Source organism: Mercurialis annua, linkage group LG1-X (assembly GCF_937616625.2).
Source record: "Mercurialis annua linkage group LG1-X, ddMerAnnu1.2, whole genome shotgun sequence".
Taxonomy (NCBI): domain Eukaryota; kingdom Viridiplantae; phylum Streptophyta; class Magnoliopsida; order Malpighiales; family Euphorbiaceae; genus Mercurialis; species Mercurialis annua.
This window is the reverse complement of record NC_065570.1, coordinates 13,586,479-13,730,657: the sequence shown is the minus strand read 5'-3', so window position 1 is coordinate 13,730,657 and position 144,179 is coordinate 13,586,479. Positions and strand designations below refer to the sequence as shown.

General features: G+C 35.7%; 10 protein-coding genes and 1 long non-coding RNA gene across 13 annotated transcripts; 5 read left to right on the top strand and 6 right to left on the bottom strand.

Moving 5' to 3' along the window:
* The first annotated feature begins 1,364 nt into the window (after window positions 1-1,364).
* On the top strand, window positions 1,365-1,863 carry LOC126665290 (uncharacterized). The gene is made up of 2 exons (XR_008790614.1): window positions 1,365-1,557; window positions 1,671-1,863. It is a non-coding gene; the product is annotated as an uncharacterized LOC126665290 (long non-coding RNA).
* Window positions 1,864-8,222: 6,359 nt separating this feature from the next.
* Window positions 8,223-13,449, top strand: LOC126664668 (inositol-phosphate phosphatase). The gene is made up of 12 exons (XM_050357175.2): window positions 8,223-8,478; window positions 8,555-8,610; window positions 8,691-8,741; window positions 9,012-9,092; window positions 9,220-9,323; window positions 9,420-9,504; window positions 9,888-9,942; window positions 10,032-10,075; window positions 12,239-12,307; window positions 12,396-12,496; window positions 12,565-12,621; window positions 13,114-13,449. The coding sequence occupies exons 1-12, from the start codon at window positions 8,454-8,456 to the stop codon at window positions 13,208-13,210; spliced, it is 825 nt and encodes a 274-aa protein (XP_050213132.1). The 5' UTR covers window positions 8,223-8,453; the 3' UTR covers window positions 13,211-13,449.
* Window positions 13,450-13,692: 243 nt separating this feature from the next.
* LOC126664667 (cytochrome b561 and DOMON domain-containing protein At4g17280) lies at window positions 13,693-15,418 on the bottom strand. The gene is made up of 2 exons (XM_050357174.2): window positions 14,715-15,418; window positions 13,693-14,507 (listed from the first exon to the last, which is right to left on the bottom strand). Exons 1-2 carry the CDS (start codon window positions 15,327-15,329, stop codon window positions 13,962-13,964), a joined length of 1,161 nt encoding a protein of 386 aa, XP_050213131.1. The 5' UTR covers window positions 15,330-15,418; the 3' UTR covers window positions 13,693-13,961.
* Window positions 15,419-27,109: 11,691 nt separating this feature from the next.
* On the bottom strand, window positions 27,110-29,536 carry LOC126668557 (mitochondrial import inner membrane translocase subunit PAM16 like 2-like). The gene is made up of 4 exons (XM_050361749.2): window positions 29,347-29,536; window positions 29,183-29,270; window positions 27,597-27,730; window positions 27,110-27,506 (listed from the first exon to the last, which is right to left on the bottom strand). Exons 1-4 carry the CDS (start codon window positions 29,347-29,349, stop codon window positions 27,384-27,386), a joined length of 348 nt encoding a protein of 115 aa, XP_050217706.1. The 5' UTR covers window positions 29,350-29,536; the 3' UTR covers window positions 27,110-27,383.
* A 5,270-nt stretch (window positions 29,537-34,806) lies between these two features.
* On the bottom strand, window positions 34,807-37,216 carry LOC126664373 (U-box domain-containing protein 4). The gene is made up of 2 exons (XM_050356736.2): window positions 35,618-37,216; window positions 34,807-35,097 (listed from the first exon to the last, which is right to left on the bottom strand). The coding sequence occupies exons 1-2, from the start codon at window positions 36,992-36,994 to the stop codon at window positions 35,035-35,037; spliced, it is 1,440 nt and encodes a 479-aa protein (XP_050212693.1). The 5' UTR covers window positions 36,995-37,216; the 3' UTR covers window positions 34,807-35,034.
* Window positions 37,217-68,873: 31,657 nt separating this feature from the next.
* LOC126678741 (inositol transporter 4) lies at window positions 68,874-71,311 on the top strand. The gene is made up of 6 exons (XM_050373642.2): window positions 68,874-69,185; window positions 69,278-69,348; window positions 69,441-69,776; window positions 69,855-69,962; window positions 70,050-70,655; window positions 70,734-71,311. Exons 1-6 carry the CDS (start codon window positions 69,050-69,052, stop codon window positions 71,208-71,210), a joined length of 1,734 nt encoding a protein of 577 aa, XP_050229599.1. The 5' UTR covers window positions 68,874-69,049; the 3' UTR covers window positions 71,211-71,311.
* A 3,418-nt stretch (window positions 71,312-74,729) lies between these two features.
* Window positions 74,730-76,953, bottom strand: LOC126665412 (inositol transporter 4-like). The gene is made up of 3 exons (XM_050358219.1): window positions 76,815-76,953; window positions 75,421-76,547; window positions 74,730-75,206 (listed from the first exon to the last, which is right to left on the bottom strand). The coding sequence occupies exons 1-3, from the start codon at window positions 76,951-76,953 to the stop codon at window positions 74,730-74,732; spliced, it is 1,743 nt and encodes a 580-aa protein (XP_050214176.1).
* A 5,763-nt stretch (window positions 76,954-82,716) lies between these two features.
* On the top strand, window positions 82,717-87,123 carry LOC126665409 (uncharacterized). Its single transcript, XM_050358205.1, has one exon. It carries the CDS (start codon window positions 82,717-82,719, stop codon window positions 87,121-87,123), a length of 4,407 nt encoding a protein of 1,468 aa, XP_050214162.1.
* Window positions 87,124-99,394: 12,271 nt separating this feature from the next.
* On the top strand, window positions 99,395-103,152 carry LOC126664859 (ras-related protein RABA5a). 3 transcript variants are annotated; one of them, XM_050357447.2, is made up of 5 exons: window positions 99,395-99,685; window positions 100,836-100,927; window positions 101,282-101,436; window positions 101,632-101,994; window positions 102,490-103,152. In XM_050357447.2, exons 4-5 carry the CDS (start codon window positions 101,658-101,660, stop codon window positions 102,819-102,821), a joined length of 669 nt encoding a protein of 222 aa, XP_050213404.1. In that variant the 5' UTR covers window positions 99,395-99,685; window positions 100,836-100,927; window positions 101,282-101,436; window positions 101,632-101,657; the 3' UTR covers window positions 102,822-103,152. The 3 variants fall into 3 exon arrangements, with proteins under 3 accessions (XP_050213404.1, XP_050213402.1, XP_050213403.1); XM_050357445.2 differs by having other exon boundaries at window positions 99,396-99,685; window positions 101,282-101,994; XM_050357446.2 differs by lacking the exon at window positions 99,395-99,685 and adding an exon at window positions 99,692-99,780 and having other exon boundaries at window positions 101,282-101,994.
* Window positions 103,153-125,963: 22,811 nt separating this feature from the next.
* LOC126664427 (heterogeneous nuclear ribonucleoprotein 1-like) lies at window positions 125,964-130,137 on the bottom strand. Its single transcript, XM_050356809.2, has 4 exons — window positions 129,698-130,137; window positions 129,304-129,527; window positions 127,145-128,348; window positions 125,964-126,309 (listed from the first exon to the last, which is right to left on the bottom strand). Exons 2-4 carry the CDS (start codon window positions 129,523-129,525, stop codon window positions 126,296-126,298), a joined length of 1,440 nt encoding a protein of 479 aa, XP_050212766.1. The 5' UTR covers window positions 129,526-129,527; window positions 129,698-130,137; the 3' UTR covers window positions 125,964-126,295.
* A 5,031-nt stretch (window positions 130,138-135,168) lies between these two features.
* Window positions 135,169-136,361, bottom strand: LOC130015027 (uncharacterized). Its single transcript, XM_056104417.1, has 2 exons — window positions 135,862-136,361; window positions 135,169-135,787 (listed from the first exon to the last, which is right to left on the bottom strand). Exons 1-2 carry the CDS (start codon window positions 136,348-136,350, stop codon window positions 135,293-135,295), a joined length of 984 nt encoding a protein of 327 aa, XP_055960392.1. The 5' UTR covers window positions 136,351-136,361; the 3' UTR covers window positions 135,169-135,292.
* Between the last annotated feature and the right edge of the window lie 7,818 nt (window positions 136,362-144,179).

Sequence of the window (144,179 nt, the reverse complement as noted above, 5' to 3'; positions counted from 1 at the left end):
TTAAAAGAGAAGTGTGATTAAGAGATTATCAAAGTTAAGAATCGTATTTGAAGTACGATTATGTTAACCTAAGTTTATAACTTAGGGTTTTGATACTAAGTCAACGCTTATGGATTAAACGTATAGGTAACTCGATTAAGTAGCTGACGTACCGACAAGCTATCAAGCCAGTTAACGGGAATGGATACGTGATTGGACAACGCATGGAGCTTACGCTTGCGGGATTATAATAATGCAGTTTTGGATAGCGGTCACTGTGAGTGGCAATTTACTTTCGCGTATTACTAGTATAAAAGTTATTTTTATATATATACGTATATTGTTTATACGCATCGCATTATATACAATTGATTGGATGTTATATGTTTATTTAATTTCTATATGCGAGAACTAGTATGCGATCCGAAGAAACTAGCTACCTATTGGGTGTCAATAGGCTGTGTGATCACCAGTATCGAGTCAGTCTAGTATGTTTGCATTGAGAAATGACTTGACACAGCTGGGAGCTGTTGATAAATATGAAATTTACGATTGAGTTATGATTTAGATACGCAGAGTGAACTCGGCTACGGTGTAGCCTGGAAGTCCCCGTATCTAGTGGCTGGGCCACCAGCGAGTTGGACTCGCAATTGATATTTACGATTGGGTTGAACGATATATGATTATTCGAGAGATGTGTCGCATGCTAGATTATTAGTTTCGTACGGATCAAATACCTGTTTATATGTTTTATACTATTGTTTTCTTAAGATGCGATGTTATATTTTTATATTAATACTGTTAGTAACTTGCAAGCTCACTCAGTATTTCCCAAAATACTGACCCCCCTCACAGTGTTTCCTTTCAGGTGACCGGAGTCGGATCAGACAGACCATCTCCTTTGTGTCGGCAGCCTTTTGGCTTACACAAAGTACGAGTTTTATAGAGCTGCAGTAGTCAGTAGGTGTCAGTATTAGGTTTATGATTCAATTTCAAACGATATTTGAAAAGTAAACTCTGATATAATTTTATAAATGAATTGTTTAGAAAGATAGCATTTATCCGTTTGAATTTGATACCAATTACCGTGAATGAGATTGGTGATGTTTGTGATCAGAAACAGGGCGGTGCTGGATATGAGATATCGCTCGGTAAGACCCTGGTTTCTAGGAATTGTTTCGCGAATGTTTTCAGAAAAGGAATACAATATTTTTATGATTGAGCTATATTACTTAAGAAAGATTTCTGATAATGTATTATATATAATAAAACGTTTTAATCGCGAAAAATTTATATTGATTTTAGGCTTGCTACGGGTTCCGGAGCTACCACTCCCGTTCCCTAGCGCCGGTCGCGGCTCAATAATTTGGTTCGTGACATAGAGGTTTAGGATACATAGCACGTAAAAAGGGTGTGGCTATAAGTACTGCAAATAATGATCAAGTTGCAGAACTTAGGCGTCAAGTAGCAGAAATGACTGATCGGATACAAATGCAAGAACGACTCCATAAAGAATTCTTGGAAAGACTCGATAGTATGCATAATGGATTTCAGTTTACAAATAGTCAAGTTGATTCGGTAAGTTATAAATATCATTATTGTCTATATATAATTATATTTTTGGTATTTATACATTTAATATTAGTTTTCATTAAACTTGTTTTAACTTTAAAAATAATTTTTTTTGGCAGGATAACATGTGATTAGGCGGAGCAGTGGCATAATTTTCATGAAGATTATGAAATCAAGTTAATGTTATTTTTATTTTTTTATACATTTTTATCTTACTGCATTTTTTTAGATAGTTTTTGGTAGATTTGTTTTTAACATTTATTTTTTATGTTAGACATAATTTTTAGTTTCAGTGGATTATTGTTTGTTCGATTTTAAATGATATAATAGAATTATTTTGAATGATATAATAGAATTAAAGATTCAGATCATTTATTTATTTATCTTTTTAATATAAGTAAATTTATTTATTAAATATTTAATTAAAAAATAAAAATAATAATGGGAACCAAAGTTGTTCCTATTAAATGATTCATATTAAAATTTAAACTGAAACTCATCCTCTTAAATGGGGACGAAAGTCGTCATCTTAAATGAGGACGAAATTCGTCCTATTAAATAGGGACGAAAGTCGTCCGCGTACAATGGGGACGAAAGTCGTCCGCGTACAATGGGGACGAAAGTCGTCCGCGTACAATTGGGACGAAAGTCGTCCGCGTACAATTGGGACAAAAGTCGTCCTTATATAAGGGGATGACTTTCGTCCCCCCAGTTAGGGACAACAACCATCCCTAAAATATGGACAACTTTTCTATTTTCGTCCCCTATAGAATTGGGGATGGAGGCAATAGGGACGAAGCATGAGGACCAACTTAGTTGTCCCCAAAACATTAGAGGACCATTTTCTTAGGAATAGGAGACCATTTTTATGGTCCCCTTATCTCCCTTATTTTGTAGTGCGACTCGTTTTTAAATTTGTGTAATTTTTTAGGTTTTTTGTATGATTTAAATATTTTGTAAATAAATTATTGTAGATCTATAATTTTTTTGTTTATAAAATTGTTATATTATTTATATAATTATTTATTTTGTCTTCTCTTATTCATAGATTTGTTTATTGCTACTGATTTTGTAAAAAAAAAAAATTGATTTATAGTGCATTTGTAGTAATTTTATAATATATTTACGTTTTAGTGTATTTTTGGTGTATATATAGTGTATTTCTGCCATTTTTAGTATATTTATGGTGTATTTGCAGTGTTTATGGTGTATTTACAGTGTTTCATGGTGTAAACCACAAAAACACTACAAAATGCCATAAATACACTAAAAATACACTATATATACACTACGTATACACTATATATACACTGCTTATACACTATATAAACACTAATCTTACACTATATAAACACCATAAAAACACTATATATACACTACTGTTACACTATAAAAAAAATTCAGAACAAAAATCTATAAAAAAATAAAAAGTAACACTATATATACACTAATCTTACACTACTTAAAAAAACTGTTGCTCGGTTCGGTCGGTTCGGTTGTCCTAACCAAAAAAATCAAAAACTAAAATTGAAAACCGAAAAAAGTTATTTTTAAAATAAAAAAATATTTTTCGTAAATAAAAAAAGTAAAAAAAATCAAAACTTGACAGGTGAAAGTATAAATAAGTTAATAAAACATGTATTTCAGAAAGTTACCACTAGAAAAGAATGACTATCACCACGTGAAAGAACTGATTGTAGTCAAGTCAAAGACCAACTAAGAAAGTAACAATTGCAAATTTAAATGTGAAAAAAGAGTATAAATGTAAACAATTTATTCCAGGCGTACATATATTAAGCGGGCTATTTATTCAAGCATCTTTGTAAAAAAAACCCATAAATTAAAGGTACAACTCTCTATTTTCTAAATTGAGAGCATTTTCAATGATTTTTTTTATTTATTTTGAAGAAATTTTTTAATAAAATAAAGAATTTTTTTAAAATCAAAAGCGATATTTCTATTTTTATTCCAATAATTTTTCTAAATTTAATTTTAAATTTTTATAGATAATAATAAAAGTATTAGATATTAATAACATTAATTTAATGGATTTTCTAACATAAAGTTTTTTATTTAATTTATTTTTTTATAAAAAATAATATTAATAATATATTAATATTAATAATCTTAATTTATTTTTATGTTTAAAATATTTATTTATTCAGTTTTTGTATTAAAAACTACTAAAATTATGTTTTAAAATAAAACTAACCAACTTATTTTTTATTCTTTAAAATTTTATTCTTTAAAATTTGAAGCAGACAATGAAAATAGCTCTCTAAATGTGGAGAGTCATTTTCGGTCTCTGCTCTAAATTTAAAAAATGAAGAGTCCAATGAACCTTTAATATATTGTCAAACTATCTAAATTAAATTTTTTTGATAATTTTAAAGAGTGCTTTGGAGATACTCTTATAGTAAAGAGTAAAAATAGCTCTGCACATATAGAGAGTCATTTTCACTCTGTACTTTAAATTTTAAAGGATAATATTTTAAATTTTAAAAATAGATTAGTTAGTTTTATTTTAAAATATAATATTAATTATTTTTAATATAAAAACCTAATAAATAATTAATTTAATATTTTATTAATATTATTTTTTTATAAAAATTAAATTAGATAAAAAACTTTATTTTAAAAAATCCATTAAATCAATGTTACTAATATTTAATATTTTTATTATTATCTATTAAAATTTAAACTTAAATTTAGAAAGTTAATTAGAGTAAAAATAAAATATCACTTTTTATTTATAAAAATGCTCTCTATTTTACTAAAGATACTCTTTAAAATAAAAAGCACCATTGGACAATGCTCTAAATTCATAAAATAAAACGGGCCTAATAATTTAAAAACCACCTAAGTTGATTTTTTTCGTTTACACCCCGACGTTAAATAAACCGTTTGCACACTTTCTTGGGAGTTTAAGTTCCACCTTTCCGAATAAAGATACAATTGACGATTTAATTATCTAAAGATAAAAACATCAAAAACAACTAAAGAAAGAGATTATATCATATTTTTTTCTATTTGGAAAAATACAAAAAAGTCCTTCAATTTTAAAAATGATCAAATAAAATCTAATAATTAATTAATTTTTTAAATTTTATTAAAAAATTATATTAATAAAAACAATTTCCAACCTACCCGCGCCTCCCGAAGGAGTTGCCGTTGTTGCTTCTCCGATGAGAAGGAGGAACGGCTCCTTCTCGCCGTGCTCTATTTTTCATCAACTTTGGTCGGCTAGCCTTTCTGGCCTCCTGTTGGAGCGGTATACGTTTCTCTATGATCTGGTTGTTTTCATCTTGGTGCACCCGGGTAGTAAACGTGGGTTTAGCTCTGGTTTGATAAAATTCTAGGGGGTGTGACGGTAATGGAATATACTGAGGCAAGAGAGGTGGTGTTTGGGGTATCGTTTGTGTGGCGGGTCGTGTAGATGTGTCTTGCATTTATTGAAGAGTGGACATTTGGCGAGCATGGTATTCGATGTATTTTTATATCTGTTGGTATGTGGGGTTCTGATCGATGGGGAGTTCCGATGTGATGACAACGGTGGTGTTGGTTTAGAATTGTAGTTAAGTTGAGGTTGTTGGATTAACAAAACATTTTGTGGGATTTAGGGTGTAAGGGTGATGAAGGCGCTAGTATTTTGGGAGTTTCTTGCTACATCTCTCAGGGTTATAAGCTCGATGGGACTATTCCGGAAAAGGGCATTTCCCCACGAGTATCGGTTGGTATGACCAGCTATGTTGGGTGTGGTCTGAGTGAAAGTTACTAAACAAGAGGTGTTGTCCCCAGTACTTTTTATTGTAGGAATCGTACCTTCTCTTCCTACGATTCTTGTGGTGTTTCCAGTGAGGTCTTCGTCTACCATCTCTCTGATTCTCAAAAGTATGTGAGTTAGAAAGGGGGAAACTTTCTTGTTTATCTTTCCCTGCGCCAAATGATAACTTGAATTCATGCCAGGTCGGGTCTGGTCCACCAGTGCCTGAAATGGTCATAGAAAACACCATTAGAAGGATGTCGGAAGATGATTCCGGAAAATTCCTCCGACCGTCAAGTAAATATGAGTGAGACAAAGAAAAGAGAAGTGAAATAGTATAAGAGTTGAGAGAAAAAGAAAATTAACCTTTACCTATTTTGTGTTTCGTTTTTTAATTGTTGAAAATTGCCATAATTAATGGTTGGTAGGAGACCGGGATGACTAAGTCTAACATATGTTCTCTCTGTCTTTGTCTTCTACAGGTTTTGTTAGCATCTGGTCTATGTACTATTGTACTTTCTTCTTGGATTGTGTTTTTTGGCGTGTTTAGATATTTTCTCGGTGAGATCCTGTTCAGTCTTTACTTGTGTTGTTAGATTTATACGAGGATGACTTGCTCGGTTCTTATTTCGTCGTGTTATTTCTGTGAGATTGGCCTTGCTCGGCTTGGTTAGTCGGGCAGTTATGGACCTGATCGGTCTTTGACCGAAGAGGGTTTGCTCAGCTAACCGATTGATAGGTTTAGTTTGCGGTTTTTTTGTATATCTTGTGATCACATGCAAAAAAAAATTCGACCTGCATAAAAATGATATTCTCAATATGTTTTACATTTTTAGTAAAACCTTTATGAAATCAAAGTGCTACTTTTAAAGAGATTTACATTTTTATCCTTTAAATTATAAAATATAAATTAATTAAAAACTATTAAACTAGCTATAAGTATTGGAATATTAACTAAACTATTTTTTTATAATATTATATTAATATAATTGCTTAGAGTATTAATTAAAATATACTATTTTTATTATTATTTACTTATCTGAAATTATGATTAAGGTAAACTATTTTAAAAAAGTTACTGTTTAATTTAATTTTGATGTTTTCTATTTATATTATTAATTTAAAAAGTTAAGCCATTGAGATAATCATCTAAAATGTTAATTAAAATAAATTATTTATAATTAACTATTATTTTAATTATTATACAAATTATGTAACAAATGTGCAAAACATGTATAACGATAGCAATTGTAAAAAAAATTATAACGGTAGCACTCTTTTTTTATTGGATGGAGGTTTCTATCTTATATATTTATACAATATAAATAAAAAATTAAAGATTAGAATCTTTTCAAGTTAATTGAAAATGACCTATCATATTAAATCAATCAATATCATTTATTACCAAATGAATAGTGTAGACGATAAAAATTTAAAATCTGTGAAGCTAATCTACAATATTCATCTTGTATGAATAGTTTAGATCAATTGAATATGATTTATCATGTTCAATCAACTTGAGATGATCCTCATCTAAAGATTAAACGATTTAACGGATTTTATTTTATTTTTCTGTGTAAAGTCGTTTAATTTTGAGAATTTGGAAAAGAAAGGAGCCGAAGTGATTGATTTAGGCAGTATTTTAAAAAAATCAAACCGGTGATCAAACCAGTAAAGCCACCGGTTTTCAGTTAATTGGTTTAATAGTCAGTTTAACCGGTTTAGTAAATTTTTTAAGGAATTAAAAGAATATGGAATTAGCGACGGAACGTTGCCGGTTTAACGAGCTGTTTTTTGGTTCAACCACCGATTTTATCGTCTGTTCAATCTGATCCAATTCAATTCAACCGAAAATCCGGTGTTTTGTAGTTTTTGGAACGGATCATTGACCGAATCCCAGTTCAACTGGATGGTCCAGCCCAATTTAGGAAACACTGGATTTGGGAACAAAGTGGTCTATCCGGCTTGATTATTAGAGGGCTAATTACTTAAAAACCCCACACCTGAACTCTTTTACTTTTATACCCTGACCTAAGAATTTTTTAATAATACCATATTTCGGGTTTTCAGGTTTCAACTCTACTCTAAAGCACTAAATTGATATCTTTTCATCTGAAAAAAGTTTAAAATAGTTTTTTTAGCCTATATTCTAATCAGACGTTAATGTTATTAATTATATAAAAATGCCTTCTTCTTTAAAAAAATTCAACTAATAATTATTATTTAATTTATATTAATTATTAGTAATTTTTTTAAATCAAAAACCGGAAAAAAATTAAAATTTACGTAAAAAAAAATCCATTTATATTTTTTATATTTTTTATTTTTCTTCTCTAAGGAGGAGCCCGAGCTGCTCCTCCTTCAGATGTGCTTCTACTTCCACGTAAAGAGAAGCAGATATGCTCTTTCCTTCCATGGAAGTAAGAGCACAAAATCGGAAATAAAAATATATATTTTTTAATTTAGTGGCGGGTTCTTAAATTGGAGAAGTATTGTGGTAAATCGGATTTTTTAAAATAATTTAATTTTTTAATAAATAGTTTAAAAACAATTAATTATTAGGACTTATTTAAATATTTTTAAAGTTGAAGGGTTTGTTTGTATTCTTTTAAATAAAAAAAAAACATGATATAACCCTTATATTTGTTGTTATAACGCTTTTATCCTTATGTTATTTAAATCGCCAATTGTACCCTTAGTAGGGGTAGAGTTGAAACCTAAAAACACGAAATGAGTATAATTGAAAATTTCCTAAATCGGAGTATAAATGCAAAAAAAGTTCAAGGTAAGGAGTTTTTAAGTAATCAGGCCATTATTAAAAGAGGATGATAAGCATATTCAATGGCATATGCTTAATGCTTGTGTAGGAGTACCCGATTCTGTGCCATAACCACGATTTTTTTGGCAAACGTAACATTTGTATTAATAGGAAAAATACCTCTCAGCTTTTGGTTTGCATTCTCTTTTAAATTAATCCAACACATTAAAATTGCATGTAAAATTTAGTGGGAGGAATATTATTTTATCACTAGGACTTAAAAAATAGTTAAAATTTATAGCGAACAGTAGTATATATAAGAGAAACACAGAGTCCAGTTCGACACTGTGAACTACTACAACTAAGTAAAAAGGAGACTCCATGGCCATTAATATGTCAGAAACTGGTATGTCCCTTAATTAAATCTTTGTTTTGTGATGTGGGCTTTTCTTAGATTTGCATGCATTTGTCTCTTGTTGTAGATTCACTGTCTGAATTCCTGCAAACTGCTGTTGATGCAGCCAAGAGAGCTGGCCAGGTTATTCTATTTTTTGTTTTTCTCATTTCGTTTTCGTTTTTGTTTTCGTTCTAAATTGTAAATCTTTTTTGTGGGTTCAGATTATCAGTAAGGGATTTTACCTGACCAAGCATGTGGAGCACAAGGGCCAGGTAAATAGCTATTTGCAACCGCAATTTTCATTAAGTCACTGCAATTATGTGCTTGATTAGTGTTGTTGATTGCTTGACAGACTGCTTTTGTGATTTGGGTATATTCCATCTCATTATTTATGTCAATTGTATAGCATTAGACAGAATGTTGTTGTTTCGAATGGCGTGGTGGGGGAGAGAAGAAGAACGATTAGCATAAGCGTAGTTAATGAGATTACATGAGGACGTTATTACTGCGCCATGACATTTCTTCTGTTTTTGGATTTACAGGTGGATTTAGTGACGGAAACTGATAAATCTTGTGAAGATCTCATCTTTAATCATCTCAAACAACATTTTCCCACACATAAGGTTCGCTCTTAATGTTTCCTTTACGTTCCTGTGGCCTATGAAGTTCAGGATTGGTACCTAAGTTGGAGCATGTTGTCTCTCCAAAATGCTCTTGTTAACCTCTTATTTTCACTGGTTTTAATTTTAGTTCATAGGGGAAGAAACTACTGCTGCCTGCGGTATTACAGAGCTGACAGATGAACCTACATGGATAGTTGATCCTCTTGATGGAACAACCAACTTTGTCCATGGGTAATTGGCATTTTCTGCTGTTTGCTAAAGGTGGTTTTTTTAAGTCTATTTGAAACATCATTTTTATTGCTGATGTATCAAAACATGTGGTTTTAGGTTCCCCTTTGTGTGCGTATCTATTGGCCTTACCATTGGGAAAGTTCCGACTGTAGGTGTTGTTTACAACCCAATAATGGACGAGGTAAGAGTTCTTATTCTTTCCTTTTGTTTAAGATATGGATACAAGTTTTTGTTTCGTTCTACCATAAACAGCCAAACCAGCTACTGAAACTGAGATTTTGTAAAACAAGTAGAAGTTTCCAGTTAATTTGTATTCCCCGGTAGATCTCCATTTAGCGTACAACTATGGAAACAAGGATTACGTACATTTTGCAAAGGAGCTGTTTTACCACTGCCAGCCAAGGCTAAAATTTGGGAATGTTTTTGTACTAATTCTTATCCATGCGTTGGACATGGTCATAAGTTAATTAACCCATTGACACATCAAATTATTCGAGTTTAGAATTGCGAAGAAAAGTTGGCTTCTTGCAGAAAAAGTTAACATTTTGAACTTATGTGATGTAGTTGTTCACGGGCATCCAAGGAAAAGGTGCATTTTTTAATGGAAAGCCCATAAAAGGTAATTAAGTTGATATAGTCATTCTTCAAGTTTGATTAACTAGTTTACTCAATGTTTAATTAATTTCATTTTTCTTCTCAAATTTACAGTATCATCTAAATCAGAGCTTGTGAGTGCTCTTCTTGCAACAGAGGTTTGTTCTTCATTCTTACTTTATATGCATATTCTGTTGAGGTGACTTTGGTTTTGTTACGGCACATAAAACACTAGAATTAAATTTGACAGAGTTGATGTTCAACTGATTGTGTTGAAGGTTTGTTGTTCAATGTTAGTAGTCAAGAGCTCCTTCTGTGTTTACTGTTTTTCTGAGAGAAATTGCTAAAACAATAGTCAAATGTAACATGGTAAAACATATCAATTAATAATTGTATGACTAAAAGGTAAGTGTCTTGAATATTGTGTATAAATCCGAAATGGGTGCGAAGAGGAGCAGGGGAAATGGAGACTAAAAGGGGTGAGGTGAAAGATACATGAAGATTATTCTTCTATGCCCTTGTTGGGTAAGGAAGGGTAAGTGAGGTGAGGGGAAAAAAGGTAGAAAACAGAACACGAGCCCACAATCTTTTCACCTCGACTGTTGGAAACTTAACGAGGAGTTATATATGTTCAATTACGTGTATTAAATAGTTTTCAAGGGTAACATTTAATAGGAAAAACATTTGTCTTGCTTTTTAATATCTTAAATCCTCATATTCATGCCCTTTTCTCCTTCTATCCAACCAACATGATAGAAAGCATTTTTCACTTCCTAAATCATTACTCCCCCTTTTTTCCCCTCATTGTCCTTTACCAATGTATAATTTTTTTCCCAGAACCTAGGTTCTTCCTATGTCTATCCCCAAATTTGAAGCTACCAAAAGAGGTACATGAATAATCCTGATATGTACTCTATATTTCATGGGATATTAAACACCTTGAACTTGTTGTTACAGAAAGGGTACTGAATTCCATTTTGTTACATCAGTTATACCTTTTGTTACAACGGGAGGTCACTTTTGCCGGTTTAGTTAAATTTTGTTACAAAAATGATACTGAACTATTGTGAATTACAAAATTAAGTTATACCCGTTGTTTAAAAAAGGATACTGAGTTTTACCCTTTTTTGTCATTCCGCCTTGCCATGTAAGTAAAAACGCTGCGTTTTAGTGTGAAAACGGTGGGTTTTATATGGTGACCTCCCATTGTAACAAAATGCAAAGAGGAACTACCTTCTTCTAACAAAATGAAGCTCAGTACCAGTAAGTTCAGTGACCCAGGATGTTTGATATCCATTTTTCATGATATGGTATAGTATGTCATGTGAAGTCTTAGATCATTTTATACACTACTGTATCTTAAATGCCCAGTGCAGTTTGGCTTCATTAGTTACTTTGATAACATTCTAAATACCAAGAGTCGGCAGTTGTCTTACATATGTCAACACCTTTCACCTGCTTAATTTTTTTTTTTTAGTTATTTGCTCCTTATTTATATGATAAGTTGAGCAATAATGCTGAATTGCCTTTTATAAATGAAAAGTGAAGATCTGTGAGTTCAATGTATTTTAACTTTTAGTCATTTTGTTTATCTGCTACTACTTTATAAAAGGTGCTTTAGTTGTGTCCTTCCATGTTTCCTAAAGTATCTAAGTAGCATAAGTCACGAAACAAGAACCATTGCTTACAGACATGGGGAGATAATTTTTATAAGAAACAGTACGACACTAATGCTGCAGATTCATTGTCTATGTACTTATATTCATGTGTTGATATTGATATATTAGTGTCAAATTTATGATAAATTTATTCATTTCAATGAACGAGTTAGCAGACAACCCCGTCATTCCTAGGCCTATTGATTTCCAATTATAAAGAGTATTAATTTTGAAAACATGGTACCATAACAAGCTGTCATTGATGATATAAAATATTGAACTAGTCTGGAAAAGAGAGGTTGGTTTCGTTGTTTTTCTGTAGAATAATGAAGTTTTGTCTCTATTCATATTCCAACAATGGTGTAGTATAATTTTTTTATACTCAAAGTAGAATTTAACACTTAAATTTTATTTCGAGTTTAACCACTTAAATGTGCCTGAAGTATGTCGAGTATTTCCTGGACTAACTAAAATAGAGATAATAATCATAATTGATGCTTCAAAAAGTTTTAAGCATCGAAGAAGTTCAGAAATTGGCTACATTCGGGGTTTTGTTCTGTATACTGTAATATTTCATCATGTACAATATTTGAAATGCTGCAAATTTGCGCTTAATATGAAACCATGGTAACAACTAATCAAATTGATTCCTGCTAAGAGCAGGTTGGAACAAAGCGTGATAAGGCTACCGTGGATGCCACGACAAATAGAATCAATAGCATGCTTTTCAAGGTGAGACTAGAACTTGCTATGTAATGCTGCCAGGCTTTGATACATGCATTGGTTCCACAAGTTGCTCATCAGATCTTCTTACTATCAGGTGCGATCCCTTAGGATGAGTGGCTCCTGTGCATTAAATCTTTGTGGAGTGGCATGTGGAAGACTTGATTTATTCTATGAAACTGGGTTTGGGGGTCCATGGTATAAACTTCTCTTTATTTATAACAAATTAAGTGCTATAGAAAACTTATGACATTTCTCGTGCTCAGGGATGTAGCAGCTGGCGTGTTAATTGTAAAAGAAGCCGGCGGACTTGTTTTTGACCCGTAAGTGATAGACTTGCTAATCAAATCCTGTAGTTATACTTTCTTTCATAATCTATGTTGGATGGAAACTTCTCGATTCTTATGTTTCAATGTTCTTTTCAAAACGCTTCTTAAACCCCTAAAAGTTTACATATATGATGTTAGTCTTGTAAAAATTATCATTTTGTTGTTTTCTGTTCCAACTTTTTCATATCGATGCAACATAGTTCACAACTAACCAGGGTGATGCAAGTAGTTTGTTCCCAATTCTGCAGTGCCAAATTGCACTGCAATTAAAAGTCGATTTCTATCAGTCATTGTCTAATAACAGTCGCAAATTTGATTTGTTTGTTGAGTATGAAATTTGTCGATGCTGTATGGTAAACAACTTGCAGGCTTGAATATCCACATCTGTCATGGCATTGTCATGACAGTAAGAGCGCAAACACGCTTACATTTTGTTGAGAATAAAATATTTCAATTGACGTTTTCTTGGTGGTTGTTTCACATCAGGTCTGGTAAAGATTTTGACATCACCTCCCAGAGAGTTGCAGTTTCAAACCCTCTCTTGAAGGATGCATTTGTCGAGATTTTGCAGCAAATAGAATGACGAAGCAACCATCACTTTTCATGAAATTTACAGATTAGTTGCTGTGTAAGAATTAAATTGTTGTTGTTGGTTGAAACAGCTTAAATAAGCGAAGGTACGTAGCTGCAATAGCTGACATCAGTAACCATTCTTCCCAACTTGTTGGTGCTTTTAAGCAATGATAATGTGATCTGTAGAATCAAATATTGTACCAAATAATTGCATTAAAATGCAAGTTTATCGAAGTTTTTTCTCAGTCATTTGTGATTGCTCGAAAAATGGATATACTAATAGGTATTCCTATTTTTGGCAATAGTACCTTCGGAAGGACTCCCAGGTGTACGTCGGAAGCTTGGAGCTATAAATTCAATTTGGTTTGATTGGAATTGAATGCTCGTAACCTTGGAACTATAAATTCAATTTTGGTTTGATTGGAATCAAATGCAGTGTTAATTCCACCGGATGAACAATCAAAAAAGAATGAACAACCGTTGTGTATAAATAGGTATAAAGAAACAGATGCATAAGGTCTCAAATCACTTCTAACCCTACTCTCCCTTTTTACCATTGCTCTCCTGAAATTAGATCAAAATTAATATTTTCTTCATGAATTTTAAAATTTCATTGTTTTGCCTTTGATACAAGGAGATTTAAGTTAAATGTAATACCTAAAAATTAGAGAAAAACAGTGAATTTTTAGAGTTAAGAGAAGACAATAATTTCGGCCTAAGTTGAGTAATAATCCTAAATATTGAACAACATAAATCTGAAATTACACCCTTTGGTGTTGGCCATGCTGCATCTTTGCATCATTCTCTGATCTTCTCCTCTTGATGACTATATACCAAGTATAACCTTCCAACCACACAGCAATTATGGCCAAAACTACAATGATTCCGATGTACGCATTTTTCCACGTCTTTGCAGGGTTCAATATGTTGAATCCTTTGAATATGTTTATGATGCTCAGTAAAATTACTACGTATCCGACTGTGTGGTGGTAGATCTTCCAGTAGAATCTGTATTTGTGTTCCGGTTTTGGCCTTAGAAGCAACGCGAATACCTGAAGGGTTCCAAGGATGAAAAGAATGATTCCGATGGTTCGATGAGGATTATATTGAACACTAGAAGACTCGCTGCCAAGTTTGAGTCCGGTACCCCATCCAGCTACACCAACAGTGTAGGCTATGAATTGGCAACCAACATGTATGTAAAACCATGCTGGGTGTGCAGATTTGAACACCTTCAAGTACCTTGCCACCAAAGCACCCACCGGCATCAGTATTCCCCAGCTGATCGCGTTTAGCACTCCATGAACCTGACATTTTTATTCATCAGAATTCATATGCACAACCAGAGGTGGAACTACAAAAATAACGTTTATGTAGCAATTGGTGACGGCATAATCTACGAAAATATAATTATATGAGGCGCCAATTGACATGACAGAAACGCTGACCGAATATAGTTTCAACTCATCATAGCAATTAGGCCTAAAACAAAATCAAAATTTTCGAATACTTACATTTCTTTTATTGGTTCTGCCATTTCCACCAGTTGAAGCAACCGTACCCGAAAGAAGATTAACAGTTCCCATGGATTGAACATTAGGGCCGGAAGTGGGATGAATCTGAGGAGAGTCACTAGAAACAGGACCCTCTTGCCAAACCTGATTAATAGTAGTTGAACCAATGCTTGAGAGATCCAACGTACCGAATATGGTAATTTCATTACCAGAAAATGTGGCTGACAGATCAGAAACACCAAAGCTAAGTTTCCCTTGTGATAGAGACGTCCGGTAGGAAGAAACAGGAGAAGTATAGACTCTCATTCCTCCATCAGATTGTTGGTACGCAACGATTGCTTGCGAGCCAAGCATTCCCGTTGAAGTCGGATTTATAGCCCAAGCAACCCATCTATTAGGGTTTAATACTCCTGCATGCCTGTATGCAATCTGAAGCTGTCGCGACGACGAGTTATAATTCCAATGCAGATATGCATTCAAGAATGGCAGATCATTACATGCACTGAATAGTTGGTTGCTAGAGAATTTATAGCTTGAACATGTCTGACCACATGTGTACATAATCATGGACATTAAAATTGTGAGACATAACATAGGATTAAGGTATTTTTCCATGGTGAATTTGATTTATGTTGTGCTCTAATCTTGTGGGAGAAGGGAGAAATATGAGGGTGTTATATAAGAGAGAAAATGGTGGGTTGGTTGTTCAGTTGTCTCTGAGATGGCTCCATCTAAAACCCAAGTGACATTTTTCAGGGTTTTCCTATAAAAAGAAAATTAGGATACATTTAGTAATGTATCAACAAACATAAATTCTATTTATTGAAATCTATTTATAGTTTTCAACTCCATTATTCCATGTTTTAACAGCTGTAAATTGTTATTAAAATTGAGTGTGGTGTCAATAATGAATTTAGAATTTGGACTTCAATGAGAGCCAAATAAATATAAGATTTTTTTTTCAATAAAAATGGTGTTATAAATATGATTTCAATTTAAGATTGTAAAATTGAAATTGTGTGGTAACTTAATTTCATTTAACAGGAGAAATAATGCGAGTGATCTTAATTATCACTTAATGTTAAGGATTGAGATTAAGAGGTGTCAAAATAGGTTGGCGGGTTGCAAACGTGTCGTGTCAACCCACTCTGTTGACACGATTAGGGTTAACACGAACACGACCCATTTAACTAATCGTGTCATAATCATCAACACTAACACGCCACAGATATTAAACGTGTGACACGACACGACACTATGAACACGTTAAGATAAACAAGTAACACGATTAACATAATTACACAACTAACACTACACGACTAACATGACACACTTAACATTTAAAAATATTTAAACCATACAAATATAATTTTAACCTCAAATTTAACAAGTGATACATTAATTATAAAAATTTAATATCAAAAATTTCATTAATAAAATAATATAATTATTTTTAATTAATTTAATATTTTATTTTATGAAATTATAACTATTTTATTTCTATATATTATAAATAATATAATTTATAAACGGGTTATGCGGGTTAGATGGGTTCGCGAGTCAACCCGTGACACGATTCATTTATTTCGTGTTATAAACGGGTTGACACGTTTATAACACGAATCCACTAAGCCTCAATACAGATTCGCCAAATTTACATGTTAGACGAATCGTGTTATCATGTCATGATCTATTATGACACTCCTACTGAGATTGATAGTGTAACTGATGATCAGATTGAAGTGTTTGGTAGATTGTACTCTTGAACCATGCCAAATGTCATATTATATAAAAAAAGGAAATTATTTATTTTATTCAATTTATTTTATTTTTGAAACATTTCTTAAAAAATTATATATCATTATAATTTTGATGTAAACACAACAAATAAATGATAAATCTCATAGCTGCTATTTGGATTCTAACTGAAAGTCAAAACTAGTTTCCCTTAAAAACTAATAGAAATATACACAAATAAGTTATGGTCAAAGTGGAGAAACAAAATAGGGTATGAATGAGTGGAAAATTAGAAGAAAATTTATGAAAATGTAAGCAAATATAGTTTAGATTTTTTTTTTTGAGAATCAATATAGTTTAGAGTTAGGTACAATGGTTAAAGAAAGTTAATGGTGTTTTGTTGGTTCAAACCAAATCTTAACTGTATACTAGAGTTTCTCTTCATTCTCTATAAATTGGTGGCATTACGTTTTCTTTACCTGTAAATAGTACTTAATGACTATATAAATTATGTCACTTCACTGAAAAGAATGAAAATAGAAATAGATGATTTTTTTTATTTGTATTAGGTTTAATCATTCAAAAACCCCTCACTTTTAATTTTTTTTTCAATTGCACCCTGACGTAGGAAAATTCTCTAAGAACCCCCCACCTTTACATTCTTTTTTAATTGTACCCCAAAGTATTAAATTGACCTATTTTCACATGAATTTTTTTAAGTAATCTTTCCTTTTTAATGTATATTCTAATTAAACACTAATATTATTAATAATGTAAAAAATCATTCTTCCTAAAATTATATCCAATAACTTTTTAAAATTAAAACTATAAAAAATTTCAATTTAGGGTACAATTGAAAAAAAATCTAAAGGTGAGGGGATTTTGAGAGGATTTTCCTATGTCAGGGTGCAATTGGAATGGAATTTAAAGGTGAGAGGGTTTTGAGAGAGTTTTCCAATGTCAGAGTGCAATTGAAAAAACGTTTAAAGGTAGAGGACTTTTGAGTGATTAGGCCTTTGTTTTAAAATTCAGAAATAATAATTTCACATAATAATATAGTAAGCCGAATCATATAGGATTTTTTTATTGAAGTGGACTTTTAGAGCTCGCCAAATATTAATAAGTCAAGATAAGAGATCCACCCACGGATGGATTTCTCGATAATTGCAATAAAAAGGACCGAGTCCCATATGACTCGCCCATTAAGAGCCGAGTCCTTATGGGTTTGCTCAGTAAGTAGACCGAGTCCCGAAGAACTCGTTAAACGTAGATATTTTGAAATATCAGTACGAGATTTTATCCAAAAATTTGGAATCTTAATCCAAATATAATATCTACATTCTATGAGGTTTTAAACTCGTCTAAAAGACTTGGACTTTCTAAAAGACGACAAAGAAATATACTCTTATTTAGAATCATATTTTTATGGGTTAATTTTATAAAAAGTCATGACCTTTACACGAATTTTCATTTTAATCACGACTTTTAAAAATTGCCATATAAAACCATGACCTTTCATTTTTTTCAAATCTATCACCGACTATTTTTCCGGTGAATTTTATCTTTCATTTTTTTTCAAATATGCCGGATTATGGCGGCCACGTCATCAAAAATACATCAAAAATTGATTTGGTGATAGATTTGAAAAAAAATGAAAGGTCGTGGTTTTATATGGCAACTTTTAAAAGTCGTGATTAAAATAAAAATTCGTGTAAAGGTCGTGACTTTTATGGAATTAATCCTATTTTTTTAGGACGACCACACTCCTAGTTAGGAATCATATTCCTATTAGGAGTTTTTCTCCTATTCAAAATTATATTCATATTAGGAATAACTTTCTTATTTATAAGGCTGGCTTTAGACGAGATGAGCTCTTAGGCGACTATTTTGGACTACTTATAAAAATATCTATTTTCTTAAAAGATTTATAAAAAAAAGCTTGTTTTATTTTTTCATAAAAATACGTTCATTTTTTTACTTTTTATTTTTATAAAATTACATTTTTAATAGATCATTGAATTTCTTTTAAGAGTACGTTTAAAACAAATAGAAAAAATGTATTTTTATACAGAGTTAAAACAAAGCACATACGTATTTTTTTTTTATTAAATATGTAAATTAGACCCGAGATGATGAAGATATAAAAACAAATACTCCCTCCGTCCCAATAGAGTTGTCCACTTTGCCTTTATCACACAGTTTAAGAAAAGCAATCATTGTTTATAGTTTTTGTAAACTTTTCCTTACTTTTCTTGTCATACCCCTATTTAATGTAGGGTCCACATATAATTTTCTTTTATTAGTGGCCTTTAAATAGGGGTAATATAGAAAAATTAAGTGTAAAGTTAGTTATTCTTTGAAAGTGGACAAGTGTTTTGGGACAAAAAAAATTCTCAAAGTGGACAACTCTATTGGAACGGAGGGAGTATTATTTTAGCAGATATTAGTTAGAAACTACATACGTATTATTAAGGAGTCTATTTAATTTTTTGAAATTAAACTTACCACACCTATAATTAAAAGACCTAATAGATATATATATATTAAAGTAAACAAATATGCAACTAAAAAAACACAATGGTTTCCTCTCAAAACCACGACAAAAACCCTAACCCTAACCATGTTCAAGGTCTGATCTTGGGTAATTTCCACGTTATGTTTTACATGCATAATTTAAATTTATTAAAGAAAAATTATTAATGATATATTAAAAATTAAATAACTATAAAGTTATTAGCGGTTTATTCATGGTTCACCAACGGTATTCGAAAAATAAAATTATAATTTTTTTTAAAATATATAGTTTGTTTAAAATACACAATTCAAATTTGCCAACGGTTTATAAACGATTTATTAACGATATATTCAAAGTAAGATCTATTACAAGTTTACCAACGGTTAACCCAAAATTTACTAACAGTGTACTAAAGATAAAATTATTGGTGTACCATTAGTAAACTACTGGTTAACCAACAAACCATTACAGATATACAAGTGAAAAAAATTACATTAGATTATCAAGAGTATCATTGTAGGACAGCCAACGGTTTACCCAAAGTTAATCACCGGTTAACCAACATGCAAAACTTTACAAATACAAAAGTGAAAAAATAACAGGTCTGATGCCATACAATAAAAAAACACTCATATCTATCTCATTAAAGCTCAAGAAAACACTACCAAATAAACAGAAAATAAAATATGATTGAACACCATTGAAATAACAAAGATCCAATTGAAATTGAATCAGCAAACAGGTAAAGAATTAAACAGCAACAAGGCAAGGAAATTTGCAGCAGAGTCGTCGTTCGTCATCTTGTCCAGAAACAACAACATCAATGGTGGTACTTCATTCAGCGGATCAACAATGGTGGATCTTTGTTCATCGGAGCAGTTCGCCGTTTGTTAACCTCAAAGAAGCCGTTGTTTGTCTAGTTCGTCGATGGTGATGGTAGCGGCGGCAAACTGTTAAGAATGGTGGAGATCGGAAAGGAGAAAGAAATTGGAACGGATGGTTTGTTGATATGGAGGCAAAATGTATTTAATGAAATGAAGAACAGATCCTATCTTTAGTTAGGAAACCCTAACTGATCAATACTCCCTTTTTTGTAAAGGGAAAAGGTTAAAAATGAAAAAGAAAAAGCTCACATTGTAGTTGTCAAGAATATAACCTCGCACTAGATTTTTAAAATTAAAAATGCTTATCACCGTATTCTGTGTAATTAACTCTTTAGTTAGTCTAGCGGTAGCTTTAGAGTTTCACTAGCTTAATTATGTATACTTTTATTAATTAAATACTATTCTTCAAAGTCCTTAACTAGCTTAATCATGTATATTTTATTAATTAAATGCAGAATACATTAACAAAGACACTTTTTATGGGACAGCTTTACGCACGTGACTAATAACGTGACTCGTCGATTTATATATTATAAAATTTAGATGTTTAAATTTGTCTTAAAAAAAGTGTGTGGATTTGTGAATCATATATTTATATGCATATTATATATTGTTATAAAGCAATATAAATTTTGAAATTATTGTTTTACAGTATTGTATTAGTCCCATATTTTAATTATCCTTTCAATGTTTATTTTGTAATAAGTGGTTGTAATAAATACTAAATTTTATAATCAATTAATAAACATAAACTTATTCTGTCAAAAAAAAACATCAACTTAAATCAATGTTCATTTTTTTTATTCAAGTAAAATTAATTTATATTAATTTAGATCAAATTCGCTACTTTCTCAATAGTATTATTATAAGTGATTATAATATATATTTTAATTTTATAATTAATTAATAAACTTAAACATATTTAAATTCTTAGTTTTATTATTATGTATTTAGATCAAATCAATTCAAAACTTCCTCATCTCAATAATATTGTACATTTAGTAGTTAATAGGTAATTTAATTTATAGTTAATTTGTAAATTATCATAAAACTTTAATTTAAAAAGGAAGAGATGCTGCTCCTCGCAGGAAAAACGAGGAGTTGCTGCTCCTCAGTTTCCAGCGAGGAATAGGGTGGAAAAAGGGATAAAAAAAAGTCCTTCAATTTTAGTTTAAAAACATAAATTGATTTTTAAAGTTTTAAAATAAAAGGGGAAAATTGAAATTTAAAATACATTAAGTATTAAATCAGAAAATGAAAAACATATTGGATACTATTTTGAACTTTTTGTTCTTCAAAATCAGAGAGTGTGTTACACTCTTTGAAGGAGAGTGCGATTTGTTCGATTTTGCAAAGTTGCGGGTTTGTTTGATCTAAAATCGTACAAAATGACTCATTTGATATCTCGTGCCAAGTTGAGGGGGTGAATTGATCCTTTGATCAATTTTAATGATAAGAGGAAGAATTAAGGAGATAAGAAGAGAGATTCATAGAAAAAAATAGCAGAGAAGGAGAGATTAAGAAAGAAATCAATATCTATTCATATTCAGCATAGCCATTTACGGTGATAAGATCTGCAATTTATAGGATCACAATGTTCTTCTCTCACCATTGCCAGCTGATACAATAAGGACAAAAAGTTGTAACAGAATTAAAAACATTATTGAAAAGAAACTCATCAACACCAAATATGTATATGATCAAACAATTTAGCTAATGATCTCTAGTGGCCTAATTTTCCATGCATCAATCCATTCCCCTTTGAACAACCTTGTCCTCAAGGTTAAGATTTGGAAAGCTGTTGTAAATTAGAAAAACTTGCATATAATAAAGACAAACAACTACTAGGTAATCAAAAAAGAACTTTCAGACGGTTCCTTCTACTTGGATGTGTCACCATTGTCATTTGCATAATCTTCATGCCAGTGAGAATCATCCGCCATTCCCTCTTCTGGAAAATCTTGTACTACAATCATATGCAATTTCTTCTTTTTACATGTGTGATCAGGTGAGAATTTTCATCACACCAAAAGCATAGATTCTTGGCTCTTTTCTGATTGATTTCAGCATCGGATAATCTTCGAGTTCTCATTGGAAAAGGTTTGGAAGCATTGCTCATTGTTCATTGGTTGTTGAAAGCTTGTTTGGGTAGTGACAGGGGTAGGGAGCAAAGGGGGTTTAGTAGAGTTGGTAGTCTGAGTATTGAAGTTAGTCATGTCAGTTGTTGAGGAGTTGGTTGGTTTATTATAATAACTTTTGTTGGACTTGGTGGCTGTAAGTAGGATTCCTTCATTCTAGCTAATCCATATGCTTGTGGTAATATTTTTGAACTAAACATTCGTAGAGGTATTCAAATTTCATCACGCAAACCACTCAAGAAACAACTAAGGGAATATTCCTCTGATAATGTTACCTTATGAGATAATATATCAAATTCTTCAAGGTAATCTTGTAGAGTTCCAGTTTGAACCAATCCCTTCAAGTCAGCCATAGAGTCTTCATAGATTCTTTCTCCAAAACGCCCCTTTAAAACTTCCACATATTCTTCCTAAGGAGGCTTGTCGATCTGATCCCAATTTTCCAGAAAAGATTGATGCCATTGTAGAGCTCGACTGTCCGTGTGGATCGCTGCTAGTTTCACTTTGGTGTTAGGAGGAGTGTAATCAATGTGAAAAAATCAGTCACATCTGAACAACCAGCCCTCTAAATCAGTGCCATCAAATTTTGAAAACTCAATTTTTGTAATACGAGTAGCTAACTGGTAGTTATTAATTTGGGTTTCTGTATTTCCTTGATTAAGACCAATGAATGGGTGAGCTCTGAATGATTAAGTTCGTTGTTGGGTATTTTGGTTAAAGTTAGGTTGAGTTTGTGGTGGATTTTGGTTGTGATTGGCAATGAGAGGAGGAAACTGATTTTGTGTTTGGGTTTGGTGTTTTTGTAATATCCCGTAAATTTTTAGCGTTTTTCCGGCAACTTTTCCGATCGTTTTGAAGTAAAATCGGTGTCATGGTCTGAGTATTTTGGGTTGGGTTGATTTGATTTTTATCGGTTCAACCATTCAATATTTAATTAATAAAAAAAATAAAATAAAAATAAAATAAAAAGAAATAGGTTGATTCCCGTTCGAGAAACAGGATTCTCGAACGGGAATCCTGTTGCAGGCCTGATCTCGTTCGAGACCAGGTGGTTCTCGAACGAGAACCAAGCCCGAAAGGGTTGTTCTCGTTCGAGAACAAAGTTCGCCCATAGGACCCTTTTGCCAAGCCCTTTTCGGACTCAATTACGGCTCGTTTCCCCTCGTTATTTTAAGTCGATTTATAAATGAAAAACCTAGATCACGCTGCAAACAAACCCTAGCCGTCTTTCCCTTTCAATTTCGCTGAGAAATCGCTAGCCGTAATCCCTTCCGAAGTTGACTGAAAATTTCGGTAAGCTTTCTTTCAAAATTTCAGTTTTTGGTTTTGAACGGCATTCCGTATTTTTGATCGTTCTATCACGTTTCTAGATCGATATTGATTCCGTTTGATCCCGGAGATTCTTGACTCGTATACCTACGTTTCCCTATCTCAGTTTTGCAAAACGGTACGTAATCAATCCCGTTTCAATCGCCGCAAGTTTATCGTTTTGAGTTTGTGTATAAACTGCTCTTGCATTAAACATGTTTCTGCCGATTTCTTTCTTTTACTTAGGCCATGATTTTATTGATTCTTGTTTATGAAACTCTTAGTAGGTTAAGTTGTATATCGTTTTAGCTTTCGGTTTGTGTTTGTTTCATTGACAATGGATGCCCCGATTGAATAATCCAGAATTGTTCTTGTTGTGAGTTCTTTGAATTAATCACCACGGTTTTGCCTTTGATATGTTGGGTTATTGAATTTGATGAATGATGTGTTTATTTTATGAAGTTTTAAGGGTTTAGAGATTTCAAAATCAAGTTCAGTAGCATGGTTATGGTGTTTGATTTTGTTACTGAGTTGGCGGGGAGGAGTCCTTTTGTTTTAAGGAAGATGATGGCTTATTAGCCACTTGAATCACTAAATTGTTTTGTTTGAAATAATTTGATCCTTTAAGTTAGTTTCTTTTTGTTTCGATAATAACATTGATTTTAATTGGACAATTTGTATACGTAATTGTTATAACTTAAACTAATATAATTACTCGGGTAATTATAGGTAATTTTAATTGAAATGTCTATATTGGCTAATTGGCGAATTAGTCCCTAAAAGTTTCTAAAGCTATTTTTTTTAGCTAAGTTATAACTCTTGGACTTCTAATTGATTTTCTAATTAGTAAATTAAGAGTGGGAAATTAATTTGATTTTATATTTGACTAAAGTACCATTTAGTCCTTAGTTGGCTAAAGTATAGTTTAGTCCCTATTTGGCTAAAGTACAGTTTAGTCCCTAAACTTTTATAGACTTAAAATAATTAAGTTTTGGTTGTAACTTGGGTTACTTGAATTATAAGATTTTAAATTCTATTTTAATATAGATGATTATTTTTATCAAGTATTTTAAATTATAAACTCGGGTTTATAAATTTAATAAAGTTTTGGTTTGGGTTAGACTGTGGTCGCCCAACAAGTGGGAAGAAGCTTGGTAGTTTTTAATAACTCGGCTGACTCACTAATATGGATTTTAACTCGGATTTATTTAATTATTTTATGTACCATTTTAAATGTGTTTATATGATCTGTATTTTATAACTTGGGTTATATTTTGGAATGCATTTAATATAAGTGTTTATTAAATGTGACTTGGTTTTGCATTGTGCTAGTCCTATGTGGTGTCTAGTACTCTTTAGAGTTAGGGTCTGATTTTAATTACGATTTTAATATTTTATTTAGACCCGTCGACTGTTCGTACTTTAGAGGCGAACCAGAGTTAGATTGCTTGTCAGGATCACATGGATTTAGTAAGCAGTGAGTTTATATCTCTATTTACCTCTTTATTAAGCAAATATTATATTTTGTATATGTATACGTATAAGCAGCTTTTGAACTGTTTTCGGCATTGTGGATTTGATTTGGAACGTGCTACTCGATGGGCATCATCGGGACTGCGTGCGCACCGGTAATGATTATGGTATTGAGGTAGGTTTGAGATACGTCTCACCTTAGTGAGGGCACCGGTGGAAGATACGTCTCCTGGGCTCACTATTTATTAAGTGATAGTCGGGGATCGGTTATTGAGATACGTCTCACCGACACGACAATGGATTTAGAATTGTGGTTTAGGGTTTCATTGAAAATCCATAATGAAAATGTTTTATTAAACGTTTTAAAGGTTTTTAACTTAATAAATGTAAATGGTTATATAAACTCTACTCAGTAAATATGACCCCGTTGTTTTCCCAAATTTTCCAGGTTTATGATTTGAGCTTTGGTCGATCTCCGTTTCTTCACTCCCGGAGGTTTTTATTTTATTTTCAGAATAAAAAGAGTCGAACTGTTTTAAACTCTTAGACCGCAGTAGTAGTATCAGATATTCATGTCTTAGTCTCTTATTTATATTTTTTGACTTAGGTTTGTTGGAATGGTCCAACTGTTACTTTATCGCTTTTGGCATGATTACAATATTTATGGTACCTTTATATTATATTGGCATGTTGGAGATTATTTTGAGATAAGCGTACTTTAAATATATGTTGTTTATCTGTACTGCTAGACTAGGCTGAAGTCTCGGTTGCCCCGAGCATGTGGTTTTCTGCAGGTACTTTGTTTTTAATGTAATTGAGTTGTTATCTGCAAGGCTTGCTACGGGTTTTGGTACAACCATACCCATACCCTAACGCCTGTCACGATTCATGAAATTGGGTCGTGACAGTTGTGCAGCTGGGTTTACTGGGTTTTGTCAAGTTGGGTTTTGAAAAATGGCTCTAGAGCAGCTGGGTTTTGGTTGTTGATGATTGTGGAAGATGAAGTGGAGGGTACTTGGGATGAAGGGGTTATTGCAGATGAGACGTTTGAGCTCTGAAAACATACTAGTAAACTTTTTTTCTTGTTTCTTAATAATCACCTCTTGTTTTTTTGTTATTTTCCTGAATCATTCCCCTCACCATATTCTTGATGGTGTCTTTCATTTTTTTTTCTGTTCTTGCAGTCTAGTATTCTCAGAGATTGACATTTCTTTTTGGACTTTTAAGAAGCAATCAGGCACAAGAAAGAATGCTCTGATACCAAATGTTATGTGTAAAATTATAAGAAGAAGAATCAAGGAGATAAGGAAAGAAATTCATAGAAGAAAATGGCAGAGAAGGAAAGATCAAGAAAGAAATCAATTTTATTCATATTCAGCGTATGCCATTTACGGTGATAAGAGCTGCAATTTATAGGATTGTAATTCTCTTCTCTCACTAATGCCAGCTCATACAATAAGAATAAAAAACCATAACAAAATTAAAAACAGAATTGAAAAGATACTCATCAACACCAAATATGTGTGATCTAACAATTTAGCTAATGACCTTTAATGATCTAATTTTCCATGCGTCAACTCGTATAAGGATAAAGGAGCTGAGCATTTATTTATATTTTAAATTGAATTATATTATCATTTTTGCTTATGCAAAGAGTCCTAAGAGTCCTACTTAATTTACTAAACTTCTTAATTATTTTTAAACAACAGTTTTTAATATTAATTACTATTTTTGTTAGGATTAGATTTGTGCTTATCTATTATTGGCTATCAGTTATTAGAGATTATTGTTGTAATTTTGCATGTCCACCCCATATAAGATAGTTATAGATAGATGAACATAATTGAAATAGAAAAATGCAATTTAGAATGAGTGACTGTAAAACCGCACCCTTATCTAATGGATTGGGACAAGAGAAGGGGAGGCGCCAAAAAAATGATTATAAAGACGTTTTAAAATTCGAGACATTTTAAACATTGCAATATAATGACTTTCGTCAAACATCTGGTTTTTTCTACTTATTTGGCTTTATAATTCTAAATTTAAATTACAAAATCTAACAGGGAACTCGAATCATCTCCCGAAATATCAAATTTCTAATTATAGCTGCCGTATTAAAGTAATGCAGTGATTCAATGCAAATGAAAATCTATCTGAGTTTAGATCTTAACATGTGAAATGGAGAAAAGATTGCAAAAAGAATAAAATTTTCACTATTACACCTACTGAACCTCCAAGATTTAACACTAACTTTAAATTTTCAACATTTTCATGAAAGGTCAACTTAAGTATATGAACTTTAACTAATGGCTAAGGAATTCATTACATGACAATCTTACATAAGAAACTGGCTAGCCTATTAATGGCTTTTCTTTTCAAAATTTGATCAATGTAATGTTTGATCATATCAATGCAGATACTCGCGACTTTTGCAACAATCGCCAATTGACTCTTGCAATCACCGGATTATACTTCTGTAACTAGAAACAAGTTTCAACTAGTAATTAAGCTTATAAGGTAAAAAAAAAAATCATTCTTCTCTATGCAATTTAAATCTCATCTGATCATGAATAAATAGTAATACATGTGGCAGTATGTAGAGATCATCGGATTCTTAACTAGGGGTCTCGCCTTTGCCTTCATATACAGTCTCTAAACGTTCCTTGGCTCTGTGAACCTTTGATTGAATATAAAAGTTACCATTCTTGGCATTTCTCTCAAATAAATTGTCATATTTCTGCAATAATATAAGAAGATAGATGTTTCATGACATCCGAACAAAACAAACATATAAATTTTGAAAACGAAAAAAAACTAACAAACCAACATTCAGAATCTCCTCCCAAGCAGTTTCCTCTGTTACACCGAGAATTTGACGGGCCTCTTGCTCTGTCATGACTTTGCTCCCTCGTCGGATTGTGTTTTGAATAGTCTCTTGGGCAACACCAGATTTTGAGGCGTCTACATTACAAGTATACGTGATCTAAATTATAGCATTGCATTGGAGTGAAATTTTAGGGAAAAATGCTAAATTATAGAATTGTCATTCTTTTATAGCATGCCATTGGAGATGCTCTAATCATGATAAGTAAAGATATGTATAATGACTGATATAGTTTATTCAATCGACTGCTACCCTTTTCATCCCTTCACCCCAGAGAATTCAGACTTCAAACCATCCAAGCAAAATCGAATGTAGCTTATTGAATAAGCAATCAAACTAAAGCTAGACTGCAAAATAAATGCCTTATAAAGTGGGTACTCCTTACACCAGAATAAACAAAAATAGAAAATAAAGGAAAATGTTATCTAATAAGTTCGTACTTACTCTAAGACACATAAAAAAACCATAGCTCTAGGAAGACAAGCTAATGAAGGGACTAAACTTGTGTTATATTTGAACTGCTTTCAAGATAAATGACCCTCCAACAAATATTTAAGAAGTTTATATATCAAAATTCTGCAATTTACTTTAAACTATACTATTCTCGTAATCTTCGATTATGTATTTCTAAGTACATGTTCTGAGATAGATCATCAAGAATGTTTCTATGAAATTATTTAAGCAATGACCATTTCAAGTAAAAAGCCCGGTATACACACACGCATATGTAAAGAATGCCAGACCGGAAGATGAGGATGATTTTATGTTTAGATCAATCAAAGGTACTTGATGTAGATAAAGTGAATGGCAGTGACTGGAATGACATTGCTAATTTGAGTAGAGACCAAAAGAAAAGCTATTCTAATGATGACGGTTGGAAGAATTCCGCTCAAGTCGCACTCAGGAAGTCAGACCCATTTGCAGATGTGTTTTGCCTCGTGCTGAGCATTAATTGGTACCAATCACAGATGGATTTTGCCTCAGGCAGAGCACTTATCGGCGCTGTTAACCAAGCCGAACCAAAATGTTCGGTTAAGATCGGTTTCATTTCCTACAAGTATGGTTTTACATGTTATGAACTTTGGTTTATACAGTTCGGTTTGGTTTGACATAAAAAAAAAAGCAAAATTATTGAATTGACCGAATAATAAAATTATGTCGTTTTAAAATCAGTAATATTACCTCATCTCTATGTGTATATACACCCTAAACCTAAAACTAAACCTAATGCCTCATTTTATTCTCATCCTTCTCTTTCATTTCCGCTGCTACCCTTTCCTTTTCTTGTACCAATTTTACGTGTTTGGCGAATCGGGTTACCTTACGATTGACCCCTTTTGACAGTCCTATGAATGACAAAGCTAATGCTGTGTATGAAACATAATAATTCTTCTTGGAGTAGAAGTCTCAAGACAACAAGTAACCTAGTTTTCCATACCAGGCAATCTTAAAATTAAAAACAATTACAATATAAATTAAAAACACTTAATAATGGCCATAGTTCAACAAAAGAAAAGAAATGAACTGACTTGTGAGAGCTTGACGGTAGGCTTGAACAAAGGCGCGAGCTAAAATACTAGAACCCATCACAACTAATTGTGCGACAACCTTAGCTGCCTGAATCAAACATTAAAATTTTGTAAAATAACACAAATTTACAATTATAATAAACTCATATATGATGAGGCCGTACCATAGCTGGAAAAGTTGATGGTGATAAAAAGAAAGATTCTGCCTTCTCTAAAACGGGGCTGCCCGGAATACTTTATTGCTAAAACGTGAGCTCGCCGTCGCCGACTTCCCCAGAATTTAGGTTTCGTTTTCTATCATATCCTATGACGGCGGCGTTTATTTTTGCCACAACAACCGAAATTTTAACAAATGTAAATGACAAAATGAACAAAGGATCACTTTACCCCCTCAACTTGGCACAAAGTATCAAAAACGTTTTAATTAGCGAAACCGGATCACTTTTACCCTATATTTGTCAAAACCAGTACAAAAACACCCCTATACTGATGTGGCACCTTAATTAAAAAGTGGGTTTCTAATTAATCATAATTTACTCTAATAAATTATATTTAAATACTAATCAATTATAATTTAACCCTAATTAACCTAAAAACCCTTTTAAACTTTTTTCCAAAAACAATTTTCTATTTTCTGGCGAGGAGAAGCTACTCCTCGCCGGAAATCTGTTCTTGAGAGAACTTCCATCTGTTAGCTATTTTTGAAAGAATAACGGCTGTTCTCTCAAGAACACGGCGGCGCCATTGTTCTTTGAGAGAACAGATGGCTGATCTCTCAAGAACACGGCGGCGACGGTGTTCTTGAATAACAGACACAGGTCTGCTCTTGAAGAACAGACCCGAAAAGACCTAGATCTGTTCTTGAGGAGAAGAGCAAATCCGCGGGTCAGGCCCACGAGCCTGTTCAATTTTTAAAAAAATATAAAAAAATTTAATTTTTTTTATTAAAAATATAAATTTTTGGGGTTAATTTGTTATATATATAAAATTTGGGAGTTAATTTGTTGTATTTATGAAATTTAGGGGTTAATTTGTTATATAAAATTTTAAATCAAAGGGATTAATTTTTATTTTTTAAAATTATTAGATATTAATTTACAATGTTTAAAAATATTAGGACCGTTTTAATTCTTTTTCCATCAAAAACCATCTTGAAAAAAATAAACCACCATTAAAACCGGAGAGTGTATCTCACTCTCTTGGGTGAGAATGGAGAGGGGTGGTTTTGTACAATTTTTGACAAGTTCAGGGTAAAAGTGATTCTGTTTTGCTAATTTGGACGTTTTTGATATTTTGTGGCAAGTTGAGGGGGTAAAGTGATCCTTCGTTCATGACAAAATCATGCATCATTTTTTCTAAATTATTTTAAGTGATTTACTCTCGACTGTCCGTATATATCATAATTTACACTTTCGTTTATACTGTTTTTTTTAAAGACGTGTCTACTATTTGTAAATTAAATAATATAATGTTTTATTTTTTATTAACGATTTAATTCTTTTATTTATTTTTAACGTTAGTCAATTGATTCAAAAAAAACTTAAGTAAAAAAATCAAATTATAATTTATTTTTTAATTTACTTTTAACAAAAATTTAAATAAAAAATTTAAATTTATAAAATTAAATGATTTGATAAATTCAATTTATTTAATTTTTAATTGTTTTGCTTTTGATAATTCTCTTTTCTAATGAGTCATCAAATTAAGTGAATCTTTATAGTCTTAAATTACTCTTAAAATATTTCATTATATGGTTAAATTACAAATTGCAATTTATAATTATTTAATTATAGACTTAAGTATAAATAAAAATTATTTATTTGTTATATTATAAAATAATGAGCAAATTACTAAGAGGCGCTTCATATATATCATAATTCACAATTTAAGCTCTATTGTTTGAAACTTAAATGATATGGCCCCTCATTTTTATTTCTGTCAACGATTTAGCCTCTATATTCATTTCAAATTAAAAAAAATCACTTTAGTTCTTAAACTTATATTTTTAATATGTTAAATAAATATTATATTACTATAAGATTTAGTGAGTTAATGGTCTCAATTCAATTTTTGATATTTTAATTTTGAATTTTTTAAATATTTTTTAGTTTTAAAAGAAAAATGAATTAAAAAAATTACAAACAATTTTAAATTTTTTAAAAAATTTAAAAGTAAAAGAAGTGAAAATTAAAATAAATTAAATTTATTAAACCATTGAATTTCATCAATTTATAATTTTTAGTTATATTTGTGTCAAAAATAAATTTAAAGACTAAATTGAAATTTAAGTTTTTTTCTAATTATATCCATTGATTCATTTGAGTTACACTAAAAATGGACAAAAGGGTAAACCGTTTGACAAAAATAAAAATGAAGATCATACCATTTGATTTTCAAATAAGAGGGATTAAAATATGAATTATAACATATATGGGAGACTTTCTGTTAATTTTTTCTAAAATAACATTAAACAATAATAATATTAAAAAAATTTATTTTTTATTTTTTATTTTTTATAATAAAATATTAAAATTAACATAAAAATGTTATATAAATAAGATACTAATTATCAAAAAATAATAATTTCATGAGACTGTTGGACTTTGTCACTTTAAATCTTCTTAACTTTGACTTTAACAATCAACAAAAAATGTTCTAATCATTTTTATTAGTATATAGAAACATTGAGAAATACTCAAAGTATCATCATACTCTTCTAGTGAAAATTCAAATTTTCAAATTTAAGAGAAGTAATAGCTTTTCGCGGGGGCGAAGTCCTTCACTCCGCCCACAACCCACTGTTTGCAACGACATACTCCTTATATCACGGCAATTTATTGGCAGATAAAAACCATAAAGGCCAAGGATTGTTTGCGGATGCGAACCCAGGGTTCACAGGCACGAACTATATGATCGCAGAATGTCGTAACAGATACATTTGAATGCCCTAATAAAACCTTGACACATCTCAATAGCGTTTGAAGATTTCATACATAAGAGCTAGGCTGCGAGCAAAACCTGTTTGATTATTTGTGTCATCAACAAAAAATTTGTTTTCTCAAGAAAAAAATTTAACGATCTAGATCTGAATACAAATAGATACTCATTTCAGAACTATTTACACCTTGATAGCATTCAAAACTCTTAACTACTTAAATCAAAAACATTGATTGTGCATCAAGTTGTATTGATTGCTTTTGTTTTCTGTTTATTAAATCATTTATTGATTTCATCATTTGTAGATTTTTGATTAACCCCGTAATTTCAGTCTTATAAGTTAGGAATTTAGTTTTGTGAAAACTCTATATTGTTTAAGGAAAATTCTTACCTAGTCCCGGTCCATGAATTTTCCATGCACCTACCCAATGAGGTGTTAGAAAATCTAACACAATTTTCTCTTTCTTCCTATTATTTAAGGCTTAATTCTTTAAAAAACCCCCACCTTGTATTTTTGTTTCGTTTATACCCTGACCTTGTAAAAACACCATTTGTACCCAATTTTGAGTTTTTATGTTTCATCTCTACCCAAAAGCATTAAATTGTACTCTTTTCATTTGAAAAAGAGTTTAAAACAATCCTTCATTTTTAACTTATATACTAATTAGATATTAATGTTATTAATAGTACAAAAATACCATCTTATTCAAAAAATTAAAAATAATAATATTTTTTTAATTTTTTTAAAAATACCATCTATTTCCGAATTTTTTTAATTTTTTTGAAAAAAATTTCCGACAAAAAAATTAAAAATAATAATAATTTTTTTTAATTTTTTTATTATTTTATAAAATTAAAAAAATAATTAATTATTTGGATGTATTTGATTATTTTTTAAGTTTAAGGATTTATTTGTATATTTTAAAATAGAAAAAAGTATGTTTTAAACTCTTTTTCAAATGAAAAGAATACAATTTAATGCTTTTGGGTAGGGATGAAACATAAAAACCCAAAATTGGGTACAAATGGTGTTTTTACAAGGTCAGGGTATAAACGAAGAAAAAGTGCAAGGTGGGGTTTTTTTAAGGAATTAGGCCATTATTTAATTAGGTGATTCATCAGTTGTGTATATTGTTTCACAGATAAGATAGTCAAAGATTTACTTGAACATAACAACTCAAGTTCGGTAAATTTTCATAATAAATTATAAATGAAATGTATTAATTAATTTAAGTTACTTTTTTGATCGACATCTTATATATAATGAATGATATAAACTTACCGAATTTTAGTTTTCATGATATCATACCACCTATAAAATGTTAATCTTACGATCCAAAATAGAACCAAATTGAAACTTGATTTGATTAATTTGGTTCAATCCGATTTGATTAATCAGTTTGAACCGATTATCACACGCCCCTAAATAGGAGGGTTAAACGTTAATGTTTGAACAAGAAGATGGATGAAACTCCAAGTAATAATAAAGAGTTGATTAGTTGTTTGTATCGAACCACTTGGTTTGTGAGACCAAAGTTTGTGAGACCAAACTTTGGTTTACCGACACTAAGGTGAGATGTAATGTGATAGAAACATCAGGACAAAACATACTTGCTGTGCCAGCTATTTCATGACGAACAATGACAAGAAAAAAACAAATCATACGAAAAAAAAAGTAAAATCCATTGGTGGGGTTTTAGCGGTTGTTAAGCTATGCATGTAGCTCATGAAATGACTTTGCACCAAACACAACCACATCACTCACAAATCTTAGGTTTTTTTGACTAATATAGTCCACAACCCTCTCAGCATTTCCCAGCCAAGAAAGTGAGCAAGACCACAGCACAAAGAAACATATACAATCTAGTTAAAAAACCATCTTTAATGGAGAAATATAATAATGTTAACCTGAATTCAAGGAGGGGATAGTAATTTTCTCCGAAAATATAATCGCTGATTGGCCAACCGGAAACAAACCGGAAACAAATATCAATCTCGGCTCTTTGGAGAACACACAGGTTGCAAGAGCTAGCAGATAAGGGGACAGCAAGATTGTGAAGAATTCATTTCTCAGATTTGCTTTCATTTTCAACTTTGTCCAGACATATGTACAAAGGTATATAGTCCAATTCTAGCTTAACTGCAGTGGATCCCACAGATATCAAATAGTTCACCTCCCTTCAAACATTGCACACGCTAAATACAGCATTAATATGAATTCCTTTAGCATTATAAAAATGATGCACTAATTAAAAGATAATAAGTGCTGCAAGTATTAGCATACACTCTATCTTCGATGGTTTTAACATTGATACCGGTTATCCAAGATATTTCCAAGTGTACTCTCACTTAACCACGTAAGATTATAAACACACGTATTGTGATTGAACTAAAATCTCCATTTTCCAATCAATATATCGCACCACAATTTGTGGGTTTTTAGTTAGAATGAAGAGTTCTTTATGGATTGGAGATTTTGATTCAATTATACCATGCATCGTACATCGACGAAAGTTCATAATACTACATGGTGAACTAGATGCACTTAAGGTTTTTTTGAGTCTTTCAGACAAAACATTAGAAAAAAATAACCAAAATTTTCATCATATCACCCAAAAAGCCTCCCATATATAAAGGTGAACAAAATATTCCTCCTCTAGAGAAATAAAAGGAAAAGAAAGCACTGATACAGACCCAAAAACCTAGTTAATCATAAACTCATCATACATCTAATAAGTCAGTTTCTTTCTCACTAGCATACCCTAATTGCAATAGATTCGACATTCTCCATAAATTTATGAGCCACACTGTACAAATGAACAACAAACACTCCCTATATACATATCAAGAACAACCAAACACTCGGTCTAATCAGTAATTACCTTTTTTTTCTTGTTCTTTTGGAGAAGAGAACTTTATGGAGTGGAAGATGAAGCCTCCTGCCTTGGTTCTCTCAAATATCCAAGAAGCGTCTCAGCCTGCCGTAACGACATAACTTAAATAAGAAACCAAAAGAAGAAGAAACTTCAAGGTCTTTAACTGCATTGTGCAATCTCTTAATTAAACTATGCTTCCAGTTATAACAGGAATGCTTAATAGCCTAAATTAGAAGATTTCTCTATAGACTTGATGTTCTATTAAAATCAAGATATTTTAAGAAAATAGCAGAAAAGTAACGTTGAGAGTTTAAGAATCTACTTCCCTAGTATTCAATTTAGTCAACTTAGATGTTCGAAAAATGTTACATCTTTTAACTTGACATTTTAGAAATATGAAACTCATGCCAAAAAGAGATCATTTTGCAAGGATTAAATTCAGTTTAGTGCATTTGGCACAAATAACTTTTTTAAAATTTTGTGGAATCCATTTGTACATGAATCTAGTTGTGTTTGGTTACTCAATTATTGATTTAGTAACTTGATTCATTTGCAAATGAAATGAATTATATAGTAGAATTGAATCCTATAAAGGGTAACTCTTGCGAATAAACGAATTCACCTTATGCTTAGCACGAACAGTCCCAGTCTGTGAAAGCGCAACAAGAGGAGGAATTCCACCTTCTCTAACAAGCAACCCGCGATTGCGAACACTATCAGCACACAACTGCAACAACGTAAGCACAGCAAATTCCTTCCCTTTAACAGACCCATCTTCAATGGCCTCAACAAGCCCTACAAGTCCCCCTTCTTCAATAATTGCTTCTCTCCCTTCTTCTATAGCCGCCAAACTACTCAAAACCACCATGGCTTTCTCTGCCATCCCATTCCCCTGCTCCGCCACCATACCCACAAGCGGCTTCACAGCTCCAGCGCTCACCGCTCTCTCTTTATTCTGCTTAATCGAACAAAGCTTGTACAGAGTCGTTAAGGCATCCTTTTTCCCCCTACTCGATCCGCTAATTAGTAAAGAAACTAAGGGAGGTATAGCTCCACACACACCAATTGAGCTTTTATTCTCCTCTACTAATGCTAAACTTAACAAAGCACAAGCTGCGTTTTGCTTGGAGGTTTCAGTACCCGATTTCAACACATAAACCAAAGCTTTAATGGCCCCATTATTCGTAATCAAACCTTTATTTCCTTCATGTAGCGAAAGATTCAACAACGCTGTTACCGCATGTTCTTGCGTCCACGGATCACTGCATCGAAGAAGCGGAATTAAAGCCGGAATAGCCCCCGACTCGCCAATTAACGCGCGATTATCTGACCGGTTCTTCGCAAGAAGCCGAAGCTTCGCCGCTGCCGACCTCTTAACAGCAACAGACGGCGACTGGAGACTGTCTACGCAGATCTTGACTGTCGGTTGGAGATCCTCCGGTGAAATACTCTCAATAATCTCAGTAGAAAAACTCTCTCTCTGTAGAAACCCTATACAAGGTTCGGGTTCCGGTTCATCCGGTTCGGAGTTTTCAGTTCTGGGTTCATTTTCAGGGGACGGTAAACAAGCAAGACGGTGTAATTCACCAGAGATATCGCTACTACAAGCCGAAAAATCGCTGAAAGCATGAGAAATATCAAGAAAATCCTCATCGGAAGACGATTTACCTGATTTCTCCATCATACTATGGTTGATGGTGTTGATGTTCCGGGAAGCGAGCTCACCGAGGCGCATATCCATGACCGAGTCGGTCAAGTTCTCGGAGACGTACGGCGAGTGGTTGTTGTTGTCGGTGGCAGTAGTGAAAGAGCAACAACTGTTACCACTGCTGTAGTTTTGGTACATGTTGGAGCGGACCGTACGCATTGAACGGCCGACATGGCGGTTGTTCTTTAAGTTGGTGGTGACTGAAGATAGGTTAAAGAAGGTGGTGGTGGCGGTGGTTCGGGGTAACGGAAACCGATTTGAATTTGAATGTGAATCTTCTAAAGAAACCATCTTTTTAATCAAAAATTGAATTCAGAAACTGATTTGATTTAGGGTTTTTGATGTTTTAGGAGAATTTCATAATTTGTTACTGTGAATTTGGGTAGCTCTGAATTGAAAAAAGAGAAGAGAAGATAGGGACAGTGACGATTTTATGATTTTAAGACAAGAAAGAAAAGGAAAGCTGGCTTTGCTGGTGTTGTCTAGCCTAGTGGTTTTGGTATCCCAGGGAATGATACAGTCACAGCATAGGTTGGTTTTGCTCTGTGAAAATCGGTGACTGTCTAGTAGATAGGAAGACACATGTAATGCTGATCTTATCAGGCTTTCGTCAAGTATGGATAGAGCTGGCCATGGGCCGGATCAGCCCGTGATACGGCTCGACAAATTTTGCCCGAAACTGGTCAAATTCGACATCAGACTAAAACCGGCTCAGAACAGTAGAAAGATCGATTGCTGGTCGGTTTTAAATTTTTTGAACCGTGAACCGGCGGTTTCGTGTCGGAACCGGCAATTTAAGGATTGAATCGTCGATAAAAAATTAATTAATTTTATGATATATATTATTTTTGTTTTAGTTAATTTTTTTACTTAATTATATTTTATAATTTATTTTATTTAATTACTTTTTTACAGTATTATCTTCACATATTACTTTATTTTTAAAATTAATTTTAATTTTACTTTTAGTTTTATGAATCGCCTAACTGTCTGGTTTCGAAGTGGCATGGAACTGTCACTCGGCAGTTTCAGGCTGGTTTCATTTGTTGTTAAATCGTGATTCCGTGGTTTTGAATTAGAACCGTCGGGTTATGAACCATGGCCATATCTAAATATGGGTGCCTTTACTTTTTCTTAGATCAAATCCAACGGTTGTAAATTGCTTCTCATATGATTTTTGGTGACGGTACTTTGTGCTTTTGCAATTTTGGACAATTTTTTGAGCTTTAATCTTTATTTACTTTTTTAAATAGTCAAAAGAAATGCATGGTTGCGAGTTGCGACACTTGATGTAGCCTATTCTCATTTTTCAACTTTTATTCTGTTTCTGAAACGTTTCTATTATTTGTAATGAAAAAGTTAAAATTAGAGTTAATTAAAAATAGCAAAAGAATAATTAAAAAAACTCCCGCCGTCAGATAGACCACATCTGCCTGTCTTTTTCTCCCAACTACTAAATAAATAAATAATATTCTCTCTAAATCTACTATTATCTTGCTAGATATGTAGTTTTTCTTTCTCATTGTGTTTATAATTCGTATTGTACCTTTATAGTACATTTTATATGTTGAATGTTATAGTAAAATCTGGTTTCGAGTCTCCATGTCCAGCCGGCGAGAATTTAAGTATAAATTATAAATCGAGTAGAATCATAAATTTTTAAAAAAAGAGACTAGATTTTAATTAAGAATTTATAACTTTTAAATAAAGAAATTTTTACATGTTTATCTTATTTTTTTAAAAAAAATTATAAAAATATTTGGAAGGCGACTGATTAAAATTTTATCCAAAAAACAATATTTACAAAACTAACGGTGTAGATGTCTAGTGGTAGGGTATTCGAATTTAGAAGATTATTGTCCGATAAATTTAGTTAATGATTTATATAAATTTGTTAGGAGTTTTACAATTTTACCACGAAACTGTAATAAGTGTGAGTTGAATTACGGGCGTGCCACTTGCAAATTTGTATAAACTTGACTTCATAACAAGCAATTGGGACTTGATCTAGCTTATAACAAGTACTCCAAAAGTTTATTAAGTAAACTATAATGAAAATAAAAAAAATAGGTTTAAAGGTGTTTACAAAATTGAAAAAAATAAAAAATAAAAGTGTTAGTCTGTGTGTTTCTCCGGTGTTTTTTGGATGTTTGATTGGGGTTTGCAATGAGCAAGTGCTCTTCTATTTACATTGAATGTGGCAGTTGAAGCCTCTTCTAACTTCTTGCGGGTGCCGTAGAACCTTTTGATGAAGCTTCCAGCCTCTTGAAACTTCCATACCCACATTCTGCAGTTTACTCTTCAGTTATGGACTTGTTTCGCGTTGCATGTGCCATGTCTTACGTTCATAATCTCACAAATACTATTATGAACGTACGTGTCCATGTCTTGTTCAGTTTCTAACTTCAAGGGGTTGAATTTTCTCTTGATAGAGTTCTAAACTTCAATTTGGCTTATCTCCTTTCTCTTTCAATTTGTCCAAACCACTACTAAAAACAGCGATTTAGCGACAAAAATTAGCAACAGATTCAATTTCAATCGCTAATCTTTTTTGTCGACGGATTTAAAATCCGTCGCTAAATCGTCATTTAAATTGGCGAGGGTGCATCTGCCAATTATTTTGATGGATTTAGCGACAAATTTTAAATCCATTGCTAACTTCATCAATTAGCGAAACACAATAGCGACAAATTTAAAATCTGTCGCTAAAGTCGATCTTTGACGACGGAAATCTGATGCCAAAAAAATTAATTATAAAAAATTTATTTAAGAAAATAATTATTAAAAAAATATAATTATTAAAATTTTTAATTAAATATATATTTTTAAAATATAACATAATTATTTATGAAATATTGAAAATATTTATTATTTATTTATTTCAAAAATAATTATAAAAAAAATAATAATTAATTATATAAAAATAATTATCTTAGAATGCGGGAATAAATTGCGGGAGCAAATATTTGTTGTTTTCAGTTACATTTAAATATAATATACGTATATATATAATAAAAATCAGAGTTGGTCAAGATTGAGTTACACGCGGAGTTAAAGAACCTTAAGTGGGAGTAATGAGAAGGATGACTGACCTATTAGGAAGTTTGTGCTAGTGGGTGACAGAGGGCGACGGGTGGCTGACAGATTAAATAATAATTTATTTACGATTTAATTAAAAATATTGAGTTAGTTTTTTTTAATTAGCGACGAATTTAAATATGTCGTTTAATCCCTCCGTAATTTTTTAATCAACCAGTAATCACATTCCCGACGGATTTGAGCCTTTTAGCGACGGAAAAATCTGTCATTAAAAGGCTATTTTTTAGTAGTGACCTCTTATGTATTTGTAAAACCTAGAGTATGATAACACCATAAGACATGTACTTGATGAGCAGGTCCTCAATTAGTGTGGAGGATAGTTGTGCAAGGCCTTCCATCTCTAGAAACAACTTCTTAGCATCTTGAAATGTAACTCCCAACTTCTTCTTATTTGCCCATAATCTGCTGCACTATTTTGGTTCATCCTAAAACTGTTTTTCACGTTACATGTCTCATGTCTCATGTCCATAACTTCCCTCTTACGATTGTAGAAATATTTTTCCCATGTTTGCCTCTTCTTTTGACCTTAGGAAGTTGTACATCTATGCCTTTATGATTATCCTCTAGTTTTGATCTCTATCTTCTTGTGTATTTTTAGAACCTCTTGTATATTTTCATGGTTACAAGATTAATGACTTATGTAAAACTACAGGGAAGCAAGATAAGATGGTTTGAGTGAGCAGTTCATCATTCCATACTCATAAAGCATAAATTATAATCCCATGCTTACAAAAACACATTCTTGCTTCAGTTATTCAGTTTGCATGGTAACTTGCCATGCATATACTTTTACTTTTTTTAGGAAACCATGTAACCCTATGTTGCATATGTTTATATACTTCAAACTTTCTTGCTTTAATAATTTTATAAGTAGTGGCTTATGTAAAGCAAGAAGAATTCAGGATTTTACCAAAAATCTAAATATGGGTATGGCAATTGCCTCCCGCATAATTTTGGTTTGAACTAACAATAATTATGTGCTAAGGGTTAAAATTCAATAACTTAAGAAGTCAAAACTTTTTGTTTATGTTCAACCCCGAGAGGTCACTGATGGAAAAACTAAAAATCCCACAAAACACGCAAATCCATAGAGCCTAAAAGAAACAATGAGCACACGCTTGCCTATAAGAAGGCCAGTCCCAAGCTACAAAAAGGGGGATCCGGATTCGATGAGGTCATCTAGACATACCATATAATGACTGGATTTGAAGCTCATACCTTCAATCCAAACTTGTACTGGAAACCCCACAATAGCCCTTTGTAAAATCCCCACATCTATCATTTGGCACTGTCTGTAGGAACTTAGTTCTCGAAATAAAATTCTATTGGCAGAAGCGGGGATAAAACGGTGAGAGCCCAACAAACCCACAAACACAGCCCGAAGCATAGCCAAGATGGATGCGCCAAAGAAACGCCAAGCTAGTAAGAGGAAGAGAGCAACGAGTATGGATGATCGAAGACAAGGTTACAAGCGGGGCAGAACAGCCTTACCAACGATTGAATGCAGTATAACTCCGGAGCCGCAATAGGAGGAACGGGAAGGATCCCTCGTAGTGACGGCCGAAGTTGGAGGACGTGAGATCCGGAGGATATAGGTAGATCCAGGAGCGTACTCCAATATAATCACTGAAAAAGCTTACCAGACCATAGGAGGGAGCTTGATCCGGATAAGAAAGCAACCTAAAGATCTCGGAGGAATAGGAGGTGTATGGCTACCGGCGATAGGGACGACGGAATGTCTTCAAAGATTCAAAGGGACGGGAAAGGATGATCGATTCCCCGTTTTGGATAGTGAAGAGGAGACTCCCGCACGACCTGATATTGAGACGACCATTTCTCTATGAGTAAGGAGCGGCCATCGACATCAAAAACAAGAGAATAATGATTCTTACGAAAGAGGGAACCATGGTGGTCACAGGAAGTCAAAAGGAGGAAGAAGCGTGCCACCTTTTGGCACTAGCAGAGTTGCTACCCATAGACAAAATACTCGAACTCCCATGTGAAGAATCGATGTCGGAACCGTTCGGAGAAACGATGTTTAGGGAAATCCACCCGGGAAAGAATGTAAAAATCGGCAGCAACGTGAGAGGTTCGACGGAAAGTGAAATAAAAAAGGTGCTCAGAGAGTTCCGAGGAACCTTCGCCACCAAGGCTTCGGAGATCAGGGGAGTGGACCCATGAGTAGCATGTCACGAATTAAATGTCAGCTTAACTATGAAGCCGGTTCGACAGAAGAAGCGGAGACATTCGGAGGAACTTCAAAAGCAATAGTAGAGGCAGTAGGGAAGCTGCTCGAGGCAGGTTTTTTTTGAGGAGGTCAAATACTAGAATGTTTAAGTAACGTGGTCTTGGTGAAAAAGGCGAAGGGCAAATTCTGCATGTGCGTCGACTTCACAAACCTAAACAAAGCGTGCTCAAAAGGTTGCTTCCCCCTTCCCAATATTGACCAACTGGTCGACTCTACCACATGCTATAAGTTGTACAGCCTAGTAGACATGACGCAAGGATACAATGAGATCGCGATGAAGAAAGAATATCATACCAAAACAAGCTTTATCACTAATGAAGGTACTTACTATTACACAATAATGCCGCTTGGGTTAAAAAATGCAGGTGCGACTTACCAATAGTTGATGAAGTACATGTTCAAGGATTATATTGGTACGACAATAGAAGTATACGTCGCCGACGTAATTGTGAAAAGCAAAAGCGAGGAAGACCACCTGAAAGACCTACAGGCATGATGGAAGTGCTCGACAAGTTCAACATGAAGATGAACCCGGAGAAATGCACATTCGGAGTGGAAGGAGGAAAATTTATCGGATACATGGTGTCACAAAGAGGAGTAGAAGCAAACCTGGAGAAAATCAAAGCCATCCTGGAAATGAGCCCGCCGAAGAGACAACGGGAAGTGTAAATCCTCAATGGCAGAGTAATGGCATTGGGAAGGTTCATTTCGTCGTCAGCAAAAAGATGCATCCCGTTCTACAATACGTTGAAAACAAAAACATTCAAGTGGGGCGAAAAAATGTGACCAAGCCTTCGATGACTTGAAGAAATTCCTACTCAAACAACCACTAATAAGCCGGCCTATAGACATAGAAATCCTTTACCTATACATTTCGGTATGCAGAGACAGAATAGCAATGATTTTAGTAAGCGAAGAGGAGGGCTAGCAACTCCATGTGTACTACGTAAGTCAGACCCTGAAGGACGCAGAATGTAGATACCCAGAAATGGAAAAGATGGTGCTAGCCATAACAACGACAGCGAAGAAGCTAAAACCATATTACCAAGCACATCCAATAGTCGTACGAACCGACCAACCGCTAAGTCAAGAGCTCCAAAGGCCTGAACTCTCAGGGAAGACTAGTCAAATGGTCGATACAATTGGGAGAGCACGAAATCATATGTGAGCCAGGACAAGCGATAAAAGCTCAGGCCCTAGCTGATTTCGTGGCGGAACTCACTGTCTATTCCAAACCAGAAACGGAAGTAAAAGAGCAACTGGAACTGTATGTCGAGGGGACAAAAAATGAAAAGGGAGCAGGAGCAAGGGTCATCCTTAAAGGCCCTCACAAGGTGCGAATTGAGTACGCCGTCCACTTGAACTTCACAGCAATGAACAATGTAGTCGAGTATGAAGCGCTAATAAACGGGTTAGCGCTAGCGGGCGAGGTAAGGACTGAGAACTTGAAGATCTACTGTGATTCACAGTTGGTGGTTGGACAAATCGAGGGAATATTCGCCACAAAGGAAGAAAACCTGGTAAAATATCATAAAAAAGTAAAGGAATTGTTCCATGAAATTGAAAAAAGAGGAGAATAGTGGCAAATAAAGGAAATCGGGAGAGAATAAAACACATAAGCGAACTTGATAGCAAAAGGTGTCTTAGAGAAAAATGAAAAATCCAACATACTGGCACCAACAACTGACACACCAACAAGCTACCACATACATGAGATAGACAAATGGATGGAACATATCTGGAAATAACTTGAGAAGGAAGAAGCTCTAGAAGATAAAGGAGAAGCTGAGAAGGTTAAAAGGACAGCCAGCCGGTATGCAATCCACCATATGTATCGAACATCAACAAGCCACGCACGGTCCAGGTGCGTATCGAAAAGAGAAGTGCATTATATCCTAGGCGAAGTACACGATGAAATTTACGGAGTTCTTGAAGGACCAACCGCCATGGTCACAAAAGCATCCTTGCAAGGATACTACTGGCTAACCATGGAGTTAAACGCAATGGAGCTGGTCAGAAAATGCGACAAATGCCAAAAGCACGGATATAGATCACACATACCTGCCCAAGAGACAAAGCCAGCATACAGTCCTTGGCCGTTTGCGAAATGGGGAATAGACATCCAGGGATCGTTCCCAACGGCGAAGAACCAAAAGAAATTCATCTTTGTAGCAGTCGACCATTCTACCAAATAGGTGGAAGTAGAGACCGTTTCTACGGTAATTGCAGCCAGAGCTGAGGAGTTCTTCTAGAGAGAAATGGTATGCCGGTTTGGCATACCTAATCCACTGGTAAAAAATAATAGGAAGCAGTTCGATAACGCTACATTTAGAGGCTTCTATGAGAACTTGAGGATAAACCTACAATTCACATCAGTAGCTCCCATAAATCAATGGAATGACGGAGGTTACAAACAGAACAATCTGGAAAAGGCTGAAGAAAAGGTTAGACAAAGCAAAAGGCAACTGCGCGGAGGAGCTAGACAATGTAGTTTGGGCATACAGAACGACACCAAGGAAAGGAACAGGAGAAACGTCCTTCCGGCTGACATACGGGGCATAAGCGATCATCCTAGTAGAAATCGGAATGTCCACGATGAGAACAAAACACTACAAGAAAGAAACAAATGAAGAAGAACTACGGCTATCAAAGGACCACTTGGAAGAAAGAAGACATTCAGAAAACATTCATGCAGAAGCATACCAAAGTCAAGCGAAAAGATATCACAACAAGTGGGTACAAGCACGGGAATTCAAGGTGGGAGACCTGGTTCATAGAGATGCCAAAATAGGTTAGGGCAATGCTGGAGTAGGTAAGCTGAAAAGCAACTGAAAAGGACCATACCAAGTAACCAAGACAATCGGAAAGGGAGCCTACCGCCTAAAACCAATAGAGGTAAAAGAAGTACCCAGATTCTGAAATGTAGAACATCTCGAAATGTATTATGAATGAATAAAAGCTCAAAAATAAATGTGTACTAGAAGCAACATAATTTGTAAACAAACCAAACAGATGGGAAACAAATTCCAAAAGGCAACGTCCATGACATTTGAAAAACATTTCTCAAATGGCAACAACCAACATTTGAGAGGCATCTCTCAAAAGGCAACAGCTAAAACATATGAGGAACATTCCTCAAGAGAAAAAAAATAAAACAACAGCCAAAATATCTAGGGAACAGTCCCACCATAAAAATGACGAGGCAACGACCGACAAAATAAAATGGTTTGGAAACGTTACACCAAGAAAGTACAAACGAAACACATAAACAATAACAAGAAGCAAGCAAAGAAACAAAAACAGAATAAAGATAAAAGAAAACACGAAAATTCATTAAGATAATGTAATACCCCGTAATTTTTAATGGTCAGAAAAGGCCACGTGTCAAGATTTTATTAACCGGGAGTACGCAAATTAAATTTAAAGGTAAATTTAATTTATAAGTGTTCCGAGAAGTATGTGGTAATTGTAGGATTTTACGAATAAAATTGTGATTTATAAAATAAGAGAAGATAAAAGATTATATTATCCTGTGTCCTATGGAAAAATATATTACTAATTAATATATCAATATACATTTATAAACGGAGAGTTAAAAGTTTCGGACAAAACCTCAAAATGTAAATGTCAAAATTTGGAAGTCTCGACGTATATTTAAAGGTTATAAGTTAATATATATATATTATTCATTTATATATATATATATATATATATATATATATATATATATATATATATATATATATATTATTCATTCAATGGAAGCTATTGTTGGTAATTCTTCAGATAAAAGGCAAAACTGTTTTTTTAGGAACGGTTTTCTAAGGAAACAAAGAAAACGTGGCAAGCAAGATTTGGAAAAAAATAAAATAAAATGGACAAGCGGTGGGCAGTGGATGGCCTCCTATAAATAGGCCATTCATTTATCCAAAACTCACGTTGGACTTCTCCAATTTCTTATGAAATGAAAAATGTAAGCTTTTATTCCTTGACTTTTTCTTTGTTTAATTTTTAGTTTTAAACAATTGAATATTATTAGTTAGTACAAATTTAATTAGAAATTATACATGCAATTTACGAATTTAATAGCTGTTCGAAATGCCGTAAGAATAATTTTATATTACGATTAGGATATTTATGTTTCGACGTGTTATGTCGAGGTCGCGATAGTCGTGAAATTTTAGTAATCGATGATTTCGACGGAAACGTCGCCGAGTAGCCGATTTCAACGATACACGAGTAAATATTTAAATAAGATACGATTAAAATTAGGAATTCGATACTTGAATATATTTTGACGTTTGAATCCCAATTAGATCCAAGGAATAGTCGATCAGTCAAGTCAAGAAATCGAGGTGTTTGACTAATGTGCTATCCGGAGCATACGCATTGGGAGATATTAGTTCAGTGAGTTCATAGTTTACTTTTGCATATAATATTAAATTTTTTTTATTATATTATTATAATTAATGCATCGCATATTATATGATGTTATATATGATGTTATGTATGCTGATTATTACACTGTGATTTCGTATAGTATTATGAAAACTAATATAGAGATCCGAGGAAGCGAGCTACCTATTAGGTGTCTATAGGACTGCGTGATCACCAGTATTTGTCTAAGTCTTATGTGTTTGTCTTTAGTGATTGTGAGTAGGAATAAGTTGGACTTCGTTTGTTAGATACGAGGTAACTCAGTGAAGCCTCTCGGAAATGGGATCTCAGTGGAAAATATTCTAGGGACCTGTACCTAGTGAGTAAATCGGTGGTATTCTCGGGACTCACAATTTTTGATTAAGTAGTGGTATTAGTAACTTGGTGGAATTTTTCGGGACTGTGCTACATGGTTCGGTAACTCGGTTGATATTCTCGGGATCGTGCCACTTGGATTATGTTTGATTTGATTTGATTCGGTATGATCTGGTATGAGTATAGAGTGTGTACTTTGGATTAGGATTTCGATCAAATTGAATATTTAGCTATGGTTATAACGATTTTGATATATGCGATCCTATTTTATTTATTATGCATTTGTAAAGTGAACTCACTCAGAAATATTTATATTTTGACCCCCCACTGTTTTCCCTTTCATGTTATAGAGCTACGAGGTCAGGCTTCTACAATAATTCTAGAAGTCGTCGTCTATATCTGTAGAGCTGCAAGTAGTTGAGTATCAGGAAGTCTGTCTTTCTGTTTTCAGTAGTTCAACCATATTTTGATAAACTCTGATTTGAACTACTGTATATGATATATGTTTGAGAAGATACGCGTTTGTCTAAAATGCTTTGACCAATCGTTTAAAGTGTTACACTGGTCTTATGTTTTAGCATTTTGGCATTGTATTGGGAACAGAGCAGGTGCATCATATGAGATTGATGTTTGTGTTCTGGTTTTCAAATACAATAATGGTTTTGCAATCGCGTTTTCAATAAAGGTTTTAAAGTATTTCCGCAACAAGGTTGCAAACCTTTTTATATTTTAAAATGCGAATACTTTATAAAGATTTTATGCTTGCTACGGGTTTTGGAGCAACCACTCTCATTCCCTAGCGCCGGTCTCGGCTCGAGATTTCGGGTGAAATTCGGGTCGTGACAGATAATAGCAATGGCTAGTAAGAGCCTATAAAAAAAACCATTCTACAAAGCTATCCCCCATTGGAGAGTATCTAAGAAGCAAAAACCCTCTGAAAGAAAAGGCATGCCGGAGTCCGGCAAGGCCAAAGGTTGAGAAGAAAACAGAGATGGAAAACCCAAAGACAGCGGAGGAAGGCTCAGATGGCTAATGGGAACCGAAGGAGCGGGAGGAGCCGACAAAGGCACACTGGCAGGAGGGGGCACGACTTTCCCCTGCTTATACTCCCCAACAAACGTTGAGCCTCCTCTTTCAACGCACGAGCGTCGACGACCAAGAAAGAGTTATCCTAACCAGGACGAAGAGCCAAATAGTTATCGCGAATAGCCTTTCGGTGCAACCTCAACATCCGGGAGACGAGGAAACAAGAATCCTCTAAACTCTCCTCCACCGCAACATGGTCAGCCTTAACTTGACTTAGTTCATCTCGCAAAGATGTTGTCTTTTCGCTGAAGGTCTTGTTCGATAAAAGCTTCCTTTACTTAAACAGTAGTGAACTTGAGGTCTGCCTGCTTAGCCACCATTCACACTCCTTAGCAACGTACCTCTGTTGAGAAATGCGCACACCATCGGTAACGTTAAGGAAACCTTGGCAAATGGAGTCATAAAGGTTGTTATCCTCTAAGCGATGATAAATAGAGGGAGGCTCCATCATCCCAATAAAAGCACAAACTTGGTGAAGAACGCCCAAATCATTGCGACTGCAACCATATGGGAAGATCAGGTAAGAACTAGGGTGAATAACAACGTCAGGAAAGGCGACTACATCCTCCTCAACAGCCTGGGAAGAAGAAGAAGGTGAAACAGCCAAAGGATCCAAAGAAGCCCTAGAAACACCGGTACGGGAACGAGGACAAGATGACGATACCAAAGGAACCAACGCTACCTCAGCATGAGAAGCCAGTGAGGGTATAATGACAGGCGGACCTCCGGAAGAAGCGGGAAGAGCAACGCAGGTTACCCTCAACGGGGTGGAAGAAGGAACCGAAATAGGTGGAGGAGGCAGTTGCGGACTTCTTTCTAGGAGGAAGCTCCGAATCATCATTACGGACACGCTTCCGAGGAACGACGACAAACTTAGTAAGAAGTGCGGCGGAAGGAGCAGTGGAACGACCTACCGAAGCCAACATAAAAAATTAGTAACACAATAACACAAAAATAATGAAAGAAGAACTACAACACAACACAAAACGTACTAGCAGAAGGAACAACAAACAGTAGAATGTTGGTCACTAGAGTGGCACACCTCCATAGATACTCGCTGATAAAATCAGTATAGAACCAAGACCCCTCGGCATAATTGTTACCAATACTTTCCATCAACGCCTGTTCTTCCTCCAATATCGACAGTGGATCTCGGGGGTTGATATGCGAACGCCAGGGCGTAGGCCCAAAGGAGCGGGAAGGGTGAGAGATAATAAAAAACTTGCCCTTCCACTTCTTCAAAGAATCCGAAATGTCACTGAACATCTTTAATCTGGAACGGAAGCCCAAGGTAATGAACGTCCAGTCCTTACAGCGGTAAGGAGAGTTCATCCAGTAATGGATGCGGGCAAGGGAGAACCGCTCACCATGGAGATGATAGAGCGACTTGATGCATATGAAGTGACGGGTAGCGTTGGGGTGCAATAGAGACAAACCAATACCCCGGTTGTCAAAAAAACGGAGCAGTATTGCATCCAAAGGAACATGAAAACCAGCCAGCAATTATTCTTAAAAAAACAAATGATTGACCAAGAGGAAGGCGAGAGTTTGCAAATTAACCATCGCTTGGAAGATCCAGAAGATAATCGTTGGGGATGCCATAAGTCTCCCGCGGAGAAACCAGTGACTCTTGAGTCAACGTGCAAGGCCACTTCTTTTAAGAAGCGACAGCCTTCGAGTAACCTTCAGCCATGATCAAGGAAGAAAAAAAAGAAAATTTAACAAAAGAATAGTGAAGGAGAAGAAGACGACGAAAGCAGAAAGACTATGAGAATAAAAAGAGGAAAAGAGACAATTTAGTCAAATTTTGCAAATAAAAAGGAAACGAAACGGCGGAAGAACACGAAAGGGTGCAAGATGCATTAATTGCAACATAGCAGACTGTCAGAAAGACACAAAAAAAGAGAAGAGGAAAAAGCCAAACCGACGACCCGGCCTATTAAAACCCGCTTCACAATATAGACATAAATACCTATACGAAACTGGAATGGAGGGGAGGTTAATGATGGAATAAGATTAAAGATTCCACAAAGCATACAAATCTCACATCGCCCAAAAGAAACAATGAGCACACGTTTGCCTATAAGAAGGCCAGTTCCAAGCCACCAAAATGGGGATCCGTATTCGATGAGGACATAATATACCATATAGTGAGTAGATCTGAAGCTCATAACTTCAATTCGAACCTGTACTAAACTCCACAATAACACTTTATAAAAGCCCCACATCTATCAATCACCACTTCTTATTTCTTTTTCATGGCTCCTTACTGCCCAAAAGTCCTTAATTCAGACTTGGACGATGGTTTTGGGAAGTCTTTCACAAAGAAGAATTAATCAAGATCTCAAGGAAGCTCGAGCCGTAGCCAAGAAGTTTTAAGACTAGAAGAAGAAAAAAGGCTGAGACAAATTGATATCAGAAGCTTGTAGGCTTGAAGAATCAAGGTTAGAGAAGGAAGCTGGGGCTTTTAAGATTTATAGTGATGTTAAAGAAAAGTTCCCAATCATCAATTTGGGATAGATTCCATAATAACTTCATATAATAACATTTCTCTCTCTTCTTTTTATACGCCTACCGATCCAGGTTTCCTAACTTTATCCTAATCTTTTTGAAGTTGTTGTTCAAGCAACAAACTTTTAATTTTCAATAATCTATCCACATTTTACCGTTGTCTAAAGCAATAAATATATATTCCATTGCCATTTATCTAAAACAATAATGTAAAAACCATTATAGTCAAACCCGAACTGGACCGGCCGGTTCACCCGAAAAAAACCAAAAACCGGTCAGGTCACCGGTTTGGGTTGTTTAATAACCCTTACATATAGAAAACCGTTGTTTTCTAATCGGACCGACCGAATAACCGTTGATTTTCAACGGTTAAATCGGTAAACTGATAGGTGCATTTTACACTTATGTTTAGGAGTTGTTTTCGCTTGCTTTTAGTATAATTTGAAGCGCTTTTTCCCCGTTATGCTGTACTTATTTTGTGTATTAGCGTTTCAGGTAAAATGAAGCAATGCGAAGTGTTTTGGGCTTAAAGAATGAAGAAATCAAGTATTGGAATAGGAGCGAGTTGAAAGAGCGAAGAAACGAGCAAGATATGGGCATTTAAAGGAAGGGCTCGATCGAGCCCTTCACTTATGAAGGAAGGCTCGATCGAGCCCTATGTACAAATGGGTCCAGAAGTTTCTTGAAGGCATAAGGCTCGATGGAGCCCTCACTCTTAAGTGGATGGCTCGATCGAGCCCCTTAGAAAGAAACTCAGAATTTGAATTTCGAGACAAGACAAAACTCAAGGGCTCAATTTCTATTTTAGGCCCAACACTCCTTAAAAGGGTGTCCTTTGTTTACCTCATTTGTAACCCATATAAATAGCACCTTATCTTTTTTAGGGTAGACAACAAGTTGTAGACATTTTGATTATTCTCTAGTTTTTACCTCTTTTAGATTAGCCATCATCTCCTTGGAGAATCCTCCATTGTTGGAGCTTGATTAAAAGTATTTTTGCTTTGTGAGAACAAGATCTTCACTTTTATTACAAGCTACTTATTGTGAATCTTCATTATCTTTATGGTTGTTTGTTCTACTTATTTACTCAAGGTAATTCTTCGTACTTTAATGTTCTACATTCCTTATTCCTCAATTGCTTGTGTTACTTTAAATATGAGTAGCTAAATCCCCCTTGTGAGGGGGTTAGTATGATAACTTAGGGGTTTGATTGATTGGTTGGTTCTTAGTGTTGTATGCTTATGTTTCTTCCCTATTACTCATTGCTTGATTAGGATTAGCTACCTTAATCAATGTTTATAGTTTGATTGATACACCGAGAGGTGGTTGATTAGATCGACTTTTAGGTTAGAAAACCTAGATTTTAGAGCACCACGAGAGTGGGCTTGAACCTAGGTGACCTTGGAGCGGATTGATTAATCGTTTGATAATGATTTAGTTTGCCTTGTAACACGAGAGTGAGCTTGGTGTGATTGAATGATTGGATAGCGGTTTTGGCATTCCTTGAGGCTCGAGAGAGCGGGAATGACGTTTTAGGCCTCGCTCGGTCCTTAGTAGCTTACACTTTGACCAATCATGATTGCATAACCTAGGTTGGATTACTAACTCCTTGACTTTCCCCTTTTATTGAATTAGATTCTTGATATTTAATTCTCTTTACTTCTTAATTGCAAATTCACGTTTAGTTTAATTCTAAATTAGTAATCGGATACTTGAAACTTCAATTATTTGTGTTTCGCTAAACAAATTGAATTATAACTAAAATTCATTCTCATCAATTTCTCCTAATTCACTCCTTGTGGGTTCGATCTCGTATTGACCGAGTATTACGAGTTGGGTTTTTGCTCAACAAGTTTTTGGCCCCGTTGTCGGGGAGTGACGAGTGTTTATTGATTGATTGAAATTAGTTGTAGTTCGGTCGAGTTAGCTTTATTTTCTGTTTTTTTTGTTACTATTGTTGTTGCGCTTCTTTCCGGGTTTACGAGTGGTTTGTTTGTTATTGTTGTGTAGGAGATCGACTATAGTGTATGCACAATACACGAAGGGCAAATCTTCCACGAGAACCGTTCCAAGATATCCTCGGTAGCTACGAAAGAGGTGTAAGAAGAAGAGCCCGTATACCCGAAGTTATGAATAACGAGGGAATCAATTATGATGAAGAAGAAAGGTTCAATCCTCTAATGGATGGAGGGGAACAACAAATTCCACCCGCTCCTCCACTAGGGAATGTGAACCGACAAAGGCAACAAGACCGCCCAAGGGATGCTCGACCCCAAGTGCACGCACAAGTGCAAAACCAACAAAGACAAACTTTAGGCGAGTTTTTCTTGCCGGATGTGGATAATGCCACTTTTGGATGCTTCGCAATGCCGGTTCAAGCGACAACCTTTGAAATCAAGCCAAGTACCATTCAACTTTTGGAAAATCATTGTGCCTTCTTTGGGTTGAGTCACGAGGATCCTAATGAGCGTATCGCCAAGTTTTTGGGTGTTCTAAACACATTCAAGCTTCATGGGATAACGGCAGATCAAATTAAGCTTCAGATGTTCCCCTTCTCCTTGAGGGACAAAGCTAGCATTTGGTTGCATTCTCTACCTAATGAGTCCATTCACAATTGGAGAGAGTTGGCTCAAGCCTTTCTTAATAAAAATTTCCCTCATGGCAAGACTACAAAGTTGACTAAAGACATACTTGAGTTTGTCCAATTTGAAGGAGAATCACTTCATGAGGCATGGGAGCGGTTCAAGGATTTACAACGGAGTGTGCCCCATCATCGGCTTAATAGGGAGAATGTTATACAAATTTTCTATGATGGGACCAATGTCACTACCCGAGCTACTATCGATGCGGCTTCGGGCGGTTCGCTTATGCAAAAGACTTATGAAGAAGCTCTTGAATTGGTGGAGAAATTGGCCGTGGTTAGTAGTACTTGGGGTCCTATGGATAGAAGAGCGCCACCCACTCAAAAGTCACCCATGACTCTTGATCAAGTGAGGGAGATGGAGTCCATAAAAGCTGCAAATGCTTTGCTCCAAGCTCAAGTGGATGCTCTCAAGAAACAAGTCGCTCCTATGCACAGAAACGCTCCGGTGGCTTATGTTCAAGTAGGTTGTGAATTTTGTGGTGACTTTGGCCATTCGGGAGGAGAGTGCCTAGTTACGGGTCAAGCCTTGAGTGAGCAAGTAAACTACATTGGGGGACAAAGACAAGCTAATGACCCCTACTCTAACACCTACAACCCCGGATGGAGGAATCATCCAAACTTCGGGTGGAGAAATCAAGAAGGGCAAGGCAATGCTCAAGGGTCTAATCAAGCGGGTCCAAGCTTCCAAGGTGGAAATAGACCTCCCCAACAACAAGGAAATTACCATCACAATCAAGGTCATGGCAACAATGCGGGTGCTAGACCGCAACATCCCCCCGGTTTTCAACCTCAAAGAAATATGGATGAAGGGAATATGCTTGCTAAGTTGATGGATGAGCTTAGAGAGATGAAGCAACTTCAAAAGAATCAAGCCGCCACTAATCAAATGCTTGAAACTCAAATCTCTCAACTTGCTATCAATCTTCAAGATAGACCACAAGGGGGATTGTCATCTACTATGGAGAACAACCCTAGAGAGCATGTTAAGGCGGTAGAGCTCCGAAGCGGGAGAAACCTTGAGAAAGCCAATGGAAAGGGACAAGTTGTTGAGCAGGATGAGCCTCAAGTGGTAATTGACATAGCAAGTTCAAGTCAAGAGTTGCCAAAGGAATGTGAGGAAGTGGTTATCGAGGTTGAAGAGCCCTATGTGAGGCCACCACCGCCGCCACCGTTTGTACCACCGGTTCCATTCCCAAGCCGGTTAAGGAAAGCTCAAGGGAAAGAAAAATTTCACAAGTTCCTTGAGATTTTCAAGAAATTGCAAATCAATCTAAGCTTGGCGGATGCACTTCGGGAGATGCCCCAATATGCAAAATTCTTGAAAGACATAATTATGAACAAGCGTAGTTGGGAGCAAGGTGGGACAATACCGCTCACGGAGCATTGTAGTTCCATAATCCAAAGCAACTTACCGATAAAGCTTAAGGATCCAGGGAGTTTTTCTATACCTTGCACCATAGGAAATATGAATGCTATAAATTGCTTGTGTGATCTTGGGGCAAGTATTAATTTGATGCCACTGTTTCTTTTTAGGTCTTTGTTTGGTGATCAACCGGTAAAACACACCTCGATGGTATTGCAACTTGCCGATCACTCTCTCAAAAAGCCGTATGGGATAGTGGAAGACGTACTCGTTAAAGTGGATAAATTCATCTTTCCGGTGGATTTTGTGATCTTAGACTATGCGGTAGATAAAGAATGTCCTATGATCCTTGGTCGCCCTTTTATGAACACCGGACGTGCTCTCATCGATGTTCATGCCGGCAAGCTCACCTTGAGAATTGATGAGGAAAGTGTGGAGTTTGATATGAAGAGAGTGATGCGGAATGCCATCGAGGAGGAGGATTGCATGTGGATAGACTTGATTGATGAGATTGTGCAAGAACAACTTCAAGAGAATGTGCAAGTGTTGAATCAAGCAAGGGGAAAATTTCTGAAAATTTTGAGTTGTCAAGCTTCTCAAAGAAAAAAATCCCTGCTTTCTTTAACACTAAGGGCTCGATCGAGCCCTCCCTTTTAATGAAACGTTCGATCGAGCCCTATGAGTTAAAGGGGGCATAAATTTTTTCTCAACACATTTCTCAAGTCTCGTTTCATTCCGGGTCGGGGGATGATGAATATACTAGAGAGGATGAACCGAAGCCGGAAAGTTTAAACAAGAGCAATGATGAGACTCCACCATCTTCGGAGTTGCCCCCGAAGGTTGAAATGAAGCCGCTTCCGCCACACCTCCGGTATACTTTTGTTGGGGAAAATGAGACCTTGCCGATAATCATCTCAAATAAGCTTTCTAAGGATCAAGAAAGGAAGGTTGTGCAAGTAGTGAAAGAGAACATGTTAGCAATGGGGTGGCAAATATCCGACATTCGAGGAATAAGTCCTCAAATTGTGATGCATAAGATTAATCTCGAAGACGAGTCAAAGAAGTCAACTCAAAGGCAACGAAGATTAAATTCGAATATGAAGGAGGTAGTGCACAAAGAGATCGTCAAGCTCCTCGACGCCGGAATAATCTATCTGATTTCGGATAGTGAGTGGGTTAGTCCCATTCAATGTGTGACTAAAAAGGGAGGTATGACAATGGTGGAGAATGAAAAGGGAGAGTAAATCTCCACAAGGACGGTAACCGGTTGGCGAGTATGCATCGATTATCGGAAGCTCAACGAGGTAACCCAAAAAGTTCACTTTCCGCTACCATTTATCGATCAAATGTTAGAAAGGGTAGCGGGACACAAGTTTTATTATTTCCTTGATGGGTACTCCGGTTACAATCAAATATTAATTCTCCCGGAAGATCAAGAGAAGACGACCTTCACATGCCCCTACGGTACCTTTGCTTACCGGCGAATGCCCTTCGGACTATGCAACGCACCCGCCACATTTCAAAGATGTATGACCTCAATTTTCAACGACATGATTGAGGATGTAATGGAGGTGTTCATGGATGATTTCTCCGTGTTTGGCGATTCGTTCGATGGTTGCTTAGCGAACCTAAGGCGGGTTTTAGCACGATGTGTGGAGACAAACTTGGTGCTAAATTGGAAAAAATGCCATTTCATGGTGGATGAAGGCATTGTACTCGGGCATAGGATATCGGAGGCGGGAATTGAAGTTAGGGCAAAGACGGCGGTTATTGAAAAATTAGTCGCTCCGGCTACGGTCAAAGGAGTTCTGGCATTTTTGGGCCATGCGGGTTTTTACCGGCGATTCATTAAGGATTTTTCATCTATTGCACGGCCTTTGACAAGTTTGCTAGTAAAAGATGCGCCGTTTGATTTCACAAATCGTCAAGGTGCTTTTGAGAAGCTAAAGGAGGCACTTGTGACCGCTCCCATTATCTCATCTCCGGATTGGAGTTTGCCTTTTGAGCTAATGTGTGACGCTAGTGACCAAGCATTGGGTTGCGTGTTGGGGCAAAGAAAGGACAAGCGGGTGCATGTGATCTACTATGCTAGTCGAACTATGGTGGGAGCACAACTCAACTATACCACTACCGAAAAGGAGATGCTGGCGGTTGTCTTTGCCCTCGACAAGTTTAGACAATATTTGCTTGGGTCGAAATGCATCATATACACCGACCATGCCGCTTTATGGTATCTCTTCACTAAGCAAGATGCGAAGCCAAGGCTCATTCGGTGGATTCTTCTCATGCAAGAATTTGATGTAGAAATCCGAGACAAGAAAGGTACGGAGAATGTGGTACCGGACAACCTTTCGAGATTTTAAATTCCGGAACCAATTCCAATCGGTGAGGATATCAAGGAGTGTTTTCCGGATGAAACACTTATGATGATTCGGGAAGTGGAGACACCATGGTATGCCGATTTTGCAAATTACCTCTCATGGGGAGTCATGCCTCCGGACTTGACATCTCACAAAAAGAAGAAGTTCTTATCCGATGTTAAAAGGTACTTGTGGGATGAACCTTTCTTGTTTAAAATATGTGGGAATGGGATGTTGAGACGATGTGTGGCTTTGGGGGAAATGATGCCCATTTTGAGTTCATGTCATGAGACCGGACATTATGGTTCGGCAAGAACCGCCGCTAGAGTGCTTGAGAGCGGGTTCTTTTAGCCAACCTTATTTCGTGATGCCAAAGAGTTTGTTGACCATTGTGATCGGTGTCAACGTGTAGGCAACATCTCAAAAAGAGACGAGATGCCTTTGACTTCGGTTCAAGAAGTGGAGATATTTGATGTATGGGGTATAGATTTCATGGGGCCTTTCCGGTATCATTCAAAAACCAATACATTTTGGTATGTGTGGATTATGTTTCAAAATGGGTAGAAGCGGAGGCTTTGCCCACTAACGATGTTAAATTGGTGTTGAGTTTTCTTAAGCGACTAGTGAATCGGCTTGGGACCCCTAGAGTGGTCATTAGTGATGGCGGTTCGCATTTTTGCAATCGGCAATTTCAAGCTCTTATGAGGAAGTACAATGTGCATCACCGGGTCGCCACAACCGTATCATCCCCAAACAAGTGGCCAAGTGGAAGTTTCCAACCGCGAGTTGAAAAGAATTTTGGAGAAAACGGTAAACGGATCCCGAAAAGATTGGTCCTTGAAGTTGGATGACGCATTGTGGGCATATCGGACGGCCTACAAGACTCCACTCGGTATGTCACCGTTCCGTATTGTTTATGGGAAGGCGTGTCATCTTCCTCTAGAGCTTGAGCATAGAGCGTATTGGGCTATTAAGAAGTTGAACTTTAACTTCAAGAAGATGGGGGAAAAGAGATTGCTTCAATTGAATGAGTTGGATGAATTCCGATTCATGGCATATGAAAATGCCAAGCTTTACAAAGAGAAAACGAAGCAATGGCATGACGCCCATATTGCCCCCAAGGTGCTAGAGGTTGGTTCATTTGTCCTTCTCTATAACTCTCGTTTGAGGTTGTTTCCGGGAAAGCTTAAGTCTCGTTGGATTGGCCCGTTTAAAATTCGAAACGTGGCAAATCACGGTGCGGTGGAATTGGAGAATTCTAAGGGTGAGACCTTCAAGGTCAATGGACAAAGATGCAAGCCATATCTTGGGCCATTGACCAATCGGGTGGAAGATGAAGTTTCTTTCACCACTCCTACTTGAGTTCACCGCGAGATAGTCGAGTTTTCGACTTTAAACAAGCGTGCTCGGGAGGCATTCCCGAGAGGTTCAATTTTCTACCTTTTATTTTATGTTCTTAGCTTTTAATTTTGTGTTTTTGTGTTCTTTCTGTTATTTATGTTCGATTTGATGCCGGGTATGTTTCGTTTTTGGTGTGTAGGAATCAAGTGGAAAGAAAAAAATTGCCGCCCCCTTTTACACATAGGGCTCGATCGAGCCCTCCTTCTTAAGTGAAGGGCTCGATCGAGCCCCCTTTGTAAATGGAAGCAGGGAATTTTTCCCACATAGGGCTCGATCGAGCCCTCCACTAAAATTCAAGGGCTCGATTGAGCCAAGCCATTAAAGGAAGACATGGATTGTTTTAATTTGATTGGTCCAAAGGTGGAGGTTTGGATTGATGATGTGGCATGATCTCAAGCCATTAAAAGAAAACACATTTCACATGGATAGATGAGGTGGCTTCATCTTGAGTTTACAAATTCAAAATTCAAAATCAAAGGTGTTTCCCCTTCATTTTTGCCATAAATGTCCACATTCATTCATCTTCTTCCTCATTCTTTTTACCCCTTTTAGAAAACTCCATAGCTCTCCTCCTCTTCTTCAAAAATTCGGCCACCACCTTACCCCCACCATTCTCCGGCGAAACTCAAATTTAACCACACTTTCAAACACCCTTTTCCTTACTCTTCTAATGGGGAAATCCGGGCAATCATCCAAGTCCGCTAAAAATCCACCACCTCAAGAACAAGCTCCACGCACCACCACCATCCGTTCTCGCCGGAAAACTACCGCCTCCGGAGCAAGAGAAGTAGGAGTTAACACTCCGGCCTCTCTCACAATACGTTTCAAGGCACCTTTTCAAATCCGCTCCGAAGAGGAAGGATTGTTCTATGAGAAACTCAAAGCAAGAGGTATCACAAAGCCATTCCAAATTGATTGGGAAACCATGAAGAAATTGGGGATTGAAGCTATGGTGAAGAAGCTTCTTTGGCGTTTAGACTTGCTCGAATTGGCCCAACTCCTTCATGACTATTGTGAAGCTCTCATTTATGAGTTTTTCACAATTTTGAAAACAAGTGGAGAATCGCTCACCGAGTTTGAGTTTCGATTGGGTGGAAGGCAAGCTCATTATGAATTGGATGAGTTGACATGGGATTTCAAAATGAGCGATGAAGGTTTGAAATGCATTCCGCGGGTCGGTTTTGATGAGCACGCAATTTGGAAAGAACTCTCCGGGTTGGATCATTACAACTCAAACACCTCCAAGACCAATGAAGTGATGGATACCGCACATGTGGTAGTCCTCAAATGGTACGGTCACACTTTTTGTGGTCGAAATGAATATAGCAAGCTGGCTAAGGAGGATCTTTTGGCTTTCAACGCCATGTTACACCCGGAGGTGGAAGCATACCGAGTTAATTCGGCGTATAGGCTCATGCGCAATATTGGTGAAATTCCGGAGCTAAGTACGAAGAAGATTGGTTTTGGGTGTTTTGTCACAATGCTAGCAAAGAGAGAGACGTTGGAATTCGATGAATACAAGTGGGAAAAGCCGAAAATGATCAACATGGAGCACTTGCGGGCATCATCATATGTCAAAAAAGGAGAAATTGTGCCTTACTATCGAAGAGCCGCTTATGTGAGTCGACATGGTGCCCGACCTCCATCACCGAGTGATGAAGAAGAAGACGCCGAGCAAGAACAAGAGCAAGAAGTTGAGGCGCCGAGGCAAAGGCCTCAAAAAGAACAAGTGCGGAGGAGAGACAAGGGTGTAGCGGAGACTAGCGTTCAAGGAGAAGAGCAAGGTGCCGAATGGGAAAATTGGCCCGAAACCGAGTTCCAAGGGGCCCAAGCTAGTCAGCAACAAGCCCCGAGTGACTTTGAGGCGGAACAACGCCAATTCATGAAGGAACAAAGGTATATGATGAAATACCTTCGGGCTAGGCAAAGGAGGCAAGAGGAGAAATTGAGGGATTATCTCAACGCCCAAGGCGGGCCACGCTACCCATCGCCTACACCATCTCCGGAACCCCCGGCATTCGATTAGCAAGATTTGATTTCTCCAACTCTTTCTTATTCAATTTCACGCTTTATTTTTCTCTATTTCATGCTTCGGGACTAAGCTAGAAATAGTGTGAGGAGGGTTGGTTGTGAAATTGTATCTTGCTTTTATGTTTTTCGTATGTTTTATGCTTTCGTTTATTTTAAGTATGTTTTTAGTGTTTGTGCTAGTTATTTTGGGTTATTTTGAGTCACCTTAAGCACGAAATCATTGGCTTTAGTTTGTTGAAAGCATGATTAGTGGCCTTGGTGTACTTTTGAAATTTGTCAACTAATGTATTTCCCAATCAATGAAGTCATCAAGTGTGTTTTCTAGTTTAATCAATCAAATGTTGATGCTTGCTTAATGAAATGCAATTTGTATGACTTGTTTCAATGTGATTAGGGTGAATTCAATTAGTTGGTTGTTGTGATTTTGGCAATTTTCGGAGTTACTTAATGCGGATGCATGATATGTGCTTTAAATTGTAAAAATTGGTGCCATTTTGAAATTTTGGGCATGATTGGCATGTGTTCATAGGAATTAAGTATTTGACATGACACCACCTTTATTTGAGCGTTTGATTGAGCCTAATTGTTTTTGATGAGTGTCGTTTGCATGCTAATTTCCTAGAACTTGCTTGGTGTCCGTTCGAGACTATATGGTTGAGTGCCAATAGCTAAATGAGTATGGCATTAGGACTACCCCAATTTTGAATTAGACCACTTTAAAAGCCTACCCTTCACCCTTAGAATTCACCATTTGAGCCTAAACCCTTCCTTGATACACACCAATTATACACCATTATCCTTCAACAATTTACCTCTTAAACACCCAAATTTGACTTGAATAACTTAATATTGAAAAAATTGTGACACTAGCTTGATGATTAGGAAGAAAATGTGAAAGTGCTCTAAAAAGAAAATTTGCCTTAAGAAAAAGAAAATCAAAAGAAAGAATAAAGAAAAGAAAGAAGAAAAAGAAAAAAAAAGTGTGAATAAAGGCAATTAAAAAAGAAAATGAATGAAAAGTTCACAAGTGTGGAAAAATCCGAGCTAGGTCAAAAGTGCATTATAAGTTAGTTGTTCAAGTCAAGTTTTAACCAATTATCCAAATTTACCTACCCCTAACCCCTAGCCAAGTTACAACCCTTATACAAGTCCATATGATAGTTGTTGATTACCGAATCAAGTAGTGGAGTTCGGGACTAAAAGCAAGCTTATGGTGAATTTTGCATGTAGTGAGCCTAATTGTTTACCCGAAACACTTGTGTGTTGGAGTGCAATCTTGTGAGAATTAAATTGCTTTTGCTTGATGTCTATGAACAATATGACATGAATTGCCATTTCTTTTTGGACCAATGTGTGCATGTCCCGTAGATGATTGTGACTTCGAATTTGCTTGACATAATGTCATATCAATAGTATCCTTGATGTCATTGGACTATATCATAATAATTGCATTCATCATTTGTTTGCATCGCTTGTGGTTGATAATGCTAGATGATTGTATTTGTGTCTTCATTGATTGGGAGTTCGGTTGTTGACATGTGTTCATAATCACCAAGGTTGTTAATGTTGTTTTGATAGTGAGATTCATTTCTTGCTTGGGGACAAGCAAAGGGTAAGTGCGAGGAGGTTTGATAGGTGCATTTTACACCTATGTTTAGGAGTTGTTTTCGTTTGCTTTTAGTATACTTTGAAGCGCTTTTTCCCTGTTATGGTGTACTTATTTTGTGTATTAGCGTTTCAGGTAAAATGAAGCAATGCGAAGTGTTTTGGGCTTAAAGAATGAAGAAATCAAGTATCGGAATAGGAGCGAGTTGAAAGAGCGAAGAAACGAGCAAGATATGGGCATTTAAAGGAAGGGCTCGATCGAGCCCTTCACTTATGAAGGAAGGCTCGATCGAGCCCTATGTACAAATGGGTCCAGAAGTTTCTTGAAGGCATAAGGCTCGATCGAGCCCTCACTCTTAAGTGGATGGCTCGATCGAGCCCCTTAGAAAGAAACCCAACATTTGAATTTCGAGACAAGACAAAACTCAAGGGCTCAATTTCTATTTTAGGCCCAACACTCCTTAGAAGGGTGTCCTTTGTTTACCTCATTTGTAACCCATATAAATAACACCTTATCTTTTTTAGGGTAGACAACAAGTTGTAGACATTTTGATTATTCTCTAGTTTTTACCTCTTTTAGATTAGCCATCATCTCCTTGGAGAATCCTCCATTGTTGGAGCTTGATTAAAAGTATTTTTGCTTTGTGAGAACAAGATCTTCACTTTTATTACAAGCTACTTATTGTGAATCTTCATTATCTTTATGGTTGTTTGTTCTACTTATTTACTCAAGGTAATTCTTCTTACTTTAATGTTCTACATTCCTTATTCCTCAATTGCTTGTGTTAATTTAAGTATGAGTAGCTAAATCCCCCTAGGGGGTTAGTATGATAACTTAGGGGTTTGATTGATTGGTTGGTTCTTAGTGTTGTATGCTTATGTTTCTTCCCTATTACTCATTGCTTGATTAGGATTAGCTACCTTAATCAATGTTTATAGTTTGATTGATACACCGAGAGGTGGTTGATTAGATCGACTTTTAGGTTAGAAAACCTAGATTTTAGAGCACCACGAGAGTGGGCTTGAACCTAGGTGACCTTGGAGCGGATTGATTAATCGTTTGATAATGATTTAGTTTGCCTTGTAACACGAGAGTGAGCTTAGTGTGATTGAATGATTAGATAGCGGTTTTGGCATTCCTTGAGGCTCGAGAGAGCGGGAATGACGTTTTGGACCTCGCTCGGTCCTTAGTAGCTTACACTTTGACCAATCATGATTGCATAATCTAGGTTGGATTACTAACTCCTTGACTTTCCCCTTTTATTGAATTAGATTCTTGATATTTAATTCTCTTTACTTGTTAATTGCAAATTCACGTTTAGTTTAATTCTAAATAAGTAATCGGATACTTGAAACTTCAATTTCGCTAAACGAATTGAATCATAACTAAAATTCATTCTCATCAATTGCTCCTAATTCACTCATTGTGGGTTCGATCTCGTATTTACCGAGTATTACGAGTTGGGTTTTTGCTCAACATAAACCCGGACAATACCCGACCGGTTTCACTAGATAATCAGTGTTCTATACATGTGTTTAATAAAAAAAATAGTAGCAAGGTTGAGGTTCAAACCCAGCTCTATTAGAATGGAATACAACATGTAGTACCAATAAGCTAGCAGCTTGTATATGTGTAGATTTTATTTGTATTGTATATTATTAAAACTAGTTGTTTTTTTTTATATTTTTTATTATATAAAATAACGGTTAAATCGGTAAACCCAGACCATACCCGGCCGATTCGACTAAATAATTAGTGTGCTACATATGTGTTTATTAAAAAAATAGTAGCAAGGCAGGGGTTCAAAAACAACATGTAGTACCAATAAGCTAACAACTTGTATATGTGTAGATTTTATTTGTATTGTATATATTTAAAACTAGTTGGTTTTTTTTATACTTTTTATGATATAAAATATTTATATTTCATAAAATTATATAAATAATTATTAGAGATATTATTATTTTTTACCCCTGGCTAGACCCCTGTTCAACTCCGGTTGAATCTCTAATCCTTCACTCTCTGTCCTCACCGGTTCAATATCCGGGTCGATTTTGACAATATTGATAAAAATACTTCATATTTCATAGCTTACTATAACTCTTCAACTTTTATAATCACAAAACATAAGAAACTATATAAATTTTAATTTTAATTTTAATTAATAATTTATAAAATATTAAAAATATGGCAAAAATATTCAATTTCTCTAGCTTAAAAACATCAATAAAAACTCTTCAAATTTCAAAACTATAAAAAATTAAATTGAATGAATAAATTTTAAATATTTGTATTATTCATAACTTTAAAAAAAATTAATGTAGTAGAACCTTTCAAATATCACGTTATAAATTAAATATTAATTAGCATTATAAAAATATTTGATTGACAAAATATGAAATCAACTTTAAAAAAAGAAACTATAGTACGTAAATTTAAAGATCAGAAGGGAATGAAACTTATTGAAAATGAACAAAATTGATGGTTCCAATTTTTGTTGGTAAAATACATATTAGTAGCTTTTTGCTGAGTGCTCTCAAATTCTTGCTGATTGCATTCATTGGCTTAACATTTTAGTGATTACTTTCAATAGAATTCTGGAATGACATCTTTATAATTTTCTAATTGTAACACTAAATCTTCTATGTTTAATTGTCTCAAAAAATTAAATGATAATCAACTTTTAATTTATGTTGAAGTCTAGTATAAAGCCTTTATCTGAAGATGAAGATCTTCATAACAAATTAAACAAAACATACATTAATAGTACTAGAGAAATAAAATGATGAATAGAAGATGGGGCTTTATGCCAACAGCTCCTGTTAAAGAAACCATTTAGCAAATTAGTCTGTATAGTCAAGAAATAATAGTGATTGAATAGATATAGAAAATCAACATATATGAAGCAAAAATATTGAGAGTAGTGGAGAAAAAACAGTTAATTAATCAGCAGACATATGAATATATATGTTTATTGCTTAATCCATGCAAAAAATATAAACAATAATATAATATTCCAAATATCAAAAGTGTTGAAGTGGGGAATCCCACATTATTTGTGTGTATGAATGAACATGTATTTATATATTAGTTAGGCACCTCCACTTAATACCAATTGGTTTTAAGATGGAATCTAACATGGTATCAGAGACTTGTCCATTCACACAATTTGAATTTGGCCCGACCAATGTACGATGCGTGAGGTTGGTTACTTGGCCCGGACACGCTACGCGTGAGGGGGAGTGTTGAAGTGGGAAATCTCATATTGGTTGCGTGTGTGGATGTACATGTGTTTATATATTAGTTGGGCACCTCCACTTAATACCAATTGATTTTAAGATGAAATGTAACAAAACGTAGAATAAAATGCTAAACATGAAACACAATTGCATAAGAATAAAAAATCTATTGTTGGAAAAAAGCCGAACCTTGTTTATAAGAACTCATTATTTAAGAGCTTTACTGCAATATATGCCATAAAGAGAGCTGAAATGCTATACTCTGCCGGTAATGGTTGTGAGAAGATGATTGCTTTTTCAGTGAAATGGATGTTGAGTATTTATGTGAGAGCGGATGAAATGGTAATGAATATGTGTGTTTAAGATTATCTGTAAAGAGTTTTAATTGTGGTAACGTTAAAAGATATGGTATCGATTGTTGTAAGTTGTAACAGTATTTGAATTAATAAATGATGTTTTGAGAAGGGAAAATGAGAAGTTTTAAAATAACCGATGATGTTTATGAAAGGAGGAAATGAAAAATTGTGAAGAAAATACTACACTTTCTATATGTTTATAATAAATATTGACAAAATTACATCATTTATCAAAAAATGAAAATAATTATAAAAATATATGTTGAATTTTTTCATTTATAAAAATATCTAGTTGATTTAAAAATATATACAAAAATACCAAAAAATAAAAAATAATTACAAAACATACGATGTATACTGTTAGTATAATGTTAGTATACTAATAAACTAAAAGTATACTAACATTATACTAACATTATACCACGAGTATACATATCAGAACATACTGAAATTTTATTAATATTAAATAAAAATTATACCAAAATTACAACACATCGTATATTAAAAATTAAACTAACAATATTCTAAAACTATATCAACAATATACCAAGAGTATACACATCAGAACATACTAAATGTTTTTAATATTAAATAAAAAGTATACCAATATTACACCACATCGTATACTAAAAACTAAACTAACAATATACTAAAATTATACCAACATTATACAAATTCTCTAGTTCACTACCAACTATAATGGAATTACATATAAAAAAAATGTATATGTTATCAACTAGAAAATACATAGAAAAAATTATTATCGATATACCGAAAGTATACTTAAATTATACCAATATTAAATCAAATATTGTTTTCAAATTCTCTGATTTATAGTTTTAATATACCGACATTATACCAACATTATACACACCGTATTTTTGTAAATAATTTTTATTTTTTTGTATTTTTGTAAATATTTTTAAGTCAACTCAGTATTTTTATAAATGAAAAAAGTAAATGGATATTTTTGTAAATATTTTTAAAATTTTAGATATTTTTATAAGAATCCCATAAATATAAGTACACATGGTTGAAGCATAGGAGCTCATAAGTCAAAATTGTGTTGACAGTATTTTTTAAAACTCAAAATTATAGTATAGTATAAATTATATCACAATAAATTTGTATTACATTCAATTCTTAAATTTTTGTGATTCTTTTTCTGTCTTGTACATTTTATTTCTTACAAATTCTAAGAGTATTATAAATCAATAAATATTTTATATTATTTATCTTAGATTTAAAATATAAATTTATATATTTTATCTAAATAATTATACCTTCTTAGAACTAGTTAGTTTTCTTTGCGTCAAAAAAACGTTAATTTTTTTGTTAATAAAACATCAATCTTGGGTCAATAAAAAATAGAAAATAATGAAGCTCGCAATTTAGTACGAAAGTTTTCTAAAATACTTTATGGAAAATATATTTTAATTTTTGGGAATTTTCTAATTTTTTATATGAAACGTCAGATTATATTCAATAATAATAAGACTACATCCACCTAAAATATATTTTCGATAAGAGATATTTAAAATATCATTTCTTATATTTTAGTTTGCCTATTGAAAGTATATTTTTTGATAATTAGGGGTGGGGGCGTTTGTAGAAACAATTAAACCCACGACCAATGAAATATCTAAGAGAGGTGGGAGGGGGATGAATTAGGTTTAATGGCTAATTAAAATTGATTAGAAAAGAAAGTGATGGAGTTAGGGTTTAGAAGAAGGCATAAACAGATTTTAGAGTGGTTCAGATTAAACACCAATCCTACATCCACTACTCAATTAAAGATTGAGATTTTTTGGTAGAAATAAACTTGATTATAAATTACAAAAGTGGTGCTTTAAAGCTAAACACCCAACTTGGAGTTTTTCCAAAGTTAAACACCTAACTTTCAACTAATTAATTTTTACAAGGGTTAATCAATAACCCACAAACTAAAACAATAAATACTCCAACTAACTAGAACAACAAGCAATCAATATGAAGAATTGATGCATAATAAATTTAAGAGAGTTTTTCGTGAGAGTTTTTAAGATTTGCAATAATTGTTCTAACTAAGCTCAAGGAGTTAGAACAAGTCCACAAAGGCTTCTTGCTGAAGTGGCCAAGTCCCATTCGTCAAATGATGAATATTCCCGTTATTTTGACTTCAAGAAACTCAGAATCCATTTTGCAAAATCCGATAGATGATCGTCTAAAGCAAGCAGACGATCGTCCATTTCCAACGGCTAGAGCATCATTCAAAATCTTCGAGGTAGACGATCGTCTTACTCTTATAGACGGTCGTCTATGAGATAGACGATCGTCTACCGGCTCGTCTACCCTTCGCATTTTTCTGAATTGTTGCAGTTTAAAATGGTGAGTTTTGAAGTGACAGACGATTGTCTAAAAGGACAGACGATCGTCTGTTACTTAAAAACAGCATAAAAACTGCTGCAAACTGACTATAAACTGCATATAGACTTGGAGCAATATTAGAAACAAATATATGCCAATTTGATTGTTTATATCAAAATTAGGAACATTAAGACGTATAGTCTAACAACCTAGCAATTGTTGCTTCTTGCTTAAACTATTTGAGTTATAACTCATTAGTTTGAAATATATTATTTTTTTTGTGAAAGAGTGCTCTTACTATATTATATTATTGTTGAAAAGAAAAACTGTATTCCTCTATTGAACATGATACAGAACATGAACATCCATATTATCCTCTGCTTTATATTTTAAACAGAAATTATTTGAATAAACCATCTTTATTCTCAATTTTGTAAGAACCTTCAATAAATGAAAATAAAGTTTTTATATAGGATTTTTTTATAAATTAATTTTACTCTTTCATTATATATTAACTTGATAATAAGGTGAATTTTTAGTAAATTCTTTGAGTAATATATTTATATATTTTATTTCTCAAAATCTATATCATACTATATCAACAAACTCGACCTACCAAAATCTTCACTAGTTAAAAATAGGATTATAGAATTAAGTAATAATAATGTATAGTATGTGGTAAGGTAACTAAAAAAACTGAATCTTGTATAATACATGCATATAGCATTATTAAAATGACTTAATTTTGTCCTAATCAAAGGACTAAATTTGTAATAACCATGCATATCATGAGTTGTGCAAGTTGTGGCTAATATAATAAGCACATACAACTAATTAGTTTCTGTTTATCCTTATCACTTTGTGGTATAAGCAAAATTACAGGCAGTTAGAGATAAGTAAAAGCATAATGGTACATGGATAAGAGAAATTATATGAGCTGAAACTAAGGAAACAACTCCACTTTGTTTCTGTCTATTGATGCCAAAAGAAAACATAATGAAACAAACTTCAACAAATTCCTACAAAATCTCAACTTGTGCACAATTGTCATAATTCTAAATTTAGTATATTTTCTGTCCTTAACTTATAATAGATTGTTGCGAAAAGATGCTATATATAGAGGCAACTCGAATCGTATCTTATCACACTTCATTTCATCCTCCAAATGAATTGAGAGCTTTTGATTTACTAACTATTTTCATCTCAATCTACATTGAGATTTGAGACTACACAATTTGTGAAGTTAAAGGACCACTTCAGCTGGTAAGTTTCTGTGTGCAGATCACAAAGTTGACAAGTTAAAAATGGGGGAAGGCGTTATTGTGAAGGCGGACAAGACGGAGTTCACAGAATGCTGGAACATGGCTTGGAAGACTCCTTACATACTCAGGCTTGCACTGTCCGCGGGCATCGGAGGATTTCTGTTTGGTTATGATACAGGTATTGTTTCTGTTTATTCATCTAATCGAATAGATGTATAATATATTCTTTATGTCAACTGAGTTTCTTTTGTTTAATTATACGAACTTTAGGTGTTATTTCTGGCGCCCTGCTTTATATTCGGGATGATTTCGAAGCTGTTGCTAAGAGTACAAAGTTACAGGTTTGTTGTTTCTACAACTATGTTGAAACGAGAAATGCTGAAACATAATTAAAACCGCGAAATGACTGACTGGTTATGTTGTTGATGAGCAGGAAACAATTGTGAGTATGGCAGTGGCAGGAGCAATTGTTGGGGCTGCAGTGGGAGGATATATGAATGATGCATTTGGGAGAAAAATGTCAATTCTGATAGCAGATGTGCTCTTCTTCTTCGGAGCCCTTGTTCAGGCTGCGGCTCCTTCTCCCGGAGTCATAATTCTGGGAAGAATACTTGTCGGTTTGGGAGTTGGAATGGCATCCATGACATCTCCTCTTTACATTTCTGAAGCTTCACCCGCCAGGATTCGAGGTGCTCTCGTCAGTACCAATGGTTTGCTCATTACAAGCGGCCAATTTCTGTCTTACCTAATCAATCTCGCCTTCACCAAGGTAAGATAAACGCTGCACATCATATATATATTCACTCTTTAAACTCTACACACCTGACCTCATTTTATTGATTCATAGGCCCCCGGAACATGGCGTTGGATGATTGGGATCGCTTGTATTCCCCCTCTAGTTCAGTTCTTCCTGATGTTATCGCTCCCCGAGTCTCCAAGATGGCTCTACAGAAAGGTCACATACTCCTGCATAAAAGTTAGCATTAAAATCATAACCTTGTTAATTCTTCGCGTTAACGAGTTTAATTATTGGTGTCAACAGAATAAGGTTGATGAAGCGAGGCAAATTTTGGAGAAAATATACGATGCTGATGAAGTTGAAAAGGAGATGAAAGCTTTATCTTCGTCCGTGGAAGCTGAAAAAGCCGCTGAAGCTGATATTGGGACTGGCGTGATAGCTAAATTAAAGAGTGCATTTGGAAACAAAGTAGTCCGCCGGGGTTTGTATGCAGGCATCACGGTTCAAGTTGCTCAGCAATTTGTGGGTATCAACACTGTCATGTACTATGCTCCCACCATAGTACAGTTTGCTGGATTTGCCTCAAATTCGGTTGCCTTGGCCCTCTCGCTCGTTACTTCTGGCCTCAACGCGCTAGGCACGCTCATTAGCATGGCTTTTGTCGACAGATACGGAAGGAGAAGGTTGATGATCATTTCCATGATTGGAATAATTACTTTCCTTGTAGCCTTATCTATTGTGTTTATGCAAGCTTCACTACATGCTCCCATGATTAGTTCAATCGAGTCTGCACATTTTGGTGCAAACTCTACCTGTTCTAAATACGCAACAGCCGCTAATCCATCGAAATGGAGTTGCATGTCTTGCTTAAAAGCCGACTGCGGATTCTGTTCAAATCCTTCCAGCACAGTAAGTTCTCTAACCATTCATCTCATTGATTTCTTAATCTCCGCAGCCCAATCTAATCCTACTGTTTTCATGGTTTAGTATCTCCCCGGAGCATGCTTGGAAGCAAGCAAGGCCTTAAAGGGTGAATGTGGGGCGGAGAAGAGAGTGTTTTTCGAGCAGGGTTGCCCAAGTAAGTTCGGATTTCTTGCAGTGATACTGCTCGGTATATACATCATAATGTACGCGCCTGGAATGGGAACCGTACCATGGATTGTCAACTCAGAGATATACCCTCTAAGGTATAGAGGGTTGGGCGGAGGCATTGCTGCAGTAGCCAATTGGTCATCCAATCTCTTAGTCAGCTCAACATACTTAACTCTCACGGAGAATCTCGGAGCTGGTGGCACATTTTTCGTGTTTGCCGCAGTTTCTTGCGTCAGTCTGTGTTTCATTTACTGGTTCGTACCAGAAACCAAAGGCCTGCAGTTTGAGCAAGTTGAGAAGATCCTGGAGGATGGCTACAAACCGAGCTTGTGCGGCGGACGAAAGAAAGACAAGGATGTTGATACAGCATAATCAAGTTTCAACACTTAATGAATTCAATTCTCAATAATATGTTAGAACTGCCTTGTTTGTACTCGTCAACATATATAAAATGTGCCTAGTTTTCTGCTTGATGTTTTGTCTCTTAAGCTTAATTTTTATGTGATGGGATTGACTATTAAGTATAGTTTATGTATTTTTAGGAATTTACATTAATTGTATATGCTCTGTTTGTTATTATTATTATTATTATTACAAATATACTTCTCCTTCTTTAAAAAAAAAAATTATTTTATACTATTACTCGTACATGTTTGGTAGTGCAAAATCGATATATGTTTTTTATTTTTCTGTAAACTCTAATTTAAAATTAATAAATTTAAATACAATACAATTGATTATTTATTATTAATAATAATTATTTAAATTAATCTTAAGTTAAGTATTTTTAGATGTATCAATTTAATTAAAAAGTAAATATTTCATAAATTAAAAATTCACAAAACTTCAAAATTCATTAATTTAGATAAAGTTTAATTTTTATCTTATTAATACTTGTAGAAATAGGAAAACAATTAATATGAAAAATTTAGAAATCTTAAAAACTTTATAACAAAAATTTAATAAATAGCATATATAAATTGAAAATTTATGAAGATAAAAATAAATTTAAAAAATAATATACTTGTAGAAATAATAAATTGTATAATTACAAAATTAAAAAATAAAATATATTGGTATTTTATATAAATTAGAAACTCATGAGAATAAATTTTCTTTAAAATAACAAACTTGGAATTCATGAGAATATTACGTGAATGATAATTTTTAAAATATTAATACTTTTTATAAATAAAGTAAGCAATTTAAAAATAATAACTTCTATAATAATAAAGTGAAAATAAAAATAAGGAGTAGATTATACAAATTGGGAACCCGTAGTAATATAAATTAATTAAATAAAAATATTTTTTAAAATAAAAATCATATAAGTAATTTATTTAAATTAAAAATTGAGATAAAATTTTTAAAATACGCTTTAAGCTCAAAATATCATCTTTATCTAAAAAACAAAAAAGCAATCACTTTTTACGATTTCATTGTTTGCTGCAATAAATAAACATTGTAAATAAATATGAAATATCTCAAAAGATACATCGATGATGCATTTCGGATGCACCTCCGATACATAGTGAATAAAACGAATTTTTTAGGTGTTCAGTGAAAGCGTTTAAGGTATTAATTGAAATGTGTGTGTTTTTAAAAAGACATAATTTTAATAATTTTGGCATGTTTTAAGCTTTTTTTTTTTGTTATTTTCTCATAAAATTCACTAGAATTATATTTTTAAAGATTATAATTTTGAAAATATAAAAAAAATAGTAATGATAATTTTTATAATAAAAATAAATATTTAGAAAATTGTTTGTATAAATTGAAAGCTAATGAGAATTTTTTTAATAATAATTGTTTGTATAAATATTTTATTACATTCAGAAAACCATTGAAAAATTATTTATTAACTTTTAGACATTAATAAGTATTTTATTTAAAATTAAAATTTATGATAATGGTTATTTAGCATAAGTGTGAGCGGAGTAGGGTCCGGGGGCCGCTCACTCAGACTTATGGCCGACTTCGGACCTGGAAAGATCTAAAAATGGAGTCGACACCTAACTCAGTTAGAAAATATTTTTTCTACCGACTGGGTAACTTGACTCGCTTATGGGGAAGATTACCGTATATCGGACCATAAATCGGATTCGTGGACATTCTGCGGAAACTCGTGTACTTGACTTATCGATTACATTCTTACTTACATAATATATTAAATTATTCTCTTCTCGATGTTCATGCAATTCATATGATAATATATTGGAAATTAAACACGTATAAAAGCAGTAGAAAAACCACATAAGACACGCATATGACTCTATTTGTACTGGCATGTGAGGCAAGTAACAAGTACTTCTAAGCATACATCTAATCATGTGATGTCTATCAGATAACAAATAATTGGCTAGTCCAAATCATTATACATGCGCAAAGCCTAAAACTAGATATCTAAGTGAGGTTTATTTTATTAAACCGTCTTAAATGTCTATACAACCTTCTAATTACATTTTTATGACAGTCTAATGATTTTTAGGTGATTTGTTGGATTTGCTGGATATGATTTCTAATTTATACGTATAATTCCTTTACTCTGTTAATATTGGATTGGACATATTTCTGAAAAGCGTTTAAACATGGCAAGATACACATGCGCAGTTGATACACATATATTTTTAAACCTTGTAGGCCGAAGTGTCTGGCACTCGATGCAATTTGGCCATCTATGCGTTCGGAATCATAACTTGGTCAGGACACGCAAGTTCTTTCTCTCGTCATACAGATCCACTGGTTTGAACTAGGGTCAATCCTGAGTTCAACAAAATTTGGAATCGCGTCTGGAAGTTCCTAGTTTTATCGGATATGGGCTTCAAGGCTCGGTTGGCTAGACATATTACAGGTGTGGGCTTTGAGGCCCAAAATAAATTTGGACAGGTTGAATACAACACATATTAAGATCCTACAACTAATTACAAAAATGTGAGCTCGGACGGGCCCAATTCCGAGTTCAAACGAAGCCGGAAACGCGAAAACAAGTTTTGATTGAAGTTTGGAGGATCTGGGAGCGATTCTGGATTGAAGAACAAGGGGGCACCACAGCGCCACAATGAGTAGCGGTGGCGGCGCCAGTGCGAGGGAGGGCTGCAGTTCGCCGTTTAGTTCTGTTTTTTATGCAACACGCTAAAAAACGCATTAAAACGACAAAAAAAAACATACTGGCAATGTACTGAAATTGATAAAACATACTAAATCAGCTGAAAAACATGTTTTTGGTGTGAAATCATGGCAATTTGAGCAATCAAACGATCAATCCCTACCAACACGGTCCCTGATGATCATGTCTTCTATCAATGACCGTTGATCTTCTTATGATCAATCATCAACTGAACCAGAAAATACAACGAGCCAGCCAACGATCGAAAAAACTATCATCAAGTTCAAAAAGACGATTGTGATTATTTCTAACGATCGTCAACTGTTTCAAATTTAAACGATTATCACGAGTGTTGGAAGTTAATGATCGTCATTTAAAAGTAATGGGCTATATTATTTGATAAAAAAATTATGACAACTGTAATGTCTTCATTCGATAGCGAATCCATAAGGGTGGACCAATTATCAAGTCGAGACAATATATTGAACCGGGCTCTCTTAATTTGAAATAAATTGTCTTCAAAATGTTAGATGAATAATTTCACAAAAATAGTATAGATCATTATTTTCATAAAATTAATTTATAACTTAGTTCTAAAAAATGATGAATAAATAATTGTCTTAATCAATCAAAATGAAGTAATTCCTAATTGGTATGAGTGTTGGTAATAATAATGTATGAAGAAAATATTAATAATTGAGTACAATAATAGAAAGAATAATAAACAGTCCGGCTTTAGGAGCAATATCTACAAGAAGCAAGAAAAATGTAAATTTGGATATGAATTAATTAAGTATTTCAAAATCTTCTGAAGATTTTCTTCTAAATGCTGATGGCCTGAACCCACTTTTCAGCATCTTCTCAACCTCTTCAAACTGTAAACCTTTGGTTTCAGGTACTAAGAAGTAAATCGCTACGAGTCCTAGAAAAGTAACTCCTGCGAAAAACAGGAACGCCCCGGCAACTGTAAAAGTATTTGCCATTGAAAGAAATGATAAACTGACAATCAGGTTTGAAGTCCAGTTAGCCACTGCAGCTATTCCTCCTCCCACCCCTCTGTATCGTATCGGATAAATCTCGGAGTTTATGATCCACGGCGCAGTCCCCATTCCGGGCGAGTAGAAGATTATGTAGAATCCAAGAATTACTACTGCAAGATACCCTACTCTGCTCGGACAGCCCGTCTCAAACCATACCCTCCGAGTCGCCTGGCATTCCCGTCTTAACGCCTTGCTTGAAACAACGCATGATCCAGGATGGTACTGAATGAACATAACAAAACTAATTAATTTAACTACTAGAAAACAGAGAATTACCGACAGAAATTTTTTGATTTAACGACGGATTTTAGCCTTTTATCAACGGAAAACTTAATTTACCGACGGATTTCAGCCGTTAACGACGGAAAAATCTGTTGCTAAAATGCAGTTTTCTAGTCAATTGAATCAATAATGCAGGATGTAATTAAAAGGAAACGAACTTAACTGTATTGGCATTAGCACAGAATCCACATTGTGCTTTGAGACAATCCATGCAGTCCCATTTGGTTGTATTCTTTTCTTTGATGTAACTGGGACAAGTTGCATTAGCACCAAATCTATAAGACTCTCGGGGGCTAACATGGGGGGCGTGAGTTGAAGCTTCTTGAAAAACAACGGCTAAGGACACGAGGAAGAAAATCATTCCAAGCAGGGAGATAATCATCAACCTTCTCCTCCCGTATCGATCCACGAAGATCATGCTAATGATGGAACCAATTGCATTCAGTCCTGAAGTAACGAGCGAGAGGCTTAACGCCATGGATTTGGAAGCGAATCCAGCGAACTGAACTATAGTGGGAGCGTAGTACATCACAGTATTAATGCCTCCGAATTGCTGAACAACCTGAACCGCAATGCCTGCATACAGACCTCTGCGAACAATGGTGTCTTTGAATGCTCCTCTGACTTTAGAGATGATATCTTTTCCGATAGAAGCTTCCATTTCCCTTTCGAGTTCAATGGATTCCAACATAGCCCTTATCTCCTCTTCGACTTCTTCCGCAGGATAGAGTCTCTCGAGGATAAGTCTGGCCTCTTTAACCTTGTTCTCTCGGAAAAGCCATCGAGGGGATTCAGGAAGAGAAAGCATCACCATAAACTGAATCAGAGCGGGAACAGCGCCAACGCCCAGCATCCAACGCCAAGTTCCTGGTATCCGGGTGAAGGCGAGATTGATGAGGTACGACAAGAATTGGCCTCCGGTGATGAGAAAACCGTTGGTGCTGACGAGAGCTCCTCTAATTCTGGCGGGGGAAGCTTCCGATATGTAGAGAGGCGAAGTCATGGATGCGGATCCTACTCCCAGACCGACAAGAAATCTTCCGAGAATAATGAGCCAAGGAGCGTGTGCAAATGCCATCACAATGGCACCTACAAAGAACACCACATCTGATCCCAATATAGCCTTTTTCCTACCGAACCTGTCATTGAAATATCCCCCAAATGCTGCACCTATGATAGCTCCTCCCACACACATGCTCACTATCACTTCCTGCAAAATAATGCTCTTCCCAACCTCCTCAAAATCCTCTTTAATGTAAAGTAGGGCACCAGAAATAACCCCTATACATGCCAAGTACACATTAATTTCATAAGGTTACCGGATTGTTGCATGGTTGTACAATTTTTTCTTGACCACATCTATAGTTCCGTAACTGTTTTATAAAAAAGTTATAGTTCGATAACCAATTTGTATCTTTTTATAGTTCGGTAACTGTTCTGTAAAAGTTCGATTACCATTTGACAATCTTTTAAAATTCGATAACCATTTTGCAAAAATGCCATAGTTTGTTAACGCAAAAATATATATTTGTGTAATAATATATGTACCTGTATCATAACCAAACAAGAGACCTCCGATGCCTGCCGATAGCGCCAGTCTTGTAATATAAGGAGTTCTCCATGACACTTTCCAACATTCATTAAATGCACCATCTTCTGGTCTTGAAACTGCTCCTACTTCAGCCATTTTTCTTTTTATCTAATTAATTCCTCAACTCTTTTCAATTATTATCCTAAAAAAATTCTTCTTTTCTACAACACAAATTTTTAATACTAGCCTCACTTGCTATATTAAATCAAAGTTTAAACATTAAAAATTTAACTTATGTCACCTTAAGTTCTTCGTCAAGTGATTGTTGCAAGAGTTTAGGCTTTTGAATTTCTTTCTCATATAGTATTATGGCAAGATTTTCATAAATAAAAAGACGATTGTACGCAAATATTATAACGTAATCTTTCAAATTATTGTGTAAAATCAATACAAGAGAATTTAATATAGAAGCTAGATAGCTAGCTATTATGATTTTTTGTAGTATTTTTTTTTTGGTAAGATTTTTTTGTAGTATTAAACTAAATGTGATTCAACTAAATATAGATGGGATTGTATTATCAATGATTTAGAGGCTTCACACATTTTCTGCAAATTCTGTTGTCAAAAATACAATTATATATTGGGTACATGAAATAATATACTAAGAATTAAATGCCACTATCAGAAATGCCAAACCGTAAAATTAATGTAGCTAAAACTCTACCATGCAATTATAAACAGTTGGATAATTAGTTATGAATTAGAGAAAATTAAGGCCTCTCATATTTTTAAGTTGTGCACATTACAGCTTTGCTTACTTTTATAAGACAAAGTTATCCTAACTTCTTTACTAATACGGAAAGCCCTAGTGGTTATGTGCTATGATTTTTAACTTTTGATAGTTTTTCTTTCATGAAAACGTTAAAATTATATGGAAAAGATAATTACAAATGTCCATTAAAATTTAATTAAATATGTTAAAAATTATTTCATAATAGCTAGATATCAATTTTCAATTAATTTCTGTGGTGAGTGGTTAAAAAAATAACTAATATATTCCAAAACATTAGTAACTCTAGTAAGATTTCTAGAAATATTACTAGAGTTGCTAATATTTAATTTAATGAGCGGTATCTATTATCTATGAGAGTTGTAGATTTGTTAGGCCACTAGTAAGTGACGTAGACGCTCTAAATCAAACCTAGCGTTACTGTATAACTTCCATAATATGTATATGAGGAGATTATCCACTTCAACCATTGATAATCTTCATATTAATATAATTAGGCTAATTTGCTTTTAGTTAAATCTTTTTAAGTCTAAATTTTATCATTTTTACTTAGTGTGCATTCTCCTTTATATAAAGAATTACCAAATAGCCATTTTTAACCAATATATTTATATAATTAAGACAATTAAAAGAGCATTTTCATTGGTTCTTATTTTGAATAAAATATTTTTGAAATTTAAATATTTACATCTCTTATAATTATGACCAAACCTTTTAAATTTTATAATTATGTTCAATTTGAAAAGACTTTTTTGTAATTATGACCAAAATTTTTGATTTTATTTTTTAGATCCAAACATTTGCGTATTTATCAATTGCGACCAAACATTCATAGTCGTTCTCTTTAGGGTTAATTACATATAAAATCACCACCTTTACACGAATTTTCAAAAATAACACGACCTTTAAAACGTGTCAATTCAGGGCATCACCTTTCATTTCTTTTCAAAAACAACATGGTCACGTTTTTTGATAAAATTTTGCTGACTTGGACAGCCGATGAGAATGCCACGTGTCACGTCACGTCAGCAAAAATGCCACTAAAAATGTGTCCGTGTTATTTTTGAAAAGAAATGAAAGGTGGTGCCCTGAATTGCCACGTTTTAAAGGTCGTGTTATTTTTGCAATTTCGTGTAAAAGTGGTGATTTTATATGTAATTAACCCTTCTCTTTAAAAGTTAGACAACTTTTTTCAATAAACGTTGGTTACATTTCTTTATGCTATTTTTTGAAATTAGTTCGTAATTAATAAAAAAATATAAGGTTTCAGTTTAAAAAAATAAAATTAAAAATTTTGGACACAGATATAAGAAAAATCTTTTAAAATTTGACATAATTTTTTTTTGATGAATAAAAGGTTTATTAAAAGTCAAGTGGCAAATTCCACTGCTCAAAGAGCTTACGCCACTTAAGGCTACGACTCTGAGGGAGGAGAAAACAAGCTAAGAGAGAAAAAAATATAATCCAAATTTCTATACAAGTCTGAATCCGAATAAACAAACCTAGGATGCATACATTTGTAAAAGAATGCTACGTTATGTAAGCACCAAAAGACCACTTCATCCGAGTTAGACACTTGACTCTGAAAAATTCAGATATTGTGACACTTCCAAATCTCTCAAATAAATACGAACCATGTCGTTGTCCATAGTTTACAGAAACCAATCGAAATAATGGAAACCCACTGAAAGAAAAAAAATCTTTAAAGGAGTTGGGCATGACCCAAACTATACCAAGCTTCTAAAATCGCGACGATCGTATGTTAATCGTCCAAACCCTAATCTGAAGATTTTTTTTCTTCTCTGGATGTTTCCATTTCATTTCAAATGACTTTTTATTTCTATACTATATATAAAAGTACGGATGGGGGAGCACAAACAAATTTACTGAATAATCCTTTTCAGTTTACTACTAAATAAAGGTTTTATAGTCATTAACTAATTAGTTATTTAATTAATCACTATTGTAATTAAAGTCCTAATTAGAATAGGTAGCTAAATTATCTCCAATTTAGTTTTTAGCATGTAAAAAATAACTAAATAGTCTCCAAATTAGTAGGAATACCTATCTTTTAGTTTGATTAAACTGCAGAATTAAAATACTGTATTTGGTCAATATAATATTATTTAAATTTCTATCTTATTATTTTTAAAGATATTATTAATAAAATTAAGTTAATTATTTAATTATGGTTATTATAAATTCAAAAGAAGAATAAATTCAGTATAGAAAAAAATTTAATAACCAAATATATTATATTTATTTTTACAAAAATTCTTAACTAATTTAATATTAATTATAAATAAAAAATTGATATAATTATAATAAATTTACTAATATGTTAATTGACGAGTTACGTTACGAGCCACGTGCATAGCACATAATGCGAAACTAGTATATATATATATATATATATATATATATATATATATATATATATATATATATATATACGGCTATTTGACAACTTTAATCCTTTACTACTTTAATCAATACTATTCTTTTTTTTAACTTTACTTTTAATCAAACGATCGATAATTATTTAAATTCCAACGGTTACGTATTAATTATAACCAAATAAATGATAATAATCCGCAACTATTATTTTCCGTCGATAATTTTTTAATTGCAATTCCCGAAAATTAATATTTTATTTACTAATTTAGGACTTTAACTTTATTTTAATAGCTTTTCTAACCACTTCCCTTAGTCCCAATCTTACTTTCTTCATTCGTTATAAATTTCCAAAATTTTCATATTGAAATTTCTTAACCGACCTTCTCAGGTATTATTTACTTTAATTCTTCCGATAAGTTTTCTATTTCTGCCACTTTGGCGATCCCAAACGTGACACGTGGTCCAATCAGGTAACTTGGACTTACTGGGTATTACAGATGATATATAATCCTTTTCTTAATCCAATCCAACAAAAACCGTCTGATTCCGACATTAAACGAAGAAACCCTGAGCTAATGAAGTTGGCATGTAATTTGGAGAAGATGAAATGATATTTTTGATATCTGGATTGTTCTTATGGTTTCAATTCATATCTCATGCTTTATATACCTTGGTCAATGTGTTGTCTTGGTTCCTCCTCTTTTTCCTTAAAGCAATTACTTCTCATATCTTTTCTTTTATTCAAACGATCAAATACTCGCTTTAACTCAACACAAATGAACAAACCCGAAACAGCACATGAACCGAGTAGATCACGCCGAGAAACCAACCCAACTAATCGACCAGAACGCATAACTAACAGCATGCGTAGAAGTAGTACCATCTCGGCCGCACCGAGCACCATATATACCATCTCGGTCACCGAATGCCATACATAAAAGTACCATCTCGGTCACCGAATGCCATACATAAAAGTACCATCTCGGTCTAACCACACACCATAAAATACCATCTCGGTTCCACCCGAGCTCACCTTCAACAAAACACAACGACAAACTTGTCAGGACGTACCCTGACATTCCAGACAACATCTGCACAGACAAAGAGAACGAAATCAGGTCTGTCGGTCCAGACAAACAGAAACAACACACATAGTATAAAAAGCTAAGGAAAAGTAGGTAAAAAGGTTAATTCTCTTTTTCTCTCAACTCTTAACTACCTTTCACTTCTTCTTCTTTCTCTCACTAAACGGTTACTAATTTGACCGTCGGAGTGGTTTGCCGAAATCCCCTTCCGGCATCCTTCTCACGGTTGTGCTGTGCCTTTCAGGTGTAGCTGTGAAGCTGTCGTCAGACCGGAACGTCGCTGCTGGTTCACAAGTTATCATTTGGCGCCGTCTGTGGGAAAGAAAGTTAGAAAGTTTCCCCCTTTCTAGTCTACCAGGAAAAAGTAGGATGAGCAGAGTAGAAGGAGAGGATCCTGGCACTGGAGACAATAGCACACTCAGCAATAGAATGGGAGAAGGGCTCAACGCGCCGCCACGAAGAGCCACGGGGGAAAGTTCGTTCTGCCCGGCCACAACGTCAGGAGGTGGTATCCATCCTGGCACTACATCGGGAGTCACCACCCAATACCCGTGGGGAATGCCACTACCGGGAAACGTTCCCCCCACATCATACTTCACTCCCACACAACAAACCACCCAAAATTTTTCACTAAGACCGGGCATGACCCCCATCAACCTCTCATTCACTCCAAACACCACCCCGATTCCCAGACCTACCACCGAAACTCCAAACCCCACGCCAGCACAAATCCAAGAATACATCGAATTTCACACTCGGCAACTGGCCTTCCTTCAACAAGTACAACATGCCCACGCTCAGCCAGCGACCGTAGCAACATCCCAAGGAAACATTACCACCCCACCATACATTCCAACCGCACCACCCCATCCACAAGAATTTTACCAAGGCCGGACAACACCCGAGGAAACAAACCACGAGAAAAACCCACGTGAACAAAATGCGAAGGAAACACAAGGAATACTAGCCGGGCACAAATCCCCGGAAGGACCGAAGAAAACACCCAAACGAGTTGAAATCGAAGAGAGCGTTCACAGCTCGGGAGCCGAGTCACCAAAGAAAAAGAACCTAGAGCAAGAAATTACCGAAAGGGTTAGAACTGAAATGGAAAAATTCAGGAAAAAAGAACCAAGAAACACAAGTTTCTTAAACATCGGGAACCCACTGTCAGCCGAGATACGGGAGGAACCTTTCCCCTTAAACTACAAAACACCGCAGTTAGACGACTACAATGGAACAGGGGATCCGGTCACACACTTGAGCTGTTTCCAAGTAGTCATGATGGTACAAAGTTTGTCTGAAGCCGCGGTCTGCAAGCTTTTTCCAACAACCCTAAAGGGACCGGCAGCAATCTGGTATCAAAGTCTGAAAGAAGGCTCTATTCATAGTTTTGACGAGCTAGCAAAAGCCTTCCGAACTCATTTTGCACCGAGCATACAGCGAAAGAAAAAGTCCAGCGACCTAAAGCTCTGCTACCAGAAACCGGGAGAAAGTTTACAGAGCTACATTGCCAGATTCAATGCCGAGGCAGTCGAAGTAGGAAATTTGAACGACGATACCGTGATAGACGCAATGAAGGACAACACGACGATGATGGCCTTCAGGGATAACCTGATAACAAATCTGGTGCAAACTTACTCCTAGCTTATGGACCGAGCATGGAATTACATAAACCTGGACGAGGAACAACGACGAAAAGCCGCACAAACCACAACACAGTTCCAAACACCAAGGCCTATTTTCAATCAGCCAGCAAGGCAAGAGCGGTTCAGACCACGAAACCAACAACAAGCTAGCCCACAACGAACAGAGCCACATCGACCAGTAAAAGTGGAAGACCAAGCCTTCATCCCACTTAACACACTGAGATCACACATCCTAATGTGGATACAGAACAACAATGAACCAGTAAGGTACCCACCCAAGCTTCAGCATGAGGGAGACAGGAAGAAATATTGCCAATTTCACGATGGCCATGGCCATGTCACAGATGAATGTGGAAGCCTAAAGAAAGAAATTGATCGACTGGTGCAAGTCGGTCGTTTAAAAGATTTTGTCGCACAAAACAAGAATTATAGCTCAGGAGGAAATTACCGGGGCGAGCATAGTGGAAAAAGAGAGGAAGCACCACCCGCCAAGAGACAAAATGTATCGGGTGTAATAAACACCATAGCAGGTGGTATGGCCGACCCCGAATACAGACGAGGAAGACGCAAAAGGCAGAAAATAGTGATGAACATATCAGCAGCTAAACCCCTACCCGAAGTTCGTTTCAACAGAACTGACGGCGAAGGAATAGATTTTCCACACCAAGACCCTTTGGTAATCTCAGGTCTAATCGAAAACTTCTGGGTAATGAGGCAACTGATCGACGAAGGGAGCTCGGTTAACCTCATCACAAAACAGGCATACCTCGGAATAGGATGCTCTATCCTAAATCTCAAACCGGTCAAAACCCCGCTAGTCGGACTAGGAGGAACACCGGTACAAGCAGAAGGGGTGGCGGAACTGACGGTAGAAGTGGGAAAAGAAAATGGCTCACCAGGAGGAGGCCTAGTCGGTACCACCAAGAAATTCAAAACACTATTCATGGTCGTCGACATGCCACTTGCTTACAACGTCATACTCGGCAGACCAATGTTATACAACACCGGGGCAGTCACATGCATCAAATATTTGTGTATGAAAATACCGACCGAAGCAGGAGTGGTGGTAGTAAAAGGAAGGCAAGACATAGCCAAGCAATGCTACTTGGTATCAATGAAAGGAGTATCAGAAACCTTGGCCATAGAAACAATGGAGATACCAGACTCGGACGAAGGCAAGCTCGAACCGCATGGAAAGTTAGAAAAAGTAAATCTGGCAGGAATAACGCCAAGATCGGTCCAAATAGGGGCAGCACTGCCCAAACTGATAAAACGAGAGATAACCGACATGCTGATCAGAAACGAAGTCGAATTCGTCAACACCCCGGGCGAGATAGAAGGAGTTGATCCGGCAATAATATCACATAAGCTAAATGTTGACCCAAAACACAAGCCAATCAAACAAAAGAAAAGAGCCTTTGCAGTAGACAGACAAATCGCTATCAAAGCCGAAGTAGACAAATTGTTCGCAGCAGGGTTTATCAGAAGAGTGTACTACCCGGAGTGGCTATCAAACGTAGTGCTCATAAAAAAGCCGAATGGAAAATGGAGATTATGCATAAATTTCACAGATCTAAATCGAGCATGTCCAAAGGATAGCTACCCCCTGCCAAATATTGACCAGCTGGTCGACTCAACCAGTGGCTACGAAGTCTACTCGTTCATCGACGCAGCCCAGGGATATCACCAGATTCCAATGCACAAAGAAGATGAAGAAAAAACAAGCTTTGTAACCGACAGCGGCACATATTGCTACAAACAAATGCCATTCGGATTAAAAAATGCGGGAGCAACCTACCAGCGACTAATGAACTTCGTGTTCAAAGACCAGATCGGTCGAAACATGGAAGTTTATGTCGACGACATCATTGTCAATTCCAAAAAAGTAGAAGACCACGCAAATGACCTGGAAGAAGTCTTCACTAAGCTAAAAAAATACAAACTCAAGCTCAATCCAGATAAATGCGCATTCGGAGTCCCAGCGGGAAAATTCCTCGGATATCTCATCTCCCAAAAATGCATCAAAGTAAACCCGGAAAAAACAAAGGCAATCTTGGACATGAAGGCACCAAAGTCGACCAAAGAGGTTCAGAAGCTCAACGGTAGAATCACGGCCCTCGGTCGATTCGTGTCCAACTCGGCCAAGAGATGTCTTCCATTCTTTAAAACATTAAGAAACGTGCAAAAATTCGAATGGAATGAAGAATGTCAACAGTTTTTCGAAGAACTCAAGAAGTTCCTAAGTTCGCCGCCACTTCTCGGACGACCCGAAGCAGGAGAGACACTATATCTATACCTGAGCGTCACAAACGAAACAGTGGCGTCGGTACTGGTCAAGGAAGAGAAAACCGAGCAGGAATCGGTGTACTACACAAGCAAAGTGCTAAAGGGGCCCGAGCTCAGATATAGCAAAATCGAAAAATTTGCATTGGCTTTAGTCCTGACAGTTGAAAAACTAAAAAGATACTTCCAGGCTCACACGGTAATAGTCCGAACAAACCAACTCTTGAGGAAAGCACTCGCAAGACCAGAAACGTCAGGACGGTTAATCAACTGGTCGGTCATGATAGGATCATACGACATCAAATACGAACCACGAACAGCAATGAAAGCTCAAATAATGGCCGACTTTGTAGCAGAAACCACAACACACGACCAACCCACCGAGGTGGACAAGGGTTTGGTCAGCTGGACATTGCAAGTAGATGGGGCATCAAACACAGCCGGAGCAGGAGCAGGCATGATTCTAAGAGGACCACACAAGATAAAAATGCAAAATTCAATCCATCTCAATTTCCCGACCACCAATAATGCAGCAGAGTACGAAGCTTTGATATGCGGATTAAGAATGGCAATGGTAGTGAAAACCGAGTACATCAAGATTCAGAGCGACTCTAAATTGGTTGTCAACCAAGTACTTGATCTGTACGAAGTAAAGGATCCAGAAATGAAAAAGTATGTGGACCGGGTTAAAGAGCTACTCGCAAACATCACCGAAGAAGGTGGAAAATGGGAACTAGAACAAATACCCAGAGAGGAAAACACAGAAGCAGACACACTGGCAAAAGCCGGAGCAGCCAAAGATACAATACCAGGCGTGCCGTGCTCGATACAAAATTTCACCAGTGTCCAGAATCCTGAAGCAACATTCCTCATTAACCCAATGGATCAGTGGATGGAGCACATCATATCATACATCGAAAACGGGATCCTACCCGAAGATAACAAAGAAGCAAGAAAGGTCAAAAGACGAGCACCACATTTCTCATACCGAGACGGAACGCTCTACAGAAAATCATTTTCACACCCCTGGTCCAGATGTCTCACAATGGAAGAAGGAAAATATGTCCTAGCCGAGATACACGAAGGGCTATGTGGAAGCCACATTTCACACCTGGCACTCTGTCGAAAGGTCGTCTTGCAAGGATATTATTGGCCGACACTGGCACAAGATGCAGAAAATCTGGTACGTAAGTGTGAAAAGTGCCAATACCACCAAAACGTGCACCATCAACCAACAACCGAGCAAAGTCCAATAATAAGCCCTTGGCCATTCAGCATATGGGGAATAGACATAGTCGGCCCTTTCCCAACAGCAAGCGGGCAGAGAAAATTCCTAATAGTAGCAGTAGACCATTTCTCAAAATGGGTAGAAGCCGAAGCTGTTTCTACCATAACAGAAGCACGAGTACGAAGTTTTGTCCGAAGAGAAATCATCTGTCGCTTCGGGATCCCAAAGATCATCATAACTGACAACGGAAAGCAATTCGACAACAAAAACTTCAGAGAATTCTGCGCAGAAAAAAACATCGATCTAAGGTTCACATCAGTTACTCACCCACAAAGCAACGGGATGACCGAAGTAACCAATCGAACCATTGTCAACGGTTTAAAAAGGCGTCTAGACGACGCAAAAGGTCGATGGGCCGACAAGCTGCACAGTGTCTTATGGTCGTACCGAACCACACCAAAAGCGGGCACAGGAAGAACCCCATATAGTCTAACTTATGGGTGTGAGGCAATGGTACCGGTAGAGATAGGCATGCCAACCATCAGAGTCCAATATTTCGACGAGCAACAAAACGAAGAAAGTATCAGGCTCTGCCTCGACCTGCTTGAGGAACGAAGAGAGCAAGCCTTGCTACACATAGAAACATACAAACAAAGAATGGCAACGTATCACAACAAAAGGGTCAAACCCCTAACATTTGAAATTGGAGATCTCGTACTAAGACGAGCCGATATAACAAAAGGCAACGCGGGAGTATCTAAACTCGGAGCTAACTGGGAAGGACCCTACCAAGTAAAAAAAGTAGGGAAAGGAGGAGCCTATTACCTAACCTATATGTCAGGGCGAGACCTGCCAAGAACCTGGAATGCCAGAGTTCTTAAACGATTTTACCAGTAGACAACATTCAGGTTATTGAGTCTGTCAGGGGTTTTTTCACTTGCATTTTAGTCAAAGATGGTTGTAGGCAAAAATGCAAGTTTTTCCCCTATCAATAAAGAAAAAAGAAAAGAAACAACCGAGTCAAACCATAGCATAACAAAATTCAAAGCTATTGCTTAAAACCGAGTTAAGTCATAACTTAACAGAATTCAAAGCTATTGCTGAAAACCGAGTTAAGTCATAACTTAACAGAATTCAAAGCTATTGCTTAAAACCGAGTTAAGTCATAACTTAACAGAATTCAAAGCTATTGCTTAAAACCGAGTTAAGTCATAACTTAACAGAATTCAAAGCTATTGCTTAAAACCGAGTTAAGTCATAACTTAACAGAATTCAAAGCTATTGCTTAAAACCGAGTTAAGTCATAACTTAACAGAATTCAAAGCTATTGCTTAAAACCGAGTTAAGTCATAACTTAACAGAATTCAAAGCTATCGCTTAAAACCGAGTTAAGTCATAACTTAACAGAATTCAAAGCTATCGCTTAAAACCGAGTTAAGTCATAACTTAACAGAATTCAAAGCTATCGCTTAAAACCGAGTTAAGTCATAACTTAACAGAATCCAAAGCCATCGCTTAAACCGAGTTAAGCCATAGCTTATACAGAATTTGAAGCTATTGAACCGAGTTAAGCCATAGCTTATCAAAATTTGAATTTATTAATCAAAACCGAGTCAGGCCATATTTTAACAAAAATTAGAAGTTAGTGCTTAAAGCCGGGCTAAGATATAACTCGAAACAATCCTTGCAAACCGAGCTAAAAAAATCTCTCAACACAGCCTAATAAATCATTCAAAAGAGAAGAAACACCACAATTCATAAAACATAAACCGATCTATTACTTGTCACAAAAAATTGTTTTTTACAAAAGCGAAGATCCTAATCTATTACAGCATTGCTAACGTGCTCCGGAACCGACAAGCCAGCCCCGGAGGAAGTCCTATCATTCTCGCTCAAACCGGCCTCCTCATAATGACGAACTTCAAGCAGCATGGTCGGAGACGAGATAATAACAACGTCATCGGTTTTCTCGTCATTTCCCTTCGAAGCAATAACAGCAGCCGACTCAGTCACAACGACATCAGCTTTCTCGGTCACACCACCAGCACCCCGAGCTGACAAATCATTCTTAACAGGAGGGACATCATCTTCAAGCTCCCTCCTCAGCTCAACAGCAAACTCTTCAGCACACCGCTCAGAATCAGTCGCCTCATTTGCCTTCGCAAGTTTTCGCTCGTCTTGAATCTTCTGATACATGCCTTCCATATCAAGATACAGACAGATGGGATCAACCTCAGCTCGGAGAAGCGGCCCGACACGCTCCTTTAACTCATCTTCCATAGCATCGGTCAAATGAGCAAACTCCCTCATCATGTCATCTCGCTGAGTCTCCACAATCTTGGTTGTATCATCAAGAATATCATGCAAGCGCATATAGCTCAGATGATGGCCATCAATAGTACTTTGCAGATCAGCTTTCTCCTTGTCAAACTTCTCAGTCAGAGAGGCTCGGAGTTCCTCTTTCTCTTTCTCAACAGTGCCCTTAGCAATTACAAGCCCATCTCGTTCGGCGGTAAGGTCGGATACCATCCGTTTCAGCTCTTCAATCTTGGCATTAAATTTCTCGGTATTACTAGACAAAACCGATTCTACATTCGCCCTCTGCAGTTGCTCCTTCTCCAGATCAGCAAGAGCAGTAGTCAGTTTCTCTCTATCTTCTGAAGCTTGAGCAGCCAAATCCTCTTGAAATGACCGAGCTCCAATCAAGTGATTAATCAGCTAAAGAAAACCGACACAAATTCCGTCAGACAAAACACAAAAGTAGTTCAAGGATAAGAATAAATGACAAGGAAAACAAAGGCATACCTGAAAAGACAGAGATACACTACTGTCAAGGAAATCCTTCTGAGGAGTAGCAGATAAAGCCTCTCGATCACGGGGAAGAGACACCGTTTTTCCCAGAAAAACCGAGGTAGTCAACGAATCCACAGTATCTTCCAAAGACCTGGATTTCAGATAACGAGTTAAAAACCGAGGTGACAGCTTCAAAGCATCAGCATCGACCGGGTTAGCCTCCACATCTCCTCCCTTAGCTCTTTTCTGCGGCGGAGACAGCCCCTTATCCACCTCGGATACAACAGCACTAGAGGCACACAAACCTACCACAACATCAGAATCACCCAACACAACTGCGGCATCTTTCACTTCGGATACCGAGCATGGTTCTTTCCCTTTGTCCATATTCTTCCTCTTGACAGGCTTCAAGGGAGGAGGCACAGTCGACAAAAGTTTAGCCGGCAAGGGTTTACCCAGTGCCAAATCAGGTCTATTCAGAACAGGTTGTTTATCGGCAGCTTTTACATTACCAGCATCGGAAGAAGGCAGCTTCCTAGAAGAAGTGCCATCACCTTTTCGCCTCGCAGCACTAAACGCACTCATATTGAACACTGAAAAAGAAAATATACATACCGAAACAAAACACATCAGAATCAAAAACACACAAATAAACACAAGATAAAGAAGGTAAAGAAAAACAAAAAATATATATAAACCGATAACAACCTTCCCGCTTCGGGTCAAACTTAACAAGGGGCAGTTTCGGAATAAGAGTATAAGTATTTACAGGACCAGTCGTCCTCAGAACGTCCTGGAGAAGTTTATGGTTCTCATTCCCAGCCGCGTCTCGTCTCAAAAGAGTCACCGGAGAAGTACACAACCAACAACAAGGAAGGTCGGCAAAAGCAGTAGGATGGTAAATCCGAAACCAATCCTCCCTAAACCTCTTAACCGAGGTACTCACCTTTTCTATAACATGCCTAGGCTCCGACTTCAGAATCTTAAAAGTAGAAAAATCATACGCCCCACCAAAAATAAGCCCATGGATACTGGCAAAAAATTCTAACGAGAAGGGAATCCTACGTCGCCGACACAAACGACGGAGACAGAGAAAATGACGGACACCATTCGGGTGAAACTGACTAAGAGGCATATTATAAAACTTCAAAAAAGCCACTAAGTCGTCTTGTAAGGGGATACGAACACCAGAATGAAGGTGTTCGACGCTCACCACTATAAAATTCGGATCAACCGGAAGATTTATTGTCACACCTGGGGGAGACAGCTGAAACCGATACCCCTCACGAAGGTTTATTTTGGAGACTAGGTAATCTAAATATCCCTGGTTTAGCTCTGCAAAAGCATTTTCCATCCTAACTCGACGAGCCTCAGCCGTCTTACTGCTCCTAGGTCTTACCCGTCTCGGTTTAACGGACGAAGTGGCCTCTGAGCAACCAACCTCGTCCACCTTATTTATTTGGAGAATGTCAATAGACTTCTCCTTGGCCGAGTCAGAAAGCTCGACCTCGGACTTATTTCCTCCTGAGGTACATTTATCCGAATCACCCTCACCATCATCATATACATCTATAAAAACATTCTGGGAATCATCCTCGGACGACATTATTAAACCGAGAAGAAAAAACAACTCTCACCAAAATCAAAAAGGCTAAATATAGCAACCCTAAGGGTAAAACACTCAAGAACACGAAGAACAAACAGAAAAAAGATGAAGAAAAGCAACAAACAAAGATCAAACAGAGGAAAAAGATGAACTTACTGATGAAATCTTCGAAAGTAGACTCTAACAAAGCGAAAGAAAGTAAAAGAAAAGCAAAAAATTCAAAGCGAGAGTGAAGAAAGAAAAACAAAAATCAGCAAAAAGGATTTTATAGATACCGAAACGGGGCAACTGAAACGCCGCCTCAATAAATGTGCTAGTGGATACCAGATGTCAAAAGGCAGCATTAAAAGAAGACCACGTGTCAAAAGCGTGTCAGGTAAGCTAGATAGCTAAATGGCACGCAAAGGATAAGGTAACAAACCAACCAGAGCCAAAACCGAACATGCAAGAAAATACTCGGACATAAATATCCGAACAAGTTGAGGGGGGACTTGTGATAACAACACAAATGAACAAACCCGAAACAGCACATGAACCGAGTAGATCACGCCGAGAAACCAACCGAACTAATCGACCAGAACGCATAACTAACAGCATGCGTAGAAGTAGTACCATCTCGGCCGCACCGAACACCATATATACCATCTCGGTCACCGAATGCCATACATAAAAGTACCATCTCGGTCACCGAATGCCATACATAAAAGTACCATCTCACCGAATGCCATACATAAAAGTACCATCTCGGTCTAACCACACACCATAAAATACCATCTCGGTTCCACCCGAGCTCACCTTCAACAAAACACAACGACAAACTTGTCAGGACGTACCCTGACATTTCAGACAACATCTGCACAGACAAAGAGAACGAAATCAGGTCTGTCGGCCCAGACAAAGAGAAACAACACACATAGTATAAAAGGCTAAGGAAAAGTAGGTAAAAAGGTTAATTCTCTTTTTCTCTCAACTCTTAACTACCTTTCACTTATTCTTCTTTCTCTCACTAAACGGTTACTAATTTGACCGTCAGAGTGGTTTGCCGGAATCCCCTTCTGGCATCCTTCTCACGGTTGTGCTTTGCCTTTCAGGTGTAGCTGTGAAGCTGTCGTCAGACCGGAACGTCGCTGCTGGTTCACAAGTTATCAGTTCCTCCTCTTTTTCCTTAAAGCAATTACTTCTCATATCTTTTCTTTTATTCAAACGATCAAATACTCGCTTTAACTCAATTACTTACGTATTATTTATAACCAAGTAAATAATAATACTCCAATATCTTATGAAATATATTATGATAACCTTTTTGAATTTATTATAGACCATAAAACTTAAATTTCCAATCCGAGACACGACATACACGTTATCTATTTTCCCGTCCATTCCTTTGGATACTATTATTTCTCATTTTAACGGATATCGGTATCCAAATTCTCTTGTTCTAATCCATATATATCGACATCTTACTCGGATATTATCCTTTCTTTACTAATAATAACTCCTCATCTTTGCAACTCCGGTCTCTCTCCATAGGACATATTGCACTATATGACGCTTAAACTAATGGGGTATTACAATATAAGTCCCGTGCGAATAAAAAACATATTTTTATTCATTTTATATTTTATTGGATTATTAGGTAAAGTTTTTTGAAGTTATGATTTTGTTTCTGTAATTGTTACGGACGAATAATTAAGAAATTGGGTTAACGTGCGGGATTGATCTAGGGATTAAAACGGACTTTGACCACACTATATAAACATCAGATTTCATGAGTAAGGGTAATAGAACCCAAAAATTCACTTGCAAGCTTCCTTCTCTTCTCCTTATCGCGCAATAGAGCATTCCAAAGCTAGGGTTTGCAATTTCACACTACATTCTTGTTTCTAACTTCGATTTGTTTATTAATTCGCGTATAATCAAGGTAATAAGCTCGAATTTGAATTTGGTTTAGTAGTTTTATGGTTTTGTTAAGGTTTAGATACGGTTTATCGATTTATCGTTTCTAAACATATTAAATTTTGAATTAATAATTTTAATTGATTGAAATGGAAATATATATACGCAAATTGATTGGTTAGCGTTTGGGATGGAAAATTTAGGAACCGAGCATCTCGGATTCTGCTCAACGAGTATAATTAATTAGGTTCCTACGAGCAGAATTCTGCTCGTAGAGCAAAATTGTTCTACTCGACGAGCATAGTTAGAGGATGAAGGGGGGGAGGGGGCTGTTATGGCAGTCCCTAAGCATCCATTTTGGCTCAAATCCGGACTTCATGCGTGATAAATTTAACTTGATTTTAAACAACGTGAAATGATGGAAGTATAACAAATTAATTTTGGAACTTCAAAAGGGTTTAAGTTAGTAAAACATTGTTTTACATGGACTAGTTATGCTACGATAAAACCGAATGAAGGTTAGTAATAAACTATAATTACAAGAATTAGATGCAATCATGAACTGAATTAAGTTAAGTATAAGATTATATCGAAAGTGATACAATTCAAATACGACTAGTTATGTTTATAGGTTATATGTATAAGTCTCGTTTCTAAAGTAAAATCTAGAATAAGATTCTGTATGTTATATATTTTAATGATAGAATCCTACGTTATATTGATGGGTTATTCAGCTATCGAATCATGAGCCCAAGGAGCTTGACGGTTTTAATATACGTGGTGGATTGAAAATATCGGTGTCTGTGAGTTTACAATTACTTTTATGTGTTATTATTAAAAGTTATTTATTATATTATAGTAAATGCATCGCATCACATATCATATGATATTATTTACTATGTTTATTGTATCATACTTTTTATAGTAATATGATAATTAATATAATGATCCTAGTAAACATGCTACATATTGGGCGTCAATAGGATTGTGTGATCACCAATACTGATGTAAGTTATGTGTTTGTCTTATTATATGTGTTTATAAATGATAAGAAGGATATTGTATGTAGATACAAGGTAACTCGGTGGAGAAACTCTCAGAATTTGTATCTAGTGAGTAACTCGGTGAAGATTCTCAGGACTCACAACTTTGGATAAAAAATGGTATCGGTAACTCGGTAGAGTTTTTTCGGGACCGTGCCACATGGATTGATTTGATTTGATATGGTATGATATGGATATAGTACGCGTAGCTTATGATATGAATTTGGGATCAGGGTTTCTATTAAATTTAATATTTAGATTATGTTTAATTATATATATATATATATATATATACGATCTTATTTTATAATACCACTAGTATCTTAAGAACTCATTCAGTTTTAACTGACCTCCCAATGTTTTCCCCTTTCATGTTTATAACTTTATGAAGTGGTCGAACTTCCATCTTTTATTCCGGAAACCGTTTTTAAATGATGTAAAGATTACTGACATTTATCTATAGAGCTGCAGTAGTTGGGTAATATGGGAATATGTTATCTTTATTTAATAGTTTATTCTATTTTATACAACTTTAATATAAACTATGTATATGATTTAGAAAACCTGCGTGATTTTCATAGTATTTGAATGGATTTCCAGCTATTATATCGTAAACTGGTTTATATGGAAAAGATATTATGAATGAAACATGGCGGTATATGATATACGAGAAATGTGTAAAAGGCCATGGTTTCTATTGAACGCATAGTTGATTTTCAAAAAATCTTTTCAACAAATGATGTTATGTTTATAAAAGAGTTTTCTGAGAACATATTCTATATGTTATGATGTTTTGAAAGAGAAAAGTTTAGTGATTTTAGGCGCTGCGGGTTTCAGAGCTATCACTCCCATTCCCTAACGCTAGTCTCAACTCATAATTTGGGTTGTGACACTGAATCTGGCTATATTAACAGACAAAAGACAGACAACTGTTAAATACTTTAGAAAGAGGTTTAAAAGTATCTCTAAACCTTGTATGCATATGAATTATTGTACCGAGTATGTTTATATTGTTTATTGCTTTAGATATATGTCCAAATCCATCATTAACAGATTTAATAAGATAATCATGTTAATTTAGTTCCAAACTAATCAAATCACATAAAAATCCTAAGATTGCCATGAAAACGATTATTAGTGGTTGTATAGGCATTTAAGACGATAATTTACATCCGATTTAGGCTTTATGCATGTAATTGGAATAAAATTCACATTTATTTGTTATGGGTTATCAGGATTAGATATTTGTTTATGAGTACTTGTTACTTGCCCACCATGCCAGTCCATATCGAATCATATGCGATTCTCAAATGTAATGCATGTTTACATTTTTGCATTTACTTTCCAGTCCTTTATTTTCCAGCCTTTTGCTTTTCAGTATGCTGTATTTTGTACTTCCCGCTTTGATGAGATGCTTTTCTATCCGGGATATATCTTTTAAAACTATAAAATCAATATGTCAAGTTAAGAGTTAAGTTGTGTGCATGGACCTGATCTTTTGGTAAGATGCATGATAATCTTAGGCTAATCCTCTGATAAAACCTCCACATTTTAGTCCCTTTTCGTTTGCACCCTCACGTTGCAAAATCATCAATTTTACCAAAATCCGCACCTTTTGTTTTCAATTCCACCCTCAATTATTAAAACTCACACCTTTTGCTTTCAATTACACCCTCAAACATTAAATTGCTCTTTTTTCCATTATTTTATATTTTAACAAATATTCAAAATAGTCCCTAATGTTATAATTAAAATAAAAAAACCATCTTTTTAAAATTTTTAAAATTAATTTTAAATATCATACAAACCTTTTTATTTAAAACTTGCTTCTTTTATTTCAAAAATAAATTTAAATTAATTAAATTATATTTTCTATCATTTTTAATTTATTTATTTTCGAATTTTTTTAGTCTCAGGCAAACCGAACCAGCTCTGATTCGTCTTCCATGGAAGACGAACAACTCATCTTCAATGGGAGGAAGACAAGCTCGTCTTCCTCTTTAGGAAGACGACCACCTGTTGGTTTGTCTTCCTCCCAAAGGAAGACAAACCAGCTCGTCTTCCTCCCATGGAAAATGAGGAGGTCGGCTTTCATGGGAGGAAGACGCGGAGGACGAACGACGGCCGACCGGCGGTGGGTCGGAATACACGGATGGAGGATTTTTATTAATTAATTATTTAGTTAATTAAATTAATATTTTTAAATGAAATATTAAAAACATTATTTAAATTTAATTATAATATCAAATAAAGTAGTGAGGTCAAATAAAATCGGATTTGAATTTGTACAAAATAATAATATTTATTGTATTCAATAAAAATTTATTATTAAGCATTATTAATTTGTAAAAAGAATATTTATTATTTAAATATAATATTAGGCCCTATTTAGTATACATGCTTGAATATTAAGTATTGATTTGGACCTTTTTCAAGTGAAAAAGGTTAATTTAATGCTTAAAGGTAGAATTGAAAACGAAAGGTGTGAATTTGAGCGAAATTGGAAATTTTACAACGTCAGGGTGCAAACGAAAAAGGGGCTAAAAGGTGGAGGTTTTTTCCAGGAGATTAGCCATAATCTTATCCATAGTGTGAGATTATCTAACCATTAGACAATATATTTCCTAACTAAATAAGATGGCGACTATATATTTTTCAAAATTAAATCAAACCGAGGTCAGCCATAAGTTTTGGCGACTCCGTCTCCCGATCCGCTCACACCATCATACAAAATACAATTTGGGAGCCCATATACAAACTAGTCCGCGAGCTTATATATTCAAGAACTTGTACATGTTTTATTTATGAACGTAAGCAAGTCGAACATCACTATATCCAAATTCGGCTCATTTAAACAAGGGCTTTTTATATAAAATACAGAATTTGGGCCAGACTTTACTTTTATACGGCTCAATCCATATCTTTACTTTTCACACCATCAATTTTATGAAACCTAACCTTTTTTTTGGATTTCTTTCTTTTTTACCGTTTTCTTATTTTCCTTCTCAATTGGCGGTTTCTTCATTCTTCTCCGCCATTTTTGCTTCTCTTCTCCACAATTTTGCTGTACGTTATCTCCATTACTGCACGACTCCTCTTGCTTCTCTCATTTTCATCTCTATTTCATCATTATCTCAACCGTTCTTGCTTATATAACAGTAAATTCTTTTGAGTTGTGAAAAAAAATTCACGATTTCTACTCCTTCGCTTCCGTCGTTCCGCCTCCGCTGTTGCGCCTCCGCCGTTTCGCCTCCATCATTCCGTCTTTATCTCGCTGCGCCATCTTTCTTTTATCTTTTTAATTTTAGATCTGAAATTTTTTGTTCTTTTTTTTTTATTTTCAGATCTGTAATTTGTTTATCTTTTACTGTTGATTCACCATTAAACATGTATAAAGAGTATCTTAAAAGAATTTAATACTTATTTCATGTTATATAGAATAATTTTGTGATTTTATATAATAAAATTCTGTTATTTCTGCATTTTTTAGTGTTTTGTTGTATTTCTGCGTTTTTTTTATTCTGCATAACGATTTGTTGATGATGATTGATTGCTGAATTATTGTAATGTTACAGTGTTGTTGATTTTATGTTGACTTTATGTTGATATTATGTTGATATCTACTGATTCTTTTTATTTTAACATTGACAAATAAGATAATATTGTCTGTGAAATAAATTTTCGTTGGATGAAATGAAACTGTATCATAACCGTCTTTGTCTAAATTTAGTTAGGTATGAGAGGTGGAACGCAAAACAATTATACAAGTAATTTTGAAGAAACTGTGCAGCTGCAAAGAGAATTGAGAAAAAAAAAATATTTTGAAATAGATTTCTTTAATTTGTGAACTGTTGTGTTGGTGTATATTTAATATATTTTTATTTTTATATGTAAAAATAATTTTATTTTTTCATTTGAATTATTGTCGTTGTTATCAACGTAATGTCAACATGATATCAACAATTAATGCTAATTTAGTCAAGATGTTTGTAAAATGAGAACATCGATTAATTTAAGTCAAAAACAATCAACATATTATCAAAAACATGTCAACAGCTCATCAATACAACAATTTAAGCCTAACTTTACTTTTCTTTTAAAGATTGAAAAATCAACATGTTATCAACAGTATATCAACAACATGTCAACATAAAATTGAAAATCAAAAAAAGTTAAAATACTTATCAACATAATGTCAACAATAAATCAACAACGAATCAACAATTAATGCTAATTTAGTCAAGATGTTTGTAAAATGAGAACATTGATTGATTTAAGTCAGAAACAATCAACATATTATCAAAAACATATCAATAGTTCATTAATACATCAATTTAAGACTAACTTTATTTTTCTTTCTATGGTTGAAAAATCAACATGTTATCAACAGTATATCAACAACATGTCAACATAAAATTGAAAATCAAAAAAAGTTGAAATACATATCAACATAATGTCAACAATAAATCAACAACGAATCAACAATTAATGCTAATTTAGTCAAGATGTTTGTAAAATGAGAACATTGATTGATTTAAGTCAGAAACAATCAACATATTATCAAAAACATATCAATAGTTCATTAATACATCAATTTAAGACTAACTTTATTTTTCTTTCTATGGTTGAAAAATCAACATGTTATCAACAGTATATCAACAACATGTCAACATAAAATTGAAAATCAAAAAAAATTGAAATACATATCAACATAATGTCAACAATAAATCAACAACGAATCAACATAAGGAATAAAATAGAACGTAATTTTTTGAAAAATTGTGACAAACGATAAAATATCAACAAGAAATCAACAATATGTCAACATAATAATGCAAACATATAATTATCTAGTCTCGGTTAAATTTTATTTTATTTAGTTTATTTCGCTGACAAAGTTATCTAATTTGCCAATTTTTTAAAAAAAAACAAATTTTTTCAATGTTAAATTCAAGGAAATACCAACTGATTATCAACACAAAATCAACAACAAATCAACAACACTGTAACATTATAATAATTCAACAATCAACCATCATCAAAAAATCGAGCTGCAGAATAAATAAACACAAAAATACAACCAAATACAAAAATAAAATGCAGAAATAACAAAAAATTATTCCATATAACCATAATTTTATATTACATAACATGAAATTAACATTATATTCTTGAAATATAATCTATATACATGTTTAATGGTGAAAAAACAGTAAAACAATTGTAGATCTGAAAATAAAAAAGAAGAAAAAGAAGAAGAATGAATAAATTGTAGATCTGAAATCAAATAGATGACACGACGAGCAGAGGAGATGATGGCGTTGGCGAAGATGACAACGGAGACGATGATGAGAACGATGACGGAGGAGCGGAGGAATAGAGGACGGCTAAGCGGAAGACGACGGAGAGGAAGAGAGAAGAAGATGAGCTGAGAGGAAGAGAGAGAAATATGAGTTGAGAGGAAGAGATAATTGAATGATGAGGAGAGAGAAAATAAATGAAATTATGATGATTGTGTTATTAGGGTTGAATATATAAGATCCGTATAAAAGTTATAATCAGCTCCGTGTATGGTAGTTTAGTAAGTGAAAAATATGACATGTATAAAAGTAAACAATTAGCCAATATAGGTTGTTTGTGTAAAAAGCCCTTTAAACAAACAAATACAAATTAAGTCCTGAGCTTATGTAGCTATAGACTAATTAACAAGTTTGAACCGAACTCTTATCGAGCTGAATATGAGCGGTTCGGTCGGTCTATTGACCTACATATTGATCAAAATAAAATAAAAAAAAAGGTAGAAGAAGAAGGGCCATTTAAGTGATTAAATGCATCGTAACGGCTAAAGTCAGAAAGAAAGTGAATGGGTTCTCTTATCTGTCTGTGCATATGGTCCCGTCTCCTCTTCTTCTTCTTCTTCTCCAAAAACGCATAAAACAAACAAAACCATCAACTCTCTAATTTATTAAACCACCACCAACCCACATTGCCATTAATATTATCAATTATTTTCATCAGATCCCAATTCTATAAATGGCTCCCTTCATTTTCAAACCTCCCATTTTAGCTTCACGAATTTGATACCAAACTACAGATAGGCTCCTCACATCATCAACAACCGGTACTATTTTTCTTCCCTCACTTTTTTTTGGAGGTTCTGCTAAGTCTTCAGTTTCTATTCAACTTTAATTTCATCGGAATTTCGATGCCATTTGGGTAATTTTTCTTATGTGATCTGATGGGTCTTGTGTGATTTTTATTCTTGTATGAGCTATAGTGAGAAATGGGGTTGTATTTAAATTCATAAAGGGCTGTGTGGTTAGCTCTTTGGTAGCGCGGACACTTTATTCAATCAGCGTGTCTCGTTTTTCGTTTTTTGAGCACTTGAGGTTTCTGACACGAAACTTTATAGAGAATCTTAAAATTACACAGTTTTCCGTGTATGTTCGGTGTCTCCGTGTCCGTGCTACCTAGATTGTTATTGTGATTGCCTTTGCTGACTATGGAGCCTCGCTTTGCACCGAAAAGTTTGACATTTTGTACAGCTTGTAAAGTTAAAATCTACACTGTTTTTTTTTTTAATAAGAAACAACAAAATCATTGTAGGCTTTTTAAAGTTTGGTTTAAGCAGCTGCCTTTGTTTTTTTTTTTTTTTGTCTTTTGTTTAAATTTTATGATTTAACTCTCGACATGTTAAAAAGCCATTTTATATTTTCTTGCTTTTGCTCTTCTTTTTGGAAGCAATTTTATCAAATGCACTTTATGGTTGGGGTTTTACATGGCATGTCTTGTCTCGTTGTTCCGTGATCTTGCCTTTTGATCAAAATTTGAGATAAATTTAGTTGAATGTGTTAGATGTTTTTGGTGGTAAAATGTTATGATCAAGCTCTTAGATTGTCTTTGTATTACTAAACTTTACCCGAGTGGACTTTTCGAAAGCTGGCTTGAGGTGTGCGTGTCCATGTTAGTTGGTAGATAAGAAGTCTAAATTGTAAAGAAGCTGTGGCTGTTTGAGCCGAGAACTCACAGAATTTAACTTCTAGGAAATTTAGTAGACCGCTGACTTTTTGAGTCTCAGTAAAAGCCATGATACATTGCATTCAAATGATAATCATAGATCATAGATGTGATTTAAATTTCATGCTCTATTTTTTGGGTATGCCTGATGTGTAACGGGACTTTGTGCGAATTTGTAAGATTTTCAGCAAGTTAAGTAGAATATCATGTTAATATATGCAAAAAGGATGTCATCCATCGTCTTGTATTCCCAGGGCTGTTAGATGCATAATGCAAGATAAGAGGTGAAGCAGGAAAGTCAGAGCATGCAACAAGGCCTGCAAGTGGAGAGACAAAAAGGATTGAGGTAATACTTGCTTTTCCTACTTGAGATTGAGAGGTATTCAAGCATTTAGAAAGCATACATGTGCAGAGATGTGATGTATTCATATAGGGGAATATTATATCAAATTATCCAAAACGTTTTACATTTGAAATTTTGGTTTTCTGGAATGTAATATGGAAACTAGTCAAGTTCTACTTTTGTCATTTCATTTTACTGATTCCCATTTCAGCATTTCCGTATATGTTCAACATAAAAATTAGCAATTGGTCCTTATGCATAAGTAGCGCCTTTGTTTGTGATAACCCATAACAGATATTAAAAGAATTTTACTTTCCGTATAGCTGCTTAAGCTCGGATGCTTTCTTGAAATTGCAGGGATTGCCGTCGTTTTGAGGGAGACCTATTCTACTTCTAAAAATCACGGAGTGGAAACAGGAGGCTGTGTTAAAGCAGAGGGTTCTAGTAGAAGTTTCAGTTCTTTTATTGAACCCCAATTCATGAAGATAGGTATACCTAACTTAAGAAGATAGGTATACCCTTGATTTACCTGTTTCTTTTATAACTTTTCCTGCCTGTCAAGTTTCCTTTCATGCTGTTGGATATCTCACTTCTGTTTCATCATCTGTAAAAGGGAGATATCATTGCTTGGATTGATCTTTAAGCCTCCTAGTCCTTGTAAAGATTAACAATCCACTGAGCTAATAATTATAGATGTCCTTTCATAGAGCAACAATTTGGTGAAGGACGGAAAATGGATAACTATTCTGAGGAAAAAACTGAGGATTACCTCTTTAAAATTGTTCTAATTGGTGATTCAGCTGTTGGAAAATCAAATTTGCTTGCAAGATTTGCTAGAGATGAATTTTATCCAAACTCGAAGTCAACTATAGGAGTAGAGTTTCAAACCCAAAAGATAGGTATTAATGGAAAGGAAATTAAAGCACAGATATGGGATACGGCAGGTCAAGAGCGGTTTAGGGCCGTTACATCTGCATACTACAGAGGTGCAGTAGGAGCTCTCCTGGTTTATGACATAAGCAGGCGCCAGACTTTTGACAGCGTCGGCAAGTGGCTTAATGAGCTTCACAGTAAGGCTAATTATATTATTCTGAATACATGGATTGTTTCATTTCATTTCTCATTCTTGATTCTTGATTATAAAGATTGTTTAGTTGGTCCTTATCCTGAAAATTCATGTTTGTTCTACTACGAAAAATTAAATTGTGATTCCTTTGCAATAAAATGAAGCCCTAATGGCAACACTAAAGAATTTTGCAGTGCCATTGTTGGTTAAATTGATGATGTAGTTGGGGCTGAGAATTGGTTGGTTCGGTTACAAACTGGCCAAATATTCATAACTGAACCGAACCGACCAAATTTCAGCAAACTGCAATTTTTTTGGTATAGATGGGTCCCAATAGTAATGAATATATGTGGAAATGATATATTGCACATGGCACATGCCAAAAGCATCTACCTGATGAATTTGTGAAATGCACTTGATGCTGACTATTACTAGAACTGTTTTGCTTGCCAAGTACCATGAGCAGATGATGGATTGTTGTCATTTTGTGATTGGACAGCTCACTCCGACATGAATGTTGTAACAATACTTGTTGGTAACAAGTCGGATCTGAATGATGCGAGAGAGGTTTCGACAGCTGAAGGCAAGGCGTTGGCAGAGACACAAGGCTTGTTTTTCATGGAAACTTCAGCTCTTGATTCCTCCAATGTCGCTGCTGCCTTTCAGACAGTTGTTAGAGAGATTTATAGTATATTAAGCCGGAAAGTAATGTCTACCGAATTAACTAAACAGGATGCTCCCTTGATGGGTAACGGTAAGACTGTTGTTTTACATGGCGATGGCGGCCAGGATGGCGATGCAGAATCTAGAAATGGAGGAAGATGTTGTTGATGAATTATAAAGACGATGGAGCTATGCAGGTTATTTATATTTTCTTCGTTTCTTTTGCTCCTTTTCCTTATTATACCATTGGCCTTGTTCTGACTTTATGATGGCTCACTGAAGCATTATCAACTGTACATTACTGGAAAGGGAGTAAAAATTACTATCACCCTATGAAGTTAGGTTAAAGTTACTGTGTTTCTCCTGCATTTTAAAAATAACCGTCGCCCACGGGAACCTCTTTTACACGGGAAAATGCAGGGGAAAAGTATTGATTTTGACCTAAACTCAAGTGGTAGTAATTATGTTAAAAATTATTACATGATATACGTTCAACTAATCATCCGACTCTAGGACACTTTATGCTTTGACAAACTAACAACTACTGATTATTGAAAATGCACTCTCTTATTTCCTTTTGTCGATTTTTCAATTAGCTGCAGTTTGCAGATGCATTTCTATAATTATACTGTTTATTTGTATGATAATATTGCTTTTATTGACTGCATTTCAATAAAAGAGCAACTCACAGATCTGCTTCGAACAATTATCTAAATTAAATAAAAATGACTATTTTTGCAAAAACATCGTAAAAAAGCACAAGGAGTGTAATTTTCTCAAAAAGCCTTAATCCCGGCCGATTTCCTCATTGAATGTGATAAACTTGCATAAAAATAAAGCCTTAATAGTTTATCCAGTGCCTACTGTAATTTATGGATTGTGAATTTGAAGATGGATCCTAGACTTTGCCTCACAAGTCAAATGGCCACTTAGAACTTGTCATATCCGCATGCAAATTTTCGGCAGTTGCCTTACCTTCTAATTTCATTGTAGATAACACAGTACATTCAGGCCTCACTTGGTTCAAAAATGTACAATTTTTGAAAAGTATATTTTTTGGAAAGTTAATTACCGAGAAAGTTAGCGTGGAGGAAATTAAAATTTTCATTACTTGGTTCACTTAATAACTTTCCGGAAAGTTGTATTTTATTTTTAATTAAATTAAAATTTAAAGTTAAAATTACCCTTAATAACTAAATTGGTTGATTAAATATAGAAATATAATAGCATTTTAATTAAGGCCTAATGTCTTAAAAAACCCCGACCTTTTAGCCCCTTTTCAATCATACCCTGACGTTGAAAATTTGTCAATTTTACCCTATTTTGCATTTTTGTGTTTCAATTGTACCCTGAAAAATTAAATTAACGTCTTTTGCGTTTGGGAATTTGTTTAAAACATTCTCCGTGTCTCGCATATATTAATTGTATATTTTTAAAATTTATTTAAATTTAATTAAATTAATTAAGAATTTAAATTAGTGTTAATTTGATTATGGTTTTTAGTTAGTTTTTAAAAATAAAGGACTTAGTTGTATTTTTTTGAATAAAAAAGAATTTAATTTCATGTTTAGACTTAATTAATTGAATGATTTCATCATTTAAGTAAAAAAATTAACAAAAATTAAAATATTGGGGTACAATTGAAAACGGAAAATTCAAAAGTGGGTAAAATTGACAAATTTTCAACGTCGGGGTGGAATTGAAAAAAAGTTTAAAGGTGAGGGTTTTTTGAGTGATTAGGCCTTTAATTAATTTAACTAGAGAAGTATAACTTATCTAGGTTTTTTTAGGTCAAAAGGAAATCAACACCTTAACTTTCTGAAAAGTAGATTGGCAAAAATAAATCAAGTGAAAAAAATGCTATTTTTTGGAAAGTTAGACTTTGTCAGTGAACTTATCCTGAGCAAAAATTCTAAAAGTCAACCAAATTCAGCAAGTCAAAGATAGTCAGCTCAATATCAATAACACAAAGAATCGAGCAAGGAATTTAGAAGATCGAATAATGTCCAAACTATCTCTAATCCAAAACTCAAAAATAAGTTTCAATTTACACATTTTAGGTTTTTTTAGTGTTTTTACTCCAATCCATTACCCCATTTTTCATACCAAAAAAATATTTTCTATATTCTCTTTTATATTCAATACTACTACATTTAATCATTTACCATTTTACATTTATTTTTATATTTTAACCACATACATCATTGTCTATTAATATATTTGAAATTAAAATAATACAGTACAATTCAAATATTAATAATAAAATTACTATTTAACAATCTTATTCATGCCTCCGAATTAGTATTCAATGATAAGTTGTATCAAAATGAATATTTACAAAGTTAACTATATAAATTGTAATTGAAAAATTATACTAAAAAAATGAGTTTTTACTATTTATAAACAAAAAAATGGATTGAAAAAAGAGCATGTGTTGGAGTGAAAAAAAGAGACTCATGCTCAAATTTGAGTATGGGTTGGAGATGGTCTTAATAGTTTGAAGGTCCTGACAAGGAACCTAAAAACTAGGGCGTTCTAAAAATTCGAACAAATGGGAACTGAAGGTCCAAACAAGGGACCTAAGAACTCGAGTATTCTAAAGACTTGAACAAACATGGTCGAAGCTAGGATTTTCTTTTTGGAGAGGTGAAAAAAGAAAAAAAAAGTTGGGGTTAGCGGTGGAGCCATAAATCTTATCGAAGGGGTTGAAATTTTTTTAACCAAATGATTAGCTGTTCGTATTATTTTTAAGTCAAATGGCAATGTTGTTCAACTAATTTTAACTTTTTTAGGTAAAAGATAATTTATTTGTCTATTTAAATAAAAATATTATTTTGCTTTATTAATTTTATAATATTATAATTTTTTTCAATTAATTTCGTTAAATTAAGAATTTATATGATTAATAATTTTAGATTGCAAAATGTAATTGATTCAGAATTTATCATAAGAATGATTTTTTTATAATATTGTAGACACATATTTTCAGATAGGTAAAAAATGATAAGGGACTAACGTGTCCAATGATAATTTTCAGAGAAAATCGTCCGGATAACAAGCTAGCAATCTGCATATTTGAATTCAAGCAGGCTATATTAGTGCGGAACGACAAAATTGAGGGATTGAAGCATAATTTATCCGCAAATAGTTTATAAAAATCCAAAAAGGTTATAATAAAAGTCCAATTTTTTTGACTAACTGTAATGCATTATAAGTATATAGGCCAATTTGTAGACTTGGTGGATGAAATTGACCATACTCAAATTTTAATGGTCTTGAAAGCCCTTTTTGATACTTTCAGGGACCAAAAGAGCCTTTTACCGTCTTTTTTATGACATATACTGATAAATATAAAATTAATTGATTTATTACCCTAGATAGACATCTAACCTAACCGATATACTAACGACACAATCCTAACTTAACTTGGACTCTAGGAAACCCTAAACCTATCCCTAAGACTATATAAACTACTATTATAACTAATTAAAAGGAGGGAAGAACAAAATTATACACGACAGATAAAAAAATAATAAATCCTAATTTCCTACACTCCATAGAGGAACAATACCAACCCCAAAACACAAGATAAAATAACAAAAAATCTTAATTTTATGTATATCACTTGTAATTGGACATGTCAATAATATTTATTTCTTCCATGCATGTCCAGATCCACCAATATTAACAGGTTTAATCTAGACAATCACGTTAATTTAGCTTCAAACTAATAAATTACCTAAATTTTTTAGGATTGTCATGAAAATATAATTAGTGGTTGTATAGGCATTCAAGATGGTATAATTAAAATCAATCTCACATATACATCCGGTGTAGGCTTATGCCCGTAGATGAAATAAAATCCAGCTTTGCCAGTTACATGATAGAAACCCTAGGATTAGATATTTTCTTAGGAGCAATTGCTACTTGTTCACATGCCAGTGCAGATCGAGTCATATGTCCGTCATGCATGCTTATTTCCAGCTTTTACTTTTCCAGATTTTTTACTTTCCAACGCTTTATCCTATGGACTACTTTGTATGTTGAGATGATATATTCCAAATTTGTCTTTTAAACCAATCTGATCAATAAGTCAAGTACAAGAGTGTTGGTAGTTTTCACGAACCTGGCCTTTTAGTAAAGTGCACGATGATTTCACCCATAAGCATGTGAGGTTGTCTAGTTGTTATAAAAGGTTTTTTCTAGCTGAGTTATATGGAGACTCTATTTTTTTCAAAACTCACCAGATGCAAGGTCAGCTATAAATCTAGGCGAGCGCCCGTGAAACCCGCTCCACTCACAATGGCGACTGTACTAGGGATGACTAAAAACTGCTTTTAAATATTAAGAACAAAAATGTTTTCAAAATGCCTTTTAAAAATAGTTACCACGGACACAACCAAACGAATTGCATCTTATTGATCAATATCTATTTACCATGCATATCCGCACCTGCTGCATTGCATTAGACTTTCTCTTCTCATCTTACTCTCTAGGAGTCTCTTTAAAAGTCCCGATGCTCATAGCCGATCTCGCATTCTGGCATTGAACTTCAATGACCGAAACATCTTATGCGGAGTAGCATCGCTCACAGCCTAGTACATCGGTCACTCGTACTCATGATTGAGGTGTAACACCTTGCACTTGTGTGATGTCAACTATTGACGTATAATGTATGAATCGTCAAAAATTTGATATGAGATGTGCTATATTGACGTATAATGTATGAATCATCAGAAATTTGATATGACATGTGCTATATGGAAAGTGATGTTATTAAAAACGAATTGAAGGACCATAATAAAATCAAAGGTTAGCGAACACTTCAATATGAAATATATAAACCGTCGAAATTCAGCATGATAATTAAGCAATATAAGACTTGGATATCAAAACAAAGATTGTATATGGTTAAAGAAACAAGAAAAGATTGCCAAATATGTTTATTGTATTAAGAATTATATTTTTCAAAGCTGGACTTAGATTAAATAAATAGTGAATAAGTATAAGAGATAAAATGGCCAATAATCAAATGAAATGTGATTACGTCTTAAACAATGTGATTATAGATGGAATTGAATTCCACAAATTCTTAAGGTAAAATAAATATATATTAATCATATATGAAGTGGTGCAATGAGTGTACAAATTGGGGTTAGACACATCCTAGTAATTCATTTTTGAAAAGTTTTCAGGATAGTACACGAATGCTGCTTGTAATTAGACACAGCCTAGTAAAGCAACAATCTCTTCCAATTGAATCGTTGAATCGAGAAAAAACTTGTTGGATGCCTTCTTTAAAGGTAAACCAATAAACGGACCATTGCGATTTGCATTTGGACAAGTTTAGAAAAGTGTGCGAACGCACCCTTGAAATGACAAGTTGTACAAAACATAAGCTTGTGTGCAAACGCAAAAGCTTGTGCGCGAGCACAGACTCATTTTTGTGTGATCGCACACCTTCCAGATCAGCTATAGGGCATATAAATAGGCCTTATACGTGCAAGATGAGGGGAAAATCATTTCCCTTCATTTCTGATGCTCCATAAACACTAGTATTCGTCCTAAAACCCTAGAAACAGTATTCCTTCCCCAATTTATCATCGAAATTCAAATAAAACATAGAATTAAACCTATAAATCAAGTAAATCAAGTGCGGAGAGTAATAATTAAAGAACGGCTTCCGAATACATCGAGGTCTATTGATCGTTCATCTATCAATTGAAAAGTTCTTGAGGTTTATACAAGTTCATGAGGTAATCAATCTATTCTTGATGAATTAATCTTGATTGATGATATATGAGGTTGATTAGTGTTAGTTTAAGAATTATTGATTAAGTTATTAGAGTTTAGATATGCATATAAAGTTATAATAGGATAAAAGCAGCATAATGGCTATTAATTAAATTGAAATTGAAATTGATGAATATGAATATGATAATTGTTTATATGGATTGATTTTGGTGATGTAGTGATTGTAAGCTAAATTAAATTGGATAAATATGTATAAAGAAGTGAACATTGATGAATTAAACGTTGAATTAAATGTTGATTATGCATGAAATTCAAAATATGTGAAGAATAATCACGGATCGAGCTATTGAAGCTCGCCGTACAAACGCACACTACGAAACTACGCAGTGTGCGATCTCACACTATGTATTATGCGAACGCACACCACCCTTACAAGGGATGAAGCATAGTTATGGAATGTCTAGTTCATTAGATTGAAAGGAAAGGGATCAAAGAAGTGAACAATAAAAAATGCAAAAATTAAGAGTATGAAGAATTAAGCAATATAAGTAGGTCTGTGCAAAAATCCAACCGAAGCGAGCTTCTAAACCAAAACCGAACAGAAAATTGAATTATGGTACGGTTAATACGGAACATGAAACTGTTTGGTTAAAAAATAGACAAATTTTCAGTTTTTTGTTCGATTCGAAATATTTTTAAACCGAATAAACTTTAATAAAACGACGTCCATTTATAAAATATATAAAACAACGTTGTTTTATATTTAAAAATAACAACATATTCTTAATTGTAATCCAACATATACAAAGCTCATTTCCACATTTAACTAACTTAACAGTTGGCCCACTCAAAACTACAGACCCATTTGTCTCCATCTTTCTAACCGAAATCGACAATCCTTTCATAAACGAAATTTGAGCCTCTATTTTCTCGAATTTGAGCTAAAATTTACAAATAATAAGGTAAACTTTATGGATCTACCCAGTCATAATTTTTTTTTCTCTTTTTATTTTTATATTTTTTTATCCATTATTAATTTTTTATAATTGCAGTTTTTATATTTTTCTACTCGTATAAAAAAATTATTTTTAGTTGCTTATCAATATTTTTTAATACAAACTATTTTTTCTTAAATCAAATATATGTAAGTTATATACAATTGATTTAAAAACTAAAATACTTAGATCAAATTAAATTTTATGTTAAATCCTGTGTAATCTACTTATTTATTAATAATATAAAAGCCTATGTCATATGTTTTATTATTTGAGTTAAATCTGATTTTTAGGTTATTTGTAAATTTAAATGACATTTTATGAGTGCTGATATAATTTGAGATTTGTTATTTATTTATAAAATTCTTTGATTTATTCTAATACATTCTGCAAATGTATGTCTTTTTTTTAACGTGAATATTCTGTTGTTGTTGTTTCTTGTTGCTTGGTTTAATTCCTTTGCCACATGTTTCATAGCTCAAGTAATTTATAACTAATTTGTGATTATTTCTGCTATTTCTTTTAAAGCATTTGTGGTTCTTATTTATATTTTTGTATTATTTTTTAGATGGCAGTTTGTCAGCCAACTGAGATAGGTGGTGCTAGCAATGATATTGCTACTGCTACTGCTAATCTCACTACTGCTTCTGCTGGTGAACCAAAGTAACAAAGAAAACATAAGCAGATCGCAAGTAGATCCCCTATTTAGGATCACTTTAAAAAAATTGATGAAGAGAGTAAGATTATTAAAGCTAAATGTATGCATTGTGCAAGAATTTATCAATGTAATTTGAGAGTGAATGACACTTCTTTTAATAGCTCATATGCTAACATGTTTAACAAATCCACACAGTAAGGACACTAGACAAGCACTGTTAGTTTCCAATCTTGCTAAAAATGATGATAACAATGATGGTGATGTTGTAATGGGTACATGAAGTACTTGGAAATTCGACCAAGATGCTATAAGGAAATCTTTAACATTCATGATTATAGTGGATGAATTCCCATTTATGTTTGTTGAAGGAATAGGATTTAAAAGATTAATGGAGACTACTAGTCCTAAGTTTAAGATGTCTTCTAGGTGGAAAATAACTAGGGATTTCTATCAGCTGTACTTAGATGAGAGGCTGAAATTGAAAGAATTCATAAAAAAAAAAGCATGCCAAAGAGTATGTTTAACAATTAATAGTTGGACTAGCATAAGAGGATTAACTATATGCGTGTAACTGTGCATTTTATTGATGATGAGTGGAAGTTACATGACATAATACTTGCATTTGTTCCAATATCATGTCATAGGGGTGAGTATATTGCAATGTCATAGAGAACTTTTTGCTTGAATGGGGTATCAAGAATGTTTTTACTATGACAATTGATAATGCAAGTACAAATAACAGAGCACCTGTACACCTTAAGAAAAAAATGAAGTCATGGGATACTAGAAGTGATTATTTGCATGTGAGGTGCATTGCTCATGTTTTGAATTTGGTGGTAAATGAAGGTTTGAGAGATATTCATCCATCCGTAAAGAAGATTAGGAATTGTTGCAAGTATATTAAAAATAGTTTTCCTGTGTTAGGAAGTTCAATGAGCTAGCTCAATTTGTTGGAATTGAAACTAAAAAATCTTTATGCCTTGATGTGCCTACTCGCCGGAATTCAACATATAAAATGTTATAAGTTGCACATATGTATGAAAGGGTGTTTGATAAGTATGACGAACAAGAGTCTTCATTGAGGGCAAATTTAGATGATATTCCTTATTTTTTTAGATTGATCTTGTATATCAAAATTCACTAGATATTTATCTCATTTTTATGATGCCACATTGCGCATATCCGGGTCTTTGTATGTCACATCTAACTCTCATTTTTGTGAGATCTCTGATTTGAGTTTGGTTTTACATGACATGATTGGTAGTAATGATCTTGAGATAAAACAGTTGTGTCTTAGCATGAAGTCAAAATTTGATCCATATTGCGGTAATCCATACAAAATGAATAGGTTAATTTTCATTGCTTGTGTTTTTGACCCCACTGCCAAGTTAGAAGAGATTAAATTTTCTTTGCAAATTGTATTTGGGAACGAAATTGCTAAAATCTTGCAAAACAAAATAATGCTTGAGCTGAATACATTTTATGAGGAGTATCAACAGATGTATGAGGGTAGAAGCAATGCGTCCCAATCTCAACATATTATTGATTCACAACCTGTTGTTGTCCCTCAATCTGGTTTTAAATCCCGTTTTTAAGGCAAGATTCAAATAACACCGTATGGAAATGGGCAACAATATTACCAAAATAATAGAGGTGACAATGTATTTGAATGAGCCTGTTATAGAGGATTAGAATTTGGATGTTTTCAAACGGTGGAAACAAAACCAAGAGAGATTTTCTATTCTTTCAAAAATGGCACGAGATATTCTTGCCGTTTCCATTTCCACGATTGCTTTCAAATCTGCCTTTATTACCGGTAGGAGGGTATTGGACTGTTTTAGGAGCTCTTTGACTCAAAAATTGGTGGAAGAACTTATTAGTACTCAAGACTGGTTGAGGCTAACATCGTCATCATGAAGTTTGTGAATGTTGTCAAAAAAAATTATGTCTACTAAAACAGCTGAGTAAGGGTGAGACATATGGATGAAGTGGGCCTATTTGAAGAATCCATCTATGATAACAAATAGAACTGATTTCCCACTAGAAGGAGGGAGGGCGTCAATAAAATCCATTGAAATATCAAACCATACTTGAGATGGCACCGGAAGGGGTTGGAGCGAACCTGCTGGTTGGAGAGTCTCAGTTTTATTTTTTTTGACATACCCCACAACTTTAGATGAAATCTTGAATGGATTTCTTCATCATAGGCCAATAAAAATCAGTAGCAATTCGAGTGGAGGCCTTCTGGTATCCTTCATGATGTTGATTGTATATTGCCGAGAGAACGACTTCGGGAAGGGATGAATTGGGATCAAACTTCTTTTGTATAAAATTAATCCCTTATCATAAGACTAACCTAGTGGAGAGGAATTAGCTCTGATTTGTGCAATGAGCTGCTGCCCTATTTTGGAATTCATATTTGCATCTTTAATTGATTGAAATAGGTGTAATTGTGGACATGAATAGAAGCAAGTAGACCCATCTCCTCATCTCTGCGTGACAGTGCATCCGTTACTTTATTTTCCTTTCTAGCTTTATATTCCACCTGAAAATCAGACACTAAGAGTTTACTAACCCACTTCTGCTGCGGCAAAGTAGTGATACGCTGGTCTAGAAGATATTTCAAAGTGTAATGATCAGTTCGAATCAGGAATTTGCGCCCCCATAAGTATGGTCTCCAATGACGAATAGCTTGAGCCAATGCTATTAATTCTTTTTTATACGCCGGAAGTTTGGAGTGCCTCGCAGACCCGGGTTTGCTGAAGAAGGAAATTGGTCGATCGCCTTGCTGCAACACTACTCCCATTCCAAATTCGGATGCATCACACTCTACTAGAAAGTCTTCTTGAACATTTGGTAAAGATAGTACAAGTGTAGTTGTCATGGCTCTCTTAAGGTGATCAAAAGCTGCAAGTGACTCCCTGTTCCAAATAAAAGAATTTTTTTTATAACATATTAGTTAATGGGGCAGCAATTAGTCCATAATTTTGGATAGACTTTCTGTAATACCCAATGAGACCAAAGAACCCTCTAAGTTCCTTGAGAGTGGTAGGTTGAGGCCAAAGAACCATAGACTCTATTTTTTTAGCATCTGCCATTACCCCTTTTTCCGAGATAATATGTCCCAAATAGGATATTTGTGTCTGTGCCAAAGAATATTTTGATTCTTTGAGAAAGAGTTGATGCTGCTGTAAGAGAGAAAATATTGTACGTAAATGATGCAAATGGTCTTCCCATGTTTGGTTATAAACCAAAATATCGTCAAAAAGACCAATACAATTTACGTAAATATTTTTTGAAGACATCATTCATCAGGGCTTGAAAAGCGGAAGGAGCATTAGTAAGACCAAATGGCATGACCAAAAACTCAAAGTGACCATGATGGGTGTGAAAGGCTGTCTTTTCCACATCATAGGGGTTCATCCTAACCTAATGGTAGCTTGATTGCAAGTCAAGTTTGAAAAAAATTGCTTCATGGAGTTCTTCCAACAGCTCTTCGATTATCGTAATTGGAAACTTGTCCTTGATGGTTTTTGCATTTAAGGCCCGATAGTCCACACAAAAGCGCCATGAGTTATTTGCCTTTTTCACCAAGAGAACATGTGAAGAAAAAGGAGAATTGCTAGGTCTGATCATACCTTGTTTCAACATTTCAGCAAATTGGGTTTCAATTTCATCTTTTTGAAGATGGGGGTAGTGGTAAGGCCTCACCACGACTGGTTCTGTTCTGGGCTCTAGAATGATTCGATGGTCATAGCTTCTCTCCGGACGTAGACCGAAAAGAATGCTAAAGATGGAGTTGAATTCAGAGTGAACCTTTTGTAATTGAAAACTATGTTCATCTTCAAGTTTCATGGAGGAGAGAGATGGGGTATTAGGAAGTGTGGAGGTTTTGCAGCCATTCAATTCAATAGGGCTGCCTTTCCAGTTAAATTGCATTTTCATAGTTGCAAAATCCCAACAAATTATCCCCAATGTCTTGAGCCAATTAACATCTAACACAGCACCAAAGCCATATAAGGGAAGTAAAAACAAACCAAAGGGAAAAATTTCAGTACCCATTGGAATTGGAAGCTTTCGACAAAGGCCGAGACTTTTCACTTGTTTGCCATTAGCTACCATCACTCGCAAATTACTTTTAGCCTCAGCTTGAATCTAAAGTTGGTGGATAAGAGCTTCATTCACAAAGTTGTGAGTCGAACCCGAGTCGATCAAAACAGGTAGGGGAAATCCATTGATGATACCTTCTACTTGCATTGCTTGTGTAGTCTGAGTGCCGAAGATAGCATGAAGAGATATTGCAGGCTCCTTATCGCTAGGTACATCTTCTTCAACCAAAACCTCAAGCCAAAATAATTTGTTACACTTGTCCCCAATTTCAAATTTCTCATCACAATTAAAGTATAATCCTTTTTCTCACCTTACTTCCATCTCAAGCTGAGAAAGAAGTTTGATGAATGAAGGCTGAGGGCCGTTGTTGTTGGTCGGTGTTGTGGTGAGCCGGCGAGGTGTGAATGAATCAGCCCTTACCTTCAAACTGTGTCGTTTATAAAATTCGAGCAAGGCTCATGGATGTTGTCAAATTAGCTGGGTTGTGTAGTTAAGCTTCATGTAACCCATTAATAAAAATCTTCTCTTCCTGTTCAGAGTTTAGCGTGGTGGTCTGAGCAGCAATCCTCTCAAATTGGCGTTGGTAGTCCTCCACAGTACTGGATTACTTGAGTTTGGAGAGCTATCCTAATTTGCTGCTGCAAATTGGAGGCCCAAAACGCAACTGACACTGAACTTTAAAATTATCCCAAAAGATATTAGGCCTATCTCTTTGGAATTTTAAGAATCATAGTTAGTTGTCTCCTTCAAGGTGAAACGAGGATAGAATTACTTTGTCTTCCTCAACTGTGTGTTGATGAAGGAAAAAATTATCACAGCAATTGAGCCACACAATTGTGTCCGCGGTTCCGTTGAAACGAGAAAAATTTAGCTTGGTGAATTTGGGTACGAATCCACCTGTTTCTGTTGTAGTTGAGCGGTCTCCTTGATTGACCCTATCGTGTTGCATGTGACCTCCTTTATTGGTTGTGTTGTTGGGGTTGTCATGGCCGTTGTCAGTGCTTGAGCAATTTTGACTTCCTTCGGCGGTGTCTTCGGTGGCCATTTGAAAGTGCAAAGTATTAGTAAGTTGTGTAAGATGGTCCAGTTGATTTACAAGTCTCTGGTGACGTTCATGTTAGGCTGCCTACTCCGACTTATAAATTGCCAGAAATGCTTCGAGATGGGACTGAATAGGACGATTTGGATCACCCATAACCAGCGTCGCTGACTCTAATACCAAGTTGGTAGAAGCCTGGGATATTGAATGTGTTATGGGACCAAAGGAAGGATCGAACCCTTCACTTATGGGCAGAACTGATTTCTTCCCTTTATTTTTCTTAGTTCTACCTATTTTGAGAAACAACCATAAACAGATAGATAAAGAAAAGTTAAAGCTCAATTAGTGAGAAAGAAAACAACTCAAAGCCAAGCTTAGGATAAATATTCTTCCATTTTCATTCAATAATATTTCCTTAAATACACAGCAAACAAAATACTAAAAGATAAAACTGACAACATTAAAGATAAGTAACTGAAGAAAAAATCATAGAATTAAAACATGAAGATAGTGGTTACTACCACTAATTAACCATTAATTTATTTAGGTAATATCTTTTATAAGTGTTGGCAAAACGAATTAGTTTCCCATATGTGTGCTCAGGTGTATTGAGCTGTTGACTCATAACACTATATATTTTTGCCGTTGGGATTAATTTATACAATCCTTCAATGAATATGGTTTTAGGGCATTATTTCACTAGCATAAAACAGCGAAAAAACTTCAAGACATGGATTCTATATAGTCATGCAAGCGGGTGGGGAAAAAAATAAGGATTGAGTCAAATATAGATATCCATGTGAAAATATTTTAGAAATTGGATGACAATAATGATTAATCTAATACAGAAAGGAATGAACATTGAAATAGATTTCCCCAATTATGAAAACAAACCTGAAGGCTATGTTTGGTTCACGGAATAGAATAGCATGAAATAAAATAGCTATTCCATGTTCTTTACTTTTTTAGAAGATTAGTTATTCCACAAATTATAAAATAACAATTCCATGGAGTTTCTATTAGATTAACCAAATCGAGGAATACCTATTTTATACGGAATAACTATTCTAGTCCGGACATATTCCATGAACCAAACATAGCCTAAGAGTAATCCGATTTAGTTTGAACAACCAACTCTTGTGTTTTTTTTTTCAAATTTGCTTCGCTTCAAAGCAATACCAAAGCATGTGCATCACCATTTTGGCTATGTTTGATTCATGGAATAGAATAGCCATTCCGTATTAAATAATTATTCCTCATTTTGGTTCATGAAATAGTAACTCCATGGAATTGCTATTTCATATTTTTTGTGGAATAACTACTCTTTTCAAAAAGTAAAGAATAGCTATTCCATTTCTCATAGAATATCTATTATATTTCATGTTATTTCATTCCATAAACTAAACATGGCCTTAAAGCTTTTTAGATTTTGCACTGAAGGCAAAAGAGAAACTGGAGAAGGACGATTTTCTTATTTTTGTAATGATATTGTGGCATATATGGAATAATATGAAGTATTCCCTATTTGTCAAAGTAACTAAACTTATGAATCAAGTCTTGGAATGGGTTGTTGGTTTTGTAGCAGATCATAAGAAAATAAAAAGAAACAATGGACATATGTGACAGTGCAAAAAATATCGACATTAGGCTAATAGTCCAATTGTAAAATAACGACATTAGGCTAATAGTCCAACTGTAAAATTCGACCTGAAACGGGAAGGTTGTTCTCGGTTTTGAATTTTTATTATTTATGTGTGTTGCCCGTTTTATGTTTCTTGCAGTGTTTAACATGGATGCGTTCTCTACTGCTTGGAGGAAGAGTAGTGATGGGATAGTTTAGACTGCGTCAGCCACCGAGGTTGGTGCTAGTGTTTGTAAGGCTGCCAGGAAGCAGCCTATGGCAATAACTGTGGCTAACCGCTGGCATCAGTTCTGCCTTTGTCTAAGACCATGAAGCGTAAGAGCCAAAGTCAAAGTTTCATGGTCTCGGGAAGGTGAGACTCACGGGCTGGTAGAGAAAGATGATGCCATTATGGCCGGCGACCGAGATGATCCCTCCGCCGTGGTTGGTTTAGGTGCCACTTCTGCTGCGGCTACCGAACAAGCTTCTGGTTTTTTTCCGGTGAAGAAGAAACAAAAAGTAAATGATGAGGCGAAGACCGTTTTGGCTGAGGCGGCCAAGTTGAAGTTGTCCCCTCGTGTTATTGCTCGCTATTTGAGGGATAAGTCGGAAGAAGATACCGTGGACTCCCTTACCACTGCGGTTCGTTTGGAAAAGATCGTTTCTTTGCCTCGTGACCGGGATGCGTTGGCCGCTACTCATGCGAAAGATTTTCTTGACACAAGTATCTCCTTTCTTTTCAGGATTGTGACTTTTGAATAAGTTTTCCTTATTTAGTTGTATTATTGTTATTTGAACAAGTTTTTGCTCGGTTGTTTTAGCTGCTGAACCAATTGCTGGGTGCCCGGTCGCATCAAGAAAAGTTAGCTGAGCAGGCTTCTGATGATCGAAAAAAACTGACCACAGCCTTAGCCGACTTGGAGAAGGAGCAGCTGCAGCGAGCAAATATGGAGTCTGTTTTGGTTAGCAATACCGAGAAATTTAATGCTCGGATTGAAAAGTTGACACAGGAGCTAGCTAAGATGGTCAAGGAGAAAGACGAGCTTGCCCGTTTGAGAGATTCTACTGAGTCGGAGAAGGCTGAGATTCGGGACCGGTTGACTAGCTATATTGCTAAGGAGAAATCAGATATGCATATCACTATAGCTGGTCCTCATAAAAGCTATGTGAAACTTCATAATATTCTTGATGATACTACCAAGATCATCAAAACCCAGCAGAATGACATGATGGTTTAGTTTGCCAAGCTGACCGATTCCATGGAAGATGAGCTTAAAAAGCATGTTGGGCCACTTCTTTGTCCTGAAGCTGACCCTAAATGCCTATATTTGGACATGTAAGATATGTACAAGAAGATCCTTGCTGACCGGAAGACCGAAGAGGAGCGAAGTGATGAAGATTTTGAGGCCGAGCTGCGGAAAGAGCTTGAGGATGATAATGTCCCGCCTATGGATGCTATTGTGACCGAGACTGGCGATGGTGCGACTAGGTCTCCTACCCTTCCTCTTGATGTTCGTCATTACGAGGAAGCTGGTTTAAGTGAGGGAGGGGGTACTCCTTCCGGACATGGTATGTCAGTGCCTGAGGATGCTGTAATAGACTAGGTCTATTTGAACAGCTTTTCTTTTTGTAATGATGTGATTTTTATCAAAGTAATATATCGGTTTGTTTTGGATGTGTATTCATTGATTTTGTCTATATTTTATTTGTTTATTCACTAAGTTTTGTCCCGGTTTTAAAATAATAGTTTTGATCTGTTTTGTGGTTCGAGTCGATTACTCGCTCTTTTTTTAAACTATGGCTTGCGTCGGTACGAGGCTATATCTTAGGTTGGTTTAAATCCATGGTTTTTATCGGTGTAAAGTGATAGCTTTGTTCGGTTTAAAACGATGGCGTTGATTCATTTTTAGCTATGGCTTAGATTGGTTTAAAGCGATTGCTTTGATTTGATTTAAGCTATGGCTTAAATCGGTTAAAGCAATTGCTTTGATTCATTTTTAAGCGATGGCTTATATCGGTCTAAAGCAATGGCTTTGATTCATTTTAAGCTATGGCTTAGACCGGTTAAAGCAATTGCTTTGATTCGTTTTTAAGCGATGGCTTATATCGGTTTAAAACAATGGCTTTGATTCGTTTTAAGCTATGGCCTAGATCGATTTAAAGCAATGGATTTGATTCGTTTTAAGCTATGTCTTAGATCGGTTAAAGTAGTTGCTTTGATTCGTTTTTAAGCTATGACTTATATCGGTTTAAAGTTATGGCTTTCATTGGTTTAAAGCAATTGCTTTAATTCCTTTTAAGCTATGACTTTAGTCGGTTTTGTGTGGTTTGCTTTGATTTTATGCTACGACAGGTTTTGTTTTTCTTTTTTCTTTTTTCTTTTTCTTTCATTGATAGGGGAAAAACTTGCATTCTTTTCTACAACTGGCTTTGACTCGAATGCAAGTGAAAAAAACCCTTGACAAACTCGACCACCTGAATTTTTCACTGATAAAACCTTTTGAGGACCTTGGCATTCCAAGTCCTTGGTAGGTCTCGACCTGATAAGTAAGTTAAGTAATAAGCCCCTCCTTTTTTCGAATTTCTTAACTTGATAAGGCCCTTCCCAGTTTTCTCCGAGCTTAGATACTCCGGCGTTGCCTCTCGTTATGTCTTCTCTTCTTAGGACTAGGTCACCGACTTCAAAAGTTAGGGGTTTGACACTTTTATTGTGATATGTGGCCATTATTTGCTTGAAAGCCTCGATGTGCATTAGGGCCTGCTCTCTTCTTTTTTCAAGCAGGTCGAGACAGAGCTTTGTGTTCTCCTCATTTTGTTGTTCGTCAAAGTACTACACTCATATGGTGGGCATGCCTATCTCTACTGGTACCATTGCGTCGCACCCGTAAGTTAAGCTTTACGGAGTTCTTCTTGTGCTGGCTTTGGGAGTATGACCATAGAACACTGTGCAGCTCGTCTGGCCATCGGCCTTTTGCTTCATCTAGTCGTTTTTTTAGCCCATTCACAATGGTTCTGTTAGTGTCCTCAGTCATCCCATTGGTTTGTGGATGAGTCACCGAAGTAAACCTTATATCAATCCCTTTTTCCGTGCAGTATTCTCTAAAGACCTTGGTGTCAAACTGCTTTCCATTGTCGGTAATAATGATTCTTGGTATGCCAAAGCGACAAATTATCTCTCTTTGTAGGAAATTTCGTACTCAGGCTTCTGTTATGGTTGAAACTGCTTCTGCTTAACCCACTTAGAGAAATGGTCAACCACGACTATTAAAAATCTTCTCTGCCCACTGGCTGTTGGAAATGGGCCGACTATGTCAATTCCCCACGTGCTGAATGACCATGGGCTGATTATAGGGCTTTTCTCGGAAGTTGGTTGGTGGTGTACATTTTGATGGTACTGGCATTTTTCACACTTTTGTACCAGGTCAGCAGCATCTTGTGCCAGAGTCGGCTAATAGTATCCTTGCAGAACTGCTTTTCGGCACAAGGCTAGGTGGCAGATGTGACTACCACACATGCCTCCATGCATCTCAGCCAAGACGTATTTTCCTTCTTCCACTGTAAGGCATCTAAACCAGGGGTGTGAAAATGATTTTCGATACAAGATCCCATCTCGGTATAGAAGTGTGGTGCTTAGCGTTTGACCTTCCTCGCCTTGTTTTTATCTTCTGGTAGACTTCCATTTACCATATATGTTATTATGTGCTCCATCCATTGATCTGGTGGGTTAATTACGAATGCCACCTCTAGATTCTGAATGCTACTGAAGTTATGAACCGTTGAAGGTATGCCTGTTATTGTTTCTTTTGTTGTTCCGGCTTCGGCTAGTATGTCTGCTTCTTTGTTCTCTTCTCTAGGATCTATTCTAGTTACCATCTCCCACCATCTTCGGTTGTTTTAGCTAGCAGCTGCTTAACTCGGTTTACATACTTCCTCATGCCGGGATCTTTTACCTCAAATAAACCTAATACCTGGTTGACCACCAATTATGAGTCACTTTGGAACTTGAGGCATTCTGCCTTGACTACCGTTGCCATTCATAGCCCTGCTATTAGCGCTTCATATTCTGCTGAATTATTTGTAGTTGGGAAATTCAAATTGACCGAGTCTTGCATTCTGATGGAATGTGGCCCTTTTAGTGCCATCTCTGCCTCTGATTCTGCCATATTTGAGGCTCCATCGACCTGTAAAATCCATCTAATCATGCTTTCCTCTACCTCTGTGGTGAGCTTAGTAATTTTTTAATCTCGTCAAAAGACTTTTTGGCATTCTTCATTCCACTCAAAGTTCTTCACATTTCTTAGAGTTTTGAAGAATGGGAGGCATCTCTTCGCCGAGTTTAACACGAATCGCTCGAGAGCGGTGATTCTTCCATTCAATTTCTTAACTTCTTTGGCGGTTCTAGGTGCTTTCATGTTTATGATTGCTTTTGTTTTTTCTAGATTTACTTCGATGCCTTTTGAGAGATGAGGTTCTAGGTGCTTTCATGTCTGTGATTGCTTTTGTTTTTTCTAGACTTTTGCCTTTTTGTACTTTTTGATCTTTTCAAACACCTCTTTCAGATCTTTTGCATGGTCTTCTACCTTTTTTGATTTGACGATGATGTCATCCACATAAACTTCCATGTTATGACCGATCTAGTCCTTAGACACGAAATTCTTCAACCGCTAGTATGTGGCTCGAGCATATTTCATACCGAAAGGCATTTGTTTGTAGCAATATATCCCTTCATCGGTTACGAAACTTGGTTTTTCTTCATCGTCTTTGTGCATAGGTATCTGGTGGTACCCTTGCGTTGCGTCTATGAACGAGTAGACTTCGTAGCCACTAGTTGAGTCGACTAGCTGGTCGATGTTCAATAGGGGGTAGCTGTCTTTAGGGCATGCTCGGTTAAGATCCGTGAAGTCTATGCACAATCTCCACTTCCCATTTGGCTTTCTTATGAGCACCACATTTGATAATCATTCCGGGTAGTATACTCTTCTGATGAATACAGCAGCCAATAGTTTGTCTACCTCGGCTCTGATAATAATTTGCCTATCGAATGTGAAAGCTCTTTTCTTCTATTTCACCGGTTTGCGGGTCGGGTCCACGTTTAGCTTATGTGAAATGATTTCCGGATCTACCCCCTCTATCTCTCCTGGGGAGTTAACGGATTCCTCCTCGTTTTTTACTAGCATCTGGTTATCTCATTTTTTATAGCTATTGGTAATTCTGCCCCTATCATAATCGATCTCGAAGCTACCCCTGCCAGGTCCACCTTTTCTAACTTTCCATGAGGCTCTAATTTTCCTTCATCCGATTATGGTATTTCCATTGTTTCTATGGCTCGTATTTAGGACACACCCTTAAAAAACACTACATAGCACATTTTGGCTATATCTTGCCTCCCTTTAACTGTCACCACGCCCTTCTAGGTGGGGATTTTCATTTCTAGGTACTTGATACAAGTAACCGCTCTTGTGTTGTATAGCATCGGTCTGCCGAGGATGACATTGTAGGCGAGTGGCATGTCGACTATCATGAACAGTGATTTGAATTTTTTAGTTATGCTGACTAGGCCACCATCTAGAGTCCCTTTCTCTTTTCCTAACTCAACTGTTAGTTTGGCTACACCTTCTTCTCTTACCGGTGCTCATCCTAGGCCGACTAAGGGTGTTCTGACCGGTTTGAGATTTAGTACTGAGCATCCTATTCCGAGATATGCTTCCTTTATGATAAGGTTTACCGAGCTCCCTTCATCTACCAGGTGCCTTATTACCCAGAAATTTTCTAGTAAACCTGGGATTACTAATGGATCTTGATGTGGAAAGTCTACACCTTCGTCATCTGCTGCGTCGAAGCCAACCTCAGGTAGATGTGTTACCTCTACTATGTTTATTACCATTTTTGCTTTTTTCGCCGACCACGCTTGTAATTTGGGTGTGCCATGCCCCCTGCTATTAATTACACCTGCTATATTTTGCCTCTTCGGTGGTGGCTCCTATTCTCTTTTGTTGCTTTGCTCTCCTCGGTTATTTCCTCCCGAGTTATAGCTTTTGCTCAGTGCTACGAAATCTTTAGGCGACCCATTTGCACCAGTCGGTCTATTGCTTTTTAATTCAAACTTCCACATTCGTCGGTGACATGTCCATGCCCATCATGAAATTGGCACTACTTCTTTCTGTCCCCCTCGTATTACAACCTGGGTGGGTATCAGACTGGCTCTTTGTTGAATTGGATCCACATCAAGATGTGTGATCTTGATGTGTTCATAGGAATGAAGGCTTGATCTTCTATTTTGATTGGTCGGTATGTTTCTATCCGAAGAGGTATAGGCTGTCATGATTCTCTCGGTCTAAACCTGTCTTGCCTGTTATTCTGCTGAACGTTGTCCTTTGTGTGTGGGCTTGTACAGCCGGGTGAGCATCTTTTCTCCGTTGCTCTTCATCTAAATGTATGTAGTTCCATGCCCGGTCCATCAATTGGGAGTATGTTTGTACATGATTTGTTATTAGGTTGTCTCGGAAAGCTGTCATTGTTGTGTTGTCTTTCAGTGCGTCTATCACGGTATCATCATTCAAATTTTCCACTTCGACCGCCTTGACATTGAATCTAGCGATAAAACTTTGCAAACTTTCACTCGGTTTCTGGTAGCAAAGCTTGATGTCACTGGATTTCTTTTTGCGCTATATGCTCGGGGCAAAATGAGTTCAGAAGGCCCTTGCTAACTCGTCGAAACTTCGAATGAATCCTTGCTTTGAACTTTGGTACCATATAGCTGCTGGTACTTTAGAGTTGTTGGGGGGCAGTTTGCATATTGTTGCTTCGGATAGGCTTTGTACCATCATGACTACCTGAAAATAACTTAGGTGGGTGATGGGGTCTCCTGTTCCGTTGTAGTCATCCAACTGTTGTGTTTTGTAATTCAGGGGGAAATGCTCATCTCAGATTTCTGCCGACAACGGGTTTGCAATATTTAGGAAGCTTGTGCTTTCTGGTTCCCTCATTTTGAACTTTTTCATCTCGGTTCGCACCCTTTCTGTTATTTCCTACTCCAAATTTTTCTTCTGGCCTGACCCCGCACCCGAGCTATGTACGCTCTCCTCGATTTCTACTCTTTTTGCCATTTTTCTTGTCTCTTCGGGTGTTTTATGACCGGTCTGGTTCATGCGTTCATTCCTTGGGATTTGGTGTTCTTGCTGGGGTTTTACCGGGGTGGCGTCATCGACTTTCCCCTTGGGAAAATTCTGGAGGATGAGGAGGTGTTGTTGGCACGTATGGGGGGTGTGGTGATGTTTCCTCGGGAGGTGGTTTGAGAGGGAGGTCGAGTATGGCCCTGCTGGACCTGTGGGAGGAATGCCAGTTGCCGACTATGCAACTCGATGTAATCTTGTATTTGGGCCAGGGTTGGGTTTTGGTTCTCGGTTACAGGTGTAGACAAAGGGTTAGCAGTAATCACCGGGGTGAATGTTACATTGGTGGGCGCTATGCCAGGTCGTAGGGAAATTTTATAGGGTTTCTGAAGTGTGGGTGTGACAAATGAGGTCGATGGGATAGATCCTGAGAAGGGCATTCCCCAGGGGTAGTGAGTAGTAACTCCAGATGTTGAGCCCAGGTGAGTACCACCCCTAGAGGTTGTTACTGGACAGGACGAGCTATTGCATGCAAGAGCATTGAGCCAATTCTCAGTGGTGTTTTTTTGGGTGTTTGTTTCTTTTGTGAGAGGGTCATCATCTTTTACTCTACTCATTTTCTACTGCCCGACGGTGAGAAAAAAAGGAAAACTTTCTTACTTTCTTTCCCATAGACGGCTCTAAATGAAAACTTGCGGATGGAGCTGGTCGTCTAAGGTCCGGATATGCCTTCAGGGAAGTACCTGAAAAACACAACGCAACAGTTAGAAGGGCGCCGGAAGGGGATTCCAGCAAATTTTTCCGACAGTCAAGTCAGTAATCGTTTTAGTGAAAGAAAGAAGTGTGAAGTGAAAAGAGTTAAGGGTTTGAGAGAAAAGAGTATTAACATTTTTTACCTACTTTTCCTAAGTCTTTTATACTATGCTCCTTTGTTGCCTTTTTGTCTGGGCCGACAGATCTGATGTAGTTCTCTTTGTCTGTACAGAGAATGTTGGAAATGTTAGAGTACCTTCTGTCAGACTCTGTCCTTGTAATCAGGGCAAATCCTGCTCGGCTTGGCCGAGATGGTCATTGTGTTTTGAGGGATCCTGCTCGGTTGGCCGAGCGAGCCTTTTATTTCTGGGGTTTGCTCGGTCTGCCGAGATGATATCTTATTCTACGGTAAGTCCTTCTCGGTTGGCCGATCAGGTGCTTGGTGTTTGCATTTGTTTATCGCCTTGGGTAATATCGGTTATGGAGGTGAGGATACTCAATTCAGTTCTTTTTGAGATTGTTCCATTTATATTGTTATCACTTATAAATGAAGTCTTGGAATGGGCCGTCGGTTATGTAGCAGATCACAGGAAAATGAAAAGAAACAATGGACATATGTGACAGGTGCAGAAAATAATGACATTAGGCTAATAGTCCAACTGGAAAATGTTATGGCAACCAATTGTTGTATTAGTGTGAAGCATGTTAGTGGACAACAAAACATGGTAGCTCCTTTTTTTTTTTATTAACTCAAATGGCTCTTGTAGATCAAGATTAGTATCATAAAACGGAATAATTATACAACGCAATGTTTGCGCCACGTCATTCGTGCAACAAACCAATAAGACATTAGTCATGTGCAAATATTTAATAATAAAAAAATAAGTAATAAAAAAAAATTATCGCAAATAATTATTGGCTTGTTGTGAAAATGACGTAGTACATCCGTTGTGTGGGATAAACACTCCATAAAAGGATAAGTTATGTTCCATTTAAAATTTTGATTCATGTAATAGCTAATCAATCAATTTTATTTTTGGATTAAAATAAATTCTTTCTTTAAAAAAATATTACTCTCTGTATTGACATTGTCAATGGACATCATAAACTATAAATTAACTTGTTTTTGGTTTAAGTTTTCTGGATGATATCAATACTAATATATTAACCAAATATGTTTTACAATTTGCTGAACAGAAATGTTTATACATTATAAAAATAACTTGCTGGACAATAACCAGCAATTTGCTGGATATCACAACAGAAAATAAAAGAAAAGAAAATGTTAATTCTTTGCTGTATCACTGTCATCAAAGATGAATGATACAGTAATTCTGCGTATACCCCGCAAATCAATTTTACATCATAATCGAATTTCAAGAACGAAAAAACCTATATCATAACAGAAAGAAAAAAAACTCAACGCTCAAACCTTACAGGGAATTCCTCGTGCATTCTGTGATAAATTCATCAAAACAGGCGAACCGATTAGCTCTAATCAACTTCTCATATAAACTTCGAATTCTTGACAAAGAAAATGTACGAAATCCGCTTCATCAGACCTACAATATATCCTCCTGACATTCACATCACAATCATCCTAAGCTGCAATTCCTGAATGAAACAAAATTACCAGCATGTAAATACCAGAACAATGATATCAATCTCAATTCTGCAAGAAAGCATTTAAAATTCATGATCACCGTATAATCAGAACCTTCATATTTGACCTCTTTGGAAAATGCATTAAAACCTACCTCGAAAATAAGGTTTCTATTTTTGAAACAACAGAGGAACCTGCTAACTTTTGTTCAAACAAATTAAACAAAAGTCACCTGAAATTACTCCATCTAATCATAAGCTCCGTGAATGAAAGCAAAACTCATTACAAAACAAGGGCTACACGAGTCTTAATGTAACTTAAATATCATAATTAGAGTGGAAGGAGTTATCAGAATGACAAAAGTGTTCATGAATTTCAGCAGAAAACCGAATAACAAATATCTATTAGCTGAAAATCTCAAGTGCGGTTCTATATGTAATACATAACTGACATAATGGCTTAAAGGACAAAACGGAGCAGAAAGGCATGTACATTTCATTTTAAAAAAGAGATCCAATCTCATGCGTCAGCAACCTCTGGCAACTGACATAGATCGTTAAACATGCAATTAAAACTATAATAACAAATATCAAAAGAGAGAGTGAAAGAAGCTAGAATCAAATGGTTTTCCTAAATTCTTAAAATGCACACTTTTTTTTAAAAATTCCCAGTATACTATATGTTTACCTTGGCCATAATGCTCTAATAAAAAATAATAAAAGAACTGCTCAGAAAATGTAGTTCTACAGCTTCCGATACTTTTCTTCCGACTTAATTTTTAGAAGTGGCGAGTTAATAGTATTAATTTCTTGTAAGCTTAAAAGAATTGAAAGACGGAAAAATTACCTCTATTTGCTTGTCTATTTGAAACACTATAACCACCAACATAACCAGCAGAATTTTTAGTCACAACATCTGAAGCTGCACTTCCAAGCCCAAAGCCAAAAGATGCAGACCCTTCTAGCTCTAAAGGTGAAGATTGCCAAGCAGATCCCCCATACATTGAGGCATTTTCATAAATGTCTGAATAAGGTCTGTCGTAGGCGTCATCTGATACAGTATAAGATGAAAATGGTGCAGCACTTGTCCCTCTGCTCCTTCCATACCCTATCCCTCCAAGACCAACACTGATATCACCACTATTGTAGCCAAGACTGCCATTATTAAAAGCAGAGCCAGCACCTCCACTTTGTCCGGAACTAGATGAGGAACCCCAGAGTCCTCCAAAACTGCCAAACGAACTCATTCCTGAGTTCCCAGTTCCAGAGACCATAAAGCTAGAGTTTGTGGAGCTTGAAGCATTTATAATGCTTTCATTACCCCACAAAGCTCGAGCTGTTGGATTCAAGACGGAACTATTTCCACCATTGCTTCCATTATACCCAATATGGTTATCATACTTGTTTGAGTTTCCACTATATGAAGGACTCAGTCGCCCGTAGACCAGGTTAGAACTAATGTTTGGATTTCCTCCATAACTAGAACTCAGCCCTTGCTCAAAATTTACCCCCATCCCAAATCCATGACCTAATGGAGAAAAGTTACTACGGCCAACAGTAACAGGACTAAACCTACCATCCAATCTAACACCAAGTCCTCCAGCTGCATTCGGATTATATCCCTGAGTGTAACTACTCATGATGCTGCCTACTCTACCTGGACTGTAGTTATTATACCCACTTAACTGGCTCCGAGTTGGCCCAGGAGACAGTTCTTTGGGGACAGCCCGCTTCACCTCAACCATTTTACCATTGAGTTCATGAAAGACTTTGCGGAGCACTTTATCCACTGCTTCCTCCGAATCATAAGTGATAAATCCAAACCCTCTTGGCCTTTGAGTGTTGTGGTCATACATAACCACAACATCAGTAATTATCCCAAACTGACTGAAGTATTTCTTAAAGTCACTCTCTGTGACTGTAGATGCTAAACCTCCTACAAATATCTTCTTAGTACGAGCTGGACCAGGTGATCCATGTAAGCAGCTGCTGCTACTGTTTCTGTTCATAATGTTCTGATCCTCCCTAGGAACTGCCTTCTTCGCCTCTACCTGATAATTGAAATAACAAAAAGTTCACACCACATTTTCATGTTTACATAAAAACGTATTTTCAATCTCCTTGCGTGGTAATGCAATTGAAAAATAACCAAAGCCTTATGCAATGACCATAAATGAGTAATGAGTGAAGGTCATATCTTCTCAGCTTTGCCCATGAAAGTCATTAAAATTTCCATCCACAATGATAGTGGAACTCTCTGCTAATGCGGCTTAAACTTAAATGAAAAATAGAAACTATGTTTTATTATTGTTCATGTTGCACATGCCTCATTTGCTTGTAAAATGCTGCATAGAATCATTCGGCGGCTTAACAACTGATGCCTGAACAAGCAACCATTTGGTATTTCAATTCTAAAGAAAATAATTAGCAGTTGCGACCCTACCAACCTCAAGGTATTCGCAATAAAATCCTATAGACATATTCCTTAACTAGAAAAATTCAATTCTATGTTACCAAATTCATGTATAGCACCCACATTTTTCCCATTAGCAACAGTCTATACAATAAGATTAGTTACCATCCTTTTCATTGACAACTAACTCTGCCTTCCAATTAAATTCACTATCATTCAGCCAGTTACTTCCCTTTTAAACAAAAACAGTCAGTTTTATAAATGTGCCTGATTCTGTTACATTGAAATTAAATTTTCTTTTCGGCATTTACATTTTCCAAAATGTGAACTTGGACACAATCAAACAGTAGGTCCTGCATCTAAGGAACTAATACTTTGCTGTCCTCTGAAGGCTGAAGATATAGATATTGTTCCAGTATTTTATATTTGTCTGATGGTGACATATGACCAATAAAGTACCTCCATCAATACTACTGAATTGGCTGTTAACCAATAGAGCATCATAAATATCAGTAGTTGTTATTCCAATTATGATTCAAAACAACAGAAGGGAAAAATCAAGGACACAAATTCAAATATAAATAAAAACTTACATGTCTACCATCTATAAGGTGTTTTTCCATCAAAACCCTCTCAGCTACAGCAGGGTCAGCAAAAACAACAAAACCAAAGCCACGGGCACGCCCTGTAGCGCGATCTTTCATTATGACAGCTTCCATAACTTCGCCAAACGATTGAAAATACTCCCTCAAACGCTCCTCATTCGTATCCCAAGAAAGCCCACCAATAAACAATTTTCCAAGCTCCATTTCCATTTCTGCACACAAAATCCATCAACAAAACAATCATACAACCAAAACACCATCGAAACGAAACCATTTCGCATCGTTTCGCAATCAAACAACAGATCTAAATTGGCACCCACAATCAGATGGCAACATAAGATAACAAAAACAATGCACAACACAACAATAAGAAACGTAATACCTTGGCAAAAGAAACAAAACAAAGCTTGGATATTTAGAAACAGAGAGTAAATGGGCAGTCTTGGATTGAATCAAAAAGCAAACATGTAACCTCTGGAAGATCAAATTTGATGAATGAATGAGTAAGAAGATCGAAAACCCAGAAAGAAAAAAGTATTTACAGACCAAAAGAAATATAGAAAGATCTGATGAAAGGAGGCATAAGAGAGGGTGAGAGAGACCCTCTTTTTTTGCTCTCTCCCTCTCTTTTTCTCTACCTATCTAATATATTCTTCTAAATTGTAGTAATTCCTATGGTTGATTATATATTTATAAGACAGACAAAAATGAATATTAGTTCCAGATTTTATACATCACAGAAACAATGGAAGATAACAAAGATTAAAATGGTGAACTAGATTGTTTCTCTCTAGACTCTTGTTTTGTATTTATATATATATATATATTTAAGTTTGTAATATATGTGAGTGCATATGCATATAAATATATATATTTATATTTATAGCTAAGCTAATTTGTGAATAAAGAGAGGCTTGGGCTTGGCTATCCTCTCATGTAACAAAGTTACGATATGGGATTCAGAAAGATGGTGAAGATGGTGACTTTCCTATTCTCTTCATTTTATATTTCTTTTCTTTTTATTCTTTTATTCTATTTTTTTTATTTTAGAGTAATATAAGGTTCTAGTTAGGAGTTGATGGATACCGAATCCTACTGTAAGTATAATGGAGCCGAGTTGCAGGAGATCCACTCTCAGGCGACACCGGACTCCCCCTGAAGACCGAAAGATATGAAGGAGATGCCGGATCTCTAAGATTCGGTAACACACTAATAAAGACCGAATCCCACATGATCCGCCGAAAGCGCGTCAGGTCCGGGATTCGGGTAAACGACTAAGTATGGAAATATTGTCCTATTCGGACACAAACACTACATATGGAAGGATAAGCTCTACTTTAGGAAGATAAGACTATTCAGGAAGACGTTCCTAAATAGGACTCTTACCAGATTAAGGTAGATCTCGACAAATCAGGAGAATCTCTACGATACTACCGAATCCCTATAAAGTAGGATTCACCTGCCTAATACAACTCTACTAGGTATATTCGAATACTATAAAAGGAGCACGAGGTATGCCTAGAATGACAATTACATTCATATACTCAAAACGCTGCTCAAAGCTCTAGACTGACTTTAGCATCAGAGAGTTAATCGGACAACCACCGTCCGGTTAGCTTCTACCCTGTTTTGCAGGTTCACTCACCGGTTCAGAAGGCAGACTCCATCAATTGGCGCCGTCTGTGGGAAAAGCTTAACTAAACTTCAAAAGAAGGAGCTTTTCTGAACTCAAAAACAAATCTCATTGAAGAAGATGACTTCTGAAAGAGTAAACCTGAAGGATCAAACGTCACAGAGAAAACGAAAAGCAACAGAACTCTCAACTCTTCCGCCAGTAACTTTTGACGGGGAGGACTTCGGGAGAATAGCTGAAGAGCACAACGAAGCTCTGGTAGTGGCCATGATCATCGAACACTGGAACGTTGAGAGAATCCTGATCGATGAAGGAAGCGCAATAAACCTAATAACAAAAAAGGCCTACGAAAGCCTAGGAGGAGACTTAGCGGAACTAAAAAGAAATGCCACGCCTGTGGTAGGATTTGGGGGCTTGCCAATTAAGCCCAACGGAACAATTACACTCGACGTCAAGCTAGGAAGAACAAGGAAAAGCGAGGAATTACCTACACGGTTTAGCGTCGTAGAAATCGACCTGCCATACAACGCGATACTGGGAAGACCTTTCCTCCACGACTCAGCCGCCGTGACAAGCATAAAGGCACTAACCATGAAGATACCGACGAAACAAGGAATTATCACGATACAAGGAAACCGAGCCGAGGCGAAAAAGTGCTACGAACAAGCAATAAAAGAATCAGGCGAAGCAATGGCAATAGAAGAAATCCTTAATCACGACATCGAAGAAAAAGAAACAGCACCTGAAGGCGAAACAAAGAAACTCCAACTCGACAAGGAGAAAAGAGTAAATCTCGGCGCAAACATGAACCCAAAGATCGAAAGCGAAATCGCGGCCATGCTGAAAAACAACGTCAAAACCTTCGCTGCTAACGCATCAGAAATAGTCGGAATAGACCCCCAAGTCATTACTCATGATCTAAATGTAGCAGAAGCGGCGAACCCAGTGAAGCAAAAGAAAAGGAAGTTCTCGGAAGAAAAACAGAAAATAATCGCTGAAGAAGTAGAAAAACTGGAGAAAGCAGGATTCATACGAGAAGTCCACTACCCCGAATGGGTAGCTAACGTAGTTATCGTAAAGAAAGCCAACGGAAAAAATAGAATGTGTGTGGATTACACCGATCTAAACAAAGCGTGTCCTAAAGATAGCTACCCTCTCCCAGATATCGATCAACTCGTGGACTCTACTGCTGGACACGCGATGTATAGCCTAGCCGACGCAGCTCAAGGCTACCACCAAATTCAGATGAAGGAGCAAGACCAGGAAAAAACTTCATTCATCACGGAGGGAGGAACTTACTGCTACACGGCAATGCCTTTCGGCTTGAAAAATGCTGGAGCAACATACCAAAGACTTATGAATTTCATGTTCAAAGACGAGATAGGAAAACGAGTCCAGGTGTATGTAGACGACCTAATCATCAAAAGCGAGAAGGAAGAAACCCATGCAAAAGATCTTGAAGAAACATTCAACATACTGAATAAGTTTGGAATGAAGCTGAACCCTGACAAATGCACGTTCGGCGTACAAGGCGGGAAATTCCTGGGATTTATGATATCTCAAAGAGGAATAGAGGCGAACCCCGAGAAGATCAAAGCAATTATGGACATGAAGGCACCAAGAAGCATAAATGAAGTTCAAAAACTCAACGGGCGAATCACAGCACTCGGTAGATTCATGTCTTGCTCAGCAAAAAGATGCTTGCCTTTCTTCAAAGCCCTCAAAGGAACACAAAAATTTGAATGGAATGAAGACTGCGAGAACGCTTTTGAAGAAATAAAAAAGTTCCTCGTCACCCCTCCATTGCTAAGCAGACCGCTGAAAGGGGAGACACTATACCTATACATCAGCACAACGCACGAGACCATCGGGACAGTGCTGGTGAGGGAAGAAGATAACGAGATGAAGCCAATCTACTACATTAGTCGAGTCCTGAAGGGCGCGGAGACAAGATACCCCGAGATCGAAAAAATGGCACTGGCCGTATTGACCACAGCTAAAAAGCTGAGATACTACTTCCAAAGTCACAACGTTGTGGTGAGAACAAATCAACCATTGCGAAAGGCGATCCAACGACCAGAAACTTCCGGAAGATTAGTTCACTGGTCCATCCAACTCAGCGACACACGACATAAGATACGAACCTCGTCCGACTCTAAAAGCACAAGCTTTGGCGGACTTCGTAGCAGAAATAACTCCAACCGAGACTGGCCAACCCAAACCAGCCTTGGTATGGGAACTCCACGTAGACGGAGCATCGAATGAAAAAGGAGCTGGAGCAGGAGCCATCCTCAAAGGACCCGAAAAAATCAGAATCGAATATGGAGTAAACATCCAATTCGCCGCCAGCAACAATGTAGCTGAGTATGAAGCCCTAATCGCAGGCCTCGGCCTCGCATTAGAAATAAGAACGGAAATCCTAAAGATCTATAGCGACTCCCAGCTGGTGGTAAATCAGGTCAAGGGAGAATATCAAGCCAAAGAAACAGGGATGATCGAATACCTGAATCAAGTCAAAACACAGCTCCAACAGCTGGAAGCACAAGGAGGACAATGGGAAATCATTCAAATCCCGAGAGAGGAAAACACCGAAGCCGACGCCATCGCCAAATCAGCATCAGAACTCGGAGATCTATTCGCTAAAATGCAGTTAAAGGAAATTCTCGAATCGCCAAGCACCAGAAAAACAGAAGTCGTGGCAATCGAGGAGGCCGACTCCTAGATGACTCCATTGATCAAATATCTAGACCGCGGCGAGTTACCAACAGACAAAGTCGAAGCCATTCGCACCATCAGAAAATCTGCCAACTACTCTTTTCACAACGGAGTTCTTTACCGAACCTCATTAACTCATCCATGGTCTAGGTGCGTCTCGCCTCAGACAGGAGAATCCATCTTAAAGGAAATCCATGAAGGAATATGCGGCGCGCACGAAGGAGCAGTCACCATAGCAAGAAAAACAATACTCCAGGGATACTACTGGCCAACCATCAAAGAAGACGCGAAAGCATTAGTCAAGAAATGTGATAAATGCCAAAGACACGACAACATCAGTCGTGTACCAGCAGTGCCTCAAGGATCAATGGAAAGCCCATGGCCGTTCGCCACTTGGGGGATTGACATAGTTGGACCGTTCGAAACAGGAAAACATCAAGTGAAATTCCTAATCGTCGCAATAGAGCACTTCACAAAATGGGTAGAGGTAGCGCCTGTCGCAACCATCACCGCAGCCAAAGTAGAGGAATTCTTCAAGAACGAAGTAATATGCCGATTCGGCATACCCCACACTGTAATAGCAGACAACGGCAAACAATTCAATTGCAAGCGGTTCAAGGCATTTTGCAAAGGACTAATGATCAATTTGAAATTTACTTCGGTGGCGCACCCTCAGACAAACGGAATGACAGAAGTCACCAACCGAACCATAGCACAAGGAATAAAAAAGAGACTTTCTCAGTATAAGGAGAACTGGGCAGAAGAATTATACAGCGTTCTATGGGCATACAGAACAACTCCTAGAAAAGGAACTGGCGAAACACCTTTCAGGCTCGCCTACGGCACTGAAGCAGTAATTCCAGTAGAAATTGGTATACCCAGTATCAGAGTAAACTATCTAGAAGAAGAAACTAGTGAGGCTAGAACAAGGCTATGTCTAGACCTACTAGAGGAGAGAAGAGATGAAGCGGCAGCCCGAGCCGCTACATACAAGAAGCAAGCTGCAAGATACCATAACAAAAGAATGAATTTTAGAGAATTTCAAAGAGGCGATCTGGTCTTACGAAACGCGGAAGTTGGCAGAGGAAACGCAGGAGTAAAGAAGATGCAGGCTAATTGGGAAGGCCCCTTCATCATAGAAGAAGCTACTGGCAAAGGCGCATATAGACTAAAGACAATAACTGGGTCCATGGTACCCAGATATTGGAATGTAGAACACCTGAGAAAGTATTATCAATAGATTAATTCATGGCATGTACTTATTTCTATTTTTGAAATAAAAGGCGATTTGGCGAAGCAAATCTTATAGGCTCGCTCGAGACCTAATACATACAATTTAACAAGAGTCGTTTGAATCTTAGTTAAAAATTAATCTAGACTCGTCCGAGTCAAATAAATAAAAGGATCCGTTCGGACCTACAAATAAATTACACCAGCAGAAGTTTAGATTAACTTCTCAAAATAAGAAACGAGTTTAGATTAACTCTACAACTAAAGAAAAGCAATGGTCAAAAGATCATTATATTCACAGAAGCAAAATTACAAAGGATCCGCCTACGATCCAATACAAAAATAAGGCAAAAGCAAAAAATACAAAAAAGCAAAAATACAAAAAGAAGAAAATAAAAACTAAGCCTTCTTCAGAGCATCTTGCTTCTGCTTATCAAGCTTCGCCTTCACCTCCTTCGCCAAAGAAGCAGGTTCCAACTGATTGACTCCAGAAAGATCGACGCCAGGATTCTGCTCCCGCAGCTTTGCCCCGATCGCCAACCGGTATTGAGTCATGACTTGGGAATAAAAGCTCCCAGAGTCACCCAATCGCCGGCGGAGACGCCCCTCTTCTTTCTTCAGATCATCCCTCTCCTTAGTGAGAGCACCTGAAGAAGACTGTAGAGACTCGACTTCCTCGGACAAAGTTCGAACCCGAGCCTCTAAAGCGGAAATCTCCCGAGTCTTGGCAGATACGGAAGACCTCAGCTGCTGGATCAGACCAGTCGCCTCGCCAGCCTCCTCCTCCATCTTCTGTCTTTCGGAAAGCCAGGATTCGGAATCCTTCTGAAGCTTCTTCAGTTGATCCACCGCATCCCTTCGGCGGCGCTCCAAAACAGCGATGGACTGGACCACCTGAGAAAGAAAGCAACAAATAAGAAAAAAGGAGAAGCAAATCATAATATAAAACAAAAGAAAAAAAAGCATACCGAAAAACCGCCGAGACAGGCGAACTCAGCCAAACTATCGCCATGTTCGCGATCAATGGACTCAATGTCCTCTTTTATCATAATATTCTCCATGCAAGCATGAAGAATGGCGACGTTTGAAAGTCGAGGCGGATCTTGTGCGTCCGCCCAAGCTGCAAACCGAGGTGCCTCCTCGATAGACACCCCAGCAGATTTCTTCTTCTTGGGACGCTTGGCAGAAGCTCCAGCCTGGTCCTCAGCAGGACGCTTCTGGCCGGCGGTAGGCAACCCCTTCAGAGAAGGAGTTGATTCCTTCGAAGGAAGCAAAGGCGACTCAGAAGTCGCAGCAGGAACTTGATCGCCGGAAGCAGGACCAAGATCCACCGAATCAGGAGTCAGATTCGGTACGGCGATCGTAGACGGATTAGGAACGCCACTAGTGACCTCGCCCATATCTACAGTCATATCGACATGAAAATTGTCAAGCAAATGTTCAAGAGAAGTCGACATCCTACAAAACAAAAACATAACAACAGAAGATTAGAAAAATACCTTCTAAAGGAAGACCCGCCAAAAGTATTTCACGGCGACTCAAATATTATTCTAAAAGAACGCTGTACTTGGGCTTATCCAAAAGACAATCCGACAGCAAAGACAGGGCGAAGTCCTTCTCCCCGTCGGCCAGATCAGGTACATTAGTAAGCGAAACCTTACTAGAAGTAAAACTCCGCGAAAAAGAGGAGAAAGAAGAATGCTGAACCAAGAAAAACTTAGGGGTCCAACCCTTCAAAGAAGAAGGAAGACTAAAAAGAGATCGATTCGGTCGACCACCAGCAAAAATAAATTCCTCACCCTTTCGACGGGAGAAAACATAAAAATAATTAAAAAGAGCAAGCGAAGGCTCCTGCATCCGAACCCTACACGATTCCATAAAAGAACAAAGAAGGCGAATCGCGTTCGGATGCAGTTGACCCAAAGGAACACCTAAATTATGACAGACCTCTACGATTAAAGACTCTAAGGGAAACCTAAGACCCGCTAAAAGCTGTTCGTGAAAAATTACTATCTTGGAAGGCGAATCGGTGCTAATCGCCCGATACAATTTTGCCGGTCTCAGAATAACATACGACTCAGGAAAGCTAAATTCCTCGGCATAACCGAGTATCTGCTCTCTTGACAAAGAGCTCCGGGTATATTCTAGCTCATCACGAGCACCCTTCGCCCCCTCAGTTACTTCTGACATTTTAAAATTTTTTAAAATGGGGGGGAAACACGGAATGATGATGAAATTAAAACTCTAAAAGATCAAAAGAGAGGAAAAGACGAAGAACAAGACGAAGAACAAGAAGAACAGAAGGAATAAAATCAAAACTGAAAAACTACCAAGAAATTAAATTAGAGAAAAGGTAAAATACCTCGCAAGCAAATACGCAGGATCAAAAGAAAGATAAGGAGCAACTTGAAAACGAGGAATCTTGACAGCAGAAGAAGAAAACCCACAGAAAGCTTGAAGAAATCGAAGGTTTAGCAGTTGCAGAGAAAGCAAAGGTTGAAGAAGAAAGAAAATTAAAGAAAATGAACAATTATATAGCCTGAACCAAAGAAACTGAAAAGACGAGATCCCATAATTACAAATAAGGACCAACTAATAGCGCACGAAGACACTTGTCCTTCATCCAGTCATAACCCTCTACTGATGGACAACACGTGGCAATGCAGAATCTTACTAAAGATGAAACGTCGCCCACAAACATATGAAACGACTCGCCCGGAATATAAAACGACTCGCCCATATAAAAGAACTCAGCTCCAAAAGAGCTAAAATCCACTAAGGCATAAATGCCAAACTACTTCAGCTCACTTGCGGGGGGGCTAATGATGGATACCGAATCGTACTGTAAGTATAATGGAGCCGAGTTGCAGGAGATCCACTCTCAGGCGACACCGGACTCCCCCTGAAGACCGAAAGATATGAAGGAGATGCCGGATCTCTAAGATTCGATAACACACTAATAAAGACCGAATCCCACATGATCCGCCGAAAGCGCGTCAGGTCCGGGATTCGGGTAAACGACTAAGTATGGAAATATTGTCCTATTCGGACACAAACACTACATATGGAAGGATAAGCTCTACTTTAGGAAGATAAGACTATTTAGGAAGACGTTCCTAAATAGGACTCTTATCAGATTAAGGTAGATCTCGACAAATCAGGAGAATCTCTACGATACTACCGAATCCCTATAAAGTAGGATTCACCTGCCTAATACAACTCTACTAGGTATATTCGACTACTATAAAAGGAGCACGAGGTATGCCTAGAATGACAATTACATTCATATACTCAAAACGCTGCTCAAAGCTCTAGACTGACTTTAGCATCGGAGAGTTAATCGGACAACCACCGTCCGGTTAGCTTCTACCCTGTTTTGCAGGTTCACTCACCGGTTCAGAAGGCAGACTCCATCAGGAGTGTTTAAATATGATTTATCATGATAATTGATCCTGAAGATCACTGAAGTTTCGAATTTTTCCATTTCAGTCACTGAACTATTTTTTTTCATTTCGATCACTGAACTTTCATCTTTTTTCATTTTGGTATTTCAGGCCAAAAATGCTTAGGTGGCAGCCGGAAGTTGACATGTGACATCCGGATTTTACAAGTTTTACTTTGAAAATTTATCAAACATATATAATTTCACTTTAAAAATGACTTTTTGGATCAAATAATGCATATATGGCAAGTTTTCAGGTTAAAAAAAATTAATTCCGGCTGCCACCTAAGCATTTTTGGCCGGAAAATACCAAAATGAAAAAAAATGAAAGTTCAGTGATCAAAATGAAAAAAAAATAGTTTAGTGACTGAAATGAAAAAATTCGAAAGTTCAGTGATATTCAGAATTAATTACCCTGATTTATCATGATTTTGAACTTTTAAGGGTCCGATATATATGAGTTCAATTTATGAAAAAAAAAAAAAACCAAATTTGCATTTAAAATCAACGAGTTGTAATTTAAATGATATAAACATTGCTAAGGTTGTGAATTTCAATTTCTCTCATAGATACTGTCTCTTTTCAATTATAAAAAAATTATATTTAAAATATCATTTCTTTTAAAGTTTATAGCTCAACTTTAAACACAATGTTCTAATTGTTTACGTTAGTTCAGCATAACTAATACAACTTAGCTGGAAAAATTCCAGAAGCATCCAATTTGCACAAAGAATAGAAAACCAAGAAAAAACAGCTACAAATAAAAAAACGTCTAACAGCCTTAACAGCGAAAAGGACACTCTCTATTATACTATATGCTAACAGCATCTTCTGGTTGAATATCGTCTCATTTCTAGTTCTCCAAGTATGGTAGATACTAAACATAAGTCTTATGCCCTTTGCACATTTAGTACTAACGAACCTTGTAATAAAAAGATTCACTTTTCTACTCCCAATTTTGCCTTTTAAGCTCCATAATATTGAAAAAAATTTCTTCCAAACCCTTTCTGAAAATCGACTCTCAAAGAACAAATGCTCCAAGATTTATTGATGTAACAAATGCTCAAAATTTCTTTATGAATATTGTAGAGACTACAAGTATCTGAATTAATCACTTTTCAGATTATCAGTTTATCCGTAGTCATTAATCTGTTCTTCAAAGCCAGCGAAGTTATGAACTTGAAATATTGCTTAGAACAAACTTCTTTCCAATTAACAAGACTCGTTTCCTTGCAATATCATTGCCATGCCAGAGTAATTTCTTACAAATGTCATCCACTTTTTTAATCATTACTTTAGGTAATAAGAAAGTAGTGCACCAAATAGGCAAACATATTTGGGAGAACAAAGTTAATTAACTACAACCTGCTAGCAAAGGAGAGGCAAATAGTTTCCTAAGATGAGATTCTAGCAATGATCATATTGATAAGAGATTACAATGCTCTTTAAATAGTTTAGAGGTAACAAGAGGTAAGCCTAAGTACTTAACCGGAACACTACTAAAAAAACAGTGTATTACCGACGGAATTTAGCGACGGATTTTAAATCCGTCGCTAAATTATTTTTACCGACGGATTTGGTGACGAAATTCATGATCCGTCGCCAAATCACTAATTTGAAATGGCGGGAGCTTCCCCGCCATTTTTGAAGACCAATTTAGCGACATATTGTGGAATCTGTCGCTAATTGAATGATTTTAGCGACAGATTTCACAATCCGTCGCTAAAGTCTGCTTTGCGACGGTTTGTGATTGTTAGCGACGGATTACAATCCGTCGCTAAAATGTAATAAATATTTGCAGTGGTTCTTCTTCCCTCATTTCTTTCTTTTCTCCAATTTTCAGAAACCCGCTGCCATCTTTCTCTCTCCTCCGCTTCGCCATCTTTCCCTCTCCTCTCCCCCGCTATCTTTCCCTCTCCTCTCCCCTGCCTTACCCTCTCCTCTCCTTGCAATCACAGTGTCGTTGACTGGAACCGCTGCCGCCGCTGCCGCCGTCCTCTCTATTGGAATCGCCGCCGCCGCCATCTCTTCTTATTCTGGTAAGTTTCCTCTATTTCTTTTCTTTTACTGGTTAATTGTATAGTTTAGATGTTAATTTAAAAAAAAACAGTCTTCTCCTCCGGTGATAGCCTCTGCCGACCTCCGACCGCTGTTGACTGCTAACCGCAAGTGACGGTATCGCACAAGTAATATAATCCGGAAGTACGGATATCGATCCCACAAAGACAATGGCTTTAATGACCAATTTTAAGAATTCTTTTAACCGGTTAGCTACGAAAATGGTTTGCGAGTTTTGTGACCAAAATAATTAAAAGTAACCAAGTAACAAATAATTTAAGTAATTAAAATCAATAAAGTAAAAATGATTTAAAAGATGATTTTTGTAAATAATAAGAATAAAGGTTCAAGCGTTGATAATTCCGAATAAGAATATAAAATCATGAACAATGAATATCTTAGTGATTATCTAGAATCGAGTCATTCTAAAATATTGAATCCCGCTCTCTCGAACCTCAAAGACCGATATGATCACACTTAGTTGTATTGCCAAAATTATAGTTCAAGCTAGTCTAAAGCATTCATAGCCCTCTCTCGAGTTACCACGGATAAAAATAAACAAGTAACCAAATTATAGGCAAATTACTCACTCTCGTGTCATAATGAACCTAGTCAAATGATTAAACGATATTTATTAAGCAAACCCTTAAGAACACGTATTCATTAAATTACTCTCGTGTTATTAATTCATACGTTGTTGATTAACTGATCTATTTTAACTAAGCTCTCTCGAGTCAATAATTAAAACATGAAACAATGAATGAATTGATCAAAAACATTCATGCATGAAGAATATTAATTAACACCAAATTTCAACACTTATTAATTAATCGATAATTAACTCACTCTCGTGTTATTAAAAACCAATTAACCAACTAAATTGTGATTGTGAAGCAAACTCAAGATTGCTTAAATTCCTACCCACTCTCGTGGCGTTGTCCTTTAAGTTTCCAATTATTTAGATCTATTCAATTAACAATTTCTCAATTAGTTAACTAAACATGTATCATGAATCAATTTCTCAATTTAATACAAGCATTAAGTTCAATAACCAAAATACGATAAATCACCAAAATATCCAAAGCCAACCAATTATATAAATAAACGTTCATATCAACCCTCAAACTAAAGTTTTAGTTACCTATTATCATATGAATTATAACAATGGATAAGTTATAACTTGAGTACATGAGAAAATAGAAGATAGAAATAATCTATACTAAAGAGTATTTGTAGTGGCGAAGCCTAAGTCTACACTAAGTTATGATATGATTTCTCTATACAAATGGGGTCTATTTATAGAGTCACTTGAAGTGGAGTTCAAGCCAAAGATGTCATCCTTCCATATGAGTCTTGAATCATAATAAAGTTGAGAATTATATCTTCTTTCCTTTGAAAGTAGAGTAATGATCAAGTCCTTCCATAATCAACTTGAGTGGACCAATCTTTAACTTGTCTTGTTTCCAAAAGAGCATAACTTCTTCCCTTAATGAGCCTTTATCTTATTGCCAAAGTCCACTTCTTTGTGTGCAAGTCAAGAAAGAGCACTCTTTTGAGTGTGAATGCAATATTCTGCTGATTATGGAAGGTCCGATGTGATAACTTCAGAATTTTGTTGCCTTATTTCAATACGAACATATTTTTGCCATATCCAGGTGTCAGGGCCGGCCTGATTCAGCCGGCCGATCTGCCTCTCTTTGAGTCTTGACCGGTTCGATTCAACTCGAACTGGTTGGACTTGGGTTTGCCTCCGGTTTTCTGAATTCTTCTGACTTTGACTATTTGACCCTGTTTCAATCATAAATACCCCAAAAATGATAAGATTTAATATTTATTCTTAAAAACTACAAAACACGAAATCCTAACTATTTAAGCTTTTATTTTACGAATAAATACTGAAAACTGACGAATAAATGCTATAAAAACTACGTAAAATAATAGCTTATCAACCGCCGCCTCCGCCTCTTGGACCGCCGATCGCCGCCTCAGCCTCATGTTGACAGTGAGTCTTTGTTGTATAATTTAATATATTTGTTAATTTATTTTAATTAAATTTAATTAAATTTAAAATTAGTATATATATAATTTTAATAAGATATAATTGGAATTAGATATAATTATAATTAAATACAATTAGGTTAATTTATGGTAATTTATATTAATTTTACTTAAGTTATTATATTATGTTAATTTATTATTTATTAGGTTAGATTATTATAATTAGGCTATATAATTGTAATTTAGGTTATTCTTAACAAAGTTTAGATTATTTACTTATAAATTAGGTTATGTTATTTTTAATTATAGGTTAATTTATTTATATTTATATTAGGTTAATGTGTTTTATTAGATTATATATAATTGTACTCTTAGGCAATTTAAATTGTTCATTAATAATTATAGGTTAATTTGTTTAAGTTTATTGTACTTTTGGTGATCTTATTTTAAACTTGTTAAATAGTTTGTCGTGATATTAATAGTTAATTTAGATTATTAATAATAAATTATAAAATAAATTTAGATTATTAATAATAAATTATCAAATAAATTTAGGTTAATTGGTATGAATATGTTGGGTTAATTGGTATGATATGTGTGTTGGATTCTTTTGAAATGTACTGTTTACTTGCAGGCTTTCCCTGAAAAATGGGTGATGCTCATTTTTAGGGGAAGTGCTGTCCAGTTTTTGTTAAATATAAATATTTAGTTTAATCTTAAATTAGTAAAATTTGTAATATTTTAAAAAAATGATTTGAAACTATTATTTTAGGTTTGTGTCCCGTTGGGGGTTGTTGAGATAGCCGATATTGTTAGTTCGACTTTCCCTTTTTAATTGCGGTTCTGCTCTACAACAAGTAAGTGCCATTGTTCATTATTTTTATTTTGTTTAATTGTAGTTGACTAAATAAACTTAAAACAAACTAAAAATGATTTTATTCACACCGAATAAAATATCACCTAGCCGTAGAAAACCCGTCCCGTGTCCTCAAGAGATTGAACGACACGGGATTGTACGTGTGTACAGTTCGTAAAACTGGTATCTACGTAATTCGATCACGGAAAAAAATATATGTGTAGATGCGGAAGAAAAATATTTGGTAGTTTTCCGTCGTATGTTCTTCGGGTGACTATCTAGTATAGATATCTTATTTTCTAGGTTTATGAGGGCCATAAAAATAAACAAAGCCTTTTAAAAGATTAAGGTTCAGACCTGATAGTTTAGAAAAAACTAACAAGTACTCCTTCAATATCTTGACAAACTTTAAATATTCATTGTAGAACATGAACAAATTATTTGTAAAAGATAAGTTACAAAGCTTTTTTGTTGCAAAAATCAAGGGAGAGATAGGGTCTCCCTACCTGAGCTCCCACATCCTACAAAAAACCAAAAATCTTCCTTTTAATTTGGATAAAAAACATAGCTGATTTTATTTCAGTTCATGGCAAGCATAATAAATTTTCTAGAAAATCTCATACCAAGAAGAACTTCCTATATGAAATCCTAGGTCATGAAGTCATATGTTTGTTGCAGGTCCACTTTTAAAGCACAAGAATTACCCTTTTTTCTTTATGATAATTCCTCACAATCTCATGAGCTGTAAGGATATTGTAACTAATACTTCTACCACGAATGAAAGTTAACTGCTATTACTTGTAATTTTGCACAAAATATCACCGAGCCTTTTAAACATAACTTTAGAGATTGTAAATGATATTGTAGCATGCTTTTCACGACCGAAATTCTTGGATCGAGACCGACGCTAGTGAATGGGAGTGATAGCTCTA

What these genes read in the sequence shown, in the direction of transcription:
- LOC126664667 (XM_050357174.2), bottom strand. Translation starts at nt 15,329, where the DNA reads ATGGAAAAATACCTTAATCCTATGTTATGTCTCACAATTTTAATGTCC. An exon ending in GCAGAACCAATAAAAGAAAT is followed by an intron (nt 14,508 to 14,714) that starts GTAAGTATTCGA and finishes TAAAAATGTCAG; the next exon opens with GTTCATGGAGTGCTAAACGC.
- LOC126664668 (XM_050357175.2), top strand. Translation starts at nt 8,454, where the DNA reads ATGGCCATTAATATGTCAGAAACTG. An exon ending in CATTAATATGTCAGAAACTG is followed by an intron (nt 8,479 to 8,554) that starts GTATGTCCCTTA and finishes CTCTTGTTGTAG; the next exon opens with ATTCACTGTCTGAATTCCTG. An exon ending in ACAACCAACTTTGTCCATGG is followed by an intron (nt 9,324 to 9,419) that starts GTAATTGGCATT and finishes ATGTGGTTTTAG; the next exon opens with GTTCCCCTTTGTGTGCGTAT.
- LOC126664373 (XM_050356736.2), bottom strand. Translation starts at nt 36,994, where the DNA reads ATGGTTTCTTTAGAAGATTCACATTCAAATTCAAATCGGTTTCCGTTA. An exon ending in CTGTTCGTGCTAAGCATAAG is followed by an intron (nt 35,098 to 35,617) that starts GTGAATTCGTTT and finishes TCGTTACGGCAG; the next exon opens with GCTGAGACGCTTCTTGGATA.
- LOC126664859 (XM_050357447.2), top strand. Translation starts at nt 101,658, where the DNA reads ATGGATAACTATTCTGAGGAAAAAACTGAGGATTACCTCTTTAAAATT. An exon ending in GTGGCTTAATGAGCTTCACA is followed by an intron (nt 101,995 to 102,489) that starts GTAAGGCTAATT and finishes GTGATTGGACAG; the next exon opens with CTCACTCCGACATGAATGTT.
- LOC126665412 (XM_050358219.1), bottom strand. Translation starts at nt 76,953, where the DNA reads ATGGCTGAAGTAGGAGCAGTTTCAAGACCAGAAGATGGTGCATTTAAT. An exon ending in CTTGTTTGGTTATGATACAG is followed by an intron (nt 76,548 to 76,814) that starts GTACATATATTA and finishes TGGCATGTATAG; the next exon opens with GGGTTATTTCTGGTGCCCTA. An exon ending in ATGCCAATACAGTTAAGTTC is followed by an intron (nt 75,207 to 75,420) that starts GTTTCCTTTTAA and finishes ATGTTCATTCAG; the next exon opens with TACCATCCTGGATCATGCGT.
- LOC126664427 (XM_050356809.2), bottom strand. Translation starts at nt 129,525, where the DNA reads ATGGAAATGGAGCTTGGAAAATTGTTTATTGGTGGGCTTTCTTGGGAT. An exon ending in ACCTTATAGATGGTAGACAT is followed by an intron (nt 128,349 to 129,303) that starts GTAAGTTTTTAT and finishes TTCAATTATCAG; the next exon opens with GTAGAGGCGAAGAAGGCAGT.
- LOC130015027 (XM_056104417.1), bottom strand. Translation starts at nt 136,350, where the DNA reads ATGTCGACTTCTCTTGAACATTTGCTTGACAATTTTCATGTCGATATG. An exon ending in CCTGTCTCGGCGGTTTTTCG is followed by an intron (nt 135,788 to 135,861) that starts GTATGCTTTTTT and finishes TTTCTTTCTCAG; the next exon opens with GTGGTCCAGTCCATCGCTGT.
- LOC126665409 (XM_050358205.1), top strand. Translation starts at nt 82,717, where the DNA reads ATGGACCGAGCATGGAATTACATAAACCTGGACGAGGAACAACGACGA.
- LOC126668557 (XM_050361749.2), bottom strand. An exon ending in CTACCGTCAAGCTCTCACAA is followed by an intron (nt 27,731 to 29,182) that starts GTCAGTTCATTT and finishes CTTGTAATGTAG; the next exon opens with ACGCCTCAAAATCTGGTGTT. An exon ending in CTTGGGAGGAGATTCTGAAT is followed by an intron (nt 27,507 to 27,596) that starts GTTGGTTTGTTA and finishes ATATTATTGCAG; the next exon opens with AAATATGACAATTTATTTGA.
- LOC126678741 (XM_050373642.2), top strand. Translation starts at nt 69,050, where the DNA reads ATGGGGGAAGGCGTTATTGTGAAGGCGGACAAGACGGAGTTCACAGAA. An exon ending in TCTGTTTGGTTATGATACAG is followed by an intron (nt 69,186 to 69,277) that starts GTATTGTTTCTG and finishes TACGAACTTTAG; the next exon opens with GTGTTATTTCTGGCGCCCTG. An exon ending in GTTCAAATCCTTCCAGCACA is followed by an intron (nt 70,656 to 70,733) that starts GTAAGTTCTCTA and finishes TTCATGGTTTAG; the next exon opens with TATCTCCCCGGAGCATGCTT.